The sequence below is a fragment of the Polypterus senegalus genome, chromosome 4 (assembly GCF_016835505.1).
Source record: "Polypterus senegalus isolate Bchr_013 chromosome 4, ASM1683550v1, whole genome shotgun sequence".
Lineage (NCBI taxonomy): Eukaryota > Metazoa > Chordata > Cladistia > Polypteriformes > Polypteridae > Polypterus > Polypterus senegalus.
Window position 1 is genome coordinate 98,130,209 of NC_053157.1, and position 144,179 is coordinate 98,274,387.

The window sequence follows — 144,179 nt, forward strand, 5'->3', positions numbered from 1 at the left end:
ATGGCGTTGATAGCCTGGGTTATCTCTCGCCGCTGTAAGGGTGTCAGCTCGTCACCGAGGTTAAGGGCAGACGTGCTAGCGAAAAGGGAGAGGGATCTACAAGTGTCGGGAGGCTTGTCCCTGTCCTTCCAGGGTTTCAACAAATTGACATGGTAGATCCTCTCGCTTGGTCGACGATTAGGTCGCTTAACTAAATAGTTGACGAGCCCCTTTCTTTCCTTAACCTCGTATGGCCAGTGAGCTAGCAACTTGGAGTGGGAGGTAGGAACGAGCACCATCACTCGATCCCCCGGGTGGAACTCCAGGAGGATGGAGTTGCGGTTGTAACACCGGGGCTGCGCACGAGTCACGTGGTCCTTTAGGAGTGGCCTGATTTTAGCGAGCCTGTCGCGCAGTTGCCACATACTCCAATATATTGGAGGAGGGAAGGGCCTCAGCCTCCCAGCCCTCTTTTAGTATGTGTAAAAGTCCCCGGGGTTGTCACCCGTACAATAATTCAAAAGGGGAGAAGCCCGTAGAGGCCTGGGGCACCTCCCGGTAGGCAAAAAGCACAAGCGGTATGAGCTGGTCCCAATTCCTGCCATCGGCGCTGACTACCTTGCAGAGCATCTGTTTAAGCGTCTGGTTAAAACGTTCTAACAGCCCGTCTGTTTGGGGGTGGTAGACAGACGTCTTCAGGTGCTTTATTCGCAGTAATTTGGCAACCTCCCTGAACGTATCTGAGGTGAAGGGAGTACCCTGGTCCGTGAGGACTTCTTTGGGGAATACCCACTCTTGAAAATAGGTTGACTAATTCCCGTGCGATATTCTTGGTGTTATCGGAGTGCAGGGGAACCGCCTCTGGGTATTGGGTTGCATAATCTACCATGACCAATATGTACTTGTGGCCATGGTTTGAGGGTTCCAGGGGTCCTACTAAGTCCACCCGTATTCGGTCAAACAGGATGTCTATCAGGGGTATTGGGACGAGAGGAGTGCGGTCCCTCCTAGGAATCTGGCGAATCTGACATTCTGGACAGGATTGACTGAGCGCCGGACCTCCTCGTTGAGTAAAGCGGAGCTTGATTCTCTCAATGTTTTCTCGGCCCGAGGTGGGCCTAGGAGGTGGCGTGAGCTAGTTCACAAACCTCCGCCGGAAGGCACTAGCAACAATTTCCGCACCTCACCCTCGTGGGTTGCCACTCGATACAACAGATTATTCTCCAACACAAAGAAGGGCTTGCGTGGCATGGAACCGTCAGCTTGTGAGCTGCCTGGAAGAACAATCGCATTCCGGGCAAACCGCAGGGAATCGTCATTCCACTGCTCCCTTTTAAACAAGGCAGGCGTGGACCGAAATTGGTGGTCCAAATTGCTCAGGGGGTCTTGTGAGCGGGTTGGTGGAAGTGTTCCCTGGCTCGTCCCTTCTCCGGTGGATGCTTCCGGGTCAGAGTCCATCGCCTGAGAAACTTCCCCCGAAGTGCCTGTGCCATTATGGCTTGCCTCAGAGCATGGCGTGGAGACCGCGGGAAGGGTGCCTCGCCCCCTCATAACCAGACCCCGGGAGCGGTGTTCGTCTTACTGCTTTTCCTGTGCGACCAGTCTTGTCCTAAAATTACTGGATAGGGGGGATTGGGCAACACTGCGACCGTCAAGTTGGAAACTTGCCCCTTCCATGTGATGTAACAGCGGGCGGAACGGTAAGACTTGGTCTCCCCATGCACACAAGTGACTTGCAAGTGCTGCGTAAGCCACTGTCGCGGTAATACGTAACGGCGAGCGACAATTGTAATGTTTGGACTTGCCAGCGGGTGTGACGGAGTACAGTACCTTTTGGCGGTGGCCCAGGTGCAGTCCATCGGCTCCGTTGGGGTGTTGAGGGGACAGGTCGGCAGTAGATGGCCGGTCTCGCCGCACTTGTAACAGCGCGGGGAGGCCAGCTTTTCTTTAGGTCTCTGCAGTGCTTCCGCAGCGCGTCGAGAGGGCTCGGGGGTGGCCGCCCGTCCCTGTCGGTTCCCACGAGCGTGCCTTTCCGACCCCCTGGCTTGGTAAACCGCAAGCTGACGCTCCAGGACTTCCAGGAGGCCTGGCATGTCCTTATATGGATGGCGCCCGGACCTGCTGGGCGAGGGAGCTTGGCAAGGCGTTTACCAGGCCCTCACAGGCCACCTGTTCTACGACCTTCCGGGCTTGGGGACCTTCGGGCCGTAACCAGCGATCCATCTTCCCCCAGAAGTCGAAGGCCTGTGCACGGGCTGGTTTCTCTGGGTCAAACTGCCAGCTCTGCCATTCGGTCGCCTGCTGGCCCGGCGTGATGCCGTAGCGTGCCAGGATCTCCTGCTTTAGGAGGTCGTAACTCGCGGCCTCCTCCTCGGGGAGGTCGTAATAAGCCCGTTGCGCGGGTCCCTTCAGGTAGGGCGCCAGAATGGACGCCCACTCGGACGCTGCCACTCGTTCCGGGTGGCCGTCCGTTCGAAGATGCCCAGGTATGACTCGATGTCATCCGCCTCTGTCACGGGCACCAGACGTGGAGGCGTTGGACGAGGCGGGTTGGGTCTTATCCTTCGGGCTTCTGCCAACCTGGCCGAAGTGTCCTCCAACTTGCGGGTGGTGGCAGCCTGCGCCTGCTGCAGGGCCAGGATCTGGGCATTCATTCCCTGCAGCACTGTATTAAGTTCCTGCCCTTCAGTCATCTCTCTCGTAGGCTGGAATCCTGCCGACTACGGCACTGTAAAAGAGTAGAAGCAAACAGCGTAAAGGTTTGGGGTTTTCCGGCCCCGTATATTGTAGACAATCCACAATAATTAAAAAAGAAAGCAGGTCAAAATATAAACAAAACAGTTCATATGTACGACGCCCTTCAGGAAAGATGGCGGAGGAAGGGCGGAAGTGGACGTACTGCGGGAAGGCTATGATGGCGGAGCGTCTCTTTTCCTGGAAGACAAAGGAGAGGGGTTAGTACCCCGCCACTCCCTGCCAGCGAACGTCTTTCGAAGCGGTTTAAGGTCCGTCCGCAGCCTCCTACTCGAGCATGCGTGACAATACGTAACAAGTAACTTTTCCTAACACACCCCCTAACACCCACCTTCTTCTGCTCCTGTCCGGTAAAAAAAAACCTCAAAAGCCCTTCTAAAGGGGAAAACAAGTTTTAAAAATTCCAGCTCAGTCCCTTAGAGGCAACCAAAACACAAACGTTTTAGGAGTAAAATCTACTTTCTAAATAACTCTCACATTACACAAAAATAACAACTCCCAGCCTCCTGTCTTTATTTAAAAGGATCACATCAGTATGTTTCAGTATGAAGCTCTTTCATATGACAAGCAACCTCATGGTTGGTACTCATTACAGCCCACTTAGACAGTAGGATTAATTATCATGACATTACAGTAACTTCAGGCTGAATGTGCAAACCTTTCCTTAAAACCTTTCTGACCACCAAAGAGCTTAGAGATATCTGTGATGTCTAAATAGCACCGTTATGCAAAGGGATGGATTTAGGAATGAGGGACGCCCTGGGCTTGAACCATTGTTTGGGGCTCCCCATAGATATTTTGAGGGAACCATGGAAAAACTAGTATATAATGTCACAGCTTTGGTGCTGCAAAATTTTAAATAAAAAATACACAGGAGCAGCAAGTACTGTAAGAGTAACCAATAGGTGTTGTGATGACACCTGCCACCCCAATCTGACACAAATAGGCAACTACACCAGATCAGTCCAAATAAGGGCCTTTATTTATAGAATGGCAGCCAGACGCAAAGCAGTCTCCAAGGACTGAACTACAGTGAAACTTTGTCCCTTTCCTCCAGAGCCTTTTCTCCTTTGCAGGTGAGCATCATCAGCTTTATCCTTCAACGCTGGCTCCTCTTGGGAGGTGGGTGGCTCCTTTTAAGCCACATCCCTGGAGCACTCCAGGTGGTTCATTAAGGAGGTCTGGAATTGCTCCCAGGTGCAGCTGAGGCACACAATAGGGCTCTTCAGCTCATGTAGCTCCCACAGCTCCCCCTTGCGGCATCCACGGAACCAAACAAAGCTGTGCTGGCAAATAGTAATTCCCACACAGCCCTGTATGAATCTCAGACAGCGTTGCAACCCAGAGGGGCTGCCAAATAACTGTTCGGGGAAAAGAGTGTCCCCCAGACGTCCTCTCCAACTGTCCTTCTGCCTCGGAAGCATCCCAGTTTGGTAATGGTGCCAGCTGCCATCCGTCACAGTGTATAAATATGAGGGGGTGTCAAGCTAAAGTTTGAAAAAGGGATTTATTAGAAAATGGGACAAACCTTATCAAAACTGAAAATGTCATTTTTCAATGAAGTCTCCACCCTTTTCAATGCACTTGTGCCACTTGCCCAGAAGTGCCTGGATTCCAGCAAAAGGCTTAAACGAGAAGGATGAACTTTGCTGCATGTATTTGTGGCAGATACACTACTTACATTGGGAACGCCTCACTGTAAGGTGGCTCAGGAAAGACAAATATTACAAAGCAAGCATATTTGAATATGGCAACAGTTTACAAAATTGAAATCATTAATACTTATATATTTTGCCTGTCTTTACAAAAGTGATGCTGACTTTACATTAAATCCAAACTTTCCATCCCAAGATATATATGCAGGAACTTCTAATATCAATTAAACGAGGTTTCATGAGACAAGCATGAAAACCCATTATCTAACTTTAAATATTTCCAGCCTCCCTCTACTAACCTAATAGTCTGTGCAGTTTTACAGCATAACTTAAAAAGATGACAGAGGCTTCAAAACTTGTAAATGGTTCAATTAGCTCTTACTTGACTTAATTGCTTTTAAAGGTGATCCTAAAATGAGAGTAAACCTTACAGACACTTTTTCACTACAACATCTTATCCTAAAAGTGAAAACTCAAAGACTGACAATTGTGCTTAGTTTGATTTTGTCCAAGTGTGGTCTGGTGTCAAATTCATCACTACATATACATAGGCACTTCTAAAATCAAATCAAACTTATGTTTCATGGTACAAGTTTGACAACCCATTTACCTATCCCTTAAAATCTCTAGCCTCCTTCTCATCTCCTAAAAGCCTGTGTAGTTGTTTATATAGAAAAAGAAGAAGACTCAGATGTTACACATGTGTCAGTCAGTTATTTATTTTAAAATCCTATAACTTAAATGTGCCATCAAATAGGATTATCAAAAATTGCAGTACTTTTGTGTGTACAGTCAGGATGTAACATTTTCTCTCTCCCAAAAAAAAAGAAAATAAATCAAATATCCATCAATTTGAAAGGCTACTACAAAAATTATTAACTTTCAAACATCAGTGACATAATGATTGAGGTACCAATTTTGGAATCAAACACAAATAGGGCCTAGAAGGAGCTATAGATATTTGCTGAATTGGGGAGGCAGGTGGTTAGTTTGAAGAACTCCATGCATCTCTGTGCTGGTATCAGTATTCTGGGTGGTTAGAGGCACTACTTTGCTTAGTCGAATGGAATGCCACCTTTACTCATCTGAAGGTTTAAATGTAGCTGGGCCTAACTGATCAACCTGCAGTCCATGAAACCAGAATGAAAGCACCCTTACTGTATGTTCTTGGTAAGGTCACCAAACTCAGACCCATTCCAAGATGGAAATATTTGGTGTCTTCACCCTCTGCACTCCTGTTGAAGTGCAGTGTATTTTGTGTTGAGCTAAGGGTGCACTTGAATCTGGATATGTAGAATGAGCAGGATTGTCCTATGAATGCAACCGGTCCAGCAGTAATTAAAGTTTACTCCATATCTTAAGTAGTGCATGTGATCAAGCAGTTGTTGAATTTTGAGCTGGTCTATAAGGTGTGAAAGAGATGAGTTAAAAATGAGTTACCTATGCTAGTGAGCAAAGATGTAATTTTTCAGATTTTAGTTTAGTCTCTCACTCCGTCCATTTCCTTCATGATATTAAAGAGCCATGCGAATATGGAATACAATGGCGGTGTGTGTAGATGGAATGGCAAGACTCTTTCTTTTAATTTACAGCTTTTTACTTGTTCTTGTCATATTACATTTGTTTTTAACCATTAGAAAAACAGTAGCATAATCATATGAATGATCTCAGTTACTTTTTATTAAGGACAGGTGAACAGATTACAGTTCAATTCTAAGTTCATTTTCTTAGAGATCTATCAGCTGCCGGAGTTAGCTGGTGCTGTTACAAGCTTGATGAGGTGATCCAGCATTCACACTAGGTTACAAGCTAACCACTGTTGAATCTCTTTTTGGCCAACTTCAGGTCACTTGACAATGAAATAGATGAAATTAGACTCTGGATTTCTTAAAACACTCTGAACAGCTGTGTGATAATCATTATAGAGACATGGCTGAATAGCTTTGTCCCTGACATACTGTAGCTATCAAGCTAGTTGGCTGCTCCATTTACAGAGCAGACAGGACAAGGAACTCCAGGAAGAAAAAAGGAGGAAAAAAGAGGTCTGTGCATCACAATAATAATAGCTAGTGCACTGCTACGGACATGGTTGATAAACTCTTCTCTCCGAATGTAGAATTCTAAACAGTAATGTTGCTTCCTTTTCTTTTATCTACAGTAGACAATTCACAATAGTTGTAATAATAGCTGTGCATGTAAGCTACATGAAGCTATTAACATCCAGTTGACAACAAACTCAAATAGAGCTGTGATTGTAGCAGGGGATTTTAAAAACACTGACCTTAGGACAGTTATGCTTAAATGTTTGAAAAATGTAACCTTCGTAACAAGAAAAGGAAATATCCCTTAATATATGTGCACATATACAAGAAGTATACAAAGAAAAACAATCTGCACACTCAGAATGATCAGATCACATTTCCCTGTCCCTGATTCCAATGATAATGACCATGATACTGGCTATCAAAACTGTTGAGGTATAAGCTAGGGAAGCAACCTCTGTGATACAGAACCATTTTAATCGAACAAATTAGTATATGTTCAAACAGGGAACAGAACTGGAGGGTTACATATCAGTAGTTCTGGGATACATACAGTTTTGCAAGAGAAATATTCCCCCAAATGCAATGATAAAAGTGTTTCCAAATCAAGAGTTATTGATGGATTGCCATGTGTGCATTCTGCTGCAAGAATGGGACATGACTGTCATGTCAGGAGACACATAACTTTATGGTTTAGCTAGCAAAAACCTAAAGAGAGGCATTAGGGAGGCTAGGCAGAAATATAAACAGCACATAGAGGAATGTTTTGTGAATAAAATCTTTGTAGTATGTGGAATGGACTAAAATCAAAGACTAGCTATAAGGTTGATGATGCTCTGCTGCCATCTGAGGACACAGATATCCCTGATATTCTAAATCAGTTCTTTACCTGCTTCAGCAACAACAAGAAAGAACAGCTCACATATTTCTTCTTATGTAGGAGAGCAGTCCTAGAGCTCAACCAAGTGAGATTGACCATTCAGAGAGTTAATGTCCAGAAATATGCTGGACCAGACAGACACCGAAGGCATGTGTCATCCAACTTTTGAGTATATTCACAAACATGTTTAACCTCTCACTACAGGAAGCAGATGTCTGTTTTTGCCTCAAAACCTCCATCATTGTTCTTGTGCCAAAAAAGTTTACATTGAAGCACCTGAATGACTATCACACAGTTGCCCTTATTCCCGTAGTGATGCTGTATTTTGTGAGCCTGGAAAATTATATCAATCATGTCTCCAGATCTGGACATAAACCAATTTGCCTACTAAGCAAACTGCTCCATGGACAATGCGTTCTCTATTGCACTCCATACAGCCTTATCCCACTTAGAAAAACCAAATACATATCTGAGAGTGCTGTTTGTGGATTTTAGTTCAGCATTCAATGTGATTAAATGGCTTGTAAATGGAGCAACTTGGCCTGGAAGCTATTGGGTGCTGAACTTTCTCACAAGCAGACCACTGTTAGGATTGGAAAACATACTTCTTCCACTCTTATCAGGAGTGTGCAAAGATTTGTTGGGCTTTGTGCTGAGCCTAATGCTTATGCACGACCGTAATTCCATTTATTAATTTAAATATGATCATGAAATTTGCAGATGTCTCTATGGTAGTGGGTCTGATTGCAGATAATAATAAGACAGCTTATGGGATGGATGTAGTACACCTGGCCAAATGGTGCTTTGATAACGACCTAGTCCTGAATGCATGAAAGACAAAGGAAATCATTGTAGACTATAGGAGAACAAAAATGAGAGATCACCTTCTACTTTATATTCAAAATTAAGAAGCAGAAAGGGTGGAAAGTTTGAAGTTCCGGGGAAGTTTACATTATCAAAGTGTCTTATAGTCATATGAAAAGGTTTGGGAACGCCTCTTAATTCTTTGGATTTTTGTTTATCTTTGGCTGAGCTTTCAAAGTAGAAACTTCCTTTGAATATATGACTTGCCTTATGGAAACAGTAGTATTTCACCAGTGACATTAAGTTTATTGGATTAATAGAAAATATGCATAAATAATGCAATATGCATTATAACAAAATTAGACAAGTGCATAAATTTGGGCACCCCAACAGAGATATTACATCAATATTTAGTTGAGCCTCCTTTTACAAATATAAAAGCCTCTAGATGCCTCCTATAGCCTTTGATGAGTGTCTGGATTCTGGATGGAGGTATTTTTGACCATTCTTCCACACAAAATCTCTCACGTTCAGTTAAATTTGATGGCTGCTGAGCATGGACAGCCTGTTTCAAATCATCCCATAGATTTTCAATGATATTCAAGTCAGGGGACTGTGATAGCCATTCCAGAACATTGTACTTCTCCCTCTGCATGAATGCCTTTATAGATTTCCAACTGTGTTTTGGGTCATTGTCTTGTTGGAATATCCAACCCCTGCGTAACTTCAACTTTGTGACTGATGCTTGAACATTATCCTGAAGAATTTGTTGATATTGAGTTGAATTCATCCGACCTTTGACTTTAACAAGGGCCCCAGTCCCTGAACTAGCCACACAGCCTCACAGCATGATGGAACCTCCACCAAATTTGACAGTAGGTAGCAAGTGTATTTCTTGGAATGTGATATTCTTCTTCCGTCATGCAAAGTGCTTTTTGTTATGACCAAATAACTCAATTTTTGTCTCCTCAGGCCAAAGTACTTTGTTCCAAAAATGAATCTGGCTTGTCTAAATGAGCTTTTGCATACAAAAAGCGACTCTGTTTGTGGCGTGAGTGCAGAAAGGGCTTCTTTCTCATCACCCTACCATACAGATGTTCTTTGTGTAAATTGCGTTGAATTGTAGAAAGATGTACAGATACACCATCTGTGGCAAGATGTTCTTGCAGGTCTTTGAAGGTGTTCTGTGGGTTGTCTGTAACCATTCTCACATTTCTGCTCATTTGCCACTCCTGTATTTTTCTTGGCCTGCCAGACCTGGGTTTAACAACAACTGTGCCTGTGGCCTTCCATTTCCTGATTACATTCCTTACAGTTGAAACTGACAGTTTAAACCTCTGACATAACTTTTTGTAGCCTTTCCCTAAACCCTGAACAATCTTTGTTTTCAGATCTTTTGAGAGTTGCTTTGAGGATCACATACTGTTACTCTTTAGAGGAGATTCAAAGGGAAGCCTTAAATACCTTTTCTCATGATTGGACACACCTGTCTATGACGTTCAAGGCTTAACGAGCTAATCCAACCAATTTGTTGTTGCAAGTAATCAGTATTGAGCAGTTACATGCATTCAAATCAGCCCAGATTTTTGCACAGTCAGTTTTTCACATTTCATTTAATTTCATACAACTAAAAACTGCTTCACTAAAAATCTTTGTTCGGAAAACACCCCAGTACTCAGATGTTCCTAAGAAATGAAAGACATACCACTGTTATCTTTTTTGTTGAAAGCAGAGTAAATTACTATGCCGACTGAGCGGGGTTCCCAGACTTTTTCATATGACTGTACATGGTCTCTTAACACTATTTACTAAAATGAGGCAGCCCAACAACATCTGCATTTCTGCAGAAATTTAAGACTGGCCATTCGACCCCAAACTCTTATGAAGAATTTTAACCACAGCACCGTTGAAAGTTTTCTGGCCTACAGTTCAAGTTAATGGTATGCTGGCTGCACTGCTGAAGATCATAATAACCTACTTCATGTAGTGAAGGTTGCCCAACAGATCACTGGAGATGTTCTAAAAAACCTGTTGTGGACACTAGAGGGCACTTTTGCTCCACAAACCTAACACACAGACACTGAGGACACAAGTTAAAAGCATTGTGAGTTTGTTTTTTTTTCAGACTCTTAACAGTGCTTTTCCCAGCACTCCAGCCACAAATAAATAAACACTACTGCCCACACAATTATTCTTTCTTTCTGTCTCTCTCTCCCTCTGCTCTTCCCTGCAAGCTTTGTCCACCATCCCCCCGACTCTGGTTCATCCCTATGAGGTCAGTCCAGTAATTTTATATTGGCCATTCTGGAAGTGCTTCTGCCGGTTCTTCCAGATTAGGTGGAAACCTTGTGCCATATGGCACCCACAGGGCTGGGATGTGGAACTACAAGTCCCATGGTGCCCTGTGGAAATCTGGGGCACAGCTGACACCCAAAGGAGCTGCCATCTAGCATTCTGGGGAAAGCAGTGTCCTAAAAAAGCTGCCTTCCCCCATCTTTCTGTTCTCTGGGTGTCCCGGTAGGGTTGGGCTACTGGCCGTCACTTAAACTGTACAGTGTGTACACTAGCTGACTGAAGAATAAGGCTAGAGCCATCACCAGGAACATAGGACATCCAGGCCATCATTTGTTTGACTCATTACCATCAGAAAGTGAAATTCCAGACTGAGGAACTCTTTAAAACTGAGAGCAGTGTTGTCAATCTCCCCTCCTCTGCCTCAGGAACTCTCAGACAAACACTTTTGTTCCCCTATGCATAGTTAACACATAAACACATGCACACACCAATTTAAACAACACACATGAATTCACTCAATTGAACTTAGAAGTTTTACATTGTTACTGACAAAGATGCTACTATTTGAGTAAGTATTTTTTTTATTATATTATTTCTGAGGGACAGCATGGTGGTGCAGTGGTAGCGCTGCTGCCTCGCAGTAAGGAGACCTGGGTTAGTCCTCCCTGTGTGGAGTTTGCATGTTCTCCCCATGTCTGCATGGGTTTCCTCTGGGTGCTCCAGTTTCCTCCCACTGTCCAAAGACATGCAGGTTAGGTGCATTGGCTATCCTAAATTGTCCCTGGTGTAGTGTTTGGGGGGGAATGTGCCCTGTGGTGGGCTGGCACCTTGTCAGGAGTTTGTTTCCTGTGTTGGTTGGGATTGACTCCAGCAGACCCCTGTGACCCTGTAGTTGGGATATAGCAGGTTGGATACTGGATGGATTATTTCTGTGCTTTATATTATATTGATTGCAAATTGTCAAATATGCTGCAGGAGTTGCTGTGTTTTAGTAAATACTACATATACTTGTAAGTACCTTTATTAAACATAACCAGTAACCGTGCAATGCACAATAACGTGCAGTGAATACACTTGATTTGAGCATTCCTAATTTTCATCCTCATTTCTCTGTACATTTAGCATTCGTTTGCTCAGGATTTGATATGCTTGCTGCTTCCTGAACAACTCTTCTTTTCTCCTCCCTAGTGGCCGACTTCTTCTCTTCTTTTGTCGGCATCTTTCGTCTTAAAACTGATTAAGTCAGTGTTTGTATTGCAATTACTTAGTACGTTTTCTTTAATTTTTCACTTAAGCTGGCACTTAATTCTTCAATCTGCCTCAAGAATGATTTAAGATATGAAAGGCAGGGGAAGTGACGTCAAAAGTGGTAGGAATGAGAACGACGCCCGTACCCATGTGCTGCACGGCTGACCTGCTGGCCACTGCCGAAAGTTGATTCTACAATGAAATATAATAAAAATAAAAAGAAGAATAACCTTGGAGGTCAATCATCAGGATAGTAGACTTTATGTAGTATATGTGTACCAAAATGTCAGGTCAATAGGTCAAACGGTTTGTGAGCTACAGGTGATTTAAAATTCTAAACAGAGAAACGAACTGCCACAGTAGCGTTTTATATGTATATAAAGATTTAACTTACACGTTGTTCATATGATAAATATTTGCTGCTCTTTCCACTAGGCATTTTATTGGAATCTCTGTTAATGTTAATGTCTATTTTTACATCTATTTTTTTTACATATACTTAAGGCAGAGGTGACAACTAAATTTTGTTGTACGGAAGTATAATGACGATAAAGCTCTCTCAAATGTGACAAATGCCATGACTGGCCAGGAAGCCCTCAGATTCTACTGATTTGAACTGTGAGCTGTTTTCCGTGGTTATTGCAGAAGTCAGTCTCCAACAGGCAAAAAGTAATGCCAGGAAGTCAGTGGCTGCATGAGTAGTGACAGACCCTATGGACAGCACCCCTAGCCATACAAGTCATAAGCCATGGGGATTATATCATTGGTTTTTTGGTATCCTAAGCAGCTCTCCACAGATATCTCACTTTAGTTGATCCATGGACAAGTAGGCCATTCTAGGTGTTTCAGCAGAGGTGAGAAGGGGGGCAATTTTGCCATTAACCACACATTTTTTACTAGGTGCTCAATGTCTCCCTCTTGTAGCCACCACACTAGTTCATGGCACCTTGTTTGGCAAAGATTATGTCTAAGTGACCTTTATAAGTCATATCCAAAAAATGTGTATGAAAGCTGCTGGGAATGACAGTGCTGATTCTTTTGACTACACAAACCTCATTGCAGCAGCTCAGCTTATTTTTGACCTTGTGCAATGGAAACCATTTCCTCAGGTAGTTTAGGTGGCCAGACAGTATGTATTAAAGTGCGAAGGTTAGAAAGTACAGAGTCATTCTCTAAAGCCTCCTGGAGTTCTTGAAGTGACAATGTGGCCTAAAGATTAAAGGGAAGCATCTGAATTAGGTCAGATTCAGCAGTGCCAAGGGCAGAATCTCCTGGGATTTGGAGTGTGGTCCACAACATCAAATTTGGATTTGGATATAAACTGCAGAATAAAATTGTACTGTTGAAAGTTTTTCTGAGCAGCAGTGGATTTTAAGGGGACATTAAGAGCAAGATTGTGAGTGTGATGATCAGAATATAATGTAAGAGTGCATATGTGGTATCTGTCACATGCCCAAATGCATGCTAATGATTCTTGCTAACACACAATATTTTTGCTCTGCTAGGCTAAAGGCCCAGGAAGAAAAAAATAGTCTTACTGAGCCATATTGAATTTGTGACAGTACAGCACCCACTACATTGCTAGATGCATCACAGGTTGCAGTGGTAGATATAGGGCCAGTAAAGTGTGGTAACACGGGTGGGGAGGTGAGTTGGGCCTTCTGGAGAGACGCAGGTAGGTAGGCAGGTGTCCACTACCAGGGTACATCTTCTTTTAGTAGATTTAGTAGATGTCATAAAGGGGCTGTGATAGTGGAGTATTACAGAAGGAAACAAAGATAATATGCTGTTCTCTCAAGGAATAAAGCAACTTTGGCTTCAATACTGAGTTCAGGTCTAGGAATGTTTTAATTTGTTTCTACGTGGGACTGAAGGGTTGAGTTGCCTCGTGTAGAACCCCACAAAATCAATGGTAGTTGCTGAAAACATACATTTTAAGGTGTCGCACACGTGCGCATGGGAGGCAGCTGAAGGGCTCAAATGAGGGTAATTCCATGCCAGACCAGGGGATGGCAGAGTGTACTAATCCTTTCTCTCTTTCCACTGCAGAACAGTTTCGGGAAATTCTGCCTGGCCCTGATGACATCACTTTCCAGTCATGACCCTGATGATGTCACTTCTGATCCCAGGATGTCATTTCTTCTCCCAAAGATGCCACTTCATGTCACAACCCTAATGACGTCACTTCCAGTTCCAGTCCCGACCCTGATTGCATCACTTCCTGTGTCTTACTTTAACACCTCCATCTTTACCACACCCAGTCAATTCTGTTTTGGACTCCAGTCTGAACACTACTGTACAATTAATTTACCAATTTTTGCAACCAGTTTCAAGTACACAAGAGGTTGCCCCAGTCCTTTCTGGCTCTCTTGTCATTCTTTTGACAAAGGGTTGAGTGTGAATTAATGTTTAGTCAAGGCTTCAAAGATTTTTCCAAAGACAATCATCATGACTCTATAGGATCATGCACCACAATGTCATCCAGGTGAATAACCACTCCAGTGATCCCTGTGAAGATGGTGAACATGATTTTTTTGAAAGCAGCTAAATGCAGTGCTAAAGACAAAGGGTATCCTTGTATAGTGGAACACTCCACCTTGGGTGACAAAAGCTGTGAGGTTCTGACCTTCAGTTCACATTGAGTAAGGCCATGTTGTTGGATTATAACAAAGGGTAAGCAAAAAAAGTTGCCAGAGAAGTACACCTTAATATGTATCATAAGCATTTCCTTATTCTGTTTGTCTGCTAATGACAAATATGTTGTAAGAACCTTTCAGGTAAGGAAGAAAGAAATTGTAAGGTAAAGTGGTTATGCTTATTCATCAAGGCACAAGAGAGTGACAATGTGTTGCTTGATGATTGGTACAAGCAAGTATGAATTGCTTAGTAATCTGTACATGTTATAATAAGGACCCTATAAACTCATAAACTTTAGTAGCTGTATGTCAGATACATGTGTTTATTATCAAACATATTGCTGACATCATTGTATACACTTTAAATTACAAGAAAAAACAGCAATGAATTTTCAGGTATTGCATTAGAACTTAAAGCCTGTTTGCCTTCAATACAACACAAAGCTTTGCTAAGGACACTGGCATGTACAAGCAGAGTATAGAAATTAAAATAAATTTAACCAGACAGTAGAATACTGAATAGAAAAGTCAAATCTAATTATTCTGCTCTTAAAAAAGTGTAAAAATAAATAAATAAATAAAATGCCTTGTATATAAAAATGCAGAAACAGCAAAATATGATGAATTCCAGGATTTAAAACTCAGTAATGTTAGTATTTACTGATATTTCATGATGTTAAAACTATTTAAACAGTTGAAAGCTTACTGAAATTTTAAGTTACTAACCTGTTTCATTTTGATAATTGTAAAACTGAAATATTTACTATTTACATTACAGCATTCTTCTGCATTTCTTATCATTTTATGTACTTGTATTTACACATTAGTTTCTTCACAATAATTAAAAAGCAAATATAAAAAACAGCATTTCAAACTAAATGTACAGAATCTTTCCAGTAAGAAAAAATGACAGCAAAATATAACAATTCATAATAATTTTATTTATATTAAAAACTGTACACGAGCCACTCAGTTGTTAGTTATTATACTTGATCTCTGTTCTCTTTTTCATTCAGAGCCCATGTATGTAGGCTGCTGGCACAATTCAGTGATACAACACTTTCACAGAAAGCAACATCTATTTGCCTGAATCTCTAAATATTAAGGCAGCATCGCTATAAGGATTCTTTTGAGCTTTAAAATTAATTCCGAAGTCACTTCAAGAGAAGCCAGGCTTATGACCAGTCTATGGACGTTTTTCTGCATGACTACAATTAATCAGTTGCTGTCATTTATTTTTCAAAACCTTGCCTTGGATCACAGCTTGATATCTTGTGACTCAGACATCTTTGCTAATGTCTTCTTTACTCTTAGTGCTGTAAGTCGGGAAGCAGGGTTGTGCGCCCAGCACTCGGCCATCAATTTCCCCATCTGTCTCAAACACTACAAAGGAAAAAAAGTTTTAAAATATTTATCTTAAAGATGCCTGCATAAAAATGGAATTTTGATTAGAAAGCATTTTAATGTCCCACTTTTTTTTCAATAGATGTATGTACAAGTTCAGTTGGTCATAGTGATACTAAATTGGTCCCTGTGGGCCTGTGTACTGCCAGTGATGAAAAAAATGCAGGTCAAAAGAGCAAAATAGGATTAATGGATCAGAATATGAGAGAGTAAAACAAGGTCTAAATGTGCCAAGTTCAAACACCAGATGATCATGGTATGATTTTTTTAATGGCAGTCTATTTTATGCATTTTTTGCAATTTCCATTTCATTTTGAGGTTACAACCATTTTTATCATCATTTTTGTTGGTATTACACGGTCAACTCCATTTATGTGTTTTCTTTATGGCTGAAGCCAATTTGTTTATAGTTGCTTGGGTCATTGTTACCACATGACTAAAAGTCATGTCACGGGCCATTTATTATTTAAGATGATGGACACTATTGGCAGTGTCCATGTTCGTGGATAGAGTCAAAAACTTTGCAGAGCATTTAGTTTTTTCACAATATTAACAGAGACTAACACTTTTGTGTATTGAATAAGAATTCTGGTTTGTGTTATGAGCATGGTTAATTAGTGGGTGTGTGTGAGCCCTTCAATGGGCTGGTACCCTGACTAAAGTCGGTTCCTGTTTTCTGCCCAATGCTGCCATGATAGACTCCATGACATTATATATATTTTTAAGCACCTATTTTATTTTGTTTGTGCTTTGTTTAGGCTTTGTTTTGATACCTTCAAGCCTGCTTCTTCAGTGTTTAATTTTATTATGCAAAGGCTAAAGTGCTGAGTGCTATTTTTCAAAGACACAGTTGTCTTTTTGGACCTTGACCCCCTGCTCAGTGATTAAGATGGGATGCATGTTAATATTTGTTCAAAAACCCAACACTTCCAAGTAAATAAAGGTGTAATTTTTTCTTTTATGTTGCGTATGGTGTGATGGATGGCCTGGGATTGTGCCCCGTCAGGAAGCCTGGAAGAGCAGGGGACCAAGAGAAGGGCAAGCCATTCCCCGGGTTGCATCGGGGCCATGGGCTTGGGGCTTTGAAGCTCAAACCTGTTGGGGTCTGTGGCCATTGCCAGGGTGTGCCTGGACAGCTCCGGAGTCTGGGTTTGCGGCACTTCTGCCACTCCTGGAAGTGCTCCCAGAAGAGGAGCTGGGTTCCCAGGCAGCCCTTCTGCCACACCCACAAGTGCTGCTGGAAGATGCTCAGGAAACACCTGGAGCTATTCCGGGTGCAGTATAAAAGAGGTTGCCTCACTCCATTCGGAGACCCGGAGTCGGGAGGAAGAAGACAGAGCTTGTGAGGGGATGAGCAAGGGTGACAAAGAAGAAGAGGAAGAAAGAGAAAGAAAGGGACTGAGTATGTAGCAAAGGGCATTGTGAGGTGCTGTATATACTGAAAAAAACATTAAATGTATGTGTTTCTTGGACATCTGGTGTTTGTCTGTCTGTGTTCAGGGCTGAACCTCCACAATGGTTAATGTCTATTGATTTTGCTTTTATAATCTTCACTTGGAGTAGTAGTCATTTGTTTTGTTTTGAATGTTTCTGTATCATTTGAGCTCATGTATCATTTAAACATAAGTTTATAAGATTTCAGCTAATGCTTCTGCTGATGCATGTTTTTGTGCAATATGTAAGGAATTGTTCTTTAATAATCTACGCAATATGTAAGGAATTGTTCTTTAATAATCTACTATATCCATTAATCCCCTCTCACTTTTGAGAAAGGTAGAAACTACAGAACACATGTACAATTTTGTATTTTCTTTGTGAGCGGTTGTTTAATACTCATGATGTCTTTAACTCATTGAAAATGTGTAAAATTTTCTGCTTCTCCCTACTGAACCCTGTGGATGGAAAAATATTCCAGAGTCTCCGCAGCTCCAAAAGTCAATATCTTAAGTACAGCAAATGAATGCATTTATTACATATGAAATTGCAACAGTCTGGGAAAGAAATTGCCACTGAGGTAGTGTGTCCTAAAAATCCATAAAAAAGAAAAAAAGTGGGGCTGCTCGGAGTGCTGTGGAGAGGGGGGGCAGAGGAGACACTTCTGCCACTTTTAAATAAAGCAGCCTCTGGGATGCTGGTGGTGGGACTTTGTAAGGAAATCTATTTTTTTAAATAAAAAAAAAGTTTGTTGGAGAGTGTGTTTTTTTCTGTCTAGTGGTTTGTTGTTCTAGGCCTGTTTCTTTGTCCTGCCTACGTTTGTTTTTGGCCAGTTAAGAAAGAAGAGAAATAAAATCTTTGTTTTTTTGGACAATTACCACCACTTGCCTGTGTGGGTTATTTTCCCACCTGGGAAGGGATATTACAATATAATGAATAATAATGCATTGAAAGAATAATATTAAACAAGGACCTATATTTTCCACTGTTTATTATAATTATAATGTTTGCTGAATGTATTACTGTGGAATTTTAACTTAAAATTTACAGATAGGCTCTACAGATGAACACGAGATAGAAAATATCTTGCAGCTATAAATTTGCACATTGAAAGTACATTACTGGCTGACTGTTATCCAGAAGAAATGTTTGCCCCAGGAGTGAAACCTTTGTGGGTACTTGAAACTGAGTGAAAATATGAAAGTTGGGCAAGGGATCAGTGCAACTTATCCATTTTGTCTGTTAGGTTCTCTTGGCATAAGGTATTATATATATATATTGTATATATAGTAGAAGTAAACATAAATGGGCTTGCACATCATTCTGTAAAAAATCTACACTTTGCCTAAAGAAAAAATACATCTAAATTACCTCATCACTACTCCATCGATTTGGGAAAACTGGTCTTAAACGTTTTAAACAAACAACTTCTCTCATGTCTTCATAAGAAGGATCAAATGGGACCAGCTGATGATACGGTAGTTGGTATTCTTCCACTATGCCTTCAATATAGAGACAATGAAGATTGTTAAAAATAATAATACTGTCAATACAGATTGTTGAAAATAATAATACTGTCAATGCAGATTGTTGAAAATAATAATACTGTCGTTTTGCTACAAAATTTACAGAAGTAGAATATTAGAGAAATAATGAAAGACAATGTTTATTCATAAATTATAATGCAAGATTTGCAGAGATTTGTGTTACTTATGCATTGACAGCCATATTTTATAACAAAGAAAAGAAAAATAAACCTTTTATGTATAGTTATTGTCAAAGATGGCTGTCTCCATTGAACTGACTGCATTGCAACATTAAAATTCTCAGTTTTAAATTATATATTATTTATCCAGACATTATCTGAATTCATTCTGATCCTAATTTCTTTTATTCCCTTAAACAATGATGTTCACTTCAGTGTTGAAAATAAATAGTAATGCAGTCAGCTCCATTTCTTTAACATAGTGAAATAAATGTATATACTTGTAATGTCTATATTTTAAACTGTAGTGTACAGTGCATACTTGTATATCCAAATCAAAAAGGGATGTACAAAGCATCTCTAATAAGTTTTCAATATATAAAGTCCATCAGGCAGAAAGCTGGGCAAAAATGGGGTGATGGCCCCTTGATGTTGGAGAAAAAATGTAGTAATGACGAAAAATGATATTTTTAAAACATTATGTTAGGATACTCAAGTGCAAAGTTGTTAAGATACATATAATTAGTTTATACACACATGTCAAGTGCTGCCAGGATAGGTTCCAGCCCTTATGACCCTGAGTTTTAGTAAATAGCTCTTGTATACATATAGCAAATAAACTGTGCCTTTTGATTAGCTTTTTTTAATCAATATTTTACATTGATTGTTTTATGTTTTGTGTCTGTCCCATTTTGTTGTATTAGTTTGAATGAAAAATGTTCATAGGTGTACACTTTATGATATTTTACCTTGAACACTGCATCAAAGTAACACATATACTGTGTACTACCAACTTCAGACTTATGTTGTGTATTCTCATGACTCACTGTGCACTTTCTTGGAAAGGATTATGAATTCAGCATTATATGAGCAGGGATAATAAGAATTCGGGCAAAGATTACAGAAAATGGAGAACAGAGGAGCACAGCAGTTTCTGATGCCGTGATATTTTATGTAACATATAATGGTAAAATTCCTCATTGAAAAAACTTTTTTGATTTAAATTCAATTTTTTCTTTGGCTATATTTTATCAGAAAACAAAAAAATTGCCATTTCAAATATATTTACAAAAATGTTAAGTGATCAATTACTGATTAAACCAATCAACAGAACTACTATGGTAGACTTACTGTAGTTATTCCTTGTAAAATGTTAGATAATATACATATCGGCTGCCATGTGTTTGCCATTATAAGCACAAAACACCTCTGCTGAAAATAATGTCTATGTCTAATGCCATAAAATAAAAAGTGCCTGAAATAAGAGGTTGATAAACTAAAAGGTTTCATGTCTTTATTGTTAGCAGCCATAAAGTCATAATTCTGAAATTTTTAATTGGCACAGTACAAGGTAGTGATGAAATGAAGGAAAAATATTATTAACATGATAATAAACATAACTCCTCATTGAAAATGCATAAAGCACATTGGCAATCAATTTAATGTGTATCTAAAATGAAAATAATTCTGATTAAAGTAATTAAATGTGAGCTCACCTCCTGACACACATCTCCGTGCTATTTCCCACAAAATGAGCCCAAAGCTGTACATATCTGCCATTATATAGGATTGAAAGTGATATCTGTTCAGACTCTCATCCAGAACCTCAGGAGGCATATAGCGTTTAGTCCCTACTCTGGTATTTGGAGGGATATCTACTTCATTAGTGTCACTAGCAGAGGAGTAAAGAAAAAAAATTACATCAGTATTTTAGATAAAGAATATTACTTACGTTTAACACCTGATATATAATTTTACACAAATATAATAATTAAGTACTAAAAATTCAATTTTGACTTTCAAATAAAACTTTTTTATCCAATATCCCTTTTATTTTCATTCACTCTTGCACAAGAGAAGGAGAGAGTAATAGCAAATCAGAATGTACAAGTAATGACAACGACTCAGCAGCAATTAACTTATGATCATATACCAAGCATTGAAATCAACTAGGACTGAAGTAAACAACATTTAATATGAGCTTATTTTTTGTTGTATTTATATAGTTCTGTTGTATTCTATTTAGTATATGGATATACTCTATTAAAATTAAAATAACGTGTTCTTCTTAAAAGGAGGCATGGTGGTGTAGTGGTTAGTCCTACTGCTTCACACTCCAGGACAATGGGCTCGAAGACCTGATGTAAGGAAGTCTGCAGGTTGCCCATGTGTCTTATTTGGAGTTCCTCAAAGCAGACATAGCAGATGCAGCATGCAGCATACATGTTCCTTTATTGTGCCAAATCCAATATTCATTTAAAGACAATGGCAAAAATGCACTTTATACATACTTCAATAAATAAGTGATAAAAAGATAAATAAAAATGGCCCTTACTAGAACAGAAAAATATTCATCGTTAATGTTCAAACTCAATTAAAGGAAAAAAAAACCAAAATAATTAGTCACCTTTTAAAGCATCTAAGTTGTCAGCTCTTACAAAAAATGTTTTCGGTTTATCTCTTTCTCTTTAAAACTGGCTTGCCCCGGAGAAGATATGACCATCAATTTAACTGTTCAGAAATCATCCTATGGCAGCTCTGCTATTGCTTGGACTTCTTCTGATTCACACCTGAAATGACCCGACCATATCTCCACCTACCTTACAGACTATTATCCAATGCCAAAAAATCACCTGACTGGAATCTAACACACCCTTCCCTGGTTATGCACACAAGCTGGACTTTATCTACTGTGAACTTGACCCCGGACACAGGCAGACAGACATCGTTATTTCACCACACACTTATTTATTTACACTATTTAACAAGCAGTCCCGTGCTCAACTCCCCAGTGCCTCTTGCACCGTTCTACCAATTCCAGGCCTTACAATGCCTCTTTCAGTCCTCAGGCCTTACAATGCCTCTTTCTCTCATTCTCTCTTTTCTCTGGCCGCCTCCAGTCCTCCCGCTAGCTCCGTCCTCTTCCACCCGACCTCCGCTCCAGACTGAAGGGAGCGGCCCTTATATAGTGCTCCCGGATGAGCACCAGGTGTTTCCGGCATCCACTCCTTGGCCACGCCCCAGCGTGGCGGAAGTGCCGGCTGTCCTCCCGGCAGCTCTCCGGTCGCCACAATAAGTCTTCCCCCCAGCACTTCCTGGTGTGGCGGAAGTGCTGGGCTCCAGGGTTCCTCAGGCTCCAGGGCGCCGCCTGGCGGTGGCCACGGGCCCCTACAGGATTGGGCTTCCAAGCCCTCTACCCGTGGCCCCCTATCCAACCAGGGCGATCGCCCCCTTGTGATCTGGAGGAGGCACAAGCCCTCCTCTGGTCTTCCTGGGCGTCCGGCGGGCTCCATCCCGGCCCGGAACCACAGGATAAACCGGCATCGGGGTGCCGCCTGGCGGTGACCTCGGGTCCCTACAGGGTTGGGCTTCTAAGCCCTGTACCCGAGGCCCCCAACACAACCAGGACGGACGCCCCTCACGGTCTGGAGGAGGCACAAGCCCTCCTCTGGTCCTCCTGGGCGTCCCGGCCGGGGCTGGAGCACACTACACAAGTTCTGATGCATGCACAGAGGTTATGGGCATTTCGATTTACTTTAATGATTAAATTCTTTACCAATTTCAGTGATTTGATTCTTTTGATTAATTTGATTGATTTAGAGTCTGGCATTTATGGGAAATTCTGTAGTCATCTCTGACTTTGTCATATTGCTTCACAAATATATAATTTAATACTTTGTATAGTATATGATTAATTATACATCATTCACAACATTCAAACCTCTGATAGGTGAACTGAATAATATTAGTATATTGCAATGGCACATGTCAAGGAGTCAGATGTATTAGGCGGCAGGTGAAGTCAATGATGGATGAATGACTAGGTCAGTGCATCTTCAAAATAGCAGGTCTTTGTGATGATGTGGGTTCGTTGCATGCTCCCATAGTCTGTCTTTCTTTTACCTTCCTTTTTCTTCTCCCCCCTCCTAGCTGCCTTGCACTTCTATTTATGACGGGGACGTGATTCACCCGTGGCAATCAGAGTATCCTGGGAACAATTACGGATGGGGACGACTCCTCACCTATGCACTTAAGTGAGACTCGCCAGCAGCGCAAATCACCCCAGGAACCACTTCAGCCACACATCACTAAACCACGATTGCTGCTGTGTAGTCAAAGTCCAGTTAGCGTGCCCAGGCTGACCCATGTCCACTGCAGAAAGTGGCTACAATAGGCACATGAGCATCGGAACTGGACCATAGATCAACTCAAGAAGGTGGCCTGGTCTAATGAATTATTTTTTCTATTAGATCATGTGAATGGCAAGGTGCATTTGTGTTGCTTACGTGGGGAAAACTGGCAGCAGGATGCACTATGGAAAGAAGGCTAGCCAGCGGAGGTAGTGTTTTAATTTGGGCAATGTTCTGCTGGGAATCCTTAGTTCCTAGCATTCATGTGGATGTTACTTTGACACATACTACCTACCTAAAGATTGTTACAGACATCCCTTCATGGCAATGGTATTCCCTGATGGCTTTCAGGGAAACTCTTTCAGCAGGATAATGTGCCCTGCCACTCACAAAAATTGTTCAGTAATGGTCTAAGGAACATGACAAAGAATTTAATGTGTTGACTTGGCCTCCAAATTCACCAGATGTCAGTCTGATTGAACATCTGTGGGATGAGCTGGAAAAACAATTCCGGTCCATGGAGGCTCCACCTTGCAGCTTACAGGATTTAAAGGATCAGCTGCTAATATCTTTATGTCAAATACCATAATACACCTCCAGAAGTCTTGTGGAGTCTATGCCTCAATAGGTCAGAGCAATTTTAGTGGAAAAAGGGAGATCTAAACAATATTAGACAGGTGATTTTAATGATGCGGCTGATCGGTGTATATTTAAGATGATAATTCACAGGCCATTGTCCTGGTTTTGTACACAAAGCATGGTAACATATTTAAGATGCATATTTAAAATAAGTAATTTCATTAAAGAATTACAAGTGAATGAGAATTGGGCAAAATATAATAACTCTTCAATGAATCAAATGAATGATCATTAGACTGGTTCTCAGGTAGTGACTAATTCATGAACAAAATGATTTGAGACACATGATTCATGTGGTTTTTACACATGTAATTTAAATTTCCACCGGTGTCAGCAAAACAGAAGACGCTGATTACATCACACAGGACACGCATGCACTTTAGCACTCCTTTTGAGCTCCACTGAATCCATTCTTTACTGCTCACAAATCGATTGATAAGATTCACTGAGTCATTCAATTAAAATGAAGTTTGTGCAAATGTGTCTATCAGTAACTCTCAGAATCTACCATCTATCTGTATGGAGTTAATTACTGCCAAACGCTTGCATTCTATAAGCCTATGTTGCATTTTGAGCAGTGAGGGATACGTTTCGCAAGACTGCATAGTACATTATGACAGTGAGCATCACATTCTGACTGCAAACCATATGTTCTGCAAGCACAATCTGCCAGCATTTTAGGTTTAAATAATCTTATTTTTGGCAGGGTTCTTGCATAACGTATTTTGCAAGTGCAACATTTTACGTGCATGAAACATTTTGCCAGAGGACATAGTACATTTTGAGCACATGTGACACATTTTTCAAAGTGTTCTGTATGTATGAATTTGCCAGTGTTCTTGCACTGCTTTACTGCTAAACAATCTGAGCATGTATTTGAAGGATTATGGTGTTTTTTTTGCCAATATATTAAACTGCAATGGCCCCGTAATGCTTATCTGGATGATATGGTCATCTATTCCTGCACTAGGGAGGACCACCTGTGACACTGACTTATGGATAAAACATAAAAACTGTTATTTCGGGCTGACAGAGGTTAAGTATCTTTACTATGTGGTGGACACATCAAGCCCCTGGGGTTCAAAGTTGCTGCCATTTGAAACTGGCTCCAGCCACAAACAAAAAGGCAAATGTGAGCCTTCTTTGGGCTTGCAGGATACTATTCGAGACTCATACCCTGGCTGTCTGGGAGACATGCACTTTTAACTAATCGCATGAAGAAGCGGTCTATGAACAAGGTGGCATGGAGTCCAGAAGCCAAATCAGCATTATGTACCTTGAAAATGGCCCTAATGTCAGCTTCCATTTTGATCTTCCCTAACTTTTCTTTTCCATTTATTCTCCAGACTGAAACCTCAAACACTGGCCTGGGTGCTGTATAGAGCCAGGTTCCCGAAGGACCTGAGCATCCAATGATGTACCTCAGCCAAAAACCAGTGGACTCGGAGATGAGATATGCAGAAATTGAGCATGAAGCCTTGCCCATCAAATGGATGATTTCCCAGCTGGACTACTACCTGTTAGGACAGGAGTTTACTCTAGTGACAGATCATACCCCCCCTCCAGTGGCTGTCACCAGGAGGTTCCACAACTTGTAAGTTCAATGTCCAGTACAGATGTGGCTCCCTCTACGCCGACGCTGACACACTCTTCTGGGTCCACAATCTCACTCTGAGGTCTGTCCACCCTTTGGGGACTGGGGTAAAGGGGGTGCTGTGTCACACATGTGCAATGTGGATAACCTTATTGAATTAGACCAGGTATGCAGAGCCACTCTGGGTTGAGAGGTGGCGCTGTCACTAACAATCTTGTCTCTCCGCTGCTTATTCTTTGGACCCTGCCACTCACTTTAGTTGCACTATTAAAGAAATGCATCTTAAAATATAAATACATATGCAGAAACACAGATATGCCCCGTGTTACACACATCAGCCTCCAAAATGAATTACACAATGATTTGCAAACAGAGAAAGTAGCTATGCAGGTAAAAATATAAAACTAAACCTCAGACAAAAACCCAAGAAATTTATAAAGGTTTCATGTATTAATAACATGACTCCTATCTAGATGTGTAAAATCAATCAAGATTCTTGATTGTTAAATTATCTTTGCCAAATATATGGTTTCAGTTTTTCTTAATGATATCATTTTAGGTGCAAAAACAAACATGTGCCTTCTTTTGGAAATTAGTTTTACAGACACTGATGGCACTCCTTAATTTGTGACTTCCAGGTATTGACCTTGGCAAGATGTTAATATTTTTCATATTTATCAAAAACTAAAAATATGATGCATATTCTAAGAATACCATTGGCATAATCCAAATTCATAACCAAACATTGAGATCCCATTCTTATGTGCATGCACAGTTAATGAACACCAACCTGCACACATTGGTACCACATTGTAATGTCTGAAGCAACTGCTGATTTTATTGACTTGTATATCTCTCTATTATAAAAAAAATCTTGGAAGGCTTGAAAAGAGACACTTTAAAACACCGCAAAACAAGGCAGTGAGACAAAAGGACAGCTGCTGTACAGGCTTTTAAATGTTCAAAGCACTGTGTGACATGCAGATCATGCAGCACAGCAGCAAGCCAGCAGCTGATTTACCAAAGAGGAGGTAAAAAAATGTATTTGTTTCCCATTGTATCACCGTTTAACAGGGGGTTTTGGAGGAGCGACCGCATCTCCTTAGCGTGCGTTCAGCCCCCCTTTTCACAATGCGAGGGGCAGAGATGCGAAATGACTGCCGTGTAGTGCGCCCCTGGAGGGGGTAGGGGGAATAACTAATTCACTACAGCTTTATTACTGGCGTATATCAAGAAATAAAAAACGAATGAAAATCAATGAAATTAAAATAACAATCTCTTTAAATTCTATATCCGGCTAACCAAACCCAGGGGTGGGCGAGCAAAGCAAGCAGGGGGCAGAGCCCCCTAGTTAGTATAAAAGTATATTTTCCTTTGCTGCTCTCTTTCTACATTTGAAATCAAATGAAACATTGAACTAAAAAAAAGAAACACAATACTGTACTTATTCAAGTGTACAATCTGAAGATCACCAAGAATACAGAAGAGTTTTCTGATCTTTAAGGTATGTACAACATTAACAACCATTTTCACAGTTAGGCTTAGATTACACTCAATCAATATTCAGTTTCATGGCTTAGTGTTGATTTAAATTGCCATACAAGCTGTCAAGTCTGCCATTACCTTGTTCATAGTACAAAACTTACTTGTTATGGTCAATTCGGTTATATTGTTAGTTTTTGAAATAGGAAATGATATAATTACTATTCTGACAAAGCTTAGTGCTAAATTTCATACTTTATACTATTTTATTTCTTATAATGTTGAGTTATGTAGATTATCAAGTAGCGTAAGACACAAGCAAAAGTCTGGAATTCAAAGTTATCATTCCTCTGGTAAACATTAGCTTCTTTGCCTGCATTATTATTAGTTGAGATCTTCTATAAACAAAATGATGTTTGGCACATCCAAATATTTGTTACACAAAGGGCAAAAATATTTACAAGAACCAGGAGTTGGAGAAATCGAAGGGAAAAAAATGTATATTTCAGAGCAGAGGTCTGTAACCCAACAAACCTAAACAAAACAGGTACAAAAACAACACTCAGAGTGCAAAGATGTTGTAAAGGAAGTTCTTACCATACCTAGAATAATTAAAATAATCATTTGGTATTTTTATTTAAAAGCTTAAGACACCACATGCAGTGTACATTACATTAGCGTAAAAAAGCTGTTGTTTTCATTAACAATATGGTCACGTCCAACAAAACACAGTCTGAAATAATAGTACCCATTAAACAAGCAATACTCAAAATGTATTGCAATTAATGTAAACAAAATAATAATAAATATAAAAAATAAAAGGATAATTAGAACAAAGTAATTAAAGTTTAGAAATATTTGCAATAAACCAGGAGCATTTATAATAAGACAATTTTCATATTGATCATATTGATTTCATATTGATCCTTCTCACATCCCAAAGATATGCATGTTAATTTCTGAATTGGTGATGTATGTGTGAGAATGAGAGTGAGAATAGGAGAGTATGTGAGTGTTCTGTGATGAACTACCACCCAAATTACTAATAATATATACCTGGCTAATTAAAGCTAAGTGATACTTTTGAAACTGAGTGTTTTATCATGGAGCTCCCCCAACATTTTTACTTTACAGTGGCACACAAGTTTATAATGAATGCTATTAATATTATGGTACTGTATATTACTAATATGCTTTTAATAAGCTATACTATATTTGAGTGGAGCTTTGTGATTTAATTAACAAGTAATTATGAGATAAAATACATTTCTACTAAGAGTGATTTCAAGTAATAACTTTCTAAAAAGTTAATAAACTGAAAATGATAAAACAAATATTGCTAGAATGTGAAGTTACTGAGCAAAATAAGAACATATCCTATCTGATATCCAATACTGACTGTGCATAAAATAAAACATTTAAAATCATGAATGGTGGATACAGTACTACCACTTACAAATGTAAATGCAAGCTTATATATTAAATGGCATGTAACAGCATTGTAGAATCTTAATAAAAGCTGATAATAACAACATACAGCAGACATGAAAAACATCAAAATGATATATCCATTCAATGCAATATTAAAGTTAATACTATATTCATCAAATGATATGGAAGCAATATATATTTACAGTAAATGTATATTGCATGTAAGGTGTTGACTAACCTGATAAATTTAACAGCCAGCCCCAAATCTGCTATGCAACATGCTCCATTCTTCTTCACCAAAATATTTTTGCTTTTCAAATCTCTGTGTGCAATGGCTGGTTTTCCTTGAGTGCCAAAGATTTCTGTATGTAAATGACAAAGCCCACTGACTGATGAATACGCCAGCTTTAACATAGCCTTTGTATCTAGGGTGGTGGACTTTAAGTAATCATACAAAGATCCATTTTCATGATAATCTGTTATAAGGTACAATTGGGTCCAGGAGCCTGTGCCTTTAATATCTGCAGCAATAAATCCTGAAATGAAAAAATAACAAAAGAATCATACATAATATTAATCATGGCATATTAATGTAAATTGAAGTAGAATGTAAGTAGAAAATTTGATACTACACATATTACTGAGATACCGTAAGACATTTTCATTTAATAATGTGAACAGAAAAAGGAAACATTATGGGGCTTGCATACAGCATGTCAAAAAAGACCATAAATTTACTTGGCCATTTAGGTATAGGTAGGTTGACTAGAGCAAGAATATGCATGAGGGCAAGGCAAAGCACCAAAGCAGACCTCAGCAGCATGAAGTGACCCACATGGAAAATAAGACAGAACAGTAACATTCCAGCATGGCAGCAAGAAGTGACCCACACGGAACTTAAGACAGCACAATTACATGCCAGCATGGCAAGGCAGAGGCCACTAGGAGGTGCCAGATTCTGTCAGGCATGGGGTGTCAGAAATGCTGCAGCCAAGAAAATCGGTAGGGGAGAGATAGAGGGAGAGGGGGAGAGAGCAGAATTGTGGCTGGCATTTAGTCTACAAACTACATGATAAAGGTGACAGTTGAAGGCATATCATGGAATGAATTAGACTGTTAAAAGTTAATTCATATATTTAACAATTAAAGGATGTATACTGGATTAAACACAAGGTATTAACAAAGAGAAATACTGAGAGCTGAGCCAAATTCATTAAGTTATTAATAGCCATGCAGGCTCCTTTAACCACCTTAATGTATTTACTGTTGACTGTGAAGATATGAAATACTAATCCAAGTAACAATAAAAATTATCAGAATTTGCTTGGAGTTTTAATGCCATTAAAGAAGTGTATGTGATAAAAAGGCAATAAAACAACAGGTAAGCATGAACATTCATTTTGTTTTATATTTGGATGTTTCTGTTATTACCTAAATACATATATTATGCATGGGTGTTAAGAATAACAAAAGGGGTTGCCTTTCAGCCTAAGTGTTCAATTTTTTATGTATTTTTATGTATTTCCCAAAGGAAATATTTCCTCTGCTATACCAATTCTTCCTATGGAATATGCAGCATTACTTCTGGTCCAGGCTTTGGTCTTGTCATGTCTGGACTACTGTTACTCACTTCTGGCAGGAATACCTGCATTTGCTATCAAGCCGCCGTAGATGGTCCAGAATGCAGCAGCCTGTCTTGTATTGTGTTAGCCAAGATGGGCACATGTCACTCTCCTCTTCAGGTCACCACATTGGCTCTCTGTAGCAGCATGCATAAACTTCAGATCCCTGATGACTGCCTACAGAGTAGCCAGTGGGTTAGCATCTGTGTATACGGAGACACTGGTATGGTGCTATGCTCCTTGTCGTCCACTCAGGTCTGCCAGTGGACAGTGTCTGGTGATGCCACCTCTGCATGGTATCATGTTTCAATCCAGACTAATTTCCTGTGTATTTCCTATTTGGTGGAACAAACTGCCCACCCATCCAAACTTCCGACTCCCTCAATGTATTCAAGAAGCAACTAAAACCAATCTGTTTTGTAAATATCTGTCTTATTGAAAAGAAATTGTTCATTGATTTGTTGTTACATTAAAGTTAACTGCTTTATCAATTGTTAATCTGTTTGTAAATTTATTAGTTATTAGATATTTTCACTTGTGGTAATTAACTTTTTTTTATCTGTCCTACTACACTTGTTGAACAAACAATACTCGATTATATTTACCTTTTTTGTAAGTCGCTCTGGAAAAGAGCGTCTGCCAAGCAAATAAATATAAATGTAAATGCATTATACCTCGGTCAGGAAGTTTCATGCTATTAATAAAAGCATGGAATAACATCAAATACATTTACAGTAAAGGGTTATCTAAAGTATATTTAGGGCAAGTAACTACTTATTAATGCCTCCCCATTAAAATCTTTGTTTTTTTTGTGAGAGAATGTGCTGATCTTTGGCATAGTATCAGATCACATTTTCTTTAGTGTACTTTGCTGATAACCCTCCACAGGGTGTTATGTGTACTGTGTATGATAATATCATTTGTTCCTGTTCCCCTGAACATAGTCCAGTTTGCCTGATCAAGCAATGAATGTTATGTTTTACATCACTCAGATAATTCTGTGATGTTCAAGAAGACTAGTGGTGTTTGACAACAATGTTTTAAAAACAAAATCCAGAGTAGTGTTCCCCTAGAACCAAATGCTTTTGGACTATTCAATATTTTGTAAATTTACATTTTCTTATTTGGCTGACACCAAGGTGAGTTTCAACATTTATGTTACAATTGGTTACATTTCTTTAGGCTTTCAAAGAGCATTCAAGTCAAGTGAGTTAATAATGGTAGTGAGGGTGAATGCAGTGTATAATTACACCCTGTGTGACATTAGATCTTTGTTATTTTCCTTTTTGTCTTATACTTTATGTTTTTTCTGATGTATTACCTTTCCTTTATCATAAAAATACTTGACACTTTATAAATTTGGCTGTCTGGATCCATTTATAAACACAAATATTGACTCAGGAGCACCTACTACTGTCACAAAGGCATTGAACTCAATGTTCAAAATACTTTTTGTATTGTATTTTTGTTGCACATCTTATATATAAACGTCTACATGTGGAAGTGTGTGCCTGTCCGGCCCGGAAGTGAGAGGTGGAATTGGGGTAAGCGCTCCGCCTCCAAGGAAACACAACACAAGCGAGGCCAGCACGACAGCAAAATGAAACCTCTGAAGAAAGACAAAGTCGTTTAGCCGCTAACACTGGCAAAATGGTATTCCTTTAACCTTTCCTCCTGCCGCTAATGCACAAGTGATGCGAGAACTTCAGCGAAACAAAATCTCCTAGGAGAGAGATGCCCAGAGTAGTTCTTTCAATTACTTGACAACTCTACATTTCAGTTTTTTTCTGATGATTTCAATAGTTTCTAGGACCCCGGGCTTTTTACAGCACGTGCTTACATGGCTAGTTATTAAATATACTTATTAAGTAGGATCATTTAACTGTTATACTGAATTTGTAACAGTGTATAACAAATATTTACTAGTATACCCTATTAAACACACAGAAAAACGCCTCTTGACTTGTGACTAAAAATAACAGAATTAAAAAAGTTTAAAGGCCAAGTCCATTTTTTTTTGATTTATCAAAACTATCTCCATCTTTGTGACTTTAACTAAACCAGTTGGTCAAGAACATTTTACCTTAGAGTCACACCTGTTTTTCATGAGTAAAATTCTTTATATGCCTTAAAAACAAATATAATATAAATTTTCCCTAAAACATGGCATTGGAAGAAAGTGGTTCAGAAAATTAATAAAATAATGTTTTGTGTAAAAATGATATTTTTCAAAAGAAGCTAAAATGTATGCTTCATAAATGCATTTAACCCACTAGAAAATGAATGCCCTTTTTATTACACTTCTTCGGATGTGAATATAAATCTGAGCAAAAAAGCTGTCTGTATGCATTTGTGGAGTGTTTTATTGAATGTATGAATTACTGTAAATTTTGAAAGGTAAACATAAACATTGGCCAGAAGACACAGGATCAGACAATTGTATTCCTTTTTTCAACTGAAGAACTCCTGGCCAATGAACTGGTTCTTCAGTTTTAAAAGGCAATACCATTTGACCTTAGTTTTTCTGTTTATGATTGCCCATTCTTTTGCTGTTCTTACCTAAAATATTTTCATGTCTCATAAGCACAGTCTGATAAATTTCAGTTTCTCGAAACCAGCTGGCTTCTTCAGTTGTAAAGAAAACCTTTACTGCTACTTTCTCTCCTCTCCATTTTCCCATCCATACTTCTCCATATCGTCCTTTGCCAATCTGCTTTACCATCTGAATCTGCTTGGCAATTGTTCTTTGAACCTAGAAATTAATTTTCAATACAATTCAGTAATAAGAAACAATCAGGCACTTAAAAGGTTCACTTAGAGGGCCAGTAAAAGCTGCATGTTAACCAAGCATGAATGTGTTTTGGGTGTAGGTGCAAAGCTGATGTACAAGGAGAAAACTGCAGGCATATATAGGGTAACATGACAATTGCACAAAGTCAGTGACCAGGCCTGAATTCAAACTCAGCCACAGTGCTGCCCTACTTTAAACATATTTAATACTTGGCCTGGCTTACCATACATGAGAAAAATATTACATAATAAAAACACTCTAATGATGACTTTGCATTTCACACTCAGTGAAGCTCAGCTGTACTCATAATTGTGCTCCTAGGCAACAAATTGTGTAAAGTAGGCCTAAAGCAACATGATCAAATTCCATATATCACAAACAAGTAATTTCAAGTAATTTTAAACCTTTAGGATATATTTTCTAAGTTGTTTCTACAGTGCCAAGAATATCAGTAAGAATTTGTAGAATGGTAGCACATTTTACAAAAGAAGAATGATAAACTATTAATTTAACTACAGAGACATTTCTAAGGAGTAAGCACTCTTGGCTTAATGCTCTTATTTATAAAATACAAGATAAAGTAGTTGGCTAGGATTTTAATTTTTTACCTTGTAACTGCTTCAGTTCTTTCTGCCTTCGTGCGGCAGCAATAACATATTTAAACGTCATCTTCAGCTATTTAAAATCTAAATAAAAACTGCAAGGCTTGAAGTATCATTGTGCAGAACTGAAGTACAAACTAAAACTTAAACCTGACCAGGAAACAGAATTCTGCTCATAAAGGTTAGATAATTGGATAATATCCCTTGGTTAGATAATGTTCCTTTCAATTCTAGAATGTCTTGCAAATCATGCTAAAATGGTGACAAATCAGCCTTCAATTAATCTATTTTCTGGGCTTCAGCACAAGGCTGAAGGGAAGCACCATTTATATTCTGGCAGAACTGGACAGAAGGCAGGAAACAATTCTGCATGATAAAACATCCTATGTAGGGACTTCCTTAAGAAAGTAAATTCTTTTCCACATTTTTTCAGTGATGTCTAAGAATCAGACAATCAAAAGTTATTTCAAAGAGAATCATTTACATATAATACCATCAGACAGCATTTTACACCCCTAACCTGAAACACCAAGAACAAAAACTCCCAAACTCAGTCCTGGGCACTCACTGTGGCTGCAGGATTTTGCTCTAACCATATTCACAATCAGTGATAATAAATGATCTCACTTAATTAGCTGGTCTTTTTTTCTCTTCTCTTTTTATGCATTCAAAAAAAGCACGGTAGTATGGTGTTTACATTTATAAGACATTTAGAAATATTTCTATTTTTTTTCTATAGTATGAAATGCTTAGTTCCCTTTTGTTGACTCTTTTTATTAATTTTATTATTTTGCCCTTTTCTTATGTAGTTTTCTCTATTCATTGTATCCTAACAATTATTGCCTGGGGACATTAGGACACCAATGATTTTAATGGGAGTAGTGCCAGCTATTTGAGGTGGTAGCATTGTGGAGAAACAGATGGTCCTTGTAGTGGGACTGAATGATCCTTTGCTGCTTGCTGGTATGTGGTTCATTTTTAGTTAATGTTTTAACTTTTTTTGTTAGATGCGACTACTGCTTAAAAGTGGCTTAAGGTATTGTTTTAGTTTTTATTTTATTCAATTTTTCTTTGTTTTTTTTTTTTTTTGCTTTGTTTTCCACCAAAGAGAATCAGGGTAAGTTGTTGACCCATAGCCTGGTCTGTACTATAAAACTGAAGCTTAGCAAATGTTATGGATTAGGAGTTCACGAAATTCTCATTCAATTGAGAAACACCATCTTGACAAAATATTCAGAGTAATTTGTTTTTCATTGCATATGTAATGTTGCTGCATTCTCAGTTATACTATTGTCTACAGGAATCCAATACATTCAGTACAAAATGGTAAACCAATTAGAAATCAAAGTAAATATATGAAGTTCAAAGCAGATTGTAATGGTGAGTGTCAGTAATTCTGTGCTATGTACATCACTTGGGTAGCTCACTAGACCTGAAAGGAACACTCACTGTTCTCACACTAGCTGGAATTCATATATGGCTCTGCAGGCTGGCCATTTTTCTTGACTCTGCTACAAATGACACTAAAGCTGTTCAGTTTCATAATAGAAAGGCACTGTATAGTGATCATGAAGACCAACTCAGCTGATGTAATTTGTCAGTGCCGTTATTTATCACCATCATTTTTGATATAATTAAGTGACTCAAGAAAAAACAATATAAAATACAATGCAGTTTTAAAAATACTTTACAAAGGGTTGTCTCATTGAGAAATTGTTACTTATTGAAAGCACAAATTTGAAGTGAATAAAGTTCTGATAATGAGCACTGAGCTGAAAGGTAATATGTATTCATCAAGAATGCAGTGTAAAATACCTCTAAAATATAACTATGTATTTTAAGTGGATTCCATTGCAAAGCTCAGTGTATTGCATGTGAATTTTCACTAGTGAGACATACAATTTAGAAACTAATGGTTTTTGCCAAAAGCAACAATCCAGGCAGTCTCTACGTTGTATTTCATCCCTCTGTTTCAGCCAGAATGGTTCAGCCCAGTCTTTACAAACTTGAATTGTAGAGTAGTAATATACACATGCACATCTATATGCACAGAAATTAAAATACTGAAGCCAAATTCCAGGTTCCAGAAAAAGGGGGAAAAAAGCTTAAACTACTGAAGAAGGATTTTGCCATCTGTTTTTTTCCCCCAAAGACAGGTCAGTTTATTAACTTAATGCATTCTTCATATGTGGTGCAAATGAATAAGGATATAGGATCATTGCACCTGCTGTAAATGTCAACGCTTTCTAGACACTACTAATCTTGGGATTTTGTTTACATTTTTGCTCTGTAGTGTTTTGTTAATTTAGTGCTTTCCTGGTAATCACTTAAAGTCATTTTACAATACAAAGCTGCTTTTAAAATGTATGTTAAATTCAACTTATACTGATAACTAAACATTTACAGAAAAGTAAAATAATGATTGTATTTAGCAAGTTTAAGCATTCATGGGTGATTTTTGTTTCATTTGGGCTTCATATTTGTATTATTTATTTGCTAGTATATATATAGTATATAGTATACATATTTACTATCCTAACAAGTTCTTCCTCACCAATCTGTCATTTCTAGACTAAGGACATAACAGCTGTATTGATGTTTCTCTTTTATAGAGAGCATTCATACAAGATTTTGATGACTCTTATTTTAAGTAACAGTTCTCTGAGTATCACCATTATTTTTTATGGGTTTTTTTTCACCATGTTGCTACCATTACAAAAACAATAATAACAATGTATTAAAAAACACAGGTATAAGCAAGTACCACCTAGAATCATTGACAAAACGTTTTAGTTAATTTGGCAGCCCTAGTAAGTATGAAGATCAAATAGAGCTCAGCCTCCATTGGGAAAGTTATCAAAAGCTTTGAATGGCTTTGGGGAGTGGGTGTGCAGTTACACAGTCATTGTATGTTTTTTTTTTATCAAGATAAGAAACCCAATATGATATTCTTGAATTGGGCCCAAAATCACTACAGTAATGGTATCATTGGATTCTGTTGCTATCTGAGATTAAAAGATTCTTTACATCTTTTTAACCCAAAGTTCTCAGCTCAGGGGCAATCATTGGCCTGTTAGCACCACAGAGCACATTTTCAAACTGAAGCAATATGCAATTCATTAACACAATCATAAGTTTACAAATTGCTTTAACTAATCTGTTATTAGATGCATTTGAGGGTCTAAAGGTTAAAGAACACAACTCAGCCAAAGAAATTTAGTGAAACTCTTTACCAATAGAGGAAGGCCTGATCCGCTGCCAGAGCTCTGAGACTGTTCTATTAGGTCTTTTAGTGATTCTCCAGGAGCAATATAGATCTCGTCATGTTCTACTCCAATGCTGTAATGAGGTGGCCTTGATTCCTGTCTCTTATATCTGTAAAAAACAATAGCAACTTAAACTTTTCAGAACAATTTCCCTTTGGTTTGTTTTTGTGTTTTTAACTCATTGTTTAATTTTACACTGACCTTAAGTAACAAAAAATGATGATTAATGCCAGAGTCATACTACATACAGTCACTGAGATGAGTAAGGCTATGTGGTGGACATTCCCATCAAAAAAACCTGTAAAAGAAAAGGAGTTTTAGGTATAGTGAGTTGAATCATTACACACTCTGAGTCAACTGGTTATGAATAAAGAAGAAAATGCTGAAATCACACTTTTTGACCATACCAGGGCCTGTGTTAATGCCCCAGGACTGTTCTTATATTTGTTTCTTGTCCATAAAGATATAACAGTACACTGTTTCCTGCTGTCAGCAGAAATCCATTTCACATCAGAATTATCCCCTGCATGAATTGCTTGCGAATCAATGACAGGACAGCAACAAGATATTTTTATAAACTTTTCTCAGCAGTTAAAGATTTTGAAAAAAATTATAGCCACATTATAAAATTTGTGATGTGATTCACTTATGGTTGCACAGTTTAATTGAATAATAAGTTTATATTTCATTAAGTGTTTAAATTTGTAAATAGTTATATTGATATTGTTTAATAAAGTGTAGGGAAGTAGCAGATTGGATCATATCTTGGCAGCATTGGCTACAAGACAGAAACTAACCCTAGATGAAGCAGATCAAAGCACACTCACACACATACGTACGCCCAGTTTAGAGTCACTAATGTATCTAGCCCGCAAGTCTTTGTGAGAGGAGAAAAAAAATGAATCAAAAATAATCTGTGTTAACAGGTTCATGACATACAAGAGTTTATTGCAATCTGGTCTACATTGTGTAAATGTTGTTGACCGAAACTGGCACTCTTTAGCTGACCTCAAACCCAAAGTATGTCAAGGAGACCAGAAATTATACAAAAGAAAATGGTTTATTATAACAAAAGGGCAATAAAAAGACATGGAATCAAACAGACTAATAAATGATGTACAAAAAGACATGAAAATAATGAAACTTACATTATGTCTCTCTGGGCTTGACCAAACAAACACTGGTAGGGTGGCTGCACACTTTCATACCTTAAATGATCTCAAACTCACAATTTATTCTCTTCCTCTCTGCCTGGTATCCTGAAGTATCCCTACATGCCAGTATCGATTTGTGCCCAGTCCAAAAAAATATTCTAGTGTTTGCCCACTTTCAGTTTCTACATTTTTCAGATGAATAAAAGCATACCTTATGACAAAGCTAGCTTAAATTATATATAGAGTAAAGATGTACAGAAAGCCTGTATTTTCTGAGGTGAAAAAAAATGTTCAATCCACTTTGGAATACAATGCTAAAAATATACTACATTTAAAAAGAATCATTAATAATGGAATGAACAAAGTGGGGAGCAAAGTCGCAACCAAAAAACAGTCAGAATAAATAAAATGACACAAATGTTGACTCTCTCTGTCTCTCTCTGTACCCAACAGGCCAACATCTCTTTTTTCCACTGTTAAAAATACCATCACAATAATTCATCTTCACCTTCTATTTTCTCCCTATCTCTCCACAGTTTTATGGATACTATTAGCCCAGTCTAGTTAAATCTACACCTAATTTCCAAACTGTAGAACTCATTTACAGCTGGCAGGAAATGGCATTTGAGAACCACACCTGCGTTACATTTAGGCTATCCTCTTCAAGGGTTAGGGATGGCCTAAAAATTTCAAGGATTTTAGGCACAAGCCCAGTGATATCATGGTCTTGAATATTGCCATCCAAGTAATCATTAATTTAAATCTGCAGTACCTGGCCTAAAGATGAACACAATATAAAACAAAAAATAAGCTTAAGTTATAGCAGATATACAAGATATGAGGAGGACTAATATTAGTATTATTACACTTTCTAAGAGTACAGAGAGTAATAAAAGCATGGGTTTCCTTAAGCCTTATACCTTATAATCTAGCGTCTAGTTTCTATAATGGAAAGAAGGAGATCTTGTGAACTCTGATTTAAAACAGACAGCTCAAATGGAATACAGGCGAAGAGGTAACTAAACATTGTGACATTGCTTACCATGATAAGGTTATTTTACAGACATCTCCCTTAAATGTGAAGAAGCTGCCAACTAGCTTGAATTCCCATGTTTGCCATCACAGTAAAACATTGGTTACAAAAGGGCAGGCGATTCGGGTATCCTTATTGTTAAAAAGTTATACCAAAAACTGGCATGGAATTGATGTTTTTTTTGATCAGATTAGATTAATCCCTAAGTGGAAATTCAAATGCATATTGCAGTAAAACAGAATACGCAGATACCGACTCAAAGTACAATATATGACAATAGAATAAAAGCACACAGTAATTCAATAAATATTACCCCAAATAAGTAGGTTGAGTGTGTACTATCTTCCTATAGCTTCTGGCTGGAGTGAAGAACAGGAAGTCTGGAGTAAGCATTTATCTGCCTAATGGCAGAAGGCAGAAAAGCTGAAGTACTGCATTGAAAGTGCTCCTTTTGTTACAGATTTCAATACCAGTTATTCTTTTAAAACCAACTCGCTCATTTAAAGGTTCTTGCAGGGCTAAACTGAGACATATTTTAAATTTTAGATGGGGCTTGTCACTTCATCCTGAAAAGGGACATGAAAGTGAAAAGGAATACATATTGGCATCATAGCTAACAGACCTTCACATTATCCACTGTCCTCAAATGTATAGTAGAATGCTCCAAGGAGGACTTGGTGGCTACATGGACTAGTTCAGTTTGATATTGGTTTTGCCTCCCGTTGTGCACTTTCAGATGTTTCCACTTGGATCTGTATTAAACTGAGTTTCCTGTTCTTATTTTACAGCTGCCTTTACTTAGCTTAGATTTTATGCTACTTTACTTTATACTGCATTGTCATCATTAAGAAAACTGAAAAATGCCTAAAAAATATACCTTTTATATACAGTATATATATATATATATATATATATATATATATATATATATATATGCACTGCATATTTTCAGATGGCTTCTCATTTATTTGATATATAGTGTTTTCAAATATTTAAGGTTTCTTTGCCTGTCGAAGGGTAAAGTGCTCAATACAAGACCAAAATGAAATGAACTGAATTGAAATAGACACAGCAAAATAAAGGTCGCCAGTAATAAAACTTCTTAATTTCACAGTAAACACTATGATACTGCTAATGCTGAGAAGGGCAAGAATGCTATATTCATTGATCCCTTCCTGACACAGTCCTATCTTCTTTCACATTTACGACAACAATGAAATTCAGATATCTGCAAGTTTCACAGGGAATCTTTTGTTACTATCATTTACTTACACCAAGATACAGATTAACTCTTTCACACAATATTTCATGTAGTCTATCTACAGTTATCGAAAATATTACTTTGATTTCAACAGTAATATGTCCAATGTAAAATTGTTTAACAGCCACAACATACTGAAAGATGCCTTGTCACTTTTTTGAGGAAAATAATTACTAAATTCTTCACAACAATGGCATTGTTATTTGAGTGCATTGTATAACATTAGAAAAGAAAGGAATCTTAGTGTTTTGTGATCGACAGTGCAAAGTTTGAGCAGCCTTGTATTTAATATGAGCTTGACATTGTTAATATACTATTTGCTTTACTGTTAAAACAGATGCAAGAAGCAAAATCATTTAAACAGCTAAAGCTCTCATAGCCTACTAGTTAACTAAACACAATGATTGAAACAATTAATCAAACTTGATTGTTGTTTTTATTTTATACACAGTTCTGTAATATGTACTGTTTGTAAAGAATTTATATATGTCGAAATGAAGTTCAATTAAATCTAACAATCTGAAACTGTAAAATGAAGAAAGAATCCTCATAAAGTGGCATTTTCATAGGTTTATCATTAATAAAAATGTGTAATTGACTGTATTAATTGTTAAGCCATTTAGGAAAAGAAAACATTGGGGGGAGGGGGGGGGGATTTGAACAGATAAATATTGACAGGTGTGTTGCACACTAGATACTGCATAACATGATTACAAGATTATGGGATAATATATGCATGCCAGTTTTAAGACAGTTAACACTAGTTTAAAATGTACATACATAAAAATAAGAAAGAACATTAAATTAGAGCTCCGGTGGGCTGGTGCCCTGCCCAGGATTTATTCCTGCCTTTCGCCCTGTGCTAGCTAGGAAGTGGTCCAGCACACCCCCGTGACTCTGTGTTAGGATACAGCGGGTTGTACAATGACTGACTGACTGACATTAAATTAGAGCTTTTGTAAAAAAAAAAAAAACAAACAAATAGGACATGATTGTTTTATTATTTTTTAAATAATAAAATAAAAAATAAAGCATTTATTTGTATAGTTTTCAATTTTGATGGATAAAAAGTGTAACTTTTGATGTTCTGTTCCATATAAAAATGAATAAATATGTTTAGTGCAATTTGTTTCTATTTTAATAATTATTCTACAAGAGCCAATAAGATTTTACCTACATGCTTAATTCATATTATTCTAACTTGTTGCAAATTTGCATCTTTGTATTTTTCAAAAGAAATAACAACCAGTTTTTAATATTAACTGAGATCTCTCCTACAATAGCATTTTTTCTAGGGTCAAGCCCCCCAATTAAAACATGGAAGAACCCACAATGCTACTGAATCCATATAAGTCGTGGCCTATATTTCATGTTGGGAACTGGCCAAATTCACCCATTTACAAATCTTTCTAAATGGCTATTGCCTTTATGACACAATGCTGACCACGTGGCCTCTTCCATTCTGGGCTCATTTGTCCATGGCTGCATGCAGAATCCTTTTGTTGCATTCTTCTTGTGAGATAACTGAGTTTGCGTACACAGTATACACATTCCTAGGCACATGACACAATGGTCATATGATTTATTGTGTTATTGCCCCATCTTTATAAGATGACAGCACACAGCTCATTATGTGTATTAGATTGATGAGTTTGTTTTGGATATACTTTACTCTTCAGGAGCTACATTTATGCCATACCCTTTGCATGTTCAGTTCCTGGTTTCAAAGTATTGTTACTTTTCCTTTTTTCTTTCAGTCCCTTTTAGATCATTATATAAGAAAATATACGTTGCATTATTTATTCAATAAAAAGCCAACTTGCCAAAGCCATGGGTTAAAAAATAAGTACACCCTTTTTGCTTCCATTTTAATAAAGAAAATAATTAGAGACAGGTTTTTCTACAACTTTCTCTCTCAGGGGATTACTTTCTTTTTCATAAATGACAGCAAGAATGTAGGTAGTTTTGCATTTCTCTTCAAAACAGTTATTTTTAAGGATTTACAGCCTATTGAAATTATCAAAATTGTATGCACACCTCTGTGATGGAACATTTGACTAACTTTTCCAGTAATAATTCTTGTCTTTCTTCTATATGATATTGCTTACCAACTCAATAAACAGGAATTTTCTTTTTGGTCTCACAGACTAACCTGCTGAGCAAAAATCGCTTTAACATAATTCCAAGCACAGTGCAACTCATATATTTAGTTTGATTGCAGAAAGACTAAAGCAATAAGAGCAAAATGAAAATATTTTTATGTTATCAATTCACTGGTGTATGTGGAATAACCTTCTAACCTTCAGGGTCTACAGAAATAATAATAATAGTTACCTTTATATTGTGCTTTTTAATCTACTCAAAGTATTTTACATATACAGTGGGATCCCACTTTAGCCACCATTAATTTCTAACATCCACCGGAATGATATGATGGCATCCACTCTTGCACCAGGATGTTTACCATACATTAGCTATTAGGTAGTGAAGGGGTAAGAGAGAGCTAGTTAACCAATTAGGGACAGTGAATGATTAGAGGGCCAGAATGACCAGGCTGAGGTGGGCAATAGCCTGGATATTGGGAAACTCCCTACTCTTTACAAAAGATGTCTATTGATCTTTTCTGACCATAGAGAGTCAGAATCTTGGTTTTATGTCTCATCTGACTGATGTCTCCAATTTTTATAGTCATCTTCACTGCACTGGGGCATTGGAATCCACAGACTACAGGGTAAGCACACCCTGCTGGCCTCACCAACACTTTTTCATAGCAACAACCCAACTTCTTCCTAGAAGGTCTCCCATCCAAGTACTCCCAAATCTGATATCTGTTCAGCATATATACTCTTCCTTCTTTTTCAAAGCAATGACTTAGAATGTTAAAATCACAGCAGTTAATTTCTGTGTTATTTTTTCCCTTTAGATCAATTTTTGGTTTAAGATTCCTAAGAGTGCCTTATGTACAAAGTTTGAAATAGATTGTCTCTTAATAGCTATTTAATTACTATTATCATGTATAGTCATTTACTCATAATTTAAGGGACATTGGTATTCATCTAAATAACTTCCTACAAATATTTGTAAGATTACTTTTTTATAAATATGTACAGGAACACATAAGCACTCAGGTCAGGTCAGGTTGGAGAGCATGCACTGATATAGCGCGTTGCACCTCCCACCACATGATGAAACAGCTTGGAAAATTGGTTGGCAACTCCCCAGGCAGATACGCAGTCCAGTTCCACCCTCCGGAAATGACCCTCTATCTACCGTAGCCAGGTGTTACGTGGGCGTCCCCTTGGCCTGGTCCAGCCACTCGGGTCCTCAACATAAGCACTAATGATGACATATTAAAATATAGGTTATCATTTAATTAATTAACTGTTATAATGCAATTCAAACTAATTAACTACCTTATTTTTGCATACTGTATCTTGGCTTTGTACACTGTATTCCTACTCTGATTTAACAGATACTCACAAATATGTGAAACTTGCTCATAATGAAACAGGAATAGTACTTTGTATGTCAAAAAACAAATGTTCACACTATTAGAACTCCATGTGGTGTAGTGGATACATCTTTGGAAAGGAAACAGTATGATTGTCAGTACAGTTCTCAATACTGACTCAGACATAAAAAAAATCATAGTGCCCCCATAGTATAAAATAAAATATAAATAAAATGTAAAAGCATGAAAGATGTGAGCTAATAGTAAGCACTGTGCTGAATGACAATAATTGGTTGTTAGACTTTCACACATGAATACATGTACATGATAAAATACAAATGCATACAAACCCACAGACACATGTTCAAAAAAGCAGAAGCAGTACTGAGAACAAAGTATCATTAGATTAGGCGCTCATATTTATTCTATATAGCTTTAACTCATACAGAACATTATGATATTTTATATTTGCTTTACAGTAAATGTTAAAAGTTTCTTAAGAAAATACGGTGCATGATCAACATATTCTATATATAAACTGTTAAAGAACAAATAAAAATAAAGTGCCAAGTTTTATTTACTGTATACTTTAATTCAAACATTTGTCTTACTTTGCGTTTTTTGAGGAGGAAGTGTGGGATGTAGGTCTCTGTTGCAATAATCTGCATCTGTACAGCATTCAATTGCCCTTCTCCTGTGCGACTTTGGTGTGTCCTAAGAGAAACATTTGTTCTTAAAGAAATATTCTATAATCACAACAGTAACAGTTAGTATAATTAATAAGTTAGGCACATACTATGATATTCAGGAAGGTGTCTGTAGTTTTTATGCCAAGACATAGGCAGTCTATAGTTAACAGAAAACACAAACCTGAAAAAAATGTAATGATAAAATATCATTTCAGCTGGGGTGAGTAATTTCAAAGATCTCAGGAGGGGTGAAGTATGCAGTCTTGTTACATGAGATTAATGAGGTTAAACCATTATGTAATTTTGCTCTGAAAAATGGTGTAATTCACATTTTTGAAGAACACACATGATGTACCAAATTAAAAAAAAAAACTGCAAATGCAAAACATATTCAAACTTAGACAGCAATAAGATTAATTAAAATCAGTATTATAATTAAAATACTACATTCAACATGCAATAAATCACACATTTACAAGAATTACATCCTGATTATGTTTAGGCTGCCACACTTCCCATTTTAAAGCCTTATGTCTCAGGATCCCAGTTTAGCGCCATGAGCGGGAAGAAAACATGCCAGGCATTTTCTCGATGCAGGCAAAGGACTACTGAACTTTTACTAAACTGTACTGCTCAAAAGAATTAAAGAAACACTATTTAATCAGAGTATAGCGTCAAGTCAATGAAACCTCTGAGATATTGATCTGGTCAGTTAAGTAGCAGAGGGGGTTGTTAATCTGTTTCAGCTGCTGTGGTGTTAATGAAATTAACAACAGATGCACTAGAGGGGCAACAATGAAATGACCCCCAAAACAGGAATGGTTTAACAGGTGGAGGCCACTGACATTTTTCCCTCCTCATCTTTTCTGACTGTTTTTTTCACTAGTGTTGCATTTGGCACCAGTATCTGCTCCTTTGGGCAAGGAGGAACAGGATGAGCACTGCCAGAGCCCTACAAAATGACTTCCAGCAGGCCACTGGTGTGAATGTCTCTGACCAAACAATCAGAAACAGACTTCATGAGGGTGGCCTGAGGGCCTGACGTCCTGTGCTCACTGCCCAGCGCCATGGAGCTTGATTGGCATTTGCCATGCTTCCTGTAACATTGTTCAGCATAACCGGTTTGGTGGTGGGTCAGTGATGGTCTGGGGAGGCATATCCATGGAGGGATGCACAGACCTCTACAGGCTAGACAACGGCCCCTTGACTGCTATTAGGTATCGGAATGAAATCCTTGGAACCATTGTCAGACCCTATACTGGTGCAGTAGGTCCTGGGTTCCTCCTGGCACACGACAATGTCCACCCTCAGTATGCAGGCAGTTCCTGGAGGATGAAGAGGTTGATACCATTGACTGGCCCCCGTGCTCACCTGGCCTAAATCTAATAGAACACCTCTGGGACATTATGTTTCAGTCCATCAGATGCCGCCAGGTTGCACCTCAGACTGTCCAAGAGCTCAGTGATTCCCTGGTCCAGATCTGGGAGGAGATCCCCTGGGACACCATCTGTCATCTCATTAGGAGCATGCCCCGATGTTGTCAGGCACGCATACAAGCATGTGGTGGCCATACAAACTACTGAGTACAATTTTGAGTTGCTGCAATGAAATTTCGGCAAAATGGACTAGCCTGCTGCATTATTTTTTCACTTTGATTTTCAGGGTGTATTTGAATTCAACCCTCTGTAGGTTGATCATTTTCATTTCCATCAAACGATGTGGCATCCTTTCATTCCTAACACATTATCCAGTCCATATCAGTATAGATATCCAGCATGATTTTTTTTTCAATTGAGATCTGATGTGCTTTCAAAGTGTTCCTTTAATTTTTTTGAGCAGTCTATATTCATAATTGTTGCCTCTCCACTTATCAAACACTTGTCCACTTATGAACTCATCAACACTGGTCAAAGACAAGTAACAAACATATCCTGGATTGTTGGGCAGAGCACTTTCAAGAACTGTTGAACCAAATGAACCCGGCAAATCCTTCAGTCCTTGAGAGGATCCTTCACTCCCCCAGTTCCCTGAGCTAGATGAGTGCCCAGCTCTCCACAAAGTCCAAACTGCCATCCAAGCCTTTAAGAACAAGAAAGTTGCCGGTGAAGACACTATACCTGCCGAAATATCTAAATATGGGGCATTTAATCTTCTTGTCAAATGGATTGATTTCTTCACTCTGTGCTTGGTAAAATTCCTGACTCTAGGAAACATGCTACCATTGTCACCATCTACAAGAAGGGGGGGAATCGATTGGAATGTGGCAACAGTTGTGGTATCTCACTGCTGGATGTTGCTGGGAAAATCCTTGGCCATGTCATGCTTCTCCATCCTACTTCATCATGTTCCAGTCAGAGTACTTCCGGTGTCACAAACTGGGTTTCATCCCAAACACAGTACAATCGACATGATCTTCATCATCTGCCAACTCCTAGAGAAGGCTTGGGTACACCAACGAAATATCAGCTTTGCCTTTATCCACCTGCGGAAGGCATTTGACACCATCAACCGTGAGATGCTTTGGGAAGTACTCTGTAAGTTTGGGTGTCCTCCAAAATTCCTCACTATGCTCTAGAATGATGGAATGTGGGTGAAGGTCCTTGTTGGTGGGGAAACATCTGCTTCCTTCAGAATCACTGTTGGTGACAAGTAAGGCTGTTTACTGGCTCCGGTGCTTTTCAACATTTACCTTGTCGCTGTTACTCTTCTATCCAGAAGTGCATTGGTCGCCGCTGATGAACTGCAGATCTGGTACCAAATGGATGGCAATATGTTCAACATCTAAAGTTTAACAGCCCACTCAAAAACCTCCTCAGCAATCATTTACAAGCTCCAGTATGGAGCATAGCTCTTTACCTGGAAAGCCTTCAGAGGACAATTGAGTCTTTACACTCAGCCTATTCTTGGATGTGCCAGGAAATCAGCACCCCCAAGACCTCCACTAACCCTTCAGGCTGCCTTCCAGCATACAAATCCTCCAGTGGACATCAAGATTGGCAACAAGACCCTGGGGAACACAAAATCCTTCCACTACCTTGGAAGTATATATAGTGTTGCCTATGTGCCTGAAGAAATTGGGAACCTCCTCCGACTAGCCTCTTCTGCATTTGGCCACCTACACAAACGTGTCTTCTGTAACTGAAATCTCCACATAGCAACCAAGGTATATCATGCAGTATGTATATCAACACTTCTTTATGGATGCGAGTCCTGGACTCCATACTGCAAAATCTGCACACTAGAAGTGTTTCACATCTGCTGCCTCCAGAAGATCCTGGGCATCACTTGGGAAGACAGGATTCCACATACTAAAGTTCTGGAATTCTGCTCATCAAAAAGCATTGAGGCCCTGCTGCTCAACTGTATCCTACGCTGGACCAGACACGTTATCTGAATGGATGAGTCTCAGCTTCTCTGGATGGTCCTGTATGGTGAACTTGCTGAAGGATCCCGACCTAAAGGTGGATCGAAGAAATGCTGCAACATTTTCTGAAGGCCTGATCTATTCCACATATTGCTGAAACTTCCTGAGGACCCTACACTTTGAAGATGGACAATAAATGAAGGAATCCATCACTTTGAACAACAGACACATCAACAAGAAGAGAAGAGAACTGCAAGACATCACCAATGAAACCAACCCATTGCACCTGAGGGGCAATTCCCTTGCCAATCGTGCCTATGGGTCTGCCTTTCCTGAATTGGCCTGTTCTCCCACCAGTGCACACACAGTACAAATGGATGGACAGCGTCATCTTCAGATCAATGGACAGCCATGACATGACTTGAACTCATCCAGTTATGTCTTATTCAACCTGAGCGAATTTAGCGTTGTTTGGAGTTTCTGTTGTAATTGAACCTGCTTAGCATTGTACCAACAGAGCTGTTTTGAATGATTTCAAACCTTTCCACTTTAAAGAGACAGGGAGACTTTTATCCAAAAAACAAGTGCAGAGGATACATAAACGAGACAGACTTTTGGGGCTGAGGAGGTAATAGGTAACCCAATGTTTTCCTCTTCCAGCCGTAATAGTAAAGAATAAGTGGTCATTATTATAAACTAGATGACCTACAAAATAACGCTCCTTTTCTCCGAGATTACAGATTAATCATGCATTATGGCTTTTACAGAAACATGGCTCACTGATACTATCAGTGATGAGAAAGGTATACTGGAGAGAATGAATCAAGACAGCATCACCAAAGGTCACGACGGGGAATCTCTCTGTACCGAAACGAACACTGGTGTAAATCAATAATAGCTGAAAAAACAGTGTGCTCAGCGGACTTTGAGCTAATCTCTGTTTCTCAAAGACCATTTTGTTTGCCTTTTAAATTTCCACAAATATTTGTTACTGTTGCTATATTCATCCTAAGGTTAATTTACCTGTTGCAACAAAGGCAATTATTAATGTGGTTTCAAGTTTGCAGTAGCTATCCTTGGATGCATCACATTTTGTTCTCGCTTTAATGACTGTAACCTGTAGGCATCTTTAACAAACATTTATCAATATGTAACCCAATAATGAACAATAAAACTCATGATCTTTGTTGTGGGACAAGTAAGGGACCTTAAAAATCAATACCCAAAATCACTATATTACTCACATCACTGTTCTATTTATTCTCTCCTTTTACAAAAGAACATTGAAAAGAACAAAAAAAACACAAAATGACAAATAAGCTTAGGAGTGAAGATTCTATTCAAAGTCTACAATGATTATTTCAGTGGATAGACTGGGATCTGTTTAAGAATACAAGCAATGATTTAGGCGAAAAGCATAAAGGTCTCAAACCCTGAGTCAACAAATCTGTTTTGTCATTATTATAAAATAAGTACTTTTAGACAAGGCACTACTAATAAGGTGCATGCTGCACAGAGGAATTTAAAGACTGGAATTAACAATGCTTAAATTGATTACAAGGATAAAATAGAACAGAAACTGTCCACATAAAATTTGAATTCAGTATGACCAGGTATTAAAATTTTACCTGGATATCATCAGTGAAAAAATATAAGCACATAAGAGTTTCAGGTTTTAACTGCAATTCTGGTTTAGCTAAATGTTTAATGAATACAACTTGAGATTTGAGCAGTTCAGTTTTAATCCATCCATCCATTTTCTAACCCGCTAAATCCGAACACAGGGTCACGGGGGTCTGCTGGAGCCAATCCCAGTCAACACAGGGCACAAGGCAGGAACCAATCCTGGGCAGGGTGCCAACCCACCGCAGGACACACACAAACACACCCACACACCAAGCACACACTAGGGCCAATTTAGAATTGCCAATCCACCTAACCTGCATGTCTTTGGATTGTGGGAGGAAACCGGAGCGCCCGGAGGAAACCCACGCAGACACGGGGAGAACATGCAAACGCCACACAGGGAGGACCCGGGAAGCAAACCCGGGTCTCCTAATGGCGAGGCAGCAGTGCTACCACTTGAAGAAGATAGTTTCAATAAGGAAGAGATATTTTTTGTTCAAAAAGATATAGAGAACATTTTTAGAAAACTAAAAACAAATAAAAGTCCTGGACCAGACCATCTTAGCAGAAGTCTTTTAAAATCTTTTGCAGAGCAGTTCATCTCCATTTTTTACTTTATTTGTAGGTTGTCATTAGAGCAGCAGGAGGTTCCAAAGCAAGGGAAGCAGGCTACAGTAACTCCAGTAAAACAGAAAAAAAAAACCTCAAATGACTTTGGACCGGAGGCTCTGACATTACTGGTTATGAAATTACTTGAAAAACTTATAAAGAAGAAACTGACAGAGAAAATATCCAGTCACACCTTCTTTCAGAGAGTATCTTTAAAGATTTTAATGTAGACTCCAATTTGGTAAGGTGGCTGATTGAGTCTTGTCTGTTAAAAAATCAGAGTGAAAGTCAATGATTGTTTACATGAAATGCTGTCCTCAGCCACACTGTACCCTAAGGGGTGTGTTACTTCACCTCTTTTGTACATTCTCAACACAAATGTTTGTGGCAGTAAATTTGAAAAACAGTTCATCTTAAAATTTGCTGATGACTCAGTGAGAATAAACCCTAAATATTACAAAAACTAAGGAACTGATCATATATTTTAGAAGAAACACCATTTTTCCAGAAGAAATGATAAAAGACTACAAAAATAAAGGGGATTGTTGACAGTTATAAAATACCTGGGGACAATTAAAGTTGACTTTAATGAAAATACAGAAGCACCTCTACTGTCTAAGGTAGTGAGTCCTACCATTGTGGCAAACTTTTTAATAATTTGTATTAAGTCTGCTTTTAAATATGTTCTGCTGGTTAGGTTTGGAAATCTTAAAGTCAATATGAAAAATAGAATGAATAAATTGTAAAATGGAACACTAAATAACAAAGGCTAAGCAGTTAACCTGACAAACCTCTTTAATAAGCAGGTATTACAGAAAGCAGAGTATATTCTCTCAGATAGCACTTACCCACTACATTCTCAATTTCAGTTGTTGCCATCAGGTTACAGGTTTAAGGTTGCAAGAATAATAAGTAACTGGTTCAACTACTCCTTCATCCCAACAGCTAATGATGTTCTAAGTACGCTCAACTTTAATAAAACATTCACAGGCCATAATAATGGAATGGACAGCAATCATTTGCTATCAATCATCAATCAAGTGGTTTAATTTGTAAGTGTGATATGTATGATCTAATGTTTCACCACTTTCATTGTTGTGCTAGATTTATTAGTACTAAGTTTATGTTTGGTGACTGTGTTCTTTGTGATGTGTTATTAATGTTACATCATGGTGTTACTGAATCTGGGACACATCCAGTGCATTTACTATTTTACTCATGTTCTTCAGTGCAAGTTACACCTACTGCTGATGGTGTAGGTGTTTAGGCTAAGTAACTTGAATAGCTATTCAGCCACCACATTGAATGGCAACAATAAAAACTTTTATCTTTAGTGGTAAGTATATACAGCGTTGCACAATTTTAAGAGTGATTTTGGCCCATTCTTCCAGGCAAATTTGCTCCAGGTTATTCTTGGCAGTCAGATGACCATTGTGCACATCAGTTTTCAAAAAGTCCCTCAATTTGAAATCAGGGTGTTGACTTGACCATTGCAGGATGTTCGTTTTTCTTCTCCTTGAGTAAATCTAAGGTTACTTTGGCCTTGTGCTTGAATATTGTCAATGTATTAGCAAACTAAAATAGATTCAAAGCATTTGCTTGCATTTTCCAATGACCATTCTTCATTTTATTTTAACCAGATACCCAGTCCCTGATGATAAAAAGCAGGCCCACAGCATAATGTGACCACCATCGTACTTCATAGTGAGTTTAGTGATTTTGGATTTGTTTCGAGTGTTACTTATGTACAGTTGGTGTGCTATGCATATCTCTTTAAACTTTGGCCAAAAAGCTCTATTTTGGTTTCTTCAGACCATTAAATTTTTTCCCATATGACAATTGTGTCACTGTTATATTCCAAACCATTTTCACATTATGCTTTTTGAAAAATGGTTTCTTTCATTCCTTCCACAAACAAATGCTTCAATTACGTCATTCTAAAATCACTGGGTAGAATATCATCTAATGTAATATAAACTATAATACCCAGGTAAATGTTTATGAATTAAGTTTCACAGAAATCCAATTTAATAGGTCCATATTTTTTTCAATTCTAGTATATAAAAAGAACCAGCTACATTCATACATAATTTTCAACCTTTCTCCATTAGAATTTTAATACACGGTAATGTCATGTTGACTGATTTATAATCTGAGCGGAGTGATCAACATATGAATGAACTACTGCAGAATGAAATGCTGTTTTACCTGCTGGCTAAATTCAGATTTGGATAGATAGATAGATAGATAGATAGATAGATAGATAGATAGATAGATAGATAGATAGATAGATAGATAGATAGATAGATAGATCTTTAAAAAGTTGTAATTATTTGCAATTTGCTTCTATTCAGTTTCACTCTTCAGAAAATCACAATAAAATTGGAGTAAGGATCTACCTAATCTTTTGTGAAGTAGAGGTTGGCTAATGTTTAGTTTCTTGTTCAAAAACAAAAGATGTGAACAGTACAGATACTGTAGATAGTATTTTATTTGTCCCAAGAGGAAGGGATGAGCTAGTACCTAAACCCACACAAAAACCTACCGTACTGACAAAGGGGAAATTGAAGATAAAATTACATCCATTACACAGTGCTTAAAAAAACAGTGTTAAATGCTAAAATAACCTAATCAAAACACAAGAAGGTTTATATGTTGCACTTTATTCCTTGTTTTGTGCCACTATACAATAATGACGCCAAAAACAGAAAGATCATGGCAGTGCATAAATTTTAGTTTGGTAACATTGTAAAGGATTATTGAAAAATGATTTAAAGGCTCAATAGGAAGTCTATTTTGAGAATAACATGTAGCTTTATTTTGGTGACAGCAAGTGTATGGTTATGTCAGTCAACAATTGTCTTTTACATTTTTTTTCCTTTTATTAAAATTATTTAGTTATTAATTTAATAAATAGTTTTTGAAAATAGAATCAAAGGCTTAGAAAGACTTCAATTTTTATCTGACACAAACTTTCATTTTCAATGAGGACAGAGATTACAGTCATAACATATCATAAAATAATATTCTCTCATTAAATCTAATTTAGGTTCATAGGTGATTGGGGCCTGTTCTGCTAAGAAACAGCACTGGACAAGGAGCTAGTCCATCACAGGGCCCAATCACACAAATAGTCAAACCCATATTCACAATCACACAGAGTCAATTTGGAATTGTCCATTGACACATAGTTGTTGTGATTATGTCCAGTAAACCAGATTCCAATTATTATATGAATTGCAGGCTGATATGGCATTTTAGTCTTGTTTGAAAGTGCTTTGTTACAGTCTATGCTGTTAATGTGGTGATGTAAAATAATGATTGAGAAGGTTCTACAAAGTATGGAATGAATATACTGTAAAATGCTGATAAATGTTATATCTGGTACCCTTTTATTCTCCTGATTGTGCATTGCTAATAAGAAATATACATTTTTTTCAATGGTACTTACTCGACATTGGAAATCAGATCCTTCCCAACCAAGACAACCTGAGGTTAGCAAGGGGAGGCCTGATTCTTCTTCAATCATGGTAAAACAATAACCATCCGTCCTAACAGCAATAAAGGAACACATTTGTTTATATGTAAATACATATTTATAAAATAATACACATCCTCTATACTGAGCAATATTTAAAATAACAGTGTTCATGAGTTCTGTGACAGAGATAATTTCAAGGTTTCCAATCATCACAAAGCATTTTCTTACCTGCAATGATGTCAACCATCCCCACTTATTAATGAAACTGACAATCTTACATCATAAGAAAATTGACGTTTTTCACGGCTGTCAAGAAGCATAAGACAATTTCTCCTGGGGCTTAGCTGAGTTCAATAGATACAGGTAAAGTGTAGTTAGGGTTTCTAAATGGTAAAACTATTTTGCTGTTATGCTGAAGAGAGTAAACATCAGCACAAAAACCAATCTGTTTCTTTTTAACAAAATCTTAAGAACTGGTTTTGTTTCACACTTTCTTGACTACCATATTTAACAAAATGAAGGCTGAAATGCACTGAATACACTACATTTGTTACATGCTTTGACATTTTACTTAAGGATTATACCTGTCATTTGTATTTTGACCTTGACATCTGTGTTTCTGACTAAATCCTCATCAGTGACATGCTTTTGTTAATTTTTTATTGATAAGTTTGCTACCTGAATTTTGTTTTGACTAGGTCTCCTTGTCACAGTGGGATACTGAAACATTTTATTTACAATATAGCATTAATACACTAAGGACAAATGTCAGGATTTTTTATTTTGCACTATTGTTTGTAATGTTGAAGCAATGCTGTTTATTGATACATGCATAACAGACCACTTCAAAATGCTAAATCCATGTTTATGTCAATTATATAGGTTCATGTTGCTTTTTAACAATATTACAGACTAAAACGAGTATGATATGAAAATGAAGTACTCTGATGCCCTCCGGACTAATCTTTTTACCCTTCAGATCTTCTTTTATTTGCTCACAGAGGAGTATCATGATTTTGTGTAGGAAAAACTTTAGCTGAAGATACCTTTTCCATTTATTTGCAATGTACATTGCTTCCTTAGCGGTAAAAATTCAAAGATTAAATATGTACTGAAGTACGTTGAGGGCTGTTTTTTTCCCTGAAGTATTATTAACCTGGATTCTTTATCAGTATTTGAGAATCTGACAATTTCAACATCTTTGTGACCAACAAAATAAAAAGGTACCTGTATATTTTTTATTGTATATTTTATTTTTCCATTTTTCTTTTTTCTTTACTTTATTATTTGCCAGCTTAGAAGAGGGTATGTTTTGAAAAGAATTTAACTCTAAAACTATTTAAAGAACTGAATTTCCAGAGATTAATGGTAGTTGGTCAGATACCTTAAGCACACACTTCCTAGCAAATCTTAATGGGTTAGTGAGTTAAAAGCCTTCAAACAGTAAAGTGGACAATTTTAGATATTTTAATTGTAAAACCTGAATATTGTCAATGACTGTTTTTTGCCATTTTAGAAAATAAGAAATATTATTTGATTTACTTTCAAAAACAATTAATAGCTTCTTTCTGAAGAGATATTAGAGAAATCACCTGCAGGTATTATTGCTGGAATCTTCAGGACAGTGGTGATGGCAGTAACACCATAACAGTCTCCGCGTTGTTGCAGGTGCAGTGCTCTCACCATCCTCTTTCCTGTGTTCAGCTGTCAATTTCCCAGAACTTCTTAGCAGCATATTATCTAGAAGGTTAGCTGCATGGGAAGACAAATACATGTTACAATTTAAATGTGTATAGTTATTCTTGTAACTAATGGAGAAATATAAATAATTGTGGCATAATATAAAGTTTTACCTTTCATATTGTAAGTGAACTTAAAACAGTCAAACCGCCTCAACAACATTCTTACAGGAAAATACCTGTACTGTATATAAAACACGACAATAAATTTAAATGGACATTTCTTATATTTTGATGGTTCTGAAATTGATTTAAATCTATTGGTAACATGAAAGGAGGAAGTGGCTTAAGCATATATGTGAACATCGTGTGCACAAATTTTCCACATACTAGTGGTGGTTCTGTTGTGAGCAATTTCCTTTATATAATTTAGTTAGTATCTTATTCTATCCGCCAAAACAAAAAATTCACTTTATTTTCATAATGCTTTTCTGCAAAATCAAAGACATTTCTTTTCAGTCCCACTTATGCAGAGAAAGTGATACAGTGAAAATACAGTCCATAGTAGAACAAAATAAAATATAAAATTAGTAAAAAGAACAGTGGCAATAAGAAATGCATACTCTATAAATCCAAAATATTTGAATAAATAAATATAGAATATATATAAATAAATATATAAAATAAATAAATAAATATTTATTTTAATAAATAATATATTTATTTTTATAAATAATATAAATAAATAAAGTTCGTTCCTGGTGACTGACTTTCTCTAAAGAAAATGCTTTCTTAAACAGTTTCTTGCCATACATGCACTTAATGGATGGGATTGAACCTCTAATAAAAATTTGTTAGTTTTAACCACTGGTTATAGAGCCTTATCTTCTAACACAGTTACTATCAGTTGCCGCCTCACAGGGTGATACAGCTTGTCAGTATTTTTTCCAATATGCATCTGTAGAACTTAATGGAGATCCAAGAAAAGAGAGACAAACCACTACAAATGCCTGAATGATAGAGTGCTGCTAAAGTGGTAATCCGTCTGACAGGTTCTTCAATGCTTTGTTACAATGACCAATGGATTTTGGATCACCTACCTGACCAAGGCCATTCTTCCCCAATTACTTATTGTGACTGGTTGGACAACTTAACAAAAGAGTCCTGGGTTCTCCAAAATTCTTCCATTTCACAATTATTGAGGCTCATGAGAACACTCAAAGCTTTAGAAATGGTTTTAAACCCTTGCCCTGATCTATGCTGTCAGAAAATAATTTAGAGGTAACAATAGGTAAGTATTTTGGTTTGCAGTGTCCAGTGAAATATATAAACATTTGTTTTTGGAAATGTCATAAAGAGAACTACTGAAATCGGAAAGTGAATAAAAGACAAGATTGTATGAGGAGGAAGGCTGATGTAATACACAAGATGTACTAGGAGATGATTAAGAGATCAGCAGATGCCTAGTCTAGGTAGTTCAGACATACACAAACATGCACAGAGATTTCAAGGGTAATAGCTGAAACTAAAAGATATAAGAAGAGCAAGAGTGTAGTAGGATAGACTTTTATTTCAAAAATTTATTTGGGTGTAAGCCAACAAATCAATCAGACTAAATGTATGCATTAATCAGCACTGTTATTTAAATTCAGTTGTTTATAAAATAGACCTCTGCCCTTATATTTTTGAGCATTTTGTAACTGACTACTGTGATGAATGCTCCATCTTCAGAATTTGCTAAAGACATAATTAAAGACACATCAAACTTGTCCCAGTACAGGACAAGGGTTCTTTCCTTAATTAATATGTTGATTTCTTCCGCAATGCTTCACCACAATTTATTGCAGAGGTCTATAGAGCGTTTCTTTGACTTGCTTTTTTTTCTGCCATGCAGTATGTATTATGGGGCATTTTATACACAGGTGTGTACCTTTCTAAACTATGTCCAGTCAATTTATTGTTCCACAGGTGGGCTCCAATCAAGGTCTAGACACACCACAAGGATAATTAATCAAAGAGGAGGCACTCGACCATAATTTGAAGTGCCTTAGCAAAGAGTCTGAATAACTTACATAAGAGAGAGATTTTAGTTTATGATTTTTAAAAAGTTTGCAAACTATTCTAAAGACGGCATGCTTTTACCTTTTTATTTTGCATTATTGAGTGATGAATAGTGGGCAAAATGGCATATTTATTCTTTTAAAATTAAATCTGTAGCACGATAAAGTGTGCAGAAAGTGAAGGGACTGAATGCCTTCTGAATTTGCTGTACAAACCTAATCACTGCTGTTATATTGATGATTTGAGAAAAGCATGCACAAGAATAAAGTATTCTGTGTTGTGAACAATAAATGCTTTTCCAGAAGGATAAAGAATTTGTAGACCAGGAAATGGAAAAAACTGAAAAAAATCATTATTATACAGATAGAGGTCAGAGCCATAAAGCACAATAGTACAAAATATAAAACAAAACCAAAGGTCAGCATTAAAATGTATGTATGGTACTACCTCAGTTGTGTTTGGAAAGTCAATGTCAATTTTATGGTGTAAGCTTGGTTTTTGTATAGTACTTTATTTGCCTGTTCAACAGAATGTTCCTCTCATGAGCGCATGCTGTCTGTCTGTGTTTTCATATAGTTAGTCTTCTAGTTTATTTCTGTTTATAGTTTCCATAATTTTGCTTTGGATAATTATAGATATATGTGATAGATGTGGATAAAAATTAAAATACTGCTGCATTGGTGAAGTCACCCTGATATTTTGTTGTTGTTTTATCTGATGGGTGATGCCGTTTTGTTTTTAAGCCATGACCATTATGCTTATAGTTATGATGACTGTTGCCAGGAACAAGGGACTGAACACCCCTTTGCATTGGTAGTATTTTGCATGGCAACATGAAGAACTAGGTATCCAAGTTTTGGATAAAAACTCTTAAACAAATCTGTGATTTAGATTGGGAAAGGTTTACCGTAAGGATTTGAACTTCTGACATTTAGATATGTTTTGCTTTTTTTTTTGAGGACAATCAGTAATTTTTACATTCTGTTGGTAGTCTGACCTTTACCAGTCCTTTAACTTTTTCTCTGCCTCCTCCATTAAATATATTCATCAAGTGCTCTTATCATTTTTCATGCTGCACCACTAGCAAGTCAAGTCAAGTCAAGTCAAGTTGGGGAGCATGCACTGGTACAGTGCATTGCTGCACCCACTACACGACGAAACAACTCGGGATCCTGGTTGGCAACCCCGCAGGCAGACATGCGGTCCAGTCCCACCCTCCAGAAATGACCCTCTATCTGATGGAGCCAGGTATTACATGGGCGACCCCTTGGCCTGGTCCAGCTACTCGGGTCCCCAACAATGAGGATTTTATGAGCTCACCCTCGGGGAAACGTGCCACATGGCCATAGTAAGTAAGTAGCAAGACAGGAAGCACCAGGACTCTAAAGACTTGGACCTTCATCCTTTTGCATAGATATCGGGAGCGCCACACAACCCTTTCCAGTGAACTCATGACCCCCCCATGCTCTCCCAATCTGTCTACTGACTTCATATGAAGAGTCACCAGAGACATGAATGTCACTGCCAAGGTAAGTAAACCTTTCAACAAGGTCGACACTCCACAGACAGACACACTCCTAATAGCTGTGCCCAAGAGATTGTTAAAGATCCTGGATCTTGGTTTTTATCCAGGACACTCGCAGGCCCAGACACTCAGACTCCTCACTCAGTCTCTCGAGCACCCTGATCAGAGCCTCCATTGACTCCGTGAAGATCATAGCATCGTCAGCAAAATCAAGATCCATGAACCTTTCCTCACCAACAGATGCCCCACAGGTGCTGGACCCCACAACCTTGCCCAACACCCAGTCCATACAAGTATTGAACAGAATAGGAGCAAGAACACACACCTGACAAACCCCAGAATCAACTGGGAAAAAAACAGAGGTTCTGCCTCCACTCTGCACAGCACTCACGGTACCAGTGTACAGGCGGGCCATGATATCCAGCAACCTCACGCGGATGCCACAAAGTCTCAGGATGTTCCACAGGGCAGCTCGATCAACTGAGTTGAATGCTTTGCAAAAATCGACAAAGGCTGCAAAGAAACTGCCGATATTCGTGTTTGCGCTTCATGAGAACCCTCAGTGACAGGATGCAGTCGATGGTAGACTTCTTAGGTGTAAAACCAGACTGTTCTGGTCACTGGTAGGTGAGCAAGTGATCACGGATCCTATTGAGGATGACCCTAGCAAGGACCTTACCCGGCACTGAGAGCAGTGTTATCCCCCTGTAGTTGCTGCAATCCAAGCGATCACCCTTCCCTTTCCAGATAGGGACGACAACTTCCGTTTTTCAGTCAGTTGGGATGATGCCACAGGATCAAAGATTGCTTGGAATGCCAGGAGGACAGCCTTACCACCAGCCTGGAGAAGTTCACCCCGGATACCACAGATCCCTCCAGCCTTTCATCCCCTCAGCTGGCTCACCACCTGTGCAATCTCAGTGAGACTGGGTGGTTCACAGCTAATTGGAGGATCAACCTCAAAAACCGTGGACCCAGAGATATCCAACGTCCTAGCCAGAGGATCAGCTATGAACAACTGCTCAAAGTAGCCAGCCCAGCAGGTCTCAACTGCAGTGTCATCCGTAAGGACTGTTCCATCAGCTGCCCTGACTGTGACTCTCCGAGGGACAGATTAAGATGTGCGCAATGCTTTGATTCCTCTGTAAGCAGGACGTGGGTCGCTAGACTACAGATGGTGTGTCACTTGCTCACAGATTCCTCTAACAAACGCCTCTTTATCTGCCCTCAGAGCCCTCACAGATGTCCTTTTCAGTTCCTGGTACAGACCAGAGTTGCCTTTGAGCTGTGCGCTGTGACTCCTCTCGATGATATCCAGGGTTCCCTGTGATATGAAACACCTCCTTCTGGGAACACCGGTAACACCAACACAGCCCTCAGCAACCTTCAGGGTCTTGTCACAGAAGATCTCCCAGATCGCATTAGGATCGGCAGTTGCACCCCAAGCACTTGCATTTTTTGCAAGATCTTTGCATAAACTTGATTAGTTTATAATTACTGGGGTCCTGTTTTTTCTCTTTCTCATGACTTATAGTCACATTTGAATCTTTCCAGTCATCATTCTTCTCTCATCTGAAGGGACTATCATTTTTTTCAGCAATTTCCGTACTACATTTAAAAATCCCAGCTTTGATTAGCCTTCAATACATCAATGGCTTGAAGCACATCTCAATCTTATATTTATTTCTCCTTCAAGCATTTCATTATTTTTTTCTTTTATAAATATGTGGGCAAAGTATTAATATAGTTCCTTTGCTATTTCTGCACATTTTAAGTGATTTTTGTTTGTCTGTCTATACTTTTTTACTTGAGTAAAAAACTATTTTTTTATGTTTAGCTTCCATAGCAATTCTCTTTTTAGTTCCTCTTTTAATCATTTGAAAATTTATTTATTCTCTTTTTGTAGTTTATATTTCTAATAATGAACAGTTTACCCTTTTTTGTCTGTCACTGGTATGTTGAAATTTGGCACACTTATTCTTCAAAGAAATTTGTCAGATAAAAATCAGTTTTTGTGGAGATATCTCAAATTGAGCCTGTTGTACAAATGTTTGAAATTTCAAAAATTTCAATTTAAAAAGCATTGGCAGATGTTCAAAGCCATCTTCCCTTCAACAGAAAACATTCTGTACAATCCTAATTATTGATTCATTTGCTGTTTCAAATTTACCTTGTGGGAGGTGATTGCAACTTGTATATTTTTTCAACTTACAGACATGTAAATTTCTAAAAGTCTATTCAGAGTTCCTTGTTACATTGGGATGCATTTAAAGCAAAGACAATTTTAATCTTGAAAACAAGTGACCTCAGCTACCTGTCTTCCTTTTGAGCAATAAATATTATTGGTAATATTGATACTGTATGTATGCGGACTGTAAGCTTATTATGAACAAGAAGCTTAAAAGTTGGTTTATTTATTATTTTTTCTGAATTTCCCACCTCTGGTTCAAGAATACTAGCTATTTACTGCAAGTACGTGTATAGATCATTACAAGGGCAGGTTAGGTTGCAATGAAATGCTTTCAGATAAGTTTTTCTAATGTAATTTTCTAATCCCATATAAGACCACATATTAAAACCAATATATAAGTTCATTATTTCATTTTAAGTACTGCTTTTTCAGCCAGAATTGCTCATTTATTCCTAAAGTAAAGGCCTTTTCAGGTTATCCTAAATGGTTTTTGTTGCTGCAAGAGGGGTCACATTGGTTGGCAAGTGAGGTATTTTGCATCAAAGTTAGGACAGCATTTAAGGATCCGTAAACCTAAAAGTCAACTGCAAAATTTGATCATATGGACAGTGAGCTGGTTTTTCCATGCTGTTTATTGTCACAAAATAAAGAAAACTAAAAAAGACAAAATCACCGTTGAGACATAAAACATACATGCACTCACTCTCTTCAACAAATGCACTCACATTAACCACAGATTAAAAAATTTTATCAAAAGTACACAGAGATGTTTGGTTTTGAAACCTGTTAGGTGTAATATATAGACTGCCTGCCAAGGTTATATTCAGTCAGACCACACAAGAGAAAAGGGTCACCAAAAATGTGCACCTCTGTACAACAGTTTGCACACTTGAGTAGCATTTTAAAAAATGTGGGATTAATAATGAGACTAAAATACCAGCAAAGTGCATAGTTCAAGAAACTTCACTTCAAGCATAACATAACACTGAAAATAAAATATAAACATAGGCTGGAACAGATCATAAATGAGCTGAAGTAGTCAAAAGAGCAAGGAAGAAAAGTGGCATCCAAGCTTAATAAAAAATGTTTAAACAAACAGACATGGTGTACTACAAGAAACAGAAATTTCCAAAACTGACAGTATGTCAAAATTAAAATAAAACAAAATAACTATGGTCAGTAGCAGATTCCATTTTAAACATTAAATAAACAGCAGAATGCTGCTTATTAGAATTATGCTCACGAACGTCAAAGAGTAAACTGGCTCCTAGCTAGAGGAGGTAAAGCCTCTGCAGTTGTAGATTGTTGGGACAGGCAGATGAGAATCACAAAATGTGCAAGCTTAATATTCTTAATCAATTTTAATTTAAAATGGGGTCATAAGGGTTCAGAGGTTATGCTGGTAGCATTGGGAAGGAACCAGAACTAAGTAGGCCATAAGTCCATTGTTCGGAACCTATCAAACACACACCCATACTCACACTGGGTTAATTTAAATTTGAAACTTAACTTAATATGCCTGTCTTTGGAATGTGAGGTTGAATGCTGGATAACATGGATAAAAAATCAAACTGACTTAGGAAAACAGTGCAAACTTCCTACAGATGCAGCTAGGCAATTTATTCAAGCTTATGTCACCGGACCTTTTTTCAGATCCTAGTCTTGCTACACACTGAATACAGTTTATTTTGTTCTATCCAGTGTTTGCAAAAGTTTTTTTCTGTGGCTTCTATATGCTTTCTAAAAGAAAAAGTTTACATTGACTGGAAATTTAATTTGCCCTGTATGTCTTATACACTGGCATGCAGTCAAGAATTAGTTCCTGACTTGTAACCTATGTTTCTTGTATTAATCCATAGAAAACTAGCTCCTAATTAGGGACAATAAGATTTTATAAATGAACACAATAATAAAAAGTAAAAGGCTGCACATACTTTTTAAAGAAAATCTTATGCACCATGTAACCCTGAACAAGAAATGTCCAGACATCTCCTTTTTATAGGTTTTTGTCTGTTATTATCTCCTATATCCAAAATTAATGTCCACAAAGATTCTCAAATATTTATTCTTATTTTACCTTATTTTGCTCTAGTGCTGTCATAAACCTGTTAGCATGTAGGAGGAAGTTTGATATAGTTAATTTTAAAGGACTGTCTTTTGTTGTTTTTAGAATTTATCCCATGCTTAGCTATTCACAGCAAACTTGACTAATGCTTCAGTGCCATTTATCAGTGGACTGTGCACCGTACTGCTGACAGCAACAGCTGCCTTCAAAGTCAACACAATAATCTCCAGCTGGAGTCATTTTGCTCACACATTTTTATGGCAGGTGGGGTTGGTGATTTTTTTCTTTTTATTCCTTCTTGTCTTGTTCTTCCTGCTTTTATAACTTATTGCAACTATAGTGCATTTGTGGGTTGAGAATTTTTTTATTGTTTTTATATAAGTGTACTTATTAAAAAATGTACAATCTCGTTCATCCGGTATTATGAGAAAAGGCTCAACAAAATTAATTTATTCTAAAGCTATTTAACTAATTAGTAATAAAGGGGTGGGGGTGGCATGCTGCCACACCCACTACATTTTGAACCACCTCAAGATCCTAAATTAGACCCTGAGTGAAATGGGTGACACCTCAGCACCACACTAGTTCAAATGGAAAAAATGGAAATGGAATGAGTTTTTTTACGCTCCATCCTGGGAATGACATTAGATTGCATTCAGCCCTGTAAGGAGGTCCCTGAACTTGTAGGGAAAAGTCGGGGTTGGTGCCAGGATTGGAACTCCAGCCACTATAAAAAACCTCACATTGTTCCATTCCATTCAAACTAGTGTGGGGCTGAGGTGTCACCTGTTGCACGACTAATTAATAACCAGTTATGAAATAATTCAGAGATAGTTCTTTTGGAGCAACAGTGTTTGGCATCCAAGAGCAAATTAATACTCTAACTTTTTGATGCAAATGATAATTTTTATGATAGCTTTTAAAAAGTTTCGTCTTGAAAACACATGCATATAGTAATGTATATAACAAAATGTATGTCCATTCATTATATGTGCCCTATTATTTCTTATTAGAAATATTGAAAAATTATTAAATTATGTCAGAATATGTTTTCAGTAGAAAAGCAATTAACTGTGTAGATGATGGTTGGGTAATATTTAAATTCTCCTGGTTGATTTTTTTTTTGTTTGTTCTTAAAATCTGAAGCTGTGTAATATAATACAGTTTTACCAGGAAAACTATTTAGATAAGAAAAATACTCTTTATTGTCATTTCATCACTGAGGACAGCAATCAACAAGATTATAATAGCATTCCCAGAGCTTTCCTTAAACTACATATATTATAATTAAGCCTTAAATATATAAAGGTGTCAGTAGTTAAATAGTTCTGGAGAAAAAAAAAACTGTTTTTCAGTCTTGATATATATGTATGCATTGATAGTCCTGTATCATTTCCCAGAAGGGAGCAGTTTAAAGAAATGATATACCAGGTGGATGTGCTCTCTCGTGATGTTGGAGGACTTGCTGAAATTTGCCACCAATGGGAAAATATTTCAAATATGACTATAATGTATTGCCTGTACACATAACAAAATCCTAAACAGCAGTAAACATTAAAAGTATCTGTTTTCATCTGAGGCATATACTCATGGATGTTTATGAAAAAGACACAGTATTATATCACCCTGGATTAACCAATTAAATATTTTATTTGACACATTTTATGTGGAGAATAACATGGTGCAGTGTTTAACCCCAGAGTTCTGAATGAATCCTAACCCATAATATTGCTTTTCTCAATTCAGCATATTCCTCCCATGTCTGCACATGTTTTTCTTGAGGTTGTGCAGGATTCCAAAGATTTATATATTTGGTAGATTTGTGTTTCTAAACTGGCCCCATATGAAGAAATGTATAAATGTGTCCTGCAATGGACTGCCACCCCCTCAGTGGATCTGATGCTGACTGGACAAACTTTAGCCTTCACAACCCTGAACTGGATTAAGTGGCTTCAGCAATTAATTGATGTACAGTTTATGTATGAATAATTTAAAGTATATTTGCTTTCATTCTACAAATTAATTTAGGCGTTTTACAAATTAAATTTTTGCAGATGAGTTTATTAACTCTGCACTCTAGACCAATCAAACTATAACAAATAGAACTGTCAATGAACAGTAAGGTCATCTCAAGCAGTCAAATAGGATTTTTTTTCCAACCACAGTTTATGAACAATTTAGACAAGACAGAGACTGGCCTTTTTTGACACTCTCTTATAAAGGTCTTTCTTGTAGAATGCCTTGAAGAAGTATGATGATAATATTTAATTGCCAATAATATACCCTTGCTACACAATCTTCCACAATTAGCCTTTCCTGAAAAGCTCTCTGTGGCACTGATAGCTTCGCTATGCCACTAGAGCTAGAGGCCATGCAGGAGAATAATTAACATCATGCGGGCTAGCACTAAGAATGGCGTAAAACCTTTCTGGCAACTACAGAAAGCTAATCAAAACTGGAAAGGGTTTGATGGTGAACTAACACTTTTGTTTTCATTTTGCATTTACAGGAAAAATAGTTTCTGTTATGTCACATGCCAGCTCAGAAAACCAGACTCATTTTGCTGCATAGCCAGGATCCCAAAAATAAATGACAAGGCTACGTGAAGAACAAATATAACAATATAATGCACAAACCAACATGAAAAAAGGGTGATCCAGGTGCAGAACCTGTCAGATCTGACATGGTGTGTAAAAATTTATAAATCCCTGAAGAAAAAATGTATAATTTAATATATATAAAAATAAAAATCTGAGACAACATGTAAATAGTGTTGAAAGCTAAAAAATTTAAAGCACATATGAAAAAAACTACATTAGATAAGTCTTGGGAATAATGATACACTTTCATTACCATTTTTTTTTTATTAGGAAATCATTATATTATTTAATACTATATATAAAGTACTGGTATGTCACATAATATGAAATCACAGAAATTTTCTGTATACAGCCATAATCATAACACTTTAGGGTGGATACCTATAATGCATCTATTAGCCACGTACTGTATATAACAAAACATTTAAAGGGACTTCTTTTGGTTTTAATAACATTTACAAAGCTTAAATAAAGTGGTTATATGTATCTCAACAGTATGGCATACTAAAATAACATAACTTTGGTGACTTAAGTTAGTGATAATATGTCTCTCAATGTTGCATACTTCAGTATACAGCTTGTGAATCCTACATTAATGCCTAATAAGATCAAATAAATATTAATATTCCACATTGCACGAAGATGAATAATCATTTTACTGATGCTTTATAGATGTCATTAAGACAAAAAGGAGTATTTGTTAAGGTCTTATTACATAACAGTATGTTACTAATAGATGCACAACAGGTAGTATCTAAACTTTACCAAAATAAGTATGAAAAAATCATTCTGGACAATTGAGAAGTTCAAATTGCAATCTTCACCTTAAAAGGAAAATACTGCAGCCAATTGTGGGAAATATAAAAGAAACTACTTTGAATATATATTAATCTCATTTGAGACTATCAAAACTCTATTGATTAAATCTGAGATATCTGTTGGAAGGATAATGACGTCTATCAATTAAATCTGAAAAATCTGAAAGAACAATGAAAGATGAATTGAGGTCTTCAAACTTACAACAGCAGCACATTACTCAATACTCTACATTATTTGTAAAGGATTTTTTTTTGTTTTTGTGGAATGTCTGCTCTGAAGTTACAGCTTGTGCTTTATAAATATATATATTTTTTGGACTTTAGTCTTTTTTCCTGAGTTTTCATCATTTTCTTGAAGTATGGAGAAATCTGTTATATTATTTACTCTCTTATCTGAAAAGTTATTTCATCATGTGTTTGAAAAGACAGAGATGCCTTTTTAGATTTCTTAGGACATCACCATTTTAGGCACTGATTGCTAGGACACAATTACAAGTTGTTCCACAGTCTGTGATGTCGTCACATATAAGACAGTATTTAAGCTGGCGTATTACAATAGATGTTAACCAAATATTGTGGATTCCATTTAAAAACTGTATTTGCAATTGTTGTCACTTTATCTTAGACCTTTGGCAAAGACTTTGATTTTGCTGTTCTATATTTGAACATTTTGGATGTGTGCATTTATTGGGTTTTGAGATTAAGGTGTTATCTGTGCATACAGGTACAGTATGCATAATTTTATCTACCAAGTATTTGCACATCTTGTCTATGAGATTTGGCTCCTATTCTGACAGTACAGTTACACTACACACCTTAAGTGACATTTTCCGTCGTCACTTTCCATGCCTGGATTTGTTCCACTCTTTCTGGTTGCCCAGCTTGCTTGGAACTTTACCCTTCTTTCAACTAATTGGTGTTGAGCCGTCATAGCAGCTCTAAATGATATTTTTGGACTGATACTAACTGACTGAGACTGGGATACACACAAATCCTAATGTCACAGTCTTAGGAAGTGGCAAACTAATTAGTATAATAAAAGGGAAAGCAAAAATAAATAAATAAATAAAATACTGATCATCAACAACATAATGAATCTTAATAGGACATATTATGAAAAGAATCCTTATACATAAAACAGTAATGCACATCTTAAAGGGCACATCAAAAAAGTGAAACAAATTAACACTTCATGATAAATTAACATACTTTGGGCTGAGACTTCATAGCTAGTAATTCAGGTTAAATGAAGGAATAACAAAAATGTGGGTATTCTGGGTGTATTTAAGTGTATTCATTAACATTTTGATGAAATGGAAGATTACATTCTGTAAGTGTACAGTACAAGAAATAGCTTCATCAAATCAATCAATTCAATAAAATAATTTTACCTTCTTGTAGCCTACATGTTTAAATGGTTACAGTACAGTATTTTTAGTTGTTGAAGATATTTAAGGAAAAAATGCAGCATAGTTCTTTCATGGCTTGATAGTAAACTATATTGAAAAAATCTTTGGTAAATACAGCAGCAGTGAAAACTAAGTCTAAGGACATTAATTATAGCAAAATCACTGCTAACTCTCTTCTGAAAAATTCAAATTGACACTGCTGAGATGTCAGAATTGAAATTGTTTGTTATGACTTCCACTTCAAACACACTTGCAAGAAATACTTTATTTGTATTTGTTTATTTATAGTTTATATATCTTTGTTTAAACATTTCCAGTACATACTAATTATTTTATTTTTTTCTCCCACTTACACTTTTACTTTTATTTTTTGCATTTTTAGTTTGGTTTCTTCTTTATACATGAAACCGCTGGGATTGATGGCAGCTGCACCCTAATACCCTGAATTAAAGCATGTTCAAATAAAAATATTTTTACAACTGTTGTATCTTCCAGCTACAATATGAGTTTACATCAACTTCTGAGTAAATGTACTTATTTATATGTATTTAGTCTTATGTGTAATTCCTGACTTATTTCTTGTGCCCTGATAGTGCACTTTTGCAGAATGAAAATTACCTAAGAGTATACTAACAATGATAATTATTGATATGTTAAACACACACTGTTTAGGCAGAGTGGTGGCTCTGAGGCTAGGGAATCTGCACTGGCAATCGGAAGGTTGCCACTTCGAATCCCGTAGATGCCAAAAGGGACTCTGCTCTGTTGGGCCCTTGAGCAAGGCCCTTAACCTGCAATTGCTGAGCGCTTTGAGTAGTGAGAAAAGCGCTATATAAATGCAAAGAATTATTATTTCATTATTTCATAAGAGTTTTCTATGAAAAGTATTCAATCAAATCTAATCAGGATTTATTTTTGTATTTTTTCATTTTGCTCTGAAGCTCTGAATAAAAATAAATTCAGTTTTCGTAAATATTTATAGAAACTCAAATATATGACTTCTTTGTTACCAGGTACGTGTTTGTGTTATACACCAGGCAGGTGTATAATTTTCCTAAAGAAATACATTTTCACTTTTAATTGTAAATCGACAGCATATTTAACAGTTAAATAAAAAATATGAGTGAATGTTCACTTATTCAAAGTACAACATAGTGCAAAATAGTCTAGTCTCACTCTATTAAAATCATATAAATCTTTTGATAACAAATATTAAGAAATATTAATATCAATGCCCATTTTCTAAACAAGTACAATGAAAATTAATGAACCAATTAGAATAGGGGCACAAATATCTGACACCAGATTCATGTGTTTTGTAGAACAGGTGCACACCATCTCGTATTACACAGGGTGCTGGTGCTAAAGCAGACGTGCAAGTCATAGGGGTCTTTAATTTTCCATTCTTTTCTGCAAAGGGTTACAAGCGATTGAAAAGTCCTGATAAATGAAAGCTTTACGTATATTTTACACTTCTGAAAAACAGCTGTGGTTTAACTTCTTTAATTAGAATTATTATTTACCGGCATTTAATACCTAAGAGAAATATGATAAAAGTGAAGTATATCATTTATGATCATATTATTATTTTAATAAAAACAACTTCCAAAAAAGTTATCTGGGTAATGTGTCTGAGGAAAAAACAAAAACATTTACATGATTAGTAAAAGTGATGTGAAATGGTATAACTAGTAATACTGAATGCTTTATTGCTGCAGGTTTAGGATCAGGTTTTGGATAACTACTTAACTAAACTCGCAAGTATTGACAGAAATAAGTGAACAAATAATAAGGAACAAAATTAAAACAAATGACTTAATTTTGTAATCATCATTTGGGAGAAAGAGAATGACATTTCAATATGTGATCTATAGCAACACCTCACAAAATACCATCTGTACCTAAGGACTAGCATACTGTAACCATTTTATGACTTTTTTCTTCTTTGCAATGCAGGTAATTAGAATGTTTATGCTATTAAAAATATGTTTGATGTAGGGAAAATTCAATTAAACATCAGTTTTTCATAAATACTGTTAATCTAATGAGCATTTTCACTTTAAATTTTTATTCTAGGAAATTTTATAAAGTCACCAACTTTATATACATTTACATAACTCACAGGAAACCAATGATTCTGGTTAATGAATGATAACAATGAATTTCTGTGTAAACATTTAAAGCTTCAAAGAAACTAAAGATGTATATATTGTAGTAGTTGAGATGATCATAATTGTTATTTCTTTTCATCAACTAATTGACTCAAATAAAAAAATACTAGGAATCAGATAAAGATTTCATGTTTATTAGTAATTGTCACAAGAAATGTTATATTAGCAACTTTTGAATTTTTAAATTATAAAATCTTAACAGAAAGTGCATATATGTTGAAATATATAGGGAAGAGTCTAACACAGAAATTAAACTTAATAATATCAAAGTAATAGTACATTTAGCCTGGGTGCTTTACTAGATATTTATGTATGACACCATAACAAGTAAAACTTAATCAATGTCTAATATATTCACAATTCTAATATACATTTTGGTGTATTTTCCATATTTCTGCTTGTGCCTGTTTAAAGTAAATGAAACCGCATATTTTTATTACACATTTTGACCAAAAAAGCACAAATCTGGAAAAAATGAAACCAAATACCTATACCAACACAGTCAATAAAGCCCTGATTTTAAAAACAAAAGCACAGACTTGCCAACAGTATAAATACCCAAAAACAGATAAATAGTAGTAGACAATATGATAATGTACTCACATTCATTAAATCACCACAGTGTACAAATGCAGGCTCTTTTCCACAGTGTATCTTTTAGCAGCTTGTTAACAGCAACTGTTAGAAAGCGTAGCTGTGAAAATCCCACACTTAATCAATGAGAGTTGCACCAGGACAGCAAGAGAGGCAGGCACTTGATCCCAGTCCAGAGAGAAGGAGAAGATCACATAAAAGATGGTGCTGACAGCCTCTGAGTGACATGGCACAATATCTCAGCAGCACTTGAAAATGAATTGCCTTTATAAATATGACAGTAATCATTTGTGACTACAGGGAGTAGTTGTACCAGTTGTGTGACACACAATCAGCACATAAAAGCATTTTGGTGTTTGAAAACCCTGTAATGTCTGCTCACCTCAGCTGCAGCAAGGCAGAAATCTACTTAGCCCACTTCCTCTAGCAATAACACCAAGAAAAGGCACGCTCTACCCTTTTTGGCTGTAAGTCAAACCCACCCCTTTGGAGCTGCGGCAGGCAGCTAGATCATTTGTCAGCTGTACAAACTTGAAAGGACACAGTGAAGGTATGAGGGCTGCTTCTGCTTATGAACTAAGCATTCACATTATACTGCACATGTGTAACCTTTTAGAAGCAAGTTGACAAAGCAGTCTTTCAAACCTCCACTTTCAGTCTTCTGGACATGCAAACGTATAAATATATATTTCACAACAAGAGGGTAATGAGAAGAAATACAGAATATTCTGTACTTATATACCAGTGTTCTTAAATTTATATCCATTTGGTCTATATTAATGATAATTCACTTCTTACTTCAAAGAAAATTCAAGTTAAAAGAGATTTGATTTTTTAAATGTTAATGTAATCTTCTTTTATATATATAAAAATTGTCATGTTTTCAGAAAATGAACACAAACTTAAGACTTTCCCAATGCAAGGTCACGTTAGAACAATATAATGTAATTATGCTTTAGAACAATATTTATTAGAGTTCATTTAGCCAGATTTTGACTCCAATAAATACAACACCAGAAATCAAACAAAGATTCACGTCATAAAAATGTTTTATTTGTAATAAGGTTAATATTTAAAAATGTAATTTATTACTGTAAAGGGAAAAAATCACATTTATTATAATTTGTTATTATGAAAAACTAGCCACTAATACTAATATTGATTGATTAATATTGTTAAAACAATATTTACGGGATTCTCATTCTAGATATTTGTGAACCATAGTCAACTAATATAATTAATTTTTCTTTTTTTCAAATTCTCAGAAAACAGATTTTGCATGCAGATAATAATTGCTCATATGTAATATACAATCTAATGAAAAGCAGAAATTTTAGAAATAATTATATTAATTTATCTGAATGCACATTGTGGTGCACTGGATAGCACTGCTTTGTAATGGGTCCGGTATCCTGGATTCACATTCTGTAGTCATCTTTATGAATTTTGCTCAATCTTCATGTGTACACATGCTTTTTCCAGATACCTTGATTTTCCTTTTATTTTCCCAAAGATGTGCATTAGAATAATTGCTGATTTTATATTAGCCCCAAAGGTTTATGCATAAGTGGACCCTGCAAAGTACCGGAGTCCAGCCTTGGCTGGTTACTGCTTTGCATTAAATAATACAGGGATAGACGTTTGCTTCTTGTTAGCCTGAACTGGATTTAGCAGACATCAGATTGTTATGTGATAAGAATACAATGAGAACCCACATACTCCACATTGATTGGACTACAGTCCAATAACCTGTGGTCGCAGAGGGTTTTTATGTCAGAAATCCATGAACACTAGAATTTTCTTTTACTCTCCTTGGATGTCAGCTGGACTGATACTTTGCATTTTACTAATATCAGTAAAAGAAGATACCTAATTTGTAATAAATAAATACATAAATTAAAAAATATAAAACATAAAATAAGAAGAAAATCACTGCCTTGCATCAATCAAAACCTAAAATAATCATAAGACTCCAGATAAGTTATAAAGGCATATGTTTGTTTACTGTTAAATACAAGTAAATGTAAAGTAGATTATAAAATTATCAGGAAAAATAATACAATCCCTGTGTGTTCTTTTTCCCCCTTTCATCCTTTGTGTGTTCTTTTGTGGTCTTGCTTTTACAGAAGGTGGCTCTACAAATCCTTTAGAATGGCTTGCCCATGTCTCAAGAACGATACTAAGCACTGACTATCTCTAACTCCTAATCATTCTCTCTCTCCCTCTCATGGCCATAGCCTCTCTGTCTCCCTTCCTCCAGTGAGTTTTCAAATGATCTCTACTCTCATCCTAGGTTGTTTTTGGAATAAACCTCAAAATCACTTGTGCATTTACAGAATATACACTTTGTCAAAGCGGACAACAAATTAGAAATTCCTGTGGTCATCATTGTTATGCCTGTGCCCTGAGGCCAATGTAGCTTTAAAAAAGTCTCTCAGACAGCCTTATTTCTACATATTTCTGTTTTTTTCCTGCCTTTTCCCTTGTGCTGGTCGCCCTTAAACCCAGCAATGCAACTCTTCACTAGATATACAGACTAAAAATATTATTTTTACTTGAGATCATGTTTATTGTTTTTACTATATTTTGAAATGTATACAGCTCGCTAAGCCTGTCTTTTACAGGCACAGTACAGGAAAATCAATGGAACCAAAGTGATATATTTTTTTTTTCTATTTTCAGCTCTTCCTCAGTGAAAGATATGTGACAGAGCAGAGAAACACTGAACTCCACTGAGAAAGACCAACTCTGCTTGTTGATTTCAGTTGCACCTGTGGGTAGTTACTCAGCAGCAAAAAAAAAAAATTCAGACAGCCACCCTTTAATAAAACTCAGCTGTTTTTCTCAATACCCTGTTGAGAAAGCTGAATTCTAATTTGCAAGCCATGTTTTTATAAAAACAAATCCATGGAATAAATTTCTTCTTCAGCATGGAGAAACTGAGTATGCCTTAAAGTGATATCGCCTTTTTAAAAAATATATAGAACCATTTTTTGTAATTAATATACTGTAGTAACATTTTAAAGTAACAGTATAACAGTATATTATTTCTAAAGATCATTTAAGACTTTAATCCACTTATATTACCACAAAAAAAGTCTGCAACCAATAAATGGAACGATTTGTTAAACGTGCATTGCATACACCTGGGGAATATACAAGCCATATTTAAATAGGAGCCACATTAGTGACAAACAGTTAAGAGAAACTGAAATTCCTTACTGGGAAGAATTTAAGCCTTACCACTAGTAGAGTGAAAGGGCAGTTTGTTCAAAAGGGAGAAAACTTTTATTCTACAACTTTAGGGTTAAGAAATAAAAGGCTCCTTGGTAGATAAACAAACATCTAGTTAGGGGTGCAAAAGCAGGGCAAGCAACAGTAGACACCAGCAAGTGAATAAGAAGATAATCAACAGCAGATTGTATTCAGCAAGTGAGTTTTCCAGTAAGAAGGGCATAATGGATTAAAGGGTTACTTGATAAATCAGTTCATAGCACTCAGAAAAGTTGGAGCTAGCAAGAGGGTGACAGTGTAAGTGTTCATTAATAGGACGGAGCACAAACCGTGTAGACCAGGGGTGGGCAAAGTCAGTCCTGGAGGGCCGCAGTGGCTGCAGGTTTTTGTTCATTACATTAGGTCCTTGGCCAGAGTGGAGGTGGATCCAGTTGTCATTATTTTTATTGTCCATGTTGGAACAAATGACATACATAAGGGTATTCTGTCAGTTCTGTGATTCAAATTCAAACAGTTAGGTGCAAGGCAGAGGAGCAGAATTGAAAAGATAGTCTTCTCTGCCAGTACAGGTAAGATTGAGGAGATTAGAAGGTTTAACATGTGACTTAAATCTTGGTGCAGGATAGAAAGGTATAGATTTATGGGGTTTGGGACTCCTTTTGGAACAGATGGGATGGGTTGCATCTGAACCAGAGAGGCACCAATGTATTGGGGAGGCATCTGAGTAGGCTAGTCAAGGATTGTTTAAACTAGGGAATGAGGGGCTCAGGGAGTTTAGGACAGGCCAGGTTTAGATCTATACATGGAGGAACAAACAATGGTGTAGGAATAAAAATGCATAGTAATGTAAATTCTAACCCATCATTTAAATGTAAAAGGAGTAACACATTAAAAATAGCTTGCCTTAATGCTAGAAGTATCAAAAATAAGGTACGTGATAATATTAAAGAAATAACAGAAACCTTGCTAAATAACAAAGATGGGGATGAGTGTTACATAGAGGTATACACATTTTTAGGAAGGACAGACAGAACAGAAAAGAAGGTGGGATTGCTGTTAATGTCAAACAAAATTTAAATGTAAGTTCTCTTCAGTTGGACGATGAGCCCCATCTTAGTGAGGACATGTGGCTTCTCCAAAACATTAGAGAAAGAGGCCTTATTTTATAGTTTGTTATAGACCAACCAATGCAGACAGTAATTTCATCACATATCTTTGTACTAATATCAAAAAGGCAAGTTTACAGGGAGATATTATATTTCATGGGGGGACTTTAATTATCCAAATATTAACAGGGATAACCTTTCAGATGGAGGAGCAGAAGAGCAGGAGTTTTTAGAAGTAATCAGGAAGCAGAGGGTGACAGTGCGAGGAACTGGGTGATATTAAGAGTAGTGTTCTACCCCTGTAGGGGTCAGTGCTAGGGCTGCTGCTATTCTTAATATATATAAATGATTTAGATAGGAATATAAGTACAAGCTGATTAAGTTCACTGATGATGCCAAGATAGGTGGATTAGCAAATAATTTGGAACCTGTTATATCATTACAGAAGGACTTAGGTAGCATTTAGGCTTGGTTAGATTTTTGGCAGGTGAAATTTAATGTCAGTAAATGTAAAGTATTACATGTAAGAAGTAAAAATGTTAGGTTTGAATACACAATGGGCGGTATGAAAACTGAGAGTACACCTTATGAGAAGGATTTAGGAGTCATAGTGGACTCTAAGCTATCGACTTTCCGACAGTGTTCAGAAGCCATTAAGAAGGCAAATAGAATGTTAGGTTATATAGCACGATGTGTGGAGTACAAGTCCAAGGAGGTTATGCTCAACCTTTATAATGCACTGGTGAGGCCTCATCTTGAGTACTGTGTGCAGCTTTGGTCTCCAGGCTACAAAAAGCAGGACTAGAAAGGTCCAGGCGAGCGCAACTAGGCTGATTCCAGGGCTACAGGGGACGAATTATGAGGATTGATTGAAAGAGTTGAGCCTTTTCAGTTTAAGCAAAAGGTGACATAATTGGAGTGTTTAAAATTGTGATGGGAATTAGACTTTCATTTTAAAATGAGTTCATCAAGAACAGGGGGATACAGTTGGAAACTTGTTAACAGTAAATTTCACACAAACATTAGGATTTTTTTCTTTACACAAAGAATAATAGACACTTGGAATAAGCTACCAAGTAGTGTGGTAGACAGTTAAGACTTTAGGGACTTATGGAAGAAATAAGTGGGTAGGACTGGCTAGCTTTGTTGGGCTGAATGGCCTGTTCTCATCTAGATTGTTTTAATGTTCTAATGATTAAGGTACAGCATGAGGTCCCTGTACATTTTGAAAAATCAGTGTTTTTAGAAGAGATTTATTTAAAAGATAGATTTATTTAGTATTATTATTATAAATTTATATATATTGTCTTAGCTTCTTAGCTTCTCCTTTCTATGAACAATGTTTTATTATTACTAATTGTATGGTTAATCCCAATGCACCACAACTATATACACCAATCAGCCACAACATTAAAATCACTCACAGGTGAAGTGAATAACATTGATTATCTTTTTACAATGGCACCTGTCAAGGGGTGGGATACATTAGGCAGAAAATGAACAGTCAGTTTTTAAGGTGAAATGGGCAAGCATAAAGGACTGAGTGACTTTCACAAGGGACAAACTTTGTTGGCTAGATGATTGGGTCATGGCCTAATGATAGCCCAATGTGGGCACTGATAGACCTGGACCCTCTGATGGACTGGCATCCCTTCTATGTGTGGCTCCTTTTTGCTCAGTGTTGCAGGCACTGAGCGGGTATGTAATTTCAGGCTATAATATTTCTTACAATCATATAATATTTCAATCTGCGGTCAATCTGAATTGACATCATATTTAACAGAAGACATCCAATTCAATGTGCTTTAAAAACAGTGGTTTTACAGTGCCTTAGAGAATTAGTAGTTACATCATCATCATCATAATCATCATCATAATAATACTACATTCTATTTATATAGCACCTTTCCCATACTCAAGGCATGATAGCTCCCAACATACTTTCAGTTGTACAGCATTCTACAAGTCACTCAGGATTGTGTTAGGTGACAAGTAACTGGAGCATTTTCAGTAACATCAAGAGTAAAGGAGCAACAGCTCTTGGAAAACAAACATATTGTAAGATTTAGAATCAGCCATTAAACTAATATTGTTTTCTTAAACTAAGAACTGGAATAATTGCAAGAAACCTATATGATTTTCTTTTCAATTGCAAGAAATTGCTGATTGAAAATTCATTGTCCTATTGTAATTCTCTCCTAGAAGACAATAAAGTAACCAAATGTTATTTTCTATAGTAGCTTTCACAGAGCTTACAATAAAGCACACAAGAAGAATACACAGCAAAATTAAAAGTGTAGCGGTTTTACAAATTAGTGTTTTTACATTTTTACAGAAAATACACTAGTAAATATTCTAGGAGGTTTAATTCTTTGTCATGCTCGAGTGCTCAGAAACAAATATTGGAGACACACATATATAGTAGATAGAAAGAGCGTGATCTGAAAAGTAATGCTGTTTACATAAACTTTTTATTAGACTGAAAATAAATTTCCTCCCACACTGCAAAGATGTCAATGATATGGCAGTTTTATATGATCCCAAGTGAGTGTGTTTTTGAATATGTTCTTCCAAGGACTGCCATCCCACTCAGGACTGTTTCTGTCCTGACTCCCTGCAACTCCCTGTATCCTTTAATATAAATAAATTTGCATTCTATACAAACTTACATGTTCATGTTCTTATAAAATACAAAGCTGTTACAATGTGGCTCTACAATTAAGTATTGCTCTTTTTCACATTAAAGTTGTGCTTGACTTACAAAAGTAGAATTGTCTACTGCTATTATGCAGTACTGAAACTGCAATAATGAAATGATTCACAAGCAACTCATTAAATTAGACATTCAGACAGTGAGGGTGAACCACAAAGACCACAAAGTGAACAGAGGATAACTAAAACCCTAATCAATAATTTAACCCCCAAATACCCTACACAATTTGCAGCCTGTCTTACCATTACAGCTTGTCTATGTTACTATGTAACTGTGTGAGACAGTTTGCTTTAATGTAGCATTGTATTTTTTCAGTTAATCATTTTAATATAAATATACTGTAGAATTATAAACAGACATTAAGCAATAATAAAAACATATTCCTTGTGAAATAAGCAAGAGGCTTTAATTTTTTATTTTTTACTTTTTAATCTTTTTTTGTTGTACATACAAATATGCATCCACCTACTCCTGCCTGACTTCCTGACTGTTAGAAAACATCAGATTAAGTTGATCTCTTTGAATTATTTTTCCCACAGTGACATAGTTCATGAAGTATTTACTATGAAGGAAACATTTATCATTTATGACTTCTAGAGGTCATGAAATTGATCATCAGAGATACCTCAAGGGTCACTCACATTGTAGTTCATAATTACCCTATTTCAGCTTATTTATATATTTATTTATTTATTCAATTAAAAAATAGCCTATACTGCATACATGCATTTTAATAAACATCTTCCTTGATTAAAATTTCAATTAATTATAAACTTAGATATCACTAATGTTAAATGTAACGCTATAAGAGTTCATTTAACTTTTAAATTATTTGCAAAGAGCATACTGTATTTGGATTGCAATTTTATGGTGTACATCTATGCAGTAAGGTTTAGAAAATAAGATTGACTTTAAAGTTTACCAATCACACCACTCAGAACAAGTGATGTTAACAGGTGACTCTCAACTAGGTGTGAACAATGTCTGGACAAAACTGTTTTTAGGTTTTATTAGTGAAAGGATACAACCAGAACTTCAAAACTTGCCGGAATCTGTTATTGGCACTGAAAATTTCAGTGATGCCTCAATAGCAAGGGAAAACCTTGCCACTTGCTCTAACTAATTTTAGTGAGCTTCAAAACTTGCTCCCGAGTCCCAACAAAACTATTGAGTGTTCTCGAAAATCTACAACCACTTTACCGCCAGAGGTCGAAGGACTGGCCATGTCACAAATTTGCCTCATATTTACAATCAGTGCTAAAGTTTCCAGCCGCTGTTACAGCCGGTAAGGCATGCAGTTTTGTATCTCAATGATACAACAGAAAGAGTATGTGGATATAATGTAGGAAATTGAATGATATGAGTTGGGCATTTTGGTCATAATCTAATTGCAGACAAGGAGGCTCGTAGATTCAGAGAGAGAATCTGCAAGGATCAGATACACAAATTACAATGAATGGCCCAAATGGTAATCCATCTGTTTGCCATACTGTACTTAAATGTCTTTTTGACTACTGACTGTGTTTTTACTTGAGAACGTTTCTTAAGTATAATTCTTAAATTTTATTTTGTTTTACAAAACCAATTTTATGATTCTAGTGGCTGCACAATCCATTGTTGTTTTGACATACACTTAATAGTCTGATTTTTCTTTCATTCATTAAGAAAAATAGTTTGTAATTGCACTAAAAACATTTTGCATGGATAACATTTATAGAAAACATAATCAGTTAAGCTTAAAATCTATTTTCTTCTTTTTTTTTTCATTTGAATCTCTGTTATATGACAAGAAACAAATATAATAAATAAATAATGGAGCAAAGTTTAATTGGATAAACAGTGAGGAAATGCATTAAATTTAATGAATTGTTATGAGGGACCAATCAGGCCATAAATAGTCAATTTTTGTTTGCGATTTGTTAGTTTACATGTTCTTGTTTTGTGAGCAATTCCTATCATTTTTTATACATAAAGGACCAGAGTTTTAAAGGAGGATGCAGATGGACAAGCATTCTGCTCAGTTTCCCAGCTGGGAGGCCATTATAGTGGAAGGACAGAGGGAGTCTACCCCATTGTCATGTCTTTCCTCAGTACGCTATTTTTTTAAATGTACTCCACCACAAAAAGTTATAAAAAGAAACCTTAAAAGTGGGGAAATGCATCAACATTCCTTTCCCTCAGACATTATTATGCGATATCCATCTTCTTTTGATATTAGGCTTCTGTGTGTTTCACGCTATGGTTTTTGGTGGTCTCCATTTGTTGGGTAGATGGATTAGACCTGTCTGAGTTTATCATAATGAGGTTTTGAGCAAATTATTTTCTGCAAAAAATGTAGCTATCACATATTCATTTTTGAATATTTCATTTACCTGATCACTTCATACCCAACCCAACTAATGAAAAGTTTTTTGGCATACATAAGAAACAGAAATACATTAAATTTCTAAGCAATTCCAAGGACATTTATTAATGTTACATCATTAAGGAAGATTTTTTAGAATGGAATTATATAATAATACAATTATAATCTTGTGCACACTTGATTTTCCTGAAAGTTAGCAATACAGGCTTACTGTATGTCTCATGCGAAGGTGTAATGTCTCATAGAATAGTTTCAAACATGACCTGAGTTCAACGACACACCATTTTTTATTTCTGCAGGCAATATTTTTATAAGGGATGCATCTAACTGAAACAAATATAACATAATATCACTAATCTATATACTGTAGCTGTGTATAACACATGCTATTTTAATTAGCTATTCTAAATTGGCCCAGTGTGAGCAAATGGGAGTATGTGCTGGATTGTACCCTGCAATGACCTAATGTTCAATCTAGGGTTGATTTGACAGCCTAATACTTGGACCTAGCAGTGTTTGTTTTATTTTTTAATGGATGAATTTGGATTTCAAGACTGGATGAAGGGTTACATTATACTGAATGATCTGTTGACCATCATCATTAAGTTCCATGTGAAGCCTGAAAACCATGAGGACTGATTGAGATCATTTATGTTTGGTTAGAATGCCTTGGGGGGGGCTGGGTGATCTCATGGCCTTGGAACCCCTGCAGATTTTGTTTTTTATCCAGCTGCCTGGAGTTTTTTTTGTTTTTTTTTCTGTCTTCCCTGGCCATCGGACTTTAATTTTATTCTATGTTAATTAGTATTGCCTAATTTTATTTTTATATTTTTTCTTTTTCCTCTTTCTACATCCTGTAAAGCACTTTTATCATTTGTATGACAACATGCTATATAAATAAACGTTGTTATTATGTTAAGAGGCTGGCAATTGTGTTAACCCCCCTCACCCAGAACATCGCACAGCAAACACAAGGTAAAATAAAATGGCACCAAACACTCAAAGGAGAGATGAACAGAGTAAAATCAGAAAAAAAAATACTGTCTTTCCAGGGGGGAGGCTATCGTATGTGTCCACCACACCACTGCACCATGTTGCTTACTTTACAGTTGGTACGTCGGTTTTAATGTCCTTCTTACTCTCTCTGTTCCTCAGTCTTTGTCTCTGTCTCTCATGCTCCAGACTAAGACCATAACCTCACATTTTGAATCAGGATTTCATAAGCTTCTGTTTGTGAAGAGGCTTTAAAATCCCAGCCTGGAGTCACTTCTGGGTGGTCCTACATTTGTGCCACATCCTGGGCAACTTTCCAGTTGTTTGATGTCTTAAAGGGACAGTGCAGCCTCTAGCAGTTAGCAGTCTGGAGGTGTTGCCACCAATGACATTTCCTTCCTTGTCTATATCTGTCTTTCTCTCTCTCTTTTCAGCCAGAGGACCTTTAACATGGCTGCCAACTGCTGGGTTCCCTGTCCTCTTCAGCCCTGGAGAAGGATTGCATGATTTGACAAAAATAGCACTTCTATTTCTGACAAGCCAGTGTCTATGCCTAACGCTCATCAGGTGTATGCAGCACACAGACAGGGCTTACAGCCCTCTGTCTGCCCCTATGCTGCCACACAAGCATCTACAGGACCCATCTCTTTGTTACTGTAACTCATTCTGTCAGGATGTTTTGTGAGCCCTTCCCTGTGCATGTCTGGTTAATGTGCTTACCCCTGGCACCCACTTGCCAGAGGAATTGTACGACATATGTATCATGACAGTAGAAAATGAGTTTGCCTAATTTAATATTTACAATCATGCAATGCACAAGTGCATTAAAAACTTAGTTATTACATTATTTATGACTGAAAGAAATTGCATTTTGAACACACAGCAGTTTGTACTTGAGTATTTTTTAGAATAAAAATAACTAGAATTTTATATTTCATGAATACCTCTTAATGGATGTTGGTCATTATTTTCCCAATTATTATATCATTTTACTTTAGGATGCAGTATTTTTATTAATTTTATTGAATACCTCACAAACAGTTATATTAAGTGTTGTATTTATATGTTTTCTACTGTATGTTTGTGCAGTTATCAGTTGGTTAAGGCTGGCTCTTGGCTCTTCTTCTCAATTCTCTTTCTATGTGCTGCTTCCAGATCATGTGCTCATTCCTTGAACTTTCTTCACTACCCATTAAGTGACCAAAGTGACTTGATTGTTTCAGGACTCTAGCAGTGTTCCACTTGTCCTTTAAGAATGACCTTTTGTTGTGTTTTGTGTTGGGCTGTGTTTTAAAATTTTGATCTTTTGCTTTCCTTTTGGACTCTGCTTTTAGCTAATGCTTCATGCTTCAGTGTACATACCACTTTTTTGAGAACATTGCATGTTTGATCACATATACCGTATGTCTTGTTTTAAAAAAATGTATTCTCTTATCTTAAATGATGTTTTTGTTCCCAAATTCTACTTCTCTTGTGATTCTGCTTTTTGTTAATGCTGTAATCCTACTTCTAAGAGTACATTTCAAATGCAATCCTTCTCTTTAGCATCACTCAGTTCTGAAATTCATGATGTTTGGACTCATGACATACCCCTGAAGAGCAACTGTCTCAATATTACTAAACATTTGGGTTTAATAATTTCTTGCAAAAATAAAAGGCAAGTCATAGTGAAACCATGTCCTTAAATATTTTTCCTAATGAAAACTGTGAAAATTAAAACACTGTACACAATCAATTACACCATTATAGTATGAACAATCCCTCTCAAAGCACACAAAACTTTACATTATTTTTCCATTTATTTGCCGCCCTGTAGATTTTACTTCAAATGGAAAACATATAAAAGCATATGAAAACAAGCTGATGAATTAATAATTCCACATCTCAAAGTACTTATTTAGGGGAATGTTTTTATGAACAGAACATTAATCTATTTTGGATGTTCAAATACAACAACTGTTCTGTATGTCATGGCTTTCCAAAACACAATAAAATCCTGGTAGCTGATGGAAATGATTTGCCATCTGGAGGTTGTTTCTAGAATTGACTAGGTTCTTTGTAGGTGCTGGTAAAAATAGAACTGCTGGAGGAAAGAGTGTTTTAATGCCGCAGGCAGCAAGCACTGTGCCATGGATAAGATCACTGCTTCATGAATGATGTAAGAGCTTTTATATCTGCAGACGACCCAGAACTTGGGACTGCTGTACTAAAACTTTTTTTTTATGATATCCAGACCATTTGAAAGATTCAGACTTTTATCAGATCATGTAATGTTAGTTTTAGCATCATCCTTATAAGCAGACTGAAATTTAAATTTTATGTTGCAACCTTTTATCCATTTCAGGTTTTTTCTTCCACACTGCTGGTTACCTAATGTACAAATCACTGAATTGAAATGGCACAGATAAGGATGCTCTGATCGGGGTTTTTAAAAGCTGATTCCAATCACTGATTTCATGTTACTTCATCGACTGATTCTGATTCCTTTTTTTCCATTTATCCCTTTAAAACACTTTTTACACTAAGCTCCTGCATAACCAACCACATAGAAGCCTTATGTCCTATACCTGTATATTAAAGTGGATTTTTATAATTTAACTCTAGACCTCAGGTGTTAACTGTTCATTGTTTTATTAACAAAATAACATTCTGTAGGCTAATTGCTTAGTGACTATAAAAATACTAAAATAAATAAAATTTCCTTAAAATACATACTGGCTTGCTGCTGCTGCTGCTGCTGCCATGCCATGTGATCTGCATTTTGTATGGTGCTTTGTACGCTTAAAAGCCTGTACAGCACCTGAATATTCAATCTCTTTTTGCTGTTCAGTTATTTCACCGAGTAATATTTTAAGTTTGTTTGCACTAATGTGATCTTTACTCTAATTTTTTGAGACTTTCGAATTTTCCTACTTCCATTATCTTTAACCTGCTCTGCATGCGTATCACAGGACTTGCTTCCAAAGTATGTAAGTATGACGTAACTTGTCTGTCTCACGGGACGTGAAAGTGTCTCTCTGTCTCTTTTCAAAAGATCACATCTCGTTGCAGGAAAAAAGTCTTGTATCGTTGCAAGATTTTTTTTTATAATAGAGAGATGTACCTATCTGAAATAAGGCTTAATTAAAAAAGTAGTTTTTACTATTTATCTAACAAAATATATATATATATATATATATATATATATATATATATATATATATATATATATATATATATATATATATAATCTCGCACAATTAATTAATTGATATTAAACATTGTTTTGCTATATGGTTGCGAGACATGGATGCTATCTAGTGACCTGAGACGAAGACTGGACTCGTCTGGTACTGTGTCTCTTTGGAGAATCCTTGGGCACCGCTGGTTTGACTTTGTGTTGAACAAGAGATTGCTCACAGAGTCTCAGATGAGGCGCATTACCTACATTGTGAGAGAGCATCTGTTATGTCAATATGGCCAGGTGACACGATTCACTGAGAGTGATCTGGCTCACAGGATCCATATTGTTGAGGACCCGAACGGCTGGACCTGGCCGAGGAGACACCCATGTAATACCTGGCTGCAGCAGATATATGATCATTTCTGGGGAGGGGGGACTGGACCTGCGTGTTTGCCTGGGGGTGTTGCCAACCAGGATCCCAAGCTGTTTTGTCATCTGGTGGGAGCGGCAACGCACTGTACCAGTGTATGCTCCCCAACCTGACCTGACCTGATCTGCAAACATCTTTATTACAACCTTCATTGGGTTTTGTATCGATTACTACTTACGTTTGCACTTATATGTATCATAGTTAATAAAAGTATATATGAACCGCATTAATTGTAGCAGAACAGAATTTTTCATACTTTGAGCACCTTATATTATTGGAATACAATACTTTTGTCTCCAGCTTGGATGGACATACATCTTCTCTTTGATATTACAGATATAACTTTATTCAACAATAAAGATAAAAATGTATTCAATAGCCACAAAATAAATAAAGTTTTTCTATTTTTTGGAAATAAAATTAAAGCATGCGGTACATGACCAATTAACCTGGCAGGTACTTCATCACTTTTAGGTAAAAAAAAAATAAAGCTGATGATTGTTACTTTGTCTTTGTAACATTTGCCAGAGATGGAAACTGCATGCTCATGATTATAATTTATTTGTATTGGACATAGTATTGTCTGTCTGCTTTACCATTGTTTCTGTCTCATCTCTCTTACATTACTATTTTATTACTTTCATGGTTTAAAAGTTTGCTTTAAACCTCATGATTTTAACCTCTCCAAATTATATAATGTCTCATGTCTTAGAATAATTGTTAACATTGTTCTCATGCTGCTATCTCAATCTTAGAAAGAGTTCTAGAGAAATTATTCTGTCTGAATTCAGGAAATTTTTATATAGTAAAGGTCATCAGCCACCTGTTAAAGATACTAGCCTGTGGGAGGCATAAATCAATTGAACAATCCAGGAATCAACCATGGGCATTCAGACAATATGAAATTCCAAACAGTCTAACATAATTTCTTTTGATCACTGGAAGAATTTCATGCCTATTCAGGATGCTAATGCAAATATCAGAACAACATGAAAACTCCACACAGAAAGCATTTCAGTCAACAATCAAAGTGATGAACAGTAACTAATATGCTACCATGTTGTCCAAATTGAGAAAAGATTCCTCAATTTCTGCCCATCCATCCATTTTTGTAATGCATAGTTTATAATAGCAACACTGGAGGCATTACTGCTTGAGCCTACTATGGATGAGATGATTGTGAACAGCAGTGCACATTTGCACACACACAGCCTTTACTCACACAGGGACAATTTAGAGTCACCATGTTTTTGGAATATGTAAGGAATATAGAAATCTCTAGAGAAAACCTACTCCCAAACAGAATATGTGGAGACCATCCAGAAAAACTGAACCAAAGTCTATGTGATGCAGCAGTTTTAATATTAGCACCATCATGTTAGTGTTCTTGCTTTGCAAACCTAGCTTCTTTCACATGTGAAATATCAGTAGCAATTAACACACAGAAATGCCATGTACTCTTCTGTTTGTAGTCAGCCAAATGTGACAGTGTCATTAACAAAATTTTTAAATTAGAGAAAAACAGGAGTAAAACCTTTTTCTGAATATTTTCTTTTAGCATATAAAACACACTGCAGCTGACAAAATATTTTTCTGGCTTGTTGCTGTGATAAACTTCATTAAGTGATTATATTGTTAAGAGCCCCAACAGAGTTATCCAAGACAACTCAATTGAAGGAAAAACAAATTGTTTTACAGGATCTTTTTTATAGATATTTTTCATAGTTACTGCCTCAGAATTATTCTAAGGTTTAGTTCTCTCTCTCTCTCTCTCTCTCTCTCACTTACTCTCTCTGTTTCTGTCTCCCTCTCTCCACTTTCTCTCTCTCTCTCTCTCTCTCTTTATGTATATTGTGAAAGACGACCAGGGACCTTGCCCCACCGTTATGCCTGGAGAAGGGAAGGACCGGGAGAGGGGCAATATCTTCCCTAGATGCAAGAAGGCAGCCCCCGAGGATTGCATGGGGGCCACAGAGCTTTAAGCTCAACCCTGTGGGGGGCCATGGCAACTGCCAGAGGATGCCTGGATGGTTCTGGAGCCATGGGATGCAGCACTTCAGCCACACCAGGAAGTGCTGCAGGAAGGTCATCAGGGAGCACTTGAAGCACATCCGGGTGCATTATAAAAGGGGCCAACTCACTTCAAACAGGAAGCTGGAGTTAGGTGGAACAGGTAGGAGCCTTTGAAGGAGGAGGTAGGCGGCAGAAGAAAGAGTAATAGTAAAAGACTGTGAGCACTGGGTTTGTGCATTACATTGTGTTGTGCTGAGGACTAGAAAGCAAAATAAACATGTGTGTTTGAGACATTCTGAGTCTGTCTCTGTCTATGTTCCGGGCGTCTTCCACAATATATATCATATATATATATGTCTATGCATGGAAGTGTGTGTGTCTGTCTGGCCCAGAAGCGAGAGGTGGAGATGGGGTAAGGGTTCCTCCTCCAAAGAAACTGAAAACTCGCTTAGCCGCTAATAACACAAGCAGGGCCAGCATGTCAGCAAAACAAAACATCAGAAGAAAGACAAAGTCGCTTAGCCACTAACATCTGCAAAACAGTATTCCTTTTATTTTCCTCCCTGCCGCTAATGCACAAGCGATGTGAGCACATCGGCAAAACAAATGTTCATAGGACAGATATATATATATATATATATATATATATATATATATATATATATATATATATATATATATATACAGTGGGATGCAAAAGTTTGGGCAACCTTGTTAATAGTCATTACTTTCCTGTATAAATCGTTGGTTGTTACGATAAAAAATGTCAGTTAAATATATCATATAGGAGACACACACAGTGATATTTGAGAAGTGAAATGAAATTTATTGGATTTACAGAAAGTGTGCAATAATTGTTCAAACTAAATCAGGCAGGTGCATAAATTTGGGCACTGTTGTCATTTTATTGATTCCAAAACTTTTAGAACTAATTATTGGAACTCAAATTGGCTTGGTAAGCTCAGTGACCCCTGACCTACATACACAGGTGAATCCTATAATGAGAAAGAGTATTTAAGGGGGTCAATTGTAAGTTTCCCTCCTCCATTAATTTTCTCTGAAGAGTAGCAACATGGGGGTCACAAAACAACTCTCAAATGACCTGAAGGCAAAGATTGTTCACCATCATAGAAGGATACAGAAAGCTGTCCCCGAGATTTAAGCTGTCTGTTTCCACAGTTAGGAACATATTGAGGAAATGGAAGACCACAGGCTCAGTTCAAGTTAAGGCTCGAAGTGGCAGACCAAGAAAGATTTCGGATAGACAGAAGCAACGAATGGTGGGAACAGTCAGAGTCAACCCACAGACCAGCACCAAAGACCTACAACATCATCTTACAGCAATGGAGTCACTGTGCATCGCTCAACCATTCGCACTTTACACAAGGAGATGCTCTATGCAAGAGTGATGCAGAGGAAGCCTTTTCTCCGCCCACAGCACAAACAGAGCTGCTTGAGGTATGCTCAAGCACATTTGGACAAGCCAGCTTCATTTTCGATTAAGGTGCTGTGGACTGATGAAACTAAAATTGAGTTATTTGGGCATAACAAGGGGCGTTATGCATGGAGGAAAAAGAACACAGCATTCCAAGAAAAACACCTGCTACCTACAGTAAAATATGGTGGTGGTTCCATCATGCTGTGGAGCTGTGTGGCCAGTGCAGGGACTGGGAATCTTGTCAAAGTTGAGGGACACATGGATTCCACTTAGTATCAGCAGATTCTGAAGACCAATGTCCAGGAATCAGTGAAAAAGCTGAAGCTGCGCCGGGGCTGGATCCTTCAACAAGACAACGACCCGAAACACTACTCAAAATCCACTAAGGCATTCATGCAGAGGAACAAAATCAACGTTCTGGAATGGCCATCTCAGTCCCCAGACCTGAATATAATTGAAATCTGTGGTGTAAGTTAAAGAGAGCTGTCCATGCTCGGAAGCCATCAAACCTGAATGAACTAGAGATGTTTTGTAAAGAGAAATGGTCCAAAATACCTTCAACCACAATCCAGACTCTCATTGGAACCTACAGGAAGCGTTTAGAGGCTGTAATTTCTGCAAAAGGCGGATCTACTAAATATTGATTTCATTTCTTTTTTGTGGTGCCCAAATTTATGCACCTGCCTGATTTTGTTTTAACAATTATTGTACACTTTCTGTAAATCCAATAAACTTCATTTCACTTCTCAAATATCACTGTGTGTGTCTCCTATATGATATATTTAACTGACATTTTTTATCGTAACAACCAACGATTTATACAGGAAAATAATGACTATTGACAAGGTTGCCCAAACCTTTGCATCCCACTGTATATATATATATATATATTATATAGATAGATAGATAGATAGATAGATAGATAGATAGATAGATAGATAGATAGATAGATAGATAGATAGATTTTTGTGTGCACCTATATATATTTGTTTTTATAACAATTCTTTTAAGAGTTCTGTCTTTTCTTCTTATAATAGGCATATGAATATTTTTCAAAAATAGTGCTAATTAGTTCAAGGAATGCTAACACTGCAACAAGTCTGTAAAAGAAATCCAGCACTTCCTCACAAATTCAAATGTCACACTCTTTTTCAAAGCTCAATTAGAGGTCATGGAAAAGATCACACAGGTGCATGTTATGTCAATGAATGGGTGCCGCCAGGGTTAGCAAGAAACTTGATCCTCTCGAGACTGAAACATTCCTCTGGATATTACTGAGTTATCCTTCTAAGAATATGAGTTTACTAGTAATATTAAAATAAGTCATGTGAAATTTTAAAGAAAAGATAGGAATAAAAGCAATCAATTGGAATATACCTGCTGTCTTCTTCCACAGCAGCTACCTTAAAATCTGATATCTGATGTTGTGGTTTTTGACAGACTAAAGAAAAAAGGAAATAAAGCCTAACTAAAATAATACAGTTAGAAATTCACATTAATCTGGGTGACAAATAATATTCACTGTAAGGTCATCTTGTCATACATTTAAACATTAACAGTATAACTTATTTGCTTAGAAGCATAAACAGAAAAACAAACTGGAACTTAGAGTGATTCATATGACCTTACTTTAAAAGATAACTGTAGAAGGACATTCTGACCATAGCAAAACCCAAACAATGACTCCCATCAGAACACCCTATCTTAGCTGAAGCAACAGTCCTTGGCACACATGGCACTGTGCAGGATAAGGCAAACATTTTTCCAAGGAGAACAATGAACGTATTTGAATAGATTTGTCAGAATGATTTAAAATCATATACAAATTGATAAACAAACAAAATAAAAATGCTATTATTTTTAAGCTACTATTTCATTTTTTGTTAAGCAAAAATCATTTTGTTGTTGTCAGTAACCTAGAGTGTTTCTAGAAATTTCTTTCACACATTTGACCTTTAACCCCCTGACTGCTGATTCAGGTAAGGTCACAAAACATGTGTTTTACATTGTCACAGGAGACTCTCACTAGTTCCGCCCAGTCATTAGAAGGCATTTGTTTGTGCATCACAATTTTTTGTAATTGACAGAGTCCGCATTTCTGAATGTTAACCATGCTTTTCCGAGAAGATTTATGGTGGTCTGCTTTGATTACAGTAAGTAAAGAAAACATTTTTGAGTAATATGGCCTAAAGTCATACAACTTATAATGCAAAGCATAAGTAACAAAAAAACATGGGCACATCTTTTCAAACTGAAGTTAAAACCACTGGTGTTAAAATACACAAATTTGCTTTTTAGGCCTGTACAGGGATAAACCACTAGAACTGAGTAGCACAAAAGGCATTAAAATCTTAAAGTATTCTTATTCTCATCACCACAACTGAAATTACAGGAAATGGCATCTGCAGGCAATATATAAAAATTCAACTAATACCAATAATTTAAATAGAATATGCTGTGTGTGAAAACAGTATACTAAAAGAAAGTAGTCTTTTTGGAACTACTGCTCATAATTTAGGACACTAGCAGTTTGAAACCACACTGTTTTGTTTACATCCAGTAATTTAGTAATTTCTTTGTGGTTTTCAGTAGAATAACTGAAAAGTGCTATTGTCTATTCACAGCATTTGAAAAATAAAGAAAATGTATCAATTTAGTGTATTATTGTTTTACATATAAGTACATAACTAATATCTCCAAGTCCTAAAATTAAACACATTTAAAATCAGATGGCAAACAGCACTTAACAGATTTTATTGTTGTCATTACTTAATAAAAAAGGCCAATGTGGAGAAGTTATGTTTACTAAAATAAGTACACCCTGCCTATGTTTTTTATAAATTAAGAGGATAATATGAACCAGACACAGCAATTTAAGTGTACTTGACTAGCTGATAACTGTAGTGAGAAGTCAAGCAAAATGACACCTTTTATTGGCTAACTAAAAAGATTACAATATGCAAGCTTTCCAGGAAACTCAGGCCCCTTGCATATTGTAATCTTTTTAGTTAACGAATAAAAGATGTCATTTTGCTTGACTTATCATTACTTTCATAATGGCTAACATGGTACAACACCCTAGTTGCTGATAACTGGGAAGCAGTACCAGTCCGGTACAAATTCAAAACCCAGCAGTTAATCCAAGAACATTCCAAATTTGTGGTAACACCATGCTAAGGATGAAAGACATCTACAGTACAATAAATTCAGAGAAGCCCAAATGTTTGTGTAAAAGCAAAACAAACACCAAAGGGACATCCACCTCAAAAATTGAGAAAGTAGTAATTAGATGTTAACTGAATGTGGAATTGAACAATAGGTATGTATCACTTCTACATTAAAGGGACTGCAATCTTCACATTTCCTTTTCCAACCAAGGTTTCAGTAAGGCTGCGGTGGGTTGGCACCCTGCCCAGGATTGGTTCCTGCCTTGTGCCCTGTGTTGGCTGGGATTGGCTCCAGCAGACCCCCGCGACCCTGTGTTCGGATTCAGCGGGTTGGAAAATGGATGGATGGATGGTTTCAGTAAGGTGCACGAAATAAGTGTATTATATGTATTTCCCAAATAAGAATCATGTAGGACTCAGCAGATAAGGTTAAGATAGAAATAGATGGGTTTTCACTTTTATCGATATAACATCCTGAAGCATTGGTCCTTGGAGGAAATTTAGTTTGGCATGAATATTACTTTACTTCATCTTTTCATCTTGTATGTGTTTGTAAGTGAAACCTGATCCAAGACGAATATAAATAACTAGCCCCATTCTGGGAACTATAAAGTAATAGAGTGATGTAGATACACTGATTCCATTATGTTAGGAAAAGCAGAACCATTCAAAATGTTTTAATACATTATTATTCATGCTTCATCTTTTAATCACAGAATAATACCCCATGATCATCAGAGGAGACTGTGTGCAGAGGGTACAGACCTATAAATACCTGGGAGTGCAGCTGGATGAAAAATTGGACTGGTCTGCCAATACTGATGCTCTGTGTAAGAAAGGTCAGAGCCGACTATACTTCCTTAGAAGGTTGGCGTCCTTCAACATCTGCAGTAAGATGCTGCAGATGTTCTACCAGACGGTTGTGGCGAGCGATCTCTTCTATGCGGTGGTGTGCTGGGGAGGCAGCATAAAGAAGAAGGACGTCTCACGCCTGGACAAACTTGTTAGGAAGGCAGGCTCTATTGTAGGAATGAAGCTGGACAGTTTAACATCTGTAGCAGAGCGACGGGCACTAAGCAAACACCTGTCAAACATGAAGAATCCACTGCATCCACTTAACAGTGTCATCTCCAGGCAGAGGAGTAGCTTCAGTGACAGACTTTTGTCACTGTCTTGCTCCACTGACAGACTGAGGAGATCATTCCTCCCCCACACTATGCGACTCTTCAATTCCACCCGGGGGAGTAAATCCTAACATTATTCAAAGTTATTGTCTGTTTTTACATGCATTTTTATTACTCTTTAATTTAATTTTTTTTTTTGTATCAGTATACTGCTGCTGGATTATGTGAATTTCCCCTTGGGATTAATAAAGTATCTATCTATCTATCTATCTATCTATCTATCTATCTATCTATCTATCTATCTATCTATCTATCTATCTATCTATCTATCTATCTATCTATCTATCTAATAAAAAGCCCAGTTCCTTTATACACAGTTAAAAGGTAGTTGGGGCCATGTCTCTATCTAATTTTACAATTTACTCTTTGGCTGCAAATATAAATAGGACCTTAAATTATAATCATGACCATTTACTACACTGAAATTTGAGCTAGTATAGTCACAGCACCTCTTTATCACCATTGATCACCTCAGCCCTTTCAGTAACCATATCCCAGTTCACTTCTTTGAGAATATGCATCCAATGGAAAAATGTTTGGATTTCAGTCAATGTCTGTACATGCCCCTAATACTTGCAATAATGTTGTCTCACCCTGAATTTATCATTCTATTTTTCATATATGGAATGGTAGGGGTCTAAGACTCCTTTGGGACCTGTGTGGACAGGTCTGCTCTTTTGTTCTTTCAGTCAAATTTATCCTATGTACAATATTCCCAAATCTCATTTTTGTTGCTGCCAATATTAAGCCAAATCCTGTTGTTGCTCTCTGAAGTTCTACCAGATGATGTAAAGTTATCTAAACAGCAGACAAATAATAAGGTGTTTCTTGACCTCGTTAGCATGTTTCCTTATCCTCACATAATGCAAGCAGTCCATACCTCCTTTACACCCCTATGATATCAAGCATAAGGTATATTTTGTTAAATCAGAAAATATAAGGCATACTCTCCATGGATCGTGAGCCAGGTTTAGATAATTATTGAATGATTTTTTGTCATATATTTTGCAGTGTAAGATTATTAATCAATGATGATGATGATACCTCACTTTCACCAAAGTGTTTTTTTTTTTTTGAGGTTGAGGGAGATCTAGATTATAGATATGAAAGAAAAAATAAAATACTGAAAGCTTCCCCAATGTATCATTTAAATCATGTTCTGTTAAGGCTGTCACAAATCTGGTTTGGTTACTAGGTTGGGAGCATGCGCTAATAGCGTGTTGCCACACCCACCAAACAATGAACCATCTGGATTGGGACCTATGTGCAGCGGGTGACACTGCAGCACCACACTGGAACAGTGTGAGGTTTTTTACAGTGGCTGGAGTGCCAATCCTGCCACCAAACCTATATACTTGGGGGTTGGCCCCCTGCTTGCTTCGCTCGCCATCCCCCCTGACCTGCACTATGCACCAGCTACTTCATGTCTCTGCTGCTTCTGTTGTGAAGAGGGGGGTTGAACATACCCCAAGGAGATGTGGTCGCTCCTCCAAAACCCCCTCTTAAACGGTGATGCAATGGAAAACAAACACAGTTTTTTTATTTACCTCCTCTTTGCTCGATCAGCAGCTGGATTGCTGCTGCTGCTGTGCCACGTGATCTGCATCTCACACAGCACTTCAATCATTAAAAGCCTGTACAGCAGCTCTCCTACTCTTTGTCTTTTATTTCTGGCCCCGGGCATGGTTAAATCTCTTGGCACAAAGTCTAGTCTAGTGGAACATGAGTTCTTGATATTGTTTAGTTTATAATTTAAAAACGGAATAAGAATCTGAAAATCAATATCACATTAAAGTTTGATAAATTCTGAAAAGAATGATACCAAACATATATATGTAGGTTTTAAAATAAGCCTGATTAAAAGCGTGACAAGAAACATGACATAAAAATGTCACATAAAATCATTGCACAAAATCGTTGCACTTTTAGGCTTAGGATTTTATATATATATATATATATATATATATATATATATATATATATAGAGTAGATACAGTATATATAAATAGTACCAGTACAAACATGTCAAAGTGTTCAATAATTTGGATAGCTATGCTTCTATTTAACTAACAAAACACTAATTCCGTTTTGTTTATTGAATTAACACAAGTAGAAGAAATTATGCTTGACATATTGAGTATTTGTTAAAATAGAATAGAATGAGACAAGAAGAGCCTGTTAGCTAATGGGATGAGGTCTGGCTGAAGTCTGAAGCTACAGTACAAACCAGCCACTGTGACAAAAAGGCTGGTGCTACAAAGTCAATGATGGGGATGAAGGAGAAATTGCAGAAAACAAAAACAGAAGAGAAACCAGGATTTTTTTAAAAATATTTTATTCCTAGGCAGTATGTAATATGATCGATGTCATTACATGACTGCTGTTTTTAATTAACCGATTAAGATATCACTTCATTGAGCTGACTGTAAATTTTTGTGTATGATTGCTTGTTATGCAATGTATCTATATCCTGCAATTTGCCTTTTTATTTCATTATAATATTCATTCCAAACAATGAATAAGAATTCCAAACCTGAGACATGACATGAAAACAAACTTAAACTTGATGTACTGGATCTCATTTTATGAAATGATTATTATTATGACCATAAGGCAAACTAGTACATTTTATAATACAGTCAGACATTTTATTTCCCTGACAAAATCAAACATAATCACATGCTGGTTTAAACAATTTTCCAAAACAGAACATTTCTGTGGTAAAATCATGCCCTCAATACACCATGTGTGGATAGGGCGCTAATTCAGGCTTTCCATGTCAGTAAAACAAACATGAAAGGCTGATTGAGAGGGAAGGAAAATAAAACAAGAAAGCTGACGATGGGCCAGGGAGCCTGATATAACATAATTCCTAATGAATACAGCACAGTATGTGGAGTAAAATGTGAATATTTAAAGATAAGCCCTATATATATATGTGTGAAGTCAAATTTTGAAGTTCACATATTTCTAGTTTTACATTATATATTCTGAGGTGGGTTGGTTCCCTGCCTGGGGTTTGTTCCTGCCTTGTGCCCTGTGCTGGCTGGGATTGGCTCCAGTAGACCCCCTTGACCCTGTGTTAGGATATAACAGGTTGGACACAGACTGACTGACTGACATTATATATTCAGAATTCATGCAATATATACCACACTTGACTTTAATGATTCAGAGGTTACTCCATATATATATAAATGCATTCCAAAACCAAGAGTAGAAATAGCCTCTACTTGTCTGTGCACAATGCAGAAAATGAACCATGGATGGAATCTAAGTCTGTCACATGTTAATAGAGAATTAAATTATTGGAAAATCTAGGATAGAACAGGACAAGACTTTTAAAGTTGAAGCCTAACTGCTCATTATTATATAGTTTTTTTCACATTAGTAATTTGTGAAATTTAACTATTACATTTTCATCTTGATTATATACTTAACAATGTGTCCATATTTCATCAGTTTGTTACTTTGAAGGTGATGTTCACATATCTGCTGTGGGTAGTCAGGCATGCAGAAGAGCCACCATGTCATTATCCTCTCCTTTCTTTTCATCTCTTTTAAATAAAACAAAGATGCTGGTCTTAAAATTGGAACTTTGTGCTTTCAGTTGTCCTGTTGCCAACACTTTGGATGATGACTGTCTTAGTTATTGTTAAAACTGTCTCAATTAAAATGTACACCTGTGTAAAATATGGCAATGGAACTCAGGGTATGCACAACTGTACAAAGGGAGTTGTACTGAGTTAGATCCAATTCCATTCATGCGGGAGATAATAGATGACTATGTTGGTGTAAAGAAACAAAAAAAAAACAAACACTTTCTTTTAGAAGTGGATGGACCAATTTCATGTGTTAATTGTTTAAATATTATACAACCTCAAATCTTTTCCTACCTGCTGGATTACTTTACTACGATTATGGAGAGGGATACTCCAACATACTTGTATGTGCGTGTTCTAATATCTATTAAATTTGACCGTAGGGGGAGGAACATTACATGCTTTGATTAAGGAACATATTCCTGAACAATATTTTTTGATTTTCCCTTTGTTATAATTTTGTTTATTTTTTTTTTTTGGTCCTTGCAAATTTTCAATAAACAAAGATGTACTTAAATACTGGTGAATGAATATTTGTAATCTGTTCTGATGCAAATTAAAATATATACAGTACTGTATAGCCTCTTCAGGTTTTTGTTGCATAATGTATACCGTATGTTTCTAATATATGATGAATGGATTTAAAACAAAAGATTACATCAGTTAAATGACAGTACTTTACTGTGAAAGCATTTAAAATATTTTTCTTCTTGTCTGTAGTTGAACTTGTACATTAGAACAATAAAACAATTATGACAAGAACAGCCTATTCAGCCCCAAGAGCTCATCCATCCTATTCACCTAGATTGTCCAGAATAAATTAAGATAAAAATGCTTAAAGTCCTGTTCTCCACTACATTATTTATTCCATGTGTCTATGGTTATTTGTGGGTCAGAGACAGCTGGGGAGGCGACCCGGCTGGGACGCCCAGGAGGACCGGAGGAGGGCTTGCACCTTCTCCAGACCATGTCGGGGCGACCGCCCTGGTTGCTTTGGGGACCACGGGTAGGGAGCTTGGAAGCTCAACCCTGTAGGGGTCTGTGGTTACCGCCAGGGGGAGCCCCAATGCCTTGGAGACCCTGGACCTCAGCAGTTCCACCACACTGGAGCGTGTCAGTGGGAGATTGCCGGAAGACACCTGGAGCACATCCGGGTGTGGATAAAAGGGGCCGCCTACTTTCATTCAAGGCTGGAGTCGGGTGAGGAGAGGACTAAGCAGGAGAAGAGAGTGGAGGCAGCCTGAAGACTGAGGCAAAGTGTGTGCGATGCCTGGACTTTGGGGAAGTCTTGGGGGTGTGTGTGCATTTGACTTTTGTAAATAGTGTGGACCTGTGAATAAACGTGTGGTGGTGTTGTACAACATGTCTGCCTGTCTGTGTCCGGGGCTTAGTCCACAGTGTGAAGAAAAACCTTTTAATTTTTGTGCAAAATTTGCCCTTAACAAGTTAAATACTATGGCCCTGTGTTCTTGTTACAGAACTAATTTTAAAATTAACAACTGGGATCTACTCTACCAATTCCTTTTGCAATTTTAAACACTTCAGTCTTGTATCCTCTTAGTCCCAGGTTGCTTAAACTGAAAAGGTTAAACTCCTTCAATCTCTTCTACTAGCTGATACTTCTTAATCAGCCTAGTTGAACTTTTCTAGCCTTTATCTCATACTGGTTTGTCTTTTCCATAATATGAAGACCATAACTGAACACAGTACTGCAGGTGAGGCCTCACTAGTGCATTTTATAACTTCAGTATAATCTTGACCAGAACTCATGATATATAACTTAAATACCCTGTTAGCTTTCTTGATCATTTCTGTACACTGTCTGTATGTATTGTGATGAGTTTTAGACCTCCCATTGCAATCAGATCTAATATTTTTAATTCAAATATGTAATACTTTGCATTTACTTACATTAAATTTCATTTTGCCACAAATCTGACTGTGCTTGTACTGTATACTCTCCAAGGCCCTTTGTAACAGTTTTAGCTGATTCTACATTATCTGCCCTTCCACTTACTTCGGTATCATTCGCAAATTTAATCAGATTACTGATTATGCTATATTCTCATACAGATCATTTATGTATATTATAAAAATACATCATGCATACATCATGTTTGTCAAACTGCCAATATAGCAGAAAGGCTATAGGTTATACACTTCTTTCCTTTGCCATATTTTCAAGACATCAACACATACATCACCTTAGTAGCCCCTTTTATCTACAGTACATCCATCCATCCATCCATTTTCCAACTCGCTGAATCCGAACACAGGGTCACGGGGGTCTGCTGGAGGCAATCCCAGCCAACACAGGGCACAAGGTAGGAACCAATCCCGGGCAGGGTGCCAACCCACGCAGTCTACAGTACATATATGTTCAATTTATCTCTAAAAGCACAGTAAATGATGAAGATTATTCTGTAGCTTCTGACCGGAGTTCTTAGTCCTTCTGCTATATGGAGGAAAACAACTGACCTTCTAGTCTTTACGTGTAAAATGACAATGTAATTACATCTCTACCATCTTGGAACCATGTAATGCCCTCTGATTTCTAAAATGCACATTAAAATGCTAATAGTTTTAAGTTTTGTGCTTTGTGGTGATGGAGCTTTTGAAGAGCTTGTGGATATCTTCCTTCTAGAACTACAGGCATCTAAATCAGGACATGTCCAGCTTAGTCACCACATGCATTGATTATTACCGACGCAAGAATAATGATACTTTTACAGTTTTTGCAAAGGATTGAATATTAAATGAAAAAATTATTACCAAGTGCACTTTTCCTTACCTTCAATGTGCAATTATTATTAAGTGCATTTTTTCAGTATGCTTGTGTTAGCAGGGCATGCTTTTGAGTACATACCTTTTGCAGAGATTCCATTTTTACACTTGTTGAGTTCAGTGGTTTAACATCTTTCTTTGTATATGTGTGTTTTAACCTTGCAAAATCACAACTCAGTCTTGGGGTAGTTGTACTTTCAATATGTGTAAGTATTTTTAATTAACTGTTACGAAGGCATTACATTAATGGCATTACTATAGAAACCTTGTTATGTACATGCAGTGGTAAGATAAGCAACTGAAGAGTTATTATTGAATTTTTCTGGCTTTGTTTAACTTTTTATTTTGTGATCTTACATTACACTAAATGGCGTTCAGTGCTTTGTATTTGTTTTATAGTGTGTTTGTTTTATATTCTGTAGGATGAATTTCTGTTTGCATTAGTCTATTGCATGTGCACTATCAGACATATTTTCAGTAAACTGAAGATGTGATGAGTTCTGTTTTGTAATCATGAATTAAACAACATATCCAACAATCCTCCCATACCACCACCACCACTCCTGGAAAATTTGCTCTGGTGTTGACAATACTGGTGCTCTTCTTATGGCACTAATATGTTTGTTTAACTGCTCATTAGCAACCATCTTGAACCTGGAATCTGTCCCTACACTATTTATTGTAAAGCAGGAACAACTCTTGGCTGTGCAACCAGTTCATTGAGTGCCATACTACACACCAACACTGAAGTCACTAATCATTCTAATGTTCAGGTAATTGAGATGTGGGAGGACACTGGTGTACCTAGTAACACCTCATGTGAACATAAGGAGAATGACACAGAGAACAATACTCTCAGTTACAAGGGTGGGTTTGAATCCAGATCCCTAGATCGGTCAGGTAATGGTGCTAACCTCTGCAGCCCTCCTGTGAAAAATTCATTAAATCAGTTTACAGTCTTGATGGCAGTCTGTCTATTTGTCTCAATGCACATAGTCATGTTATCAGAAAACAGTGCCATCCATTGTGTAACTTAACATTTCTAAACATGTATTGAAGTCAGCTAATATACCCAACATTTGAATGGCTTTAGTGGCCAGCTGGTTTGAGCAAGATCTGTGGAGGATAAGCCTAAGATAATCTGTTGGAGTCAGTTACAGGAAGAAATGAACACTCACCCATTTCCTCTGGTTAGAAGTCACAGGTGCTGTACTGAAACACAGCACTAAAGTACAAGCTTTTAAATGACCCAGCTTCAAAAATCCTCTGAAAGACAGATCTGACAACAGACTTGGTTTTGTTTGGAGAACATAATCCACATCCCCAGGCTGCTGAAAGGAAGCGCCCCTGTTTTGTTTAACTTTAAATTCTTTCATTAGGATCAAAGACAAATGTTTAGGAAATCAGGGGTGAGAGAAATGTGCCATAGCAATGCTTTTACACCACAACATTTCATTAAGGATTTTGTAAAAGCATAGCTTAACATCCTTCCATATTCTGGACTCATGCTTTCTAGGGCATGCTTGCTTGGAGTTGGGCCTATCTCAAAAGGGAACTAGCACACATACCTACACTTTTTGACCAATAATTAAAATCAGCAAGCGACCTTAAAGGATGTATTTGGACTGTGGGGAAAACAAGCACCACAAAGAAAACTCCATGTGCTGAATCAAGTCCAAAAGGAGTGAAGTGCCATCTTCTGCACCATTGTGCAAGACTTGTCCTAGTATTTGATTCTGCAAAGTTGCTTAATGCTACCCATCAAATTTATACTATTAATGAACATCTCTGACCTTTCCTTAAAAAGAGAGAATTAAATTTGACCATAAAAAATTTTGTTTCCCTCGAATAATTTACCATTGCTAGACTAAGCCATTAGATCCTTATTTTCCAGACAGTTTGCACTAAAGTGCCATTCTATGTAAATCTGATTGATGGCTGTTTCATACAACTCAAAACAGAGAATTGCATTTGCAAGTGTTATTTTAATATGTTAAATCAGACTTTTATTTATGAAACACACAGTGAGGCAGAAAGTAAGGAGGTAGGGTGGGGTGGAGGGAGGAAGCATATTGTCAACTAGCATTCTGTGATATAAACAAGGCTTAGTAAGGTGCCTCATGAACCACATTATTATCTCAAAAATGCTGGAGTGTCAGAAAATTAAGCAAATGTTCTTATACCTAAGATTACAAGAAATACAGTATATATAGTGTTGCCAGATTAGAAAATTAGAAATACGGGACACTGTTAAAATCTCTCTCTATATTACTATATCTATAAATTTATACATGCCCCCTTTACACACCCAGACCAATATATTATAGTATATAAAAGTAGAGACATAAGTTAAAAACATAAAACAAGGATTTTAATGGGTTATGAGGAAAACAAAAGTAAAATGATTTGAAAATTATTTAATACAAGCTAAAAAATATCTGTAAAACTGAAATCATTTGAAAATATTTATTTAATACAGACAACAGAGAAATATTAGTATTTAATACAGGCATTTAGAAAAAAAGTGGGCCGTGGCAAGTAGTAACAACACACTTTGTTGACACTGTATGTTGTAATGCTGATACAGAACTACACAGCAGTGTGGCTGGAGAGCAAAATGGCAACAGTGTCGCTGTCCTCAGCGAATCATAGCAACTGAACAAGTTGCAAACAGGCAGCAAATACTAGTTTCCTCGTTACATTTGTGTTATTTTCATCAAGAGAATCTGAGAAAAGAAAGTATAATTACTTATAAAGTTACAACTAAGTAACATAAGAAGGTAGTAAAAATATATTTTTTATTGCGAAATTTGAAAATGTACTAAATACAGGACATTTGAGTGTCCCTGAAAGGTCAGTACGGGACTGGGCAAAATTATCAAATATGGGACATGTCCTGTATATAAGGGATGTCTGGCAACCCTAAGTATATAAGATCATCAGATACTACTCAAAACAAAATATTTGAATAATTAGGAACATTATAAAATAACTTAACAAAAAAAAGTTCTTTAAAGTTCTCATTTAATCCAATATGTTTCAAGGATCAAAGAAAAAAAGCAAAAGAAAGTGACCTGCCTGTGATGGCTTGTAAAAAGTACAAAAAATTAAAGGAACACTTTTTAATGAGAGTATAGCATCAAGTCAATGAAACTTCTGAGATATTGATCTTGTCAGTTAAGTAGCAGAGTGGGTTGTTAATCAGTTTCAGCTGCTTTGGTGTTAATGAAATTAACAACAGGTGCACTAGAGTGGGGCAACAATGAGACGACCCCCAAAACAGGAATGGTTTAACAGGTGGAGGCCGCTGACATTTTTCCCTCTTCATCTTTTCTGGCTGTTTTTTCACTAGTTTTGCATTTGGCTATGGTCTGTGTCACTACTGGTAGCATGAGGCGATACCTGTTCCCGACAGAGGTTGCACATGTAGTCCAGCTTCTACAGGATTGCATATCAATACGTGCCATTGACAGAAGATCTGCTGTGTCTCCCAGCACAGTCTCAAGGGCACGGAGGAGATTCCAGGAGACAGGAAGTTACACTAAGAGAGCTGGACAGGGCAGTAGAAGGTCCTTAACCCATCAGCAGGACCAGTATCTGCCTCCTTTGGGCAAGGAGGAACAGGATGAGCACTGCCAGAGCCCTATAAAATGACCTCCAGCAGGCCACTGGTGTGAATGTCTCTGACCAAACAATTAGAAACAGACTTCATGAGGGTGGCGTGAGGGCCCAACGTTTTCTAGTGGACCCTGTGCTCACTTCCCGGCATCATGGAGCTTGATTGGCATTTGCCATAGAATACCAGAATTGGCAGCTCCACCACAGACACTCTGTGCTTTTCACAGATGAGAGCAGGTTCACCTTGAGCACATTTGACAGATGTGAAAGGGTCTGGAGAAGCCATGGAGAACATTAAGCTTCCTGTAACATCGTTCAGCATGACCGGTTTGGTGGTGGGTCAATGATGGTCTGGGGAGGCATATCCATGTGTAGATGCACAGACCTCTACAGACTAGACAACAGCAACTTGACTGTCATTATGTATTGGAATGAAATCCTTGGACCCATTGTCAGACCCTATGCTGGTGCAGTGTGCCCTGGGTTACTCCTGGTGCATGACAATGCCCAGCCTCATGTGGTGAGAGTATGCAGGCAATTCCTGGAGGATGAAGGAATTGATACTTTTGACTGGCCCCACGCTCGCCTGACCTAAATCCAATAGAACACCTCTGGGACATTATGTTTTGGTCCATCCGACACCGCCAGGTTGCACCTCAGACTGTCCAAGAGTTCAGTGATGCCCTGGTCCAGATCTGGGAGGGGATACCATCCATAGTCTCATGAGGAGCATGCCCCAGTGTTGTCAGGTATACATGCAAGCATGTGGGGGCCATACAAACTAATGAGTACGATTTTGAGTTGTTGCAATGAAAGTCTAGCAAAATGGACTAGCCTGCCGCATCATTTTTTCACTTTGATTTTCGAGATGTCTTTGAATTCAGCCCTCTGTAGGTTGATAATTTTCATTTCCATCAAACGATGCAGCATTCTTTCATTCCTAATACATTACCCAGTCGATATCAGTAAAGATATCAAGCAAGATTTTTTCCCATTGAGAACTGATGTGTTTTCAAAGTGTTCCTTTAATTTTTTTGAGCAGTTATATATATATATATGTGTGTGTATATGTGTGTGTGTATGTGTGCATCAGACATTTCATACCACCCTAGGATGATAAGGGGTGCCGTTGATGAGGTTTGCCTGTGACAGCAACTTACTTAGCCTCTTACAATTGGAGTGCTATAAAGTTGAGGCCCCCCAGAATTAGGGCATCTATTATTGTTATTGTTATTTTTTTTGTTGTTGTTTAATCCCTTTGTTTGACCAATTCATGGATGTGTAATGCAGAATGAAAGACAGGTCTTAAGCACTGTAACTCTTATTATTGAGCTTTTTGAAACCAAAAATTTCCAAGTGCCCATATTCTAATTCAGAAAATTACTGCTAAATATTTCAAATATGTAAATTTGAGGAAGATTCCTTGTACACATGTAATTCCAGTTAATTTATACAGTTTATACTGCATAATGAAGGTGATTTGTCTTATGGTAAAGCAGTTTTTCTAGTGTGACCAGTGTCACTCATTGCACCTTTATCTTCATGTGCACCAGAAACATAAGGTAACTGTAGATGAGATTTAGGATCATGGCCACCACAGTGAATAAATTGAACCATTACGCTTTGATATACTGAGATGTATTCACTTTCTAAGCCAGTGATAACAAGAAAAGTGCATGGCCATTATGCCATTTATTAAAATACTTCGAGCTTACTTTATTTTAATTGGCCACTATGAATTTTGAATTTTGCATATATCCAATTAATCGTACTTTGTAACAACCAGCCTTGAAAATGGAACTATGTAGGATCATTGCTTAATAAATATAGTTTTTTAAAAGTATTAGTATTTACATCAATAATAAAAAGTACAATTCTCTACACAATTTATTAAAGTACTGTAACAAAAGTAAATGGTATTTGTTATTTTCTATAACTGCTTAATTTGGGCAATGTCTCAGTCTGCTCAGTCACTCATTGAAACCATAAATAAAGGCAACCTTTGTATAACAAAGTATCCATTGAAGGGCTTATAGAGGAAACAGTCATGTAAAACATTTGGCACAGTGACATCACCATGGACCAATGATTAGTGTTCATATAGTATTCACTCCAACTTGCAACTTGTTTATTTAGATAGATTCAGCATTCTGGGTTCAAATTCCACACCATGTTGCTATCTCTGTGAAGTTAACACGCTCTCCCCATGTCTGTGTATGTTTTCTTCTGGCACTCCATTTTTCTTCTGACATCCTAAAGAAGTGTGTACCAGTTTAAATGTTGAATGCTGGAATAATCTCTGGCCTCTACTTAGTTCATCTAAGAGTCACAAAGGCCTGATGCTGACAATACCCCCTCATTCACATAACCACATGGGGCCAATGTTACTTGTTAACCTCACTATGCACATCTTAAGCAAAAAAAAAAAAAAAAAAACAAAAAAAAAAAACACAATGTCTGGAGAAAACAATATACAGACAGTGTTTGAGATGGGATTTGAACCCAAGATGCCCAAGATGTGATGAAGCTGCACTAATTATTTAATTTGGTTCACTTTATTTTTATATAGTGCTCTTCACTGCCTGCAGTCTCAGAACTACTGAATTGTGACTTGTGCAAAATTTTATTTGCAATGAAGCTTTGTTTTCCTTCATTAAAACAATAAATAAATAATAAAAATAAAATTAATGACTAGAGAAATTTGCAATATTGAAACATTTAAAGCTCCAGCCTGGAAGCTTTGTCTTGCACTACTTTGGCTTCAATCACAGATGACCTGCTGAAGAGATTCAGCACTCTTTGATTGCCCATTGAAAGACACTGCTGCACAGTAGTCAACCAGCGACAACCTACAGGGATTGCTGACCATAGTAGACAAACTGGGATTTTCAGATAAATTCAAGGCTTGGTTATACCAACATGTTCTACACCAACTATTCTGGCAACTGTTAGTCTATGAGATTCCAGTTAATATAGTCGAGAGCCTTGAGAAGAAGATCTGCCTTTTCCTTTACAGACAGCTAGGGCTGACATAAAGCCTGAGTAGCAGTACTCTATATCGGCACAGGAACAAGCTGACACTTTCTTTCATCAGCTTAATAGAGGAGTTTGTGGTGGCCAGTGTAAGAGAGGTGCTGTTCTTCAAGCACTTCACTGACTGCAAAGTCTCTGGCTGGAATAAAAGTGTAGACAAGAAAGAAGTGGGGAGCCCAGGTAGCAGTCAACCAGGCTGAGTAGGAGGTCACAGTAGTAGAGGTAAACACCAGAAGGATAGTGTTGATGCATAAGCAGAGCCCTTGGACTAGATAACAACTGGCATTGGACCAGAAAACTTCATGGGCAGATCTGTGGAAAGCCGAACCACAGTAGAAACAATTCCTGGTCCAGTTGGATCATGATGTGCAGCCTAACCCATACTGCTGGGGTATGGCACAACCACCAGCATGTCTATTATGCCAGAAAAGAGGATCCCTAACACACATACTTAGCTATTGCCCACAAACACTGGCAGAGAAGGACATCATCACTGTTGCTGTGAATAGGTGCTCATGACAATCTCGGATGGCTTCTTCATAGGTATTACCAATAGCAAGCAAATCTACCCAGCAATGCAGACCGTTATGTTTCATGTTTGTTACATCAAGACAAGTGGTCATGCTGGAACTGCTTGTCCCCTGGGAGAACCAAATGGAGGAGACAAATAAAAACAATAGGACCAAGAATGAGAAGTTGGTTAACAAATTCAGAAGCAAAGGATGATGTGGGCAAAAGATGAGGCTTTGCTGGCCAAACCTTGTACTGGACAATATGCAGCACATTTCCCCATGGCATTTGGAGTGTGCATGCCTAAAGCATCATTTGCAAGAATAAAGAAACAGGAAGGGGTAGTTGCTAAGAAGTTCCTGTGTGCTTTGTTTTCCTGTAGAGAAAATGCAGTAATGCGCATGATGGTGCATTTGAGTGTGTCTTCATGCAGAAAATATGAAACATCTCATATTTTTAAAAAACAGTATACTGTAGAATGCTTGCATTGCATACAGTAACTATGGAAAAAAACACTGGTAAATTTAAAAGTTTGGATAAGGCTTTAAGGAGCAATACTGTATTCCTTGTTTTCTACTCCCGAAAATTTTTAAAACAACCTAAAAACAGCTCTTTGTACTGAGTTTTGCATTTCACAATTACAAAATGACATGTAAATCAATTTTTAGCATCACTTTCATGAACCTGCATGTGGAACAGAACTAGGCTGTTTCATTCATTACAAACTAAGACTTAGCTACCATGTCATATCGTTGAATCACTGCTATACATTGCCAAGTTTTCTCAGTTTTTTTACATGTTGTTGAAAATATCCCATGCCATTTAGTTTTGTTCATGATCACAACAGCATCAGATGATTGCTAATCCATTGCAGAGCACATTTCATGCACATACTCATACGTAACGTAGAATTCAAATACATTACATAAGGGTAGTCTGTCAGTTCTGCGATCCAAATTCAAAGAGTTAGGTACCAAGCTGAGGAGCAGAACTGACAAGGTAGTCTTCTCCGAAGTTCTGCCTGTGCCACGCGCCAGTCCAGGTAAGATTGAGGAGATTAGAAGGCTTAACGCGTGGCTCAAATCTTGGTGCAGGGTAGAAGGGTATAGGTTTATGGGGCATTGGGACTCCTTTTGGAACAGATGGGACCTGTTCCGCCGTGACGGGTTACATCTGAACCGGAGGGGCACCAATGTATTGGGGAGGCGTATGTGTAGGCTAGTCGAGGATTGTTTAAACTAGGGAATGGGGGGGCAGGGAGTTTAGGACAGGCCAGATTTAGATCTATACATGGAAGAACAAACAATGGTGTAGAAATAAAAATGCATAGTAATGTAAATTTTAAGCAAACACGTAAAGATAGAAGGATTAACACATTAAAAATAGCTTGCCTTAATGCTAGAAGTATCAAAAATAAGGTAAGTGAGTTGGAGTTGTATGTAGCAGAGCACAATTATGATATTATAGCAATAACGGAAACCTGGCTAAATAACAAAGATGGGGATGAGTGTAACATAGAGGGATACACATTTTTTAGGAAGGATAGACAGAACAGAAAAGGAGGTGGGGTTGCTGTTTATGCCAAACAGGAATTAAATGTAAGTCATCTTCAGTTGGATGATGAGCCCCATCTTAGTGAGGACATGTGGCTTCGCCTGGAAAATATTAGGGAAAAGGTCTCATTTTAGGAGTGTGTTATAGACCACCCAATTCAGACAGTAATTTCAACACACATCTTTTTAGTAATATCAAAAAGGCAAGTTTACAGGGGGATATTATAGTCATGGGGACTTTAATTATCCAAATATTAACTGGGATAACCTTACAGATGGAGGAGCACAAGAGCAGGAGTTTTAGAAGTAATCGCGACTGTTTTTAACACAGCATGTTAAAGCACCAACAAGGGGTGAAGCCTATCTGGATTTAGTATTCTGTAATAATCAGGATAGAATTGAGGGTGTAGAGGTGATTGAACCACTAGGGTCAAGTGACCATAATGTAATACAATTCTCAGTATTTTGTAAGAGTACAGATGCAAAGACTAAAATTGTTAAGTTGAACTTTAGTAGGGCTAATTTTGAGCAGATGCGACAAAGTCTAAGTAGGATAGACTGGGATAAGCTTTTAAATGTGGAGACAGTCGAGGAGCAGTGGAACAGGTTTAAAAATGTTTTACATGTAATGCAGGACAGATACATACCTAAATTTGGAAGTAATAGGAAACTAAAAAATCTCCACGATGGATTAATAAAGATTTAAAAAGAAGTTGCAAAGGAAAAACTGCTGTATAAGGCATATAAGACTAATGACTGCAAAGAGAACCGTGAGCGTATGAGAACATGAGGGCAACCATTAAGAAGGATATCAGAGAGGCTAAAAGACAGTTGGAGAGGAATATAGCAGATAAGGCGAAAGAAGACCCCAAGAGATTCTTTCAGTATTTTAGTAGTAAAAGAACAGTTAAGGAGGAGGTCAAGTTCATCAGGAATAGTAAAGTTAATTAAAAGATACAGACAATGAAATAGCAGATGCCCTAAACTTACATTTTTCTGAGGTGTTTACAAGTGAGCAAGTGGATAACCTGCCAGAGGTAAACACTACTAAGGAGGTACTGAGGGATTTGGAAATTGTAGAGGGAGAAGTGCTGCTCAGATTAAATAAGATGAAATCAAACAAATCACCAGGCCCAGATAATATTTATCCTCGTGTTCTTAAGGAGGCTAGTGAGTACATATATAAACCCTTGACACGTATTTTTAGGAAGTCACTGTGCACTGGAGAGATTCCAAAGGACTGGAAAATGGCAAATATCATCCCATTATATAAAAAGGGTGACAGGGCAGATCCAAGCAACTATAGGCCAGTAAGCAACAAGCATCACAGGAAAATTAATGGAAGGAATTATTAAGGATAAGATTGAGCAACACATGACAAGGACAGGAGTTATTCTGAACAGTCAGCATGGGTTCAGAAGGGGAGGTCGTGTTTTACTAACATGTTGGAATTCTATGAGGAGGCAACAAAAGGATACGATCAAAGTGGAGCTTATGATATTATTTATCTGGACTTTCAGAAAGCATTTGATAAGGTGCCACATGAGAGGTTGGGCATCAAGTTAAAAGAAGTGGGAATTCAGGGTGATGTTTTTAGATGGGTGCAGAATTGGCTCAGACACAGGAAGCAGAGGGTGATGGTGCGAGGAACCTCATCAGAACTGGCTGATGTTAAGAGTGGTGTTCCACAGGGGTCAGTGCTAGGGCGCTGCTATTTTTAATATATATAAATGATTTAGATAGGAATATAAGTAACAAGCTGGTTAAGTTTGCAGATGATACCAAGATAGGTGGATTAGCAGATAATTTGGAATCCGTTATATCATTACAGAAGGACTTGGATAGCATACAGGCTTGGGCAGATTTGTGGCAGATGAAATTTAATGTCAGTAAATGTAAAGTATTACACATAGGAAGTAAAAATATTAGGTTTGAATACACAATGGGCGGTCGAAAAATCGAGAGTACACCTTATGAGAAGGATTTAGGAGTCATAGTGGACTCCAAGCTATCAACTTCCAAACAGTGTTCAGAAGCCATTAAGAAGGCTAACAGAATGTTAGGTTATATAGCACGATCTGTGGAGTACAAGTCCAAGGAGGTTATGCTCAACCTTTATAATGCACTGGTGAGGCCTCATCTTGAGTACTGTGTGCAGTTTTGGTCTCCAGGCTACAAAAAGGACATAGCAGCGCTAGAAAAGGTCCAGAGAAGAGCGACTAGGCTGATTCCAGGTCTACAGGGGTTGAATTATGAGGAAAGATTAAAGAGCTGGCCTTTACAGTTTAAGCAAAAGAAGATTAAGAGGTGACATGATTGAAGTGTTTAAAATTATGAAGGGAATTAGTACAGTGGATCGAGACTTGTATTTTAAAATGAGCTCATCAAGAACACGGGGACACAGTTGGAAACTTGTTAAGGGTAAATTTCGCACAAACATTAGGAAGTTTTTCTTTACACAAAGAACGATAGACACTTGGAATAAGTTACCAAGTAGTGTGGTAGACAGTAAGACGTTAGGGACTTTCAAAACTCGACTTGATGTTTTCTTGGAGGAAGCAAGTGAATAGGACTGGCGAGCTTTGTTGGGCTGAATGGCCTGTTCTCGTCTAGATTGTTCTAATTGTTCTAATTATCAGTATTTACACATCATTGTGACATATTTAATTTTATTTTTCAGAAATTGTTATGTATCTACTAAAATTATAAATTTAAACAACAGTTTTATGATTAACATTTTCTTTGATTTATCAATTGTGTATCTTAGCCTAAAATGTAAGCCAAATAAAAGATAATAAATAAAAATAAAATAAAAAATAAACACACTAATATATTTGATCTAAAGGCCAATGCCAAAATGTGGTTTCCAGAATTCAAGAGTAAAGTAAATGAATATAAAAAATGCATAACTAGTGGATTCCATCTACTTTTGGAAAAAAAAAAATCCAGCAGCCAAAAGTAATCTTTCTATATCACTATCCATCCATTTTCCAACCCGCTGAGTCCTAACTAGAGGGTCACCGGGGTCTGTTGGAGCCAATCCACCACAGGGCACGCTCACCAAGCACAATTTAGAATCGCCAATCCAGCTAACCTGCATGTCTTTGGACTGTGGGAGGAAACCCACGCAGACACAAGGAGAACATGCAAACTCCATGCAGGGAGGACCCGGGAAGCGAACCTGGGTCTCCTTACTGAGAGGCAGCAGGACTACCACTGTGCCACCGTGCAAATGAACTGAAAGGAATTTCTGTGAAATAAAAAAGTATGTGACAAGCTCAGGATTTCTTTGCTTGCTCTGTTTTGACTCTTCCTATAATCCAAATAATAACACCATATTCTTGTTTTTCAGTCTTTGCTACCTAAGAGACTAAATGCCTCAGCACATTCCTGTTAAAGATAAAATATTTTCCTGTAGTTTTGACTCATTTGTAGAATGTCAAACTGAACCATTTACTTAGAACAGATAAGTGAAGTCAAATATGTATAACTGCAAGATTAAAGCTGTTTTATTTTGAATTATATTAATTACACCTACTGCTTTGTAGTGAAGCTGGTCCAAGGCATTATATCTCAGTGCTATACAAAACCTAAACTGAGCAAAGCAACATACAGTATGTCAAATTCTCCCTGGCATTTCAAGAAGCCATTAATAACTAAGTTTGACTCTGTCATTCAACTTGATGATTTTTTGCCCTTTCACTTTTTGAAATTAAAAAGGACATCTTTTGACAAACAGGCAGCATGGTATAGAGGAGAATAGTGCTATGGCAAACAGCTCCAAATGACTGTCAATACGGAGCTTGCACCTTTGCCTTATGCCTGCACTGTTTTTTTAGTGTGCCTCTCACATCCCAGTGACATACCAGTTAGGTAACTGACAACATTATGTACCCCATTCAGTGAAGGTTTCTTCCCTTTGACCAGTGCCACTCAGATAGGCTTCAGCCTCTGGGATACCAAAAAACTATACAGTGTTTTCAGTGGCTTGCTGAAGGCCCTGTGCAGTACCCTGAGGTGGGCCCCTCCTGTCTAGCATAACTCTTACGGTAGTAATTTATTTGCAACTAGATCCTAGGGGCTGGCTGAGCAGTGGCGTCCACGACCGCATCACTATCACACACTGGTGATAAACAAACCAGCAGTCTAAATGTAATTTGTAAAACATTTTTAAATAGCTTTATTACAGCCACTGTAAGTTAGCAAAAATGAAATAAATCGTGGGAATGAAATGTGGGAGGTGCGGATAGTAGTAAGTAGTACATAAATATATGTAAGATGTGGACCCGCTTACTTTTTTCCAAGAAAACTGTGAAGGAAGGTGATTAAAATGTAACGTAAGCTAGAAAGTAGAAACTGTTCTGTGCTATTAAATGAAGCCATTTCAATTTGCAACAAATTAAAATGACAACACCGACTAACAGAATTCTACTACAAAATCGACCTGTTTTACACAATTTCTGAGAAAATGGAGATCATAAAGTCAGGTGTCAATAGTTCCAAAAATTTGCCTTGTTGCTAGGAAATTGCTTGGTCATATATATTACTTGTTTGTCTTTAGTAGTTTCTCCTTTTAAAATGGTTTCAGCAGACAGCAGATAGTATTGCTACTTCCAGACTTGGTATAGCTGCAACCATTTCACTCACTGCACTGTCTGCATAACCTGCTTGCGACCGTTGCGACAATTCACCAGCATCTGCATTCTCAGTTACTACCTCTGGCGTTTTTCAATTCCTGTGGCATTTGTGCCTTACGTCACCCTGCCCAGGATTGGTTCCTGCCTTGTGCCCTGTGTTGGCTGGGATTGGCTCCAGCAGACCCCCGTGACCCTGTATTCGGATTCAGCGGGTTAGAAAATGGATGGATGGATGGATGTGCCTTACGTGTAGCAGCAGCACTCTTATAATGTTTTTCGGATCTGCTGCTACTGGCCGACATGGCGTTGCATGATGAGAGTATAAAAAATTTCAAATTATTCAAATATTCAGCAATTGCCGACTAACAGGGACCTTAACTAAACAAAAGAATTGCTATGATTTACTGTTTCGAGTTCTAATTTCAAAAACTTTTGACATCAAATCAAAATACAAAAGTAACAATTATTTATGATAATAATGTACATTTATGCTATTCATGTGCCTTCCTTCAAAACTTCTTCCATTTACGTCCGCTATGGCACGCCAAATTTGAGAATGTGCACATCTCTGTAAGGCGGACTAGGATGTCTTGTGTCTCCGAGCCTCTGAACTCCCCAAGTCTAAATTCATGTAAACTGTAGGCCTGCCGAATATGTAATATCATCATGAATTGGTTTGGACTTGCCTGATGATGGTGCAAACATGTCACTGAAACTGTGAATTAATAAAGCAATGAACTGTGCAAGTGATTTAAGTTATTACATTTTTTTTAATCTCTATGGCCCCGAGTGGGCCCCCCAAGCTCGTAGGCCCTTGTGCTTTGCACAATCTGCACATTCTATTGCTACGCCACAGAGTGTTTGTAAATTGTGAATGGAGCCTGTAACCACTAATCTCTGTGCACAACCAATACTGCCATGTCATCTCTAAATTTCGTCCTACTCTTAGGAGTAGGAGTAAAACCAGTTTAACTATTTTTGAATTTATCAAACTGCTCCTAACTTAACTAGGATTTAGGAAAGCTTGTGAGCTGTCTTAACTAACTAGGAGCTGCCAGAAGGCGGCATCAGGACAGGATAAGGCTGAGTCTTTTGGAAATGCTAGACAACAAAAAATAAAATTTAAATAAATATATCAGTTTGACAGGAATGGAATGATATTCGTAACAAACTTTGTGCATTATGAAATTGATCCATCTACATGGGGATTAGCCATTCAATGTCAGCCAAACTTTTTTTGGCAACAGGGAAAATATGATTTAAGTATGTCACAACCATATTTTGCACCAAACTTTGAACACCCTTATAATATGTGATGTAATACACATATTTATACATTTCCCTACAATTCCAGATAAGATAATGTTAAAGCAAGCTGAATTCATGCAAACTGACACGCACATAAAGATAATTGCCCCAAGTGTGGATGACATATGCAGTTTCAACACACAGGTGGTCATGGGTGCAAGCTGTAGTGCAGTAGCCAGCATATTATCCTGAAGATAAGTGGGTCTGGATGGGTGATTCACAGCAAAATGTCACACAGGTAGTCTGAGCTCTGCACTCCACAAACCCCAGAACATTCACATTACTCTTTACAAGTATAAGAAGGTTCATGAAAACAGGCAGAGTCTCCACTGGCATTACATAAGTAAAGTCTAGCAAAGGATAAGGGAGGATCAAGGAGAGGGATGCGGCATGCAACTCTAGAACATTGGAATATTAAAACAACTTATAGTTGTGACTAGTTTCAGTAACTGTTACTTTATGACAGCGTTACTTACTGCGGACATAACAGCAGGAAGGTGGTTCTTCTGTAGATCATTCATTGTTAAATAAACATGCCTGTTATTGGACTGTACTCTCATTTAATGTATTTGTCTCTGTCTTTCCACATCGGTGCTCATTATATTATTATTCTTGATGTTTTACCAAAGTGGCAACAATTATGTACAACTTAGCAAAATATCCTAAACTATTATGGGATTTTCTTTTTTGAATATTATTATTGCAGTTCCTAAGAGTAATTCTGTGACAATTGATAAATATGTGCACAGATCATTTATTTTGCATTGTGTCTCAATCCATATATTAGTTTTTTTTCAAGTCACTTTTGAATCATTCCAATAACTGAAAGAACTTGTGATGGACTGCCGGGTCCCATGCCTGGCCGGGACCCCCCTGCTGCATATGTTCCGGGGGAGCCACCATGGACAGATCAATACCTCCCCTGGGACGCTTGGTGGCAGCCTCCCTGGCCGATGTTCATTTCCCAGTCTCCCGTGTGGCTCCATGGGACTTGGAGTCCTCCACTGCCTGGTTGGGAGATGAGGTGGTCGCTAGGAGGTGCCGCTGAGACTCAAGAACGCCGCTGGACAAGTCAACGGCCCTACCCGGAGGTGCAATTGGGACCAGGTGGTCAAGCACCTGGAACACTTCTGGGTGGGCTATAAAATGGGCCAGCCTTCACCACTAAAGGGCCAGAATCGGGAGGAAGAGGCCGAACCGTAACAAATCGTAACCTTAGATCCTCAAATGAGTGTCTCCTTAGAATTCCAAGAACAAAGCTTAAAAGAAGTGGTGAGGCGGCCTTCTGCTGCTATGCACCTAAAATCTGGAATAGCCTGCCAATAGGAATTCGCCAGGCTGATACAGTAGAGCACTTTAAAGCACTGCTGAAAACACATTACTTTAACATGGCCTTTTTATAACTTCATTTTAATCGTAATTTAACTTAATCCTGATACTCTGTATGTTCAATTCATCATAATAACTATTCATGGTGACTCTAAAATCCGTACTGACCCCTACTCTCTCTTTTGTTTCTTTTTACAGTTTCTTTGTGGTGGTGGCCTGCGCCACCTCCACCTACTCAAAGCATCATGATGCTCCAACAATGATGGATGGATTAAAAGGCAGAAGTCTACGTGACCATCATCTTCAAGTCCTTCAACCCTACATCCAAAGAGGACTGTTTCATTTATGTTAGGTAAAATGCCCAGAGGGGACTGGGCAGTCTAATGGTCTGGAATACCTACAGATTTTATTTTTTTCTCCAGCTGTCTGGAGTTTTTTTTTTTGTTTTTTCTGTCCCCCCTGGCCATTGATCCTTACTCTTATTCTATGTTAATTAATGTTGACTTATTTTATTTTCTTATTTTGTCTTTTATTTTTCTATTCTTTATTATGTAAAGCCCTTTGAGCTACTGTTTGTATGAAAATGTGCTATATAAATAAATGTTGTTGTTGTTGTTGCCTGGGAGGAGCGGTGGTGCAAGGTGGAGAGTTGTTGTTGTTTGTGTTAAAGTGCTTTTGGGACTGTGTTGGGCCTGTGGGACACGGGGAAGACGTGCCCCATGGCTGAAGGTAAAATAAAAACCTGTGTGACTTTTACACGTGCCTCTGCATAGTCTGTGCCTGGTCGGGCGCTATATAGCGCCTTTATCACAAACTTTACAATGAGAATGTTTTGCAGTTTCTTCTGGAATATACAGAGCACCCATACAAACAGAAGCTATTGCCTCATAATGTTCTCAAAGTAATTAAATACAGAGGTGTAGAATTGCAGATAATGTATTTATAAACATAAAACAACATCTCACTATTACACACTTACACCAGGTCACTTAACTTAATTTGTGGAATCTTTCTCTTGAATGTTGAATTTCATTATTTTTCATTTCTACTGCATCTTAAAGAAGTGTTTTTAATGTTATTAAATTGTCCTAGTGTGTATACTTAATGGTGAGTGTCCCCTATAAGCAAAGAATCCAGCTACCCACAAGCCTGAAGTCAATGGTAAATGAATGAAAAACTCATAACTTAAAAAAAAAAAAACTATGGTGACTATTACAACTCTTCAGGTTTACCCAGTGTACCTTGCCAACCACACGAGAGGCCGATGTGCGGACTAACCTACTACATTTAATTTTTCCAACCTTTTCATTTGTTAACGAAAGGTTAGGACTATTCAACTATGTGCATTTTCATTATCAAAGAAATAAAAGAATTAAACACTGTGAGTCTTTTTGGCATTGCAGTAGAGATGGTATCCACCAAATGAGATAGTCAAAGTATTTCCTAGAGTATGTTTTCTAAATGAAATGTTAATAACACAGTAAATGTAATTTTTTGTGAAGTAAGCAGGGTTTTAGTTTATCATGTGAACAAAACAGGAAACATTTAAAAAAGTAAACAACCAATTTCTCTTTGTTTTATGCATTCATCTTCACATCTTTTTATGCACAAAACAGTATGAGTGCAACTTGAGTCCATTGTCACCATGATGTTTTTGCTGATGTATTGTTGGCAAAGAAGAAAAATAATCTGTTGAGAATGCTGTTAAATGAAATCCAGCTGGTTAAGTACAATGCCAGATGTGTCTACAGCAGCTCTGCTTTGATGGGTCAAATTGAGCAGAAAGACACAGACAGAATGTTTGGGAAAAGAGAAAGGCTTTTTAGTAAATCCAATTAAATGGGGAAAGAAAGACATATTTAATGAGCACTGTTTTAATTTATTATTAATGCTGAGATTTTTAAGAATGTGTGCTTTTATTACATCCTTGTCAGAGATTAGATGATTTAATTCCCTGTGATATAGATGCAGCATTTCAGAAAACATTGTTATTAATTTACATTTTTTAAAATAGCCAGGCCCAGTGGTTAGCACCACTGTCTCACAACTCCAGAGTCTAAGGGTTTCAATTCTAGTCCACTCATTGGCCCTGTGAAGTTTGTATATTCTCCCGCAGACTGTGTTCATTTTCTTTTACAGTTTGGTTTTCTTTCCTCAACCAAAAATGTGGTTTCTTTGTTAAATTAAAACTGTAAACTGGTCAGGTGTGTGTGAATGTGTCCTGCCTTCTCCCCTGGTCTATGTGGATTATTTTTCTTGTACTACATCTGTCATGTCATATTCTCAAATATGTGTGTACGTGTGAAATTTGTTGATGAATCCATATTAGATTTATGTGTGTTTAAGTATGTGTGTGTGGGCCCAGCAATAAACTAGTGCTCTTTCTAGGGACTTTTATAAACTTTCTCCCGATGCTGTTATAAGAGATATATATATATATATATATATATATATATATATATATATATATATATATATATATATATATATATATATATAAATATATATAAGAGAAGGAAGCTTGCCAGAGGAGGAGAGGAGATGGAAGTAGCAACAGAGACAGAGAAAAAGAAGAAACAACAGTACTGTATTCATTGCTTTGCTTATTGTACTGTGCTTGGTGATGTTGGGAAATGAAAGGAAAAGTGTTAACCACTGAAATAAAGTCTTGTGTGTTGCTGGACTTGTGCCTGGTGTCTGTCTGCGTTGGGTTTGAGGAGCTAGTGCGCCTCCTGGTGGCCACAATATACTGTATGTATATGTAAAATGCTTACTCATAGACACAACTAAACTCACTTTCTCTTGGCATATTAAGAGATACAATCAAAGCAAAGGCACATTTGTAAACTATAGATGGAAACTAGAGGCTTTATATAATGTCAAAATCCACACAGAATGCCTTTGGACCAGTAATTTTTGATTTAAATGAAGCAGTATCATGTTACAACTGGCTAATAAACATCCAAGTTAATTTTCCTTTCATTCCACACCCAAGCTTTACCATCTGGTGATCCATAGGTCTAAAGGAATACTCCACCACAAATTAAATCTTTAGTTGTACACCTCTCTCTCAAAGCAAGTTCTGTGATGTTGATGTGACATGAATTGCAATGGCAGTCAATGAATGAGTCTAGCGATGGACAGTGCATAACAGAGAATGAACCCAACCAAAAGAGTACAAGCAGGTGTAACATTAGTAAGAAGTTCAAAAAGGTCAAGAATAAACAAAGCCAATGATGTGCTAGAAAGAGTAATACAATGTCTAAAGTCCTGAAGCATTATAACTCTAAATAACAAATGACTACAAATGTGAACGCCACTCAGGAGCTACATCTAGGCATGTGAATAACTGGAAAAAATACTATGTGCTCTTGGAGTTTATAGTATATACATATACCTGTCCATTAATTTTATAGATATGCCTACTCCATTACAGGTTTGCAGAATTCTGCATTCTGTCTCAACTACTGTATATTGCGTGCAAGGTTGGAACCAATGGAAAACTAGAACCTTCTACAGCACACATCTACTTGCGATTTGTGTACTGAGCCTATTTGGACTAGCAAACCAAATTAATGTGCACACCTTTGAGGTGTAATGAGTAGGCAAAGGAACCAGAGAAAAGGAGATCTCTGCAGAGAAAAAGATCGCCTGAATGTGCCAAGAAGTCGGTATATCCTATGAAGGTCATGTGACTCCAGGCAGAGTTAGGAGTATTCTTCTAAACATCAAGAGTACCCAACGCCCATCAGGGAAGTTTTCTTAGCCTAGCACCAAGAACCAAGAGTCTCTTGTTCTTCCATTCACATTTTTTATATTGCCTCATTTTCTTATAATTAAGGAAGAGTCATTTCCATACATGCAACAGAAATAAATATATTCGGCATGTCTGAACTCATGTTTTTACACGTCGTCCCATGGTTGGTTGAGTGCCACATTGTGGTCACAATATATGCTGTGCATACTTAGATCCATCCATCCATTATCCAACCCGCTATATCCTAACACAGGGTTATGGGGGTTTGCTGGAGCCAATCCCAGCCAACACAGGGCACAAGGCAGGAAACCAACCCTGGGCAGGGCCCCAGTCCACTGCAGGGCACACACACACACACATTAAGCACACACTAGGGACAATTTCAAATCGCCAATGCACCTAACCGCATGCATTTGGACTGTGGGAGGAAACCGGAGCACCAGGAGGAAACCCACGCAGACACGGGGAGAACATGCAAACTCCATGCAAACTCCATGCAGGGAGGGCCCGTGAAATGAACCCAAGTCTCCTAACTGCAAGGCAGCAGCGCTACCACTGCGCCACAAACAGCTTCTTAGGAAAATAACACTAGCAACAAGTTGTGCAAAAATACTGAACTCATTTACCAAGGAAACGAACAAGATCCATTACAAACTGACAAAATCCTATTTGAAAGTTTAAATAAAGCAGAACCCTGTAATGCAATGTAATGTAACCCTGTATCAAATGGGATAAGTCTAATTCCACATATCTACAGTGAAACATAATGAACAATTAGCTAAAAATAGAAAATAAACCAACAGAATAAAAGCAAATTGTTAATAAAAGTAATAGCAAATGTCTTCCAAAAATAGTGTAATCTATAAAAGCAAATTTCCTCCAAAAATAGTGTAATATATAAACCCACCTTAGAAACTCAGTAACCCAAAAATAAACACAATCAATTTTGAATTGATAAGTAACAAAACAAATGAAGTTTGTTAAGATTTATTGGACTTCTTAAAAATACATGAAAACAACCACATTATATTTTAATATAGTTTGCCCCAGAGTGCTGGATTCAAGTTCTTGTCCATGTATAAGCATAAATTGGCTTAGAAAATGTTTTGTATATTCATTATCAAGATAAAAAAACAATGAATTATTTTACTGGGCCAGCTTAAAACAAACAGAAAGAAAGACTAGGATGGCTGTTCAGTCTTTGAAATCAACTTTCATTTCTGTCCTCAGAGTAGAGGAGGAAAAACAGGAAGAACGTCAGAAACATCACTTCTTTGGCTTCACCTCTTCCGGCAACTCACCATAAAAACGGACCATAACGGTAATTTGTCATCTGTTACTGGAAGACATAGCTGTGACCTTCAACAGAGAGCAATGATTTTTCTACCTTACAATTTTTCTCTAGTTATTTAAGTTTTTTCCCTTTTTCCAATAGCAATTAAATGGGGTATTCCCACCTAGAACCCTAAATGTTTTTAAAAAGGATAAATAAATCGATACATACATACATACATGCACATATTTTATTCACACATTTGGTCATACATAAGGCTTAGATATCAGCTAATGCTACTGCACCAGATATCTTTAATTACATATTTTCTCCAGACATTTTCAGAAAGTAAATTTAATTTTGCTAAATTAAAAAAACTGCCAATATTTTTGTCTACAACAATAAATAACACATTATGAAAGAAAGCAGATGTCCACAGAACATGAAGCTGGTATTTCATTTACATGAACGATATAATTTTATAAACTATGTGGCATCATCATCTAGAGTCCCAAAGAGGTCTAATTAATAATATCCATGTATTTTCATTGGAATCTGTAACTTATTTCTATATTCAAGAAATTGTACTTTTGGTATATTAAAGAATTCATTGGGGAAATTGATTAAACGTGACTCAAGAACAGCATACCATATGGTAAATAGTGAGCTGAGAATTATGGCACTCTTTTGTATTTATGAGGCTAACATTATTGTTTATTCTAATCTGGAAGTAATATATAAGTTTTTCTTAAACCACAAGTGGACTACATTACTTAGAACATTGAACTATAGTCATCAATCTTCCAAACATTTCTTAACTAACAGGTGAATTCCATCAGTGAGGACAACTGATGTTGTAAAAAAAGTCAAAAATAACTATTATTATTATTATTATTATTATTATTATTATTATTATTATTATTATTATTATTACCAAATTGATTATTGCCCCTCAATCATCTAGTAAAATATATCACATATATATATAACATATATATTATATATATGTATATTATAATATATATTATATATATATTATATACAAATATATATTACTAGTATATAATTCTCCTCATTCTTGATTTACCACCACTATCTAGTAAATAAACCTAAAATATACTAATAAAATTAATTTTAAAACAATATTTATTTTTGCTATTTTATCTTTGGAAGCTCATTGTTCATTATTTTCAATGTCTTACTAATTCAATGAAGCATTTATAAAGAAACAAACAGAAAATAGCTTTTAATCTGCAAAAATATTGAGGAGCAAAAACGTGTAATACATTTTATTACGGTGCTATCAGCAACTTTTTAAAAAAATACTGTAAATTCTAATGAAAGGTATATCAATACACTCTAAACTTTAAACAACAGGCAACACAAACAATTATTTAAATTTTGAAGGCACATGAAAAAATTAAGATAATTGACATTCAATATTTTAGTTAATAATATATGGTACAATGTTGACTTTGACTGCAGTATTAAACACACATATTTCCTTGCTTGCTATCGCTGTAGCAAAGCTGAATGGAAACTTGACAAACTTCAAAGCCTTACCGTTGGTCTTCAGGGAGAACAACACGAGTAAGAAAATCTGAATCTGGCAGACTATTTCTTTGAGCCAGCACATCACTTCAAAGTTACTCCTCTTGTCTTAAGTGATTATTTTCCTGGTGGTATAATTCACGGTGCTCAATTGCTTTACATACACAGTCTGCAGTAAGATCCTGAGAGAAGGGAATATGAAAAGCAAGACTATAGATGGTTCTGTCACTAGACCTCTTGGACACTTTGTGAGGAGGACAGTTAAGGGAGAGCTGATATTTTGAGCTGGACTGGATTTCATTTTGAGGAGCATGGATTCACTTTTCACACTTAAAGCCTTTTGTCTCAGGGTGGGGGTAGGGCTTGATGTCTTCTCTGCACTCAGGGAAATCTCACAAGTGCTACTTTTGCTTTTCAAACAGTATGACAAAACAGAGTCAAAATTCAAAGACTGCTACACATTTTCTCCAGATGTGGATACAAGTGATAAAAGAAAACATCAAATATTTGTTGAATTGCAAATATTTAAACAAGGAAAGATTAATGGCTTACATAAGGTCAAGACTGCAGAAAGCACTTTGACACATCATTAACTGAATCAATATGAACTTATTTAAAAGACTTGTATATACTTTACCATGGCTCTATTATGCAAATTTAGATGTAAAGCATGCAAAATATAGAAACCAAACTTAAAAATGCAATTAATGACAAAATCTGTATGTATGAAATATTATTAATACCCTCTAACCAACTTGAAAGGTATTAGAAGATCTATCTATATCTGTTCTGTTACTCTATGGAGTTAGTAGTACCACTCTGACCAAGAAAATGAGCCAGACAACAGAAAAATAACAGCAGAACATATTTTTAAACCCACTTACTCTTATAACTGATTAACCACACGTGGAAAAAGTGTTACTCAGAGCAAAACCTATGAAAAAGCCGGGAGGATGTGCAAACTCCACATAAATAACAACCAGGTGTGGAATCTGAACCCAGTACATTGTATCCATACTCTAGCTAAAATCTGATGTAACAGAGTTTTTACAAAGGGACCTCCAAACAAATATTAAAATGGAGGTCTTTACCCTAATAACCCCTGTATATCCTGTGCACTTTCTCCAACAGTTTGGGTTGTTCACCTACTTACCTTATGCCTTTTCCATTACACCATTTTATCACCGACTCCCCTGATCATCTTCCATCTGCCAGGAAATTGTAGTTATTCTCTCCTAAGCACTGACCTCTAAAATTCTCCCCAACTGTTTATTTCAAGGAAACCTCCCAAATTATTTCAGAGATTACAAATTGCATTCAAAACACAGGGGACACTAGAACAGTGAGACCCCTTTTAGCCTGATCCTCAATTTTTTCTGGCAAGGCACTCATTATGTCTGATGAGTAGTTTGCACTCTCCAAATGATAACAAGCTGACGGAATATCGATTCTGGTATGACTGAATAAAAATCTCGAGGCCAGGAGAGCATATCATGGCATCTCATGTAGAGGGCTACCTAAAAGCCACCTAAGTAAGGATTACTTCCAGATAAGCTATCTTCCCAGGCCTGGTACACACCAGCCTATGAGGTTTATTTATTGCTCTAGTTGGTATATTCACACTCAGGTTTATGACCAAAGTCCAGAGATGGCATATTGAGTGATATTACATTAAATATTCTAAAAAGAGAGTGAGAGTATCTGCTTTAAAATCATGTTAACTGAAAATGTGCTACAGAATTCCTGCTGTTTTCCCTGCATTTTACCCTTAAGTTGTTCAAACAATAGTTCACAGCAGTTCATCTTGAAAAGGCTATGTAGAATTTACAGATTTGCTTAATGCCATAATAAGGATAAATCTTATTTTTAAACAATTGTTTTACTCCTAACTTTTTGCATTGAATCTTATGCATTATGTTAAAAAATAATTCAATGAATCTGTTTCAGCTCTAAATACAAAACCACATAAAACTTCATACATGTAAACGGGTTTCCAACAAGGCCCAGGCTCTTGGTCATGTAAATTTACTGGCCATATCCATTCTCAACCCTAAAAAAGATTCTTGCTCAAAATGTATGTGCCTGAGAAAAATACATTGAAAATGGACACCTAAAGACTTCAGGAAATTATTTATAATTCATAAAAATTTATTTAATTTTTTAAAAAATACATAAAGGATACAGTAAAAATGGAAACTACTGACAGTATGTGGCCTGTCACCTTTCTAATCACTAATAATGTCTGATAGGATGAGTCAGGAAACTTAAAGTCTAACCAAGCGTGCAGAAGACTGCATGGGACCAACTATACCACCAGACAATAAAGCAGAAGTTACATTATGTGACTTCTAGTTGTGGGGTATGCCAGATTTGGTAATCACAGTGAACATGGCTGCCCATGACACATTTACAACTGGGTGCTGTCCTACCAGCACAATTATGCTTGCCCCTTTATGTGACAGCCAATAACATGTTGCCTGATGGAGCTGAACAAAGCATTAACAGGTTAACAGGTCATGAGGTAGAGTGAGTTCACCTGCATTTTTTGCCCTTTTACTTTTTTCCATTTTTTTTTAGTGGGTAAAACACAAAAGACCTCTCTTGTGTTTGTGAGGTTCAAAACATGTGTGTTCTTGATCATCATTGCTACATTTTATGCATTTTGGTTATCGTCTCTCTTGCACAAAGAGTTTACCTATGGGTAAAACCAAAATCAAACCTATTTAATTTTATTGAACCAAGTTTTTGGCTAGTTGAAGTTAGTCGTTGGATATGACACTTTAGGTGATCAGCTTCACAGGAGTGCACTGATGACTGCCTCCAACTGATTAAAATTATGTAAATGAAGGTTACAACTGAAAGAAGCTGGAAACGTCATGTAATGTGACATAGCCTTAAAATAGGGAAGGTGGGTGGCATGTTGGCGCATTGTGTTAGGAGACCGGGGTTCGCTTCCCAGGTCCTCCCTGTGTGGAGTTTGCATGTTCTTCCCGTGTCTGCGTGGGTTTCATCCAAGTGCTCCGGTTTCCTCCCACTGTTCAAAGACACGCAGGTTAGGGGCATTGGCGATTTTAAATTGTCCCTAGTGTGTGCTTGGTGTGTGCATTTGTGTGCGTGCACGCCCTGCAGTGGGCTGGCACCCTGCCTGGGGTTTGTTTCCTGCCTTGCACCCTTTGTTGGCTGGGATTGGCTCCAGCAGACCCCCTGTAGTTAGGATAGAGCAGGTTGGATAATGGATGGATGGATGGATAGGGAAGGCAGACTGTGATCTGATTTCTACGAGTCATCCACAAGTGAAGGATTACAAAAACAGATTGAATGTCTAGCTTGGACCGATGAAGATTTGAATAGAAGAGCTAAATATATTGGTTTCCTCATGAAGGAGATAGGAGAGAAGAAGGAAGTTAAGTGCTAGGCAGAAGAGTAATCCCAGTGAAGGCGACTTTTTCAAAGATATTGCATGAAATGATTCCTTGTTAAAGGATAGTTTTGGTGCTGTGGGAACATTTTTTTACAACTGATGCATGGTGAGAGTGTCTAGATCATCATTATTTTCTCTATTCCCAAATGTGTCACAAATGATCAACTACTTAAGCGGGGGTGTCGAAATCCAGTCCTGAAGGGACACACTGGCTGCAGGTTTTCATTCTAACCATCTTTTTTAATTAGTCAACAGTTTTTGCTGCTAATTAACTTCTTTTGCCTTAGTTTTAATTAATGAGACTCTGGCCCCTTAGCTGTTTTTTCCTTAATTAGTAGCATTACAATAATGAAAAACAAAACAAGCCAACACATGACCAGCTATCCTGTACTCGTCATACAATAGCTGAAAAATAAAGAAAGGTGAAGGTCTCAGTAAAGATAATCTCCCAGGCCACCAAAACATTTTGTTGGTGTTGTTATTAAAAACAGAAAATCAACAGTTTTGGAAATGTCTGCCGTGGCAGAATGAGAACAGTAGCAAGCCATGGAATTAAACAACAAGTTTAATTAACAGCAATAATCATCTTCTAATTAAGAAGCTGGTTGGAGTGAAATTGGTTGGACTCTAAAGCCCCAATTTAGCTGGTCATCTTTTGGCTCATTTCACATCTCATTTCTGTTTGGCTGCCATTTAATGAAGAAAAGAATCAATTCAGAGGACTGAATCCTTAAAAACAGGGCCAATAAATGATGGGAAAAGAAGTTAAATTGCAGTGAAAACTGGTCCTTGATTAGGAAAAGGGTTAGAATGAAAACCTGCAGCCACTGCAGTCCTCCAGGCCTGGAGTTCGACACCCCTGATTTAAAGAAACCAAGTCAGTCACTGAAACAAATGCAATATTCCTGAAGATCCTTGTGAAAATAACACTGCCTAATAAATCCACAATATAGAGCTTATTGGAAAGAGTATAAGGGCCCCATGGTTTGCAAGTCTTCTGTTAATGAAACATATTATGTCTTTTTTCTAAGCTAGAACTTGTTTAGCACATCTCTTATATTTTATATGTTTTAAATAACGTGTGAGAGTGCCTTATACAAATGTATTTAGTGCAGTTTGTGTAGTTCTTTTGTACCTAATGATGCCAGGAAACCTCCAGTTCATGTTGTTGTGTAGAGGACAGAGTGTATTGTGGACAGCATTGTGTGTAATATGGGAAACAAATTTGGCTGAAGCATTAGCCCACTGCAGGGTTCAATCCACAGGTCTTGTTCGGAAAGTGGACAGCAAAAGCCCCACTACAAATCCTGAACTTAAGGTTCGTGGGGGTAAGGCCAGGTACACCAAGGTCCCTAATCTTAAAATTTAGATTAGGTGCCTATTCTTAAAATAGTGTAAGGGTGCCTAATCTTAAAGTTGAACCCTGGTGTATACTGATGGCATCTGCTTTGGGGTGTATACTGATGGCGTCCGCTTTCTGAACAAGACCCCAATCCACCCCCACTTATTCACACCGGGTCAATTTTAGAGTCGTCAATCCTTAAGATATGGGAGAAACATAAATGCAGTCACTGCAACACTACTGACATTATTCTAAATGATACATTAATCATTGCTTTGAATGTACTTAAAAGTGTAAGAGAAATGGAAACTTTTAAGTGTCACAGAATAGAATGGGCATCTAAAATTACTATTAGTTTATTCTCCCTTATATACAATGAACATTTTCAGAAATGTAACAAGAATATAGCGTACCATTTGAACATTCAGCTTGGTCATCAGCATCATCTAAGCTTGCCATTTATTCCTTTAGTTTTTAGGAATTGTAATATATCTTCAGGAAAAGAAGTATTTTGATTTTTGAGGGATAACTATGCAGTTCTAAGTGTTTACATTTGATCAAGTAAGCAAAAAAATGCATTTAAAATAAATAGTAGAAGCCCAATATCTTATTATGGAATACAGTGACTAATCTTAAATAAATACGGCAATAATAAATAACCTTATATTAAATAAGTTGTAAGAAATTAAGATAAATACAACTTTAAACAGAATCTAAAAATGTTGTACTTAGTACCAGACCAGCTCCATTCCTAGTTTTCCAGCACTCCGTATCATTCGTCATTGTCAGCCACTAAAAGAAGTGCCCATTCTGAACCCCCCATTGAGGAGACTATCACTTTGTTACAAATAAACATTCTCTCCACACATGTAGCTGTGCTCTGATTGGCCAATCCAACATTAAAGGCACATAGCGTTTTAGCTTTCACAAATTTTGACAGGCCTCCTTGTTACAGAACACTGGCAATGAAATGAAAAAAAGCTGAAAAAAAAAACCTCAGGACTTCTTTCTATGTGGATGGATGATTTGTGTTCTCACTTATAGTGTGTGACTGTCACTGCTGATTTGCTTTCAGGCCCAGATTACATGTGATAAGAGATGGCCTTATTCAAGTATTCACACATTAAGCACTCCAACTAAGCAAGCTGGGCACAATAACTTCTCAGAAGCATCAATCAGGCTCACAGCATGGTGGCTGCTAAACTTTTTTTCTTTAAGCCAAGGAAAGGGGAAAGCTTTTGTCTGAAGCAGAGTTAATAAAGTTTAAATCTGGCTATGGTACTCTCTGAGCCCCATTGTTTTTGAGAATTCTTTTTAGAAAAGTGTGAAGTTGCAAATGCCATCTTTTCACTTTGAAATTGAGTTTTTAATTTTTTCAAAGAAGAGAATGTGTTCTGAATCTTTTGTTTAGCCTAACATAAAGAAAGAATAAAAACATTTTCTTTTTTTTAAATTTAAACTATAAGTCAATAGATACCTTAACACATTTGGACATAGCCAGGAATTTCATGTGTATTTTTGATATCCTATTATTAATGCTGTTTCATCAATAGTTTTAAAGATTAACATCATTTTTATACATTTTTTATTTCATTCCTTTGTTCCTTTCACCACTTAAATGCATACAGGACAGTCTATATGTAAATAATGCTTCAGCTCAGAGCCACATGTGATTATTGACAGTAGCACTTGCTTGACAAACTTCAGAGTGGATCAAGAGATCAAATAAATTACATGTAAATGTTTAGGTAGTCTACTTTTTTATTTTTATAAGGTTTATCTTAATCTAAAATGTGCTTGCCACTGCAGATCTAATTCCATCAGGGTAAATCTAATAAGGTAATTTTTGGTATTCATTACATTACAGTATTGAAATCACAGAGTCAACACTCAGTATTTAAAACACATAGCCTATCCTGGCAGCACTGGGAAAAATGCAGAACATAACCCTAAAAATGCCAGCCCATTGTAGGTTCTACCCTCACATTCAACCACAATTTTTTTAGAATTAGAACACAACCATCTTTGGGACATGTGATCATAACATAGAAGACCATGCCATCTGTTCAGAGCAGTGACTGGGCATGGGTTTCAAACACAAGATGCATGCAGCAACTGCACCATCACCCCTTTGGTATTTATGTGCTTAAAAAAGAATGACAGTGTACAGCCTCTATAAATGGCATGCGGTTTGCAAAAACAAAAAAACAAAAAAAAAACAAAATATGCTTCCTATTTTTTAGGGTACTACAGAAGCAGACACAAGCTAAGTTGTGTTTTTGCTGTGTTTTATATTTATTTCTGTAGTGTTTGTTTTTAACAGTTTGCAGAACCAGCCATTATATTTCCCAGTACTGTTCTTTCCTGATCTGTGTATGGTAAAACCTCAATAAACTCGCTGATTTGTTACAGCCCGTGTTGTCATGCAAATGACAAGCCTGTACCTAAAGATTTATATCTTCCCTGCTGTTTTCATACATACTCTATATTTATTTAGAATTGCTTTATTTTATTCAAAATGAAGTAACTTGCAGTAACATAGCAAGTATTTATTGACAATGTTACTTCACAATTAGGCAAATTAAGTTACTACATATAGAGAAATATCAAAAAATGGGAGAAATTGTTTGCTCCTACAGCGTAAGACAGTATGAAAAAATATATATAAAAAAAGCACAAAGTGCACAATTTCCATTGCAGTATTATTTTGTTTACCTGCTTTGTGGGTAAGTGCACAACTATGCATCGCTTAATGTTTCATGTAATTAATGTAAAAGTATTGCCACTTCGGGGGTTTTTGTTTTTAATGAAAAACCTGACTTTCTGCCTCATTTTTGTCTCTGGGGCTAGTGGCATTATTGTGTTAATGGTTATCAGAGCTAACTCTGGCAGGAGAATGCACAATGCTAAGCCTGTACAAATATTGTGAAGCATGAAACAAGACATGTGGAGGATGTGTCGCACCTTAAGAAACTGGTTTGGTTATAGTGGATTACTATGTCACAGATATGTCATATTAGCATATAATGTTATAGGCTGCAAAGGAAGGAGGTGAACTACCAGTAAGCCTAAGTTAGTCAAGTTTCCACTTGGCTTATTCAAAAAACTTAAGGTTTCCTCCAGACATGTAGCCAGTTGGAGTATTTTGCATTCTTTTGTTCACCTTTAATTTTCGCATATATTTTTTTACAATGGGCAGAATGTGCTTCTGTATAACAACATTTCACACCTCTGTACTCCTTGATTCAAATTTCAGCCTGAACACTATAGCTTTAAGGACATTCCACATTGTTCTCTATCTTCATGGGATTTTCTCCTGCTTCGACAGTTTTCTTCTTTATCTCAATAATCGTGAGATTAAAATGATTTGTTTCTCTGAAATACTCTGAATAAATGAGTATGACTTAGATTAGCTCCACTTCTAGAGTTCCGGTCTGCATTGTGACTGACGGTAGGTCTTTGAGCTCTGTAACATTTTACTGAAATAACTGAGCTTTATAAAATTAAAGAATAAGTAAATATTTCAATTCATGGAATTGGCTGTTAGAAAGTTATCTAGGAGATCTTGACATGAATGAATTTACTATGGAACATTTAAACAGACATGTGCTTATACCGTATGTATTTAAGTGATGAATATCTTCTCTATTTATTTCTTACTATTTTATATTTGGAAACTTCAGTAAATTCTCAGAGCTTGCCTTTTGAAAAGGATATTAAAGAATTCTAGTACTTTTCATGTCCACTGAGGTTATACCAATTTTCTCTCACAGTCCAAAGACACTGTATCAAGTCAACTGACTGCTATAAACAGCTCCAAAGCCAATGGCTGTTTTTCTTTTCATCCTGCCATAGACTGGGCTTTCATCTAGAAAGCTTTCCTGCAGATTTTCTTTGCAGTCCATCTCTTAAACTGTCACTGCGTTTGATTTTATTTTTTCTGCATTTTATTTATTTATTTATTTGTTTATTTATTTATTTATCCATTTACTTACTTACTTACTTACTTAGAATGTTTACTCAATTAATCCTGGTTTAAAAACTATTAACTGGAAACAAATTGGATTCCTTTTGCATTTACCAGTAGCTAGTATTGCATTCAAGTCACTATAAAATCTACATCTGAATAACATTAAAGAGGCAGTCATTATCCTGGCTATTCGGTTGCCTTGTTAAGGTCTCTGAGCTCTAGAATTCAGTTGGCCCATGCAGGGCTATAAGTATTTATTTTTGTAATGATCCCAGCTCTTTCTGCTGCCTTCAATCTCCAGATGGTTAAAGACCATCAAAGCAAATCTGCACTGTGGTCATACACCTGCTAAAGATGTAAGATCAAAAAGGGAGTCACCTTCAACTGGAAATTGCCAAATTCTTTCAAAGATATAGGCAAACTGTTCCATCATATTAGTTTGCTTAGTTAATTGGATCTGGAACAAACAACCTAGCCATGTATTTGATGGCGAATCTTGACAAGTTTTAAAGTATATCTGGTGGAGTCATCTTAGCAATTAGCTAGCCAAACACTGTTGTTTTACTGAATGGCCTTCTCCTATTTGTCAAGCTTCTTGTGTTCAATTGCAATGTCACAAAGAAAATTAAAAAGGACCATTTCTTTGACCTTACATAACCTTTATTATGCATGTGTTAATTGGTAAGTGTATTTTTTTACCAGAGTACTCAATACTACCATATATTCTATGAGTCTGTACTATATATGTTTCAGCATCAAATTATCAAATGTGACCAATATGCTCATATGATGCATTACAACATCAGGAGACTAGAAATCAAACAAAAAAAATGTAGGAATTCGGTGTGTGGTGTGTAAATGGGTGCAAAGTTGACTCAAGAACAGAAAATGAAGGGTTATGTGAAAAGTGGTGTCCATCAAGGATTAATGCTGAGGCTGCTTCTGTTATTAATATTGTTATGAATAGCAGGGCCTTCTACCTGGCCAGGACACCTGTATAAGGGAAGGACCAGGGGACAGAGCTTGCATGGGGCATTATCTCCCCTAAAACGGCATGATCTGGTAGTGTATGAAATAGACAAAAAATATTACCAAGTTCATCATGAGTTCATATTATACAAACAAAGAATTAGAAACAGACACAGCACTTTATAGTGAAATGGCCAGACATACAAACCACAGGACTAGGAATTGCAGATCAGTGAAAAATTATCCTCACACAGAACTTCATCCCACAAACAAGACTTGAACAAATAAAATATGAAGTTGCTACTAACTTACAAAAAACAAACAGGAAATACCAACAACAAGAGAGTATTATGTGATACACAAACAGATTCTACATTCTACAATGCACAACCCAAGAACATTAGACACTATAACAACTGTCATTTTTACTGACAAACCCACCAAGCCACAAGATGATCTACTACTTCACAAACTGACAGAGAACACTGAAAGAACACTCATACAATACAAAAGCAGACCACACACAGAGGACCTTGGGAGAATACTCATACAATACACAAAAACAGACCCCACTCAACTTTCCCTCATACCAAAACCGCTAAACACAAAGAAAGTGTCACTAACAACAATACTCATTAATGAAAACCTATTCCCACAATACACAGATACACTTAAAACACCAACAGATAAACATGCATTAATATACTGTATGCAACTGCAGTTACCACAATACCTCACATTGGAATGATCACACAGAATAGAGAAAACACAGTAACATCACTCCAACTCAGGAAACCCGTCTGGGAACACAGAGCAGGAACACAGATTAAAGACTTTAGACGTAACTTGGACCGATTAACAAGGTACAAGGAGAACAACACATCGGGAAATCTGCAAAGAAACTTTCATCAAATATTTAAGAGAATAAAAACACACACAAAGTATGAAAAGCACCATGAAAATATAGATACATACATAGATTTACTTAAACAAAAACTCTTAGCTCAATTACAGGGACTAAAATGGTAAACATTATGCCTAGCATGAAAATAACACAACTCACCGTTCCAAAACAATGAAAAGCTATTCTACAAACAGATAATGAGTAACACATAAATCCAAAATAATGGCCCAAAAACAGAGGAAAATCTTGTATAGTACTGGTCTTTCCTCTTGTCTAATGCATATCAGCATAATAGGACAACAGCTTCAATCAAGGAGAGACAAAACACAGATAGTATAATGCTAATACACTTCAAGCAATTTTCATTAACAGATCTCACAGAAGCAATACATAAAACACACAACTAGAAGGCTTGGTTCACAGTTTCTGGTGTAAGAGGTTCACCACCCTACACTCGGTACTTGTAGACAAATTAAGATACATTATATACAACTCATCAGTGATACTTCAGTTTTTAGCAAAAAGCACCAAATATATGAAATCCAAGTCAAATGACAACACAGATACCAAAAACTACATCTGCCTACAAAAATGCTCCGCAAAATACTTACTGAATGCATAACAAAAAAAAAAATATACACACACATCATAGATAATGATATACTTACAGAACAACAAAAAGGCTGTTGAAAGGGAACACATGGGTTTCTAGGAAAAGCTCTTTATTGACTTTGTGAAACCCCATTCGGCATACAACAAATACAGAAACCTACAATAAATAACTACAAAATATTGCTTGACAGTGTCCCACAAATATGGCTACTGTAAATAATACACATATACTGTACAAGGTACATCTTGTACTCATACACTGCTTTCAAAAACTAATGGGATACTGGAGAACAATACTACATGTACATTTCAACAACTCATCAATACAAAATACAAACATAGATAAAATGAAATGCACCGCTGATGGAGAATGGACAACATGCCTTGACAATGTGTCATTGTGCCCACTGGTGTCATCTCACATACACAAAAGCTGTAGACATTACATGTAAGCCAATACACATACATTAAACTACAGAAAGCAGCCATTCTAAATACATGACACATAGTGTTGAATTTCCTTAAAACAAACATAATGCTATAAATATATATGCATATATACACACAAAATAAAACTGCCCTATGGCTTGGCCTAGGCCTGATATAGCTGGTAGCAATGGGACTATCCCAGAAAATACATTGAATAATAATAATAATAATAATAATAATAATAATAATAATAATAATGAAAAGGGACTCTTAACCTGGTGTGTGATAGTGTGCTTTTCAATGAGAATAAACAACCAATTCACAGTTAATTCACACCTTGTATCTGATACATCTGAGGATAGATTCCAGCTCTACCCTGAGATGAAAAAAAAAAACAAAAACAAAAGCACATAACTCCAGGGTTGGTGCAGTGGTAGCATTGCTGCCTCGCAGTAAGGAGACCTGGATTCACATCTCTGGTCCCATCTGTGTAGAGTTTGCTCTCACTGCCCAAACACATGTGGGCTGTAGGTGGATTGTCTACAGTTTGGTCCTGTTCTAAACTAAATGGGTTAAACATGCATGGGAGATTTGTCTATATTAATTATTACATTTATCATATTGCAAGCATCCAGCTAAAATCTTAAATTAGGTTGTTATTTCCATGACTAAAGTTTAAAAAAGGTTGTTTTAGCCCTTTATTTTAATGGTGTATTAAAAAATCTGTACATTTTGTATATGTTCAGTCCTTGGCAAATTAATTCAAGCTGTTGCACTGTACCTTTCAACTGGTCTTGTCTCTTGCTTCCTGCATACCATCCACATGTTTCCCATTGTTTTGATTGACTGTGGCTGATTTGGAACTTACTTAAAAGTGGTATGTAAAAGGGTCAGTTCTATGCTTGGCAGTGTGCATTGGCCAAGCAGCTTGTGCGCTCAGCTGATTGTTTAGCATTCTCTTTATCAGCTTTGCAATTTTGAGGTTACAAAATTATATGCAAAATTCACTTTGTTTTTCTTAATCCATTTATTGGTTTAAAGATCTGTACTTGGTGTTTGGATAGTATTTAGTAATTTGAGAATGTTTTAAAAAATATTTATTATTGTTTTAAATTAGTTTTATTACTTCTCAACCACCATTTTGTTTTTATAGGGAATGCTATTTTGCAGCAGTGTTTAATCATTGGCACCATCATAATAATCTGTGAGGCAGGAGTAACCACAGAGCCATTGTGAAACCTGCTGACAAACAAATGAAAAATATGGCTTTGAAAACCATAAGCAATAAATGTTAGCTTTTTTTTTTTCTTTGCTGTTACTCAAATATTTAATCCTTCACTTTACTCATCACATTTACCCACAAAAGGATGTTCATCATTCCCTTGAACTTACAAAAAAGTATTTGTCTTTCACAGTCTAAATGATACTGGATAGCCACAAGCTATTCCCATACCCAAAATTAATGGCAAGGAGAACAAAATTACAAACAAGAGTATTTTATTAACAAAACAATGAAAATAAAAGGCAGTGGGGGAGGGGTGACGTTGAGCACTAGAAATAACAAAATGTAAAATCAGCAAAATCCTAGCTAGACCACTGGGCTCAGCTACACAGGATATGCCTTCCCTGTCTGTCTGGTAGGGTGTTTTGTTCATCTGTCTACTTACAAGCAGCACCAAAATACTCCTTCCCTCACCTTCTTACTTTTCCTCCAAACCCTGGCCCTCCATGTTCCAGCGAGTTAAACCCTTGCCTTGATGCAACTCCTGTCCCAAAGTTCAAAACCCTTATAGTGGAAAGAGGCTTTTCAGTGCCATCCGTGAATTACTTCTGGATATATCCTGAAAATCATGTCCAGTGTCCCAGACAAGACACCTAGAACTCATCCTGGTGACCACAAGCACCCAAACACTTCCAAGGTCCATTCATTACATAACACCCAGGTCACCTGATTTCCATAATATATAGAAGGAGACTAGAAATAGTACATATTAAACCTCCGAGCTCTAATCTAATGGGGGGCCTAAAGTCATGACAAAAATATATGAAAAATATTAAAATGGCTGAGTGTTATATCAGAAATAGTGGGTCACATACATATAATTCTTAAACTACTTTATTAACACCTACAAACATAATACGCTGCCAGTCAAAAGTTTTAGAACACCTCAGATTTTAGAAAAGCTTCAAATTTAATCAGTTGAATTGCAATGAATGGCCTAAAATGGTGAAAAGGGAAGCTTTTCTGCCCCCTGCTCACTTCGCTTGCCCACCCCCGGGGTTTGGTTTACTGGATATACAATTTAAAGAGATTGTTATTTTCATGGGAATTGTTACATATGCATTATTTTCACTTTTACTTTAAAACTTTCGTAAAAACAATATTTGGAATTAACTTTTCTTCAAGATCCCATTGAATTTTGATTCTCTCTTTGGACTTACATTGTGACAACGCAACGTATAACTGCCTGTGAGTGAATATCGTTTCTTTCTCTCTAATAAATAAAACGACTTTTTTGAATGTTTATCCATGCTCTTTCTTCTTCTCTTTGTCGTTGACATGTCATCTAGAACATATAAAATTTATAAGAGCTGAGAGCGCAGGAAATGTGTCTGAAAAAAGCATTCACACAACTGAGGTTAGATGACCGTGGTCTTGTTTGAAAATAGTTGTAAGTAGAGCGTGACTTGAAAGAATCTCATGTTAAAAGTCTCCGACTCACGAAATCTTTTAATTCTCACGGATACATCTCTTCATTGGGAAGAAACACTACTTTTATTTTTCCTGATGGCAACATGAATTAGACGATCTACAAGTCTCTATTTGATCTCTTTTTGCTGTTCTATTATTTCATAATTTCCTATCCTTTTTTGAGACTTTTGAATTTTTGATACTGGAATACTTCCATTATCTCTAACCTGCTCTGCATGTGTACCGCACCAACATTTTTTTAATTCTTTACGATGTTCTACTTTCTCATCTACTCTTTGTCCTTTATCTCCGGCCCCAAGCATGGTTAAATCTCTTTCTCATGTGACGTATAAGTTTCTCTCCGAGAAAATCACGTTTCGTCTCCTTCCAATGTGACGCAAACAATTTGCACAAGTGTCCCAACTTCTGTTGATTACTTTTAAACACTCCTGTTTTAAAGCAGAGTTGGAACAGACTTCTACACTCTCTGAAGTACTACTTGAATATTAATACACTGTAGAAAGTTGTAAACTCCAGTGATAATGGCAAGAAAAAGAAAATTAACAAATGAAATGAGATGGAGCAATATTACCAGTAAAAGTGTAGGCTTTTCATTTAGAAAAACTGGTAATTGGAAACTTGAAGAAACCCTCATGGCATTAGATCTGGCAGACCTATAGTCACAGCCCAATCAGAAGACAATTTTCTGAGGTGTAGTTTGCATGATAAATGGCTCACAGTACAACAGCTTAACAGCAGTTGCAAAAAAGCAAGTCTCCGTTTTTACTGTGAAGAGGAGACTTTGTGCTGCAGGTTTGACAGGGCGTGCGGCAGTAAGAAAGCCATTCCTTAAAAGACAAAATAGGGCCTTGCAATACCAGCTGTGGGCTATTGTATACTGGAAGAAGTTTGTAATATATTCCTTATTTTTACTCTCTAGGTATGTATAATATTACAATGTTAGTGGGCAAGGACAATCCCCTTTTGGAAGACTATGCATTTTGTTCATGAAATAGCATCTACCTAAACAACAGGTATTTTCTTTGCTGACATACTGAGCTAGCATCAGTCACAAGTCACAAAACATGAGTGTCAACATGGTGAGTCTTTGCAATGGTCTGTTTAATGTTTCAGAGTCCTAAAACACCACATACTGTTAGCTGTAGCCAAAAAACTTAGGTGGACAAGTCTCTAACTCTCAAATAATTTAAACATTTTCTGTCTTTGAAAATATTTCTTGATTTAATTGTGAGGAATTAGTTCTTATCAGCCTTATCTTTGATGAGAAATGTAAGAGTATGCTACTGATCAACACTACTGAATTAAGGCAGTATGATCTTGTATGCACTTAGCATATGGGCTGGCAAGAATAGGATTTTGCTCTGATTCAATGTGGATCAGTTCAGTATGTGTACTAATACAGAGTTTGGACAGGGAAGTGTTTTCCAAAAAACAATAAAATTCACTTTTTGTATGATATAAACCAATTCAATCCATTGTAGAAATTTTACAAATGACAGAACACAAAATAAATATCTTCTGTGACTGGCTCATTCAGAAAGTTTGGAACATGGAATGTTATTGTGATGCTTGCCAAAACCTTTTCCACAGTATCAGACCTAGCCAAAAAAATAAAATAAACCCATCTAAATTTATATCGTGAATAAAAACATTCAGAGTTGCCAAGTTTAGCAGTTTTATTAAAAATAAACAAAACAGACAAAATAAAGTAAATAAGAAAATAAGTAAAAAATAAAGTAAATTTTAACAAAATGTAGAAGTCATGAAATATTAAGTTACTAATTGTAGTAAGCTCTGTCATAATGTTTGGTCATAAGTTACTTCTATAACATTTAATGGTGATATGCGCAGACTGGTCATCCTCTTTTTCACTTCTTTTAACTTTTCTTTTGTGTGTGTGTGTGAGTGTGTGTGTGCGCACTGCCCATCTTTCTCATCTCTTTATTTGTTGCCCAGTCAGAACAGTTCAAGCACAAATATTGAAATCCTGCAATTATTTCAAGACATTGCAACTTGAAGGCTCCTTGTTGATTGACGAACAATTACACTTTCACTGCACACCAGCAAATGTTGCTGGGAATTCCTTACACTGCCGAATTCAGACAAGCATTTCATCTTCATTTACAGGACAAAATATTCAACACCTTCTCCAGTTTAAATTATAATGGATGAATTTTTATCTCTGAACTTGTCTCATAATTTTCATTGGGAAAATGAATTGGGCCAATTGGCACTAGACATTGAAGAGAGGTTGCATATTCTAGGACATAAATATTGGGATGCCAATTCAAGAAGTGCTAAGCATAGAACATTTCAGATTTTACCTGTTTCATAGGTATGTTGGGAAGGAAAAGCTAACAGTTAACTGAAGCTTGTTGTAAATACACTGCCAGACATTTACCACAAAAAATAAATTATTGGTAAAAAATGACTCTTGATTTAATTTTCCCACTCGTTGTTGCCACCTTCATGCTTATCAAGGAGAGATCAAACAGCAAGTAGTGGGACCTGAAAATGCCTCTGCACAGCTTGATTATTTTGCAAACAGTAATGCAATCAGCATCCTGTAAGTCAATATTCACGTATTTTGAAATCATCCATCAGCAAAATATTAAAGCTTATATGAGTAACTTTAAAGGAGTAAAAGTAAGTCAATGATGAGCCAAGAGCAGGTACTATGATGCATTTTATACTGCCGTGACATTCAAATTGTCTTTCTACCTCACTAGTCTGAGTTATTAGTGAGCCTAATTATTAATAACTTTAATAAAGTGACACAGGCAGCACAGTAATACAATTGTTAATGCTGTTCTTGTGGAGCTTTTGTGCGTTCCTTGTGTCTGCATGGATTTTCCTCTGTGATCTGGTTTTCCTTTCACATAACCAAAGACATGCGAGTGAGATTAATCAGTGATATGAAATTGTCCCCTTTGTGGGGGTTTGTGTGTGTGCCTCATGATGGACTGGTGAACTGACCAGGGCTGTTTCTTGTTTTGTGCCCAGTGCAGGCTCTGGCTCCTAGCAGTCTTCAATTGCAAGAAGGGGGTTTGAGAATCCCTATGATAAATTAACCTTTTTAATATTAGTTTTAAATCACTTAAGAGAAATATGCCTGATGCCCGTATTAAATTTCTTCTATACTTTATATTTTGAGAAAAATAAACACACTTCAATTATGCAAGCATAATATTGATGGTTCACTTCACATTTAAAAGTCATTTTAATGTGGTCCAATGATCTGCATTCTTTCTGAATTCTTGATGATGGAAACTAGAAAGATCAAGGCTGAGAACAAAAATATGTTTTTACACTATGACAATTCTTTTACACTTTATCACAATTCTTCAGTATTTTGATATTGTTTTTTTAAGCAAAAAGCAAAAGTCATCACATTGCTGAAAGCAAAACATGTTTTATGTTGTAGGGTATTATTTGAAAGCTTTTACTTTAATAAACATAACATCACAGCTGTCAGCAGAATGTTGCAGAGATTGCCTTCATAGGAGATCAACAGTGTATAACACAAATTACACATATGGGGTTGAAAATGCAAGGTAGAGAATATCTTGGATCTCTCTTTTGTATTGTGTACCTTGTAATCTTGTGAGCTATACACTAAAGTTAGTTTTTTCATGTTTGGCCAAGCGCCATTCTAATTTATCAGTGCAATAGTGCTTTTAATGAGTAATGATTGACAAACATATGCTGTTTTTGTTAAAGGAAAAGTTACTGGTGAGATAGCATTATCATTGTAAAAACTCACTGCAATGAACTACAGGGTGTAATTGGTATACTGCCTGCAGTTTGCTTTAAACAGGTATTGTGGTGGCATATTATTATGGTAAATCACAGTAAATGTTTAATATTTTTTGAACATGATCTAAAATTTCAAAAGATTCATGACATATTTAGTTGTATTATATATTTCATTATGGCTATTTCTTTAGTTAGATGATTGAGCCTCACATAAAGTACTGCATATTCAAAATGTTGAAGCACAGAAGATTAATACAAGATAAACATGTGCTGTACATTAAAATAGATTTGGAATTAATCCCATCATGCTTCAGACAATTCAGTTTATTCTTTTTTGATTATCTCTTACTTGTGTATAGCCACCAAATGAAGTACTAGGCTTTGGCATCATCCCAGCTTTGAAAAGTTTTGGTGACCTTTAGTGCAGGTTATTTCCAATGTGGCTCCTCTCATGATTGGATGTACACACAGAGTGAACTAGTCTTCTAACCAAATATTATTTTTAAGAAATTCACTATGCTGTGGCAACCCCTAACGGGAGCAGCCGAAAGAAGAAGAAGACTATGCTGTGTCGGAGATGGCTGAGGTGGCGACCCGGCTCACACCTTCGCCAGACCATGTGGGGGTGACCGCCCTGGTTCCTTTGGGGGCCACGGGTACAGGGCTTTGAAGCTCAACCCTGTAGGGGGCCCGTGGTCACCACCAGGGAGCGCCCCAATGCCTGCAGAGCTCTGGACCGCAGCACTTCCGCCACACCCGGAAGTACTGGGGGAAAGACGACTGGGGACACCCAGAGTGCTTCCGGGTGCGCAGCCGGCACTTCGTCACACCAAGAGTGCCGGTGGAAGATTGCCGGGAGGCACCTGGAGCACATCCGGGATTGTATAAAAGGGGCCACCTCCCTTCATACAATGGCTGGAGTCGGGAGTGCAGAGGACGAGGTCTCTGGAGGAGAAATGAGGTGGCCTGAAGAGTGAAGGCATTGTGTTTTGTGGCCTGGACTTTGGGGACTTGGGGACTGTTGAGCACTGTTGTAAATATGCACTTTGTAAATAAATGTGTGCTGGGTGATTTAGACGTGTCTGTCTGTCTGTGTCCGGGTCATGTTCCGCAGCTGTTAAAAACTCGGGAGAAAATTTTAAATGCCACTTTCACAGTAGCAGCACATCTTAAAAGACCCTTTCAAAAATAAATGTATTGCTACTCTGAGACATTTCAGAAAGGGCCAATAGATGACACACATTTTCTGAGTGTTTTCTTTTTATTTTCTCATATATGAAGTATAGGGAAAGTATTTTAATTGTCCAAAAATTTGATGTCAAGATTTTGACGAATTTTGACATTTTAGACTTGCCTGACTTTCTCGTTTACAAAGTATAGTGAAAGCATTGGAATCCTCCAAAACTTGTAATACTACACCAGACCAGGGGGTGGCAGAGTGTGCTGACTGTCTCTCTCAGTTTCTTGCAGACCATTCCCGGAAAATCTCACCAGGTTCCAGCACCTCTGATGACATCACTTCTGGCTCCAGCGCCTTTGAGGGTGTCACTTCTGGTTCCGGCGCCTCTGATGACATCACTTCAGGTTACAGACTAGATGACATCATTTCCTTCCCCAGCCTTTAAAACTGCCATCTTACCTCCAAATAATCAGTTTTGTTTTGGACTCTGTTTTGTGAACATCTCTGACCAAATATTATTAAACTTTTGCAGCTGGGAAATAATTTATGGGTGGCTGTCCCAAACCTTTATGATGTCTGAAGTTTCATTACTATCACAGTGTGTGTGTGTGTGTGTGTATGTAAACAGGATAACTTGAGTACGCTTTCACTTAAGTCAACCAAAATTTACATAAAAGTATTAGGTACAAAATGTAGATTTCTATCAACATTTGGACTATTTCCACTAACCGGAAGTGGTACTTTACCTTTTATTTATGATTCTGATTTATTCAACTTTACTTTTATAATACTTGTTTAATATATTATTAATTTGATTTGATTTGTTGTTGATGGTTCTTTAATTTACATAATATAAAAATTTAATCATTGTCTTGTGGTTTACTCCTCAAATATCCATCTCCTTATCTGAGTATACGAGAAAGTCTAGGGAAGACTACTCCAGAGTTTTTAATTACATTAATTAAAATGTAGAATATTCAACATGCATTGAATTAATTGAATTCAGCCCAATTATGTAAAAGCACTAATAGTTAATATAATATTGCACAGCTAAAAGCAGTGCATAAGAATAATATTAGAGTTTTAAAGAGACCATTTTAAACAATGTATAAGTATTTACCTGAAAAAATAAGACGTGGTGGCTTAGCCAGTAGAAGTTGATGGTAGTGATCTGAGTTGTTAGGGACTACAGAGATAAAGTACAGATCAGTTCTTTTTTACATTCAGATTGTTGGCTTTTTCATGCCTAAACTGAACTGAGTAAACTAAAGAAATACCATCATTTCCATCTAGGTATTTCATGGATGTTAAGGCAGTGCCAAATGAACAAGATGTTCTTATAATAAGGACACTACAAGGATGACACAAGATATTTAAAAGTCCTCCAAGGTAAAGGAAGTGCCTCACGGTCTGCAAAGACATCTGCTGTTAAATGGAAGCATGCCCTGTATATATGATTAATGCCCTGCAAAGTCTGGAGGCATAAAGAACAAAACAGATGAGAGAGACAGAAATTCAGCCTGCAATACTACATTCGCAGGGTGTGGAAGATCCATCAAACAACAGTATACCTGATCCTCTGTCTAAAGAGATGGTGAGGCCAAGGAGTGTGGGTAGGGCATTATAAGGCTTTCTGACTAATAAGACCACTAGCTTGCAATAAGACTTCCAGTTCTAGGCTCAATCCAATGAGGACTTCAGGAGGCCATTTTTTCTGTTCATCTACTTTAGGGGGTAGTCAGCGGTAAGACTATCTTGGGAGTGCAGCCACTTAAGAGTAACTGGAGGCTCAAGGTGCAGAAATGCTAGAAACTGCTAGATTGGCATATCTCCAGGTGCTGCTGTGTCAGACATAGGGCCATTCCTGACGTTTGAGGTGACCCCACAAAAGGCATTCAGGAAGGTGCTTTTGAGTCTAAAATTAGAGTAAAGGTTTCGCTGATAGTACAAAAAGAGAAATAAGAGCAGAGAGAAAGAGTACTTTAGTTGTAGTTGAGGTGGGTAAGTGGTCAAGCAATGGATAGACATGTTATTAAGACCCATTAAGAGAGGCCCACAATTGCAGGAAAGATTCCCTTTCAATTTTTGTGGATCTCTGCCTTGTGCGCTTTTCAATAAAGTTATCATTTTTAGACATCTGGCCTCCTTGGCATTTTTGTGGGTTGCTGCTATAGTGCCCTTCCTGTTGCAATGCCACTTTCTCTACAGCAAGTTGTAACTGCTACTGCAACTACAAAATATCAACAATGACCCTGCTTTGTCATGTAAAGTTGGTGTTTGTATAAATGAAGATTATGAATTTTACAGCCATCATCATTTACAGTCTTCTGGGAACATTTTTCCAATTTTCACTAAAATGAAAAAAAAAAAAAACAGGCTGCTGTATTAATTTTACAGGCCAGCTCTGCGTCGCTTTATCTATATATTTTATTTTCTCATGTTTTAAGAAACTACCCTTTTTTTCCAAACTAAGTTATTAAGTACAACTGCAATTTTTGCTGTGTAGTTTAATTCAAATGAATCAGTAATCCACTGTTTTTCTTGCATACATCTAAAAAATGAAGTTTCACCAATAAACGCCCCCAGGGGTCACCTGGCGTGCCCTCTTCCATCCATTCACATTGGGTGCTTGGTTACTCAGCACACGTTTCTCCTTCTGTTTGCTCTATTGTGTACTTGAACACTTGTTTCTACTGTTTAACCTGCAGCCTTGCATGACTTCCACTGCCCTCTGCCCTTTCTGCTTCCCACTTCTTGTCTCTTTGTTGTTACCAAGCATGTCAGCATCTGTCTCAGATTGCTCATTAGTCTTGCCAGCTTCATTTCTTTACTATTGAATTACTGCCAGGAGCACCTGCATATGGCTGAGTTCTGCTGCAGGCCACAGTTGCATCGTCTAGCCTTGTCACTCTGCTGGCTTCTCTTGAGGCATCTACTGATTGCTTTTGCCTTTTAGCCAGCATCCACTTGCAGAAAAATTCTCCTACTTTAAGTGTTTGATCCTGCATGTTTCCATTTTTCTTTTTTCTCTTCCGTTGTCTCCTCATTTTTCTTATATAGTGAGCATCATACATTTTAAACTGGCGTGATTTCTGTTCTTGGTTTCATTCCTTCTCTTTTCTAGGTGCCACATAATATGGCCTAATTTATAGTTATTCCTAGAATATATCTTTCCTGCTCTGGACATTTCTTTCATTCAGGCTTTCCAACAGGCACTATTTCAGGCCTAGTCCTGACCCTGGCACCTTGCCCCTCGTATGTTCTACAGATCTGTAAAATGTCTTTTTACCTTTCTTGTTTTCTCCATTTTCCCTGCTGTTGTGTTGTCCTTGGTCATAGTTATTCCTGTTATCATTTTGCATAATTATTGTGTTTATTACTTTGCATATCATAAACCTGCTAAAAACCCTAACTGATCCAATTAGGAATCAATTACATATGCCTACACAACCATTTATAGACCTCAAAAGTGTTTGTTACAATTTTGGTGGCAAACACCTTGAAAGGACAGATTTACTTTCCTGCAAAATCTGTCATGTTATTCGACTTGCTGACTGCTGGGTTTTGTTTTCCTCTAATTAGTTCTCAGCTGGTTCAATCATGATATAAATGGACATCAATCTGTTTTAAAGTAATTTGTATTTGTATGCATGTGCATTATGTAATTTACTTAGTTTTAATTGTATTAAGCCAATGAATTAGTTACAGCATTAGTGAACAGCACTATACAAAGAAAAGAAATAAATATAAATATTTATCTTGGTGAGGATCAGCACATTTGGGGAGCTTTAAGTTATTTAAAACCACAAGACTTACTTTTCACTTGACTATATGCATCACAATAAGAGGAATCTGTATCTGCCATACAAACCTGAAGCATATTGTGTCAACAGCAAGTTCTTTATCAAAGGTTTATGGCTTTATAGGAACGCTAAAATGAATTATATA

At 37.0% G+C, this 144,179-nt stretch overlaps 1 protein-coding gene across 3 annotated transcripts; it reads right to left on the reverse strand.

The window, feature by feature from the left end:
• Nucleotides 1-14,602: 14,602 nt before the first annotated feature.
• bmpr1ba (bone morphogenetic protein receptor, type IBa) lies at nt 14,603-121,168 on the reverse strand. Of its 3 annotated transcripts, none has more exons than XM_039751067.1 (11): nt 120,948-121,168; nt 54,654-54,813; nt 53,032-53,131; nt 43,904-44,006; nt 36,595-36,691; nt 36,361-36,502; nt 32,294-32,486; nt 28,351-28,648; nt 20,333-20,508; nt 18,503-18,633; nt 14,603-15,676 (listed from the first exon to the last, which is right to left on the reverse strand). In XM_039751067.1, exons 1-11 carry the CDS (start codon nt 121,018-121,020, stop codon nt 15,551-15,553), a joined length of 1,599 nt encoding a protein of 532 aa, XP_039607001.1. In that variant the 5' UTR covers nt 121,021-121,168; the 3' UTR covers nt 14,603-15,550. The 3 variants fall into 3 exon arrangements, with proteins under 3 accessions (XP_039607001.1, XP_039607003.1, XP_039607002.1); XM_039751069.1 differs by lacking the exon at nt 120,948-121,168 and adding an exon at nt 70,557-70,611; XM_039751068.1 differs by lacking the exon at nt 120,948-121,168 and adding an exon at nt 70,184-70,548.
• Nucleotides 121,169-144,179: the final 23,011 nt, after the last annotated feature.

What these genes read in the sequence shown, in the direction of transcription:
- bmpr1ba (XM_039751067.1), bottom strand. Translation starts at nt 121,020, where the DNA reads ATGTGCTGGCTCAAAGAAATAGTCTGCCAGATTCAGATTTTCTTACTC. An exon ending in GTTCTCCCTGAAGACCAACG is followed by an intron (nt 54,814 to 120,947) that starts GTAAGGCTTTGA and finishes CTTCCCATGCAG; the next exon opens with CTAACCTTCTAGATAATATG. An exon ending in TCCTCCTCAAAAAACGCAAA is followed by an intron (nt 36,692 to 43,903) that starts GTAAGACAAATG and finishes TTTCTTTTACAG; the next exon opens with GTTTTTTTGATGGGAATGTC.